The sequence below is a fragment of the Molossus molossus genome, unplaced genomic scaffold (assembly GCF_014108415.1).
Source record: "Molossus molossus isolate mMolMol1 unplaced genomic scaffold, mMolMol1.p scaffold_m16_p_16, whole genome shotgun sequence".
Classification (NCBI taxonomy): domain Eukaryota; kingdom Metazoa; phylum Chordata; class Mammalia; order Chiroptera; family Molossidae; genus Molossus; species Molossus molossus.
Genome location: NW_023425351.1, coordinates 9,592,292 through 9,736,470, shown reverse-complemented (window position 1 = coordinate 9,736,470; position 144,179 = coordinate 9,592,292). Strand labels below are relative to the sequence as shown.

General features: G+C 37.3%; 1 protein-coding gene across 1 annotated transcript; it reads left to right on the top strand.

Annotated features, from left to right (window-relative positions):
- Window positions 1-24,321: 24,321 nt before the first annotated feature.
- ST18 (ST18 C2H2C-type zinc finger transcription factor) lies at window positions 24,322-143,123 on the top strand. Its single transcript, XM_036264100.1, has 24 exons — window positions 24,322-24,368; window positions 33,408-33,561; window positions 34,273-34,376; window positions 40,621-40,675; window positions 43,081-43,114; window positions 74,553-74,752; window positions 81,410-81,791; window positions 81,879-82,201; window positions 86,565-86,699; window positions 88,255-88,345; window positions 89,362-89,466; window positions 91,773-91,966; window positions 94,175-94,386; window positions 102,491-102,736; window positions 115,557-115,672; window positions 120,761-120,823; window positions 121,618-121,686; window positions 124,514-124,576; window positions 124,678-124,758; window positions 125,711-125,932; window positions 131,273-131,361; window positions 138,636-138,739; window positions 140,749-140,892; window positions 142,983-143,123. Exons 4-24 carry the CDS (start codon window positions 40,621-40,623, stop codon window positions 143,121-143,123), a joined length of 3,069 nt encoding a protein of 1,022 aa, XP_036119993.1. The 5' UTR covers window positions 24,322-24,368; window positions 33,408-33,561; window positions 34,273-34,376.
- Window positions 143,124-144,179: the final 1,056 nt, after the last annotated feature.

The window sequence follows — 144,179 nt, the reverse complement described above, 5'->3', positions numbered from 1 at the left end:
TGTTGAATGTTGAAAGGATGTGAGAAGGTTTTAATTTTTTTAACAGCTGTCCTGTTCTAAGGCAATAAGTTCTTATCAATATCTCTCTGTCTCTCTCTTCTGTTATGGACACATAACAGAGTCCAATTTGCTCTTACGAAACGATACTACCATGACATCGATTTAAAGCAATAACAAATAAGTAGACTCAAACTTTTAAAAATGTTAATAAGGGGTTCAACTCTATAAACGAGCAAATGGTTTAATCTTCCCTTTTATTATTGGTTAGCATAAAAATATTACAAAGTGTGTTTGAAAAATCATTTCCAGGAAAAGATGTGGAGACAGGAGTTTTCACTCAGTTTTTCATCCATACTTGTTTTGCAACAGCTCCACTTGTTTGGCAGTTTGGTAACCATTCTTTTCAAGTATAAAAGGGCTTGTTGCAAATTCTTAACAATTGTTTTTCCATTACTTAATTTATAATACTATTAGGAGTGAGAGCATATCGAATATCCACTCGGTGTTAGGGATAAAAGTAGCCACATAATAAATTCCCCAGTGAGAAGTGCGAGCTGGTGTCCAGTCCTGACAGCTAGTGATGGAAACGCAGGCTTGGGCTCTGCACCAGGCCCTTCTGTGTGACTCACAGGGAGTCTAGTGTGGAATAAAGCTTTCCTAAGCTCCACCCATAAGTGTGCTTGCCTTTGTCATTTTAATTGGTCTGTGTTTGTGAAGTGGGGCCTTTATTTACTTATAGCTTGGGGCTTGTGTTTACCAAGCCTGGTGGAGGCCAAGTGACGGCTCCCACAAGCTCCCCGCTGTATCTTGAGGCACTTTTCTTTTCAGTATCTGTGCCTGCCTAATTCGTGAGCTTCTGTGAAGCAAGCACAGGAGGGTACGAGGCCTACAGGGAGGAATTACACCTAATTACTCAAATAATTGCTAGGCTGTTGCCTTCTTAGTCACTGAAAATAATTTCCAGGTCCCTGGCTTTTATAGATAGTCTTCTAGAGGCAGGAGGACACAGCCCCCTTTTTAACTCAACCCATTCACTCACAAAATCAGAACACTCGAGCCTGCAAAATTAATAAGCACCACTTCCATTACATATATTTTAGGTTGTTGTTGCCGTGGCGATAAAGTCAGGGACATTGAATCTCCTCTGTTGGGCCATTGTTATCATCCCTGGCCATCTGCTGCAGAGGAGTGATATTCCATCTCATTTGCATGATGACTGATATATGGGAGGTTTGGAAGGACATATGCCACAGCAATCATGTGATGAAAATTAAAGTGAAAGTTTTGGGCCCAGAGCCGAAAAAAATCTGTGTATGCGCAAGAGGCTGTTGATGTGCAAATGTGAATCATATTGAGAAGGTCTGAATAGGGAGGTGTGACGTAAAGAGGGGACACAAACGCAGGTGCTTATCTCTGAGCAGTCAAAGGCACTGGTTGTCATATCATGGGAACTACCTTTCAAAGAAACAGCTTTAGTGTTTCCGTTCAGCACACAAGGGAGAAGAGAGATATAAGTTTTGGAAACAAACCAAAAAGTAAGTTTAAAACTTTGAAACCACATATGGCTTGCACTGATGTTACAGTCAGTCCGAATTTTAGTAAGTTTTCATGTCTTATGTCATAACATTGAGTTTTGTTTCTGGGAAAATAATGTGTTACTATAGGTTGAAGTTTAGAAGTGTGTCGGATTTTCTGATATGTGTTCTGAACTTGTTTCTGGTTCATGCTGTGGTATACTTGGTCATTATTTTAAATGCTATTTCTGTCTCCTTTTTTTGGTAAAAATGGTTATTGTATCTGCTTTGAGGAGGATTTCAGAATACAATGTCATGGTGCAATTGCATTTATACTGCATCGTAACGCCTTTGTTCATATACATTTTTGAAATGTGCAAATTTGCAGCAGAGAATATATGAGCTGAAACTTCGTACACTTTCTTCTTTGTAACAAACTAGAAATAATTTCTGAAAATGTAAAAATTACCAGGAAGACCCCAAATCTGACATCTCACTAGAATAGAGGAGATATTTTGGGGTGGGGGGGTTGTCAACACAATTATCAGTTATTTGTATAAGCAAATAACTAATATCAAAAAGATGTTTTACATATTATTTTTGAAAAGTAAAGTTCTGGCCCTGGCTTCACATAGGGAAAGAGTTTGTGGCAAGTGGCAAAAAAATTTAAGTTGATAAGTATTGTTATTATAATCTTATCTGTAAATATTGAGAGACTTGAATAAGAACAGTCTCCTTAAAAATTATGCAGTTCATTTTTGATAAATGTACATGTCAGAAGACTCTTCAGCAAGTTAAAGGGTGATATTAGAAAAACTGAAGAATGAGAAGGACTAACCTTGAACAAAATTTTGCAGAAGGTTGAGTTCAATAAAATGTTACTAAAGGACAGAGAAATTTTTTGAACACTTTGATAAACAGTACCTTGCCTCATATTCCTTTCATTCTAACAAGGTATTTATTAAACATGCTTGCTTTGATACATGTGGAAATAATAAAAGTAGTCTCCTAAATGGGGTAGTAAGCTCTTATTAAGAACAAAGCAGCTATTAGGCAAAATATGTAAAATAACTTCTCCAACATTAATTTTTTTAAAAGAAAGTGGCTTACTGTCAGAAAAAGTTCTACAAACTCTCATAACTAGCACTGCAAAATGCAGTAAACTAAAAGGAAAAAAATGATTAAAAACCTCAAATATAATTGTGTACACTACCTTTATGTTAGGAAAAAAGTAAGTTCTGGGGGAGAATCAAATTCATAGTCTAAAATAAAACTGAAATAAGACTTTTCCTAACTTTTTTTTTCTTGCTAATATCATCTACATATTACCCTACTTTTATGTGAGTAATTTAAGATTACCAGTTATCTCTTTTCTCCTTTTTCTAAATATTCAGTTACTCAGTGGTGATTATTATGTGGCCTTCTTGGCTTACTCCAATATTAGATTAATATAGATTTCTTCTACCAAATTAGCGGAAATCACTATTGCACATGAGTGATTCACCCTTTTTTTTTGGTTGTATTTATATTATGGAAGTAGCATCATTTTAACTTAGAAGCTTTTATATTTTACATTTGGATATACTTTATCTTGGAGAGTATCAGGTAGTTGTATTTAAAGCATTTCAAAGTACATTGGAACTTTTATAAGATTCTAATTCAGTTATGTTTAAAGAAGGCCCCCACCATTTTTTTTGAAGAGTGGCATTACTATTCTGCTATAAAATTAACCCATAGGATTTGAAGTTTCCCTCTTCTTCTTAAATTAGACATTTGTAAGTAAAAATTAAGTAGAATAGAAATGTTTAGAGCTGTCCATGGTAGTGAGCTCTTTAAAATGTTAACTGTTATAAAATGCATATCTACATAATCTGTGTAATTGACTTTATTACCGTTTTTAAAGGTCAGGATTAAATTCTTATTAGCTAGATTAACTTTGTATATATAGTAGTTATTTGCAGGTAATGTAACCATCTTACTCTTATAACTAAATCACAAAACTTTAAATTTCCACAATGTTAATGAATGTTCCTGGTTGCAGCTTTAAAGTATTTGTGAGTAAACAAACAAAAATCACAAGCTATTAAATATATGATGTTTTAGGTTGACAATATAAAAGCACAGTGCGATAGTTTCCATGGCAGTAGGCCAATGTGAACAAACATCAAAAAATGTAACTTGTATGACTATTGCTCTTGAAATTAATTCTTGTCCTTATGTGACCTGCCATGTCTGCTATAGAAATCTAAAAGATCATAATTGTTTGATATGAAATGCAAAAAGAATAGTTAAATTGGAAGTTTAACATCATGAAATTCAAAATCCCAAGCGGTATATAAACATTAAAAGAAACTTTGGACTGCTAATCCTAGGAAATGAGTTTTATGGATTGAATTCAACAAGGCTTCAGAAATGGTTCCATCTGCTGCCTAGCAGCTGGTGAAAGGATAAATTTAATTCATTAATTCATTTGGAAAAAAGGATTCAAGTAGTAAAGACTTCATTGCTCATAATGCATATAGGTGAAAACGCAAACTGAAATCTGGTCCAATTGATCATCCTAGATAATGAGCTACATTTTTGTCTTCCCTTTTTTGGTAAAGGTCTTAGTGACTGAGTCAATACAGTGTTGATTTTTATGACAGTAACCAATCATTTCCAATCATTTCAATGATTAAAAATAATCTCAGGGAAATTTAAAGTAACTCATGATTTTTTCAATCTAGGTGTAGGCACTAGAAATCACACCCATTCTCATTTCGCAAGGGTATGTATGTGTGTGTGTGTGTGTGTGTGTGTGTGTGTATCCATATATACATATCAGTGTGTGTGTTTATGCTTATATACACACACACACACATATATTTATTCTGAATCATATATATTCTGACTGAGCTGTTAGGGCTCTCACACTGAATTATATATATTCTGAATCATATCAATGAACTACTTATATTAAATGACATTTTCCCATTTGTAGAGATATTCAAAGTTATTTAGCATTCAAGATTAAAAAAACAAATTTTAGATTCAAAATTCACCTTTACTCAAAAGTTGCAAGATTCTAAGTAACACTTGTTTTGTTTTCTCCTCTTTCTATACTTCACACTAGTTTCATTCACAGTCTGCAGATAGAAACTTGTGTGCAGTCTTTTCCCAACTCCTCTGCTGTGCTAATCACTTTGACATAAGACATGGAAAAAAGATTCAGTTAGCTAGATTGCACAGGATTTTTAGTACTTTTATATAAAAATAATAGAGGCTTGAAGCTCAATTTTTAGATTGTTTGAAGTTAATTAATAGAATAAGGTATTGGAAAAGTTATTGCTGAATTCCCTTTAACTTAGAGTCATATTGGTGGATTTTTTATTTGCTAACATTTTAATGAGAGTGAGGTTTCCCTTAAAAATGCGTAGGTCATCTTTCTGGGCAAGGTCAATGTTTCCTGGTTGCCAGTTAATTGATCCATGGTAAAGATAAGAACATCCCTGAAAGCAAGGCTGCATTCATTGTAGCAATTCTTTTTAGATGATGATTTCATGAATGGTTTTTGACTTTTCTTTCTCCGTGGCCCATAGCTCACTGTGGTGGGTTTGTTGGATTTACTATAGAGGTTCTGTTTGCACCCTGTGGGTTGGGTTAAGAATCAGGGTTTATGCATTTACTTGTACTGTTACATTGTTTATACAGCTTTGGTTTAGTTTTGATCTCTCTTCTCTCTCTCTCTCTCTCTCTCTCTCTCTCTCTCTTTTTTTTTTTTTTGCCTTTGAGGCTCTTCCACAGTGTCAGCTGCTGACTGATAGTAGGAAAACGGCCTCATGGTGTGAATGAAAGGGACCTAGCGGTTGGTAAACAGAGATAAGGAATAAATAGAGCACAGGCAAAAGGAGATAGTTCTGTGGGGGCCCAGATTGCTGCCAGTCTGTTCAAGGGAGATGCAGAGCCTGTCCTTTTCCCAGATTAAATTAGTGTGCGAAATCTCCAGTGACCTGCTCCCCTTCTCCCCATACTCTTTAGCCAAGCTGAACAGCCTCTGCTGTAAAGTATTCATTTTATCCAGGGACAAGCTGGACAATGGAACTCTCCCTGATACTTATGGACAGCTGTCGTCATTCATAGTGCTCTCAGCCTTTCATTTTTCACAGGAGTTAAAAGCGTTTTTACCTTGCATCTGAAAGAGGGCATAAATGCAACTTTGCCAGTCCTGAGGCTGCTTGGGCGAGGGGTAGGACTGGGGTGGGGGTGATTTCGGAGTGAGGAGAGACTGATAAAGAAAGCAATTCTTTTTTGTCTTGCTAATATGATTAAACTAAGACAGAAATTTAATTTCAAATCTGAGTTCCTTGCAAAGAGAAAATATCTTTGATTCTGAAAGTTTCCTAAAATTAAGGTCACCAGTGCAAACTAGATAATTCGTCTGTGCCTACTCTACCCTTGTTTTGGCTAAATATGCATGCATTTTATTACCTGTGAATAACCACCCGTAAATAGTAAGCCTGTAAGATACCTCGGTAGTCCCATTTTTTTTCTTTTTCTTTTCTTTTTTTTTTTTAGTGATTTACTGCAAATATATTCAGCATTTGACTGATTAAATAGACCTTCGGCAACCTTGAGGGTCACTGTGTAGAGTATGTACATAGAAAATGCATCAGCCCATTGTACCCTGGCAGCTAATGAGATTGGTCGTTAAGTAAATGACACAAAGCCTACAAAAAAAGCTTAGCAGCTCACTAGAGTATCACAGAGTGTCCCTGCACACCACACAACGACACAAACACTGGACTAACCTAGCCCACCCCTGCTTTATTCTACATCACTGCTTCCCTGATGTCAGCGTGAGAGGCAGAACAAAGGCTAGGAGGCACCGGTAAGTCAGTCTGGCAATTAAGCCCTAGGGAGAAAGTAGAACAAATCTTAGCCTAACCGTGGGGCTGAAAGTCTGTTTCTCGACAAGTAGGTCAGAATGAAGGGATTTTGCTATCACTCTGGAAATACTGTTTCACTGATCAATGTTCTTATGTTGTTGTTATTGCTGTTATGTTTTACCATTTCATAAAAGTTTTTACATTTCAAAAGTAGAGTGTACTCCAAAATGCAAGTGAACTTGAATTTGAGAGATAGCTATTTATTGAAGAAATGGTGCTTTCACAAATGACTACCATTCAGGTGTGTGTTCAGGTCTGAAAAACTTTCAGATGCATGCGGCAACTTTGATTTTAGTTAGTCCTCCTGCTTTGAAAAGAAAATGGAAACCTGGGGCATGAATGTATGCTATAAAGTTTATTCTTGTCCCATCTGCTAATGTATATTTAATATAATATATTGAATGACCATTTCCTTGATCAATATCTTTTAAAAATCTAACATCAAACACAACAAAATAAAAAAAAAATAAAGACTCCTCTTTTCTTCGTGTATTCTATTTCTCTTGAATCTGCAAATAAAATTGTTGCAAATCTGTAATATTGAATAGGATTAGTGGTTATTTGCTTGCTGTACTTGGGGGAAAAATCAAAGCTATCTGACACTGAGCGGCACTGGCTTACTATGTCCCTTGGAAAATGCATTTGCAGTATTGAAGTACAAGCTAGCAGGATCCTGTCAGAGAAATATGGCAACAGGAAGTTGCCAGAAAGTCTTATTTGCCTTGCTGAAACGCCTGTCTGCCTTAGACTTGTGTACTCAGAGGACATTTAGTTCAAGAGGGGATGATATTGTTACAAGAAATTCAGGTAAATTAAATATTTTATTCTAAAAACACTGTCAGCTCAGTGGATTGTCACTGGTTTAACAAACTCTGACCATCTTATTGAAAATATTTAGAAGTATTGTTAACATAAATGTGATGTTTTAAAATAGATGGATGTATAATATCAGTGTCAGGATTCAATTTTTTAAAAATGTATCTTTATTGTTGAAAGTATTACAGATGTCCCTTCTTTTTTCCCCAAATGACACTCTCAGGATTCAATTTTTAAAGACACTGTCAATTTAATATTAGAATGTCATGTCATAATCATCCGTTCATGAATTAAAACTCTCTATATTATATAGAAATCAGTTGCTAACTTGCATTACTTGCACTGAAACATTTTTATTTATGTAAGAATATAGAAATAGTATGATATAGAATAAATCACTATTATTAGTATTCATGAGAGATTCATAACATGATCTGGGTGATCACAGGTCACATTCATTTTTTGTCTTAAAGCACTTTTCTTCTTCCAAATGTGTTCCCATCATTCATTTTATTTATATAATTTGTTTAAGTCTATATATGTATGGTATATAACATATGTTATGTATTATAAATTCTATTATTTTTATAGTAATCAGAATTTGAAGAAAGTAGATTTTGTAAAGGAAGTGCTATAACAGTGTGTGGTTAATTTCAAGCAAAATATATATAGGGAAGATGTACTTTGATTTAACTAAATTCAGATTTTTCTAACATGTAATCTCATCATCATGCCTTTAATGTGGTAGAAATCATGGGAAAAGCAAGCGATCTGAGAAGGCTACAATTGCTACCTAACAATTTTAGTTTAAGGCAGAGTTATGCAACTAGTCATTCTTTTGGGCATTACAAATATATTAGATTATCTTTCTGTACTAAACATTTTAAGTTTAAATTTTGTGTGTTATAATTTATTTTTTTATAGTTACTAATGTTTATCATGTTAATATAGGAGTGACTTGTTCAGAAAACACACAATCATTTTGGATGGTTAAAATATTTTACCCCTGTTCTCATCAATATAGAAAAGGGAGAACAAACTTGACTAAAACTGTTTAGACTATGGATAACACTGAGTGGAATTACTTTCACAGAAATGGAATTGTCATTCTTGGAAAAAAAAAAAAAAAGACAGAGCACTGTAATTAAGATAAGAGGGAACAGATCATTACTTTTGGTTTATATGAACTTGTTTCCACTAATGTTGATCTTGAGTTTGAGAGATTTTTAAAAATTTAACTATAAAAATACACCAAGGAAATGGTTTTATCCATGTATAACTTTCTTCTTGAAAGACCTTGGAGGAACTTAATTTTTGTTCACAGAAGGAAACTTTGTATTTCTGAACTTTTATTCAGATTCACTTACTGAGAAATATGTATTATTTAAACAAGTTGGTTCAAAGGATTGTACTAGGTGCTGCAGGATCCTATAGGGTCCTCATCCCCACCCCTGAGCATCCGGATCTCAGAAGGACTAGAAAACATTTCCTAGATAATAAGGTAGGAATTACAGTTGCCACATGAGTGATGTTAAGTGACAAGAGAGCCCACGACACCACCTTCTCAAGTTCCTATGTTTAAAACCTGGTTCTTCCATTTACTAAATCTGTGGTCCTGGGTAAGTTATTTCACTATTCAGGCCTCAGTTTCCTGGTCTGTTAGATGGGGGCCAAGATGAATAAGTCTTGCCTTATGACCTACGTGATAATTAAATAAGGTAGTGTGCCCCTGGTATACAGTAGTTGTTCAAAAAGTGTTTTGTTTTGTTTTTTAACTTTCACTTGGAGTTTGAGACAAGTGGCCAATGTCATGTTGATACTCGTTGCACATTTGCTTCCACCAATATAGAACTCTTTCTCGTGTTCTCACTTTCAGAGACCTGAATTTTGTGAGATTTCTCGAAGGACTGTGGAAATTCCATTTTACATGGGTGAGTGCTCATTTCAAGACTAAGGTAACAAGTTAAAAATACTAAATCAAATTGGCCTTTTATGTATAGTTTTATTAACCAGGAATCTAGAGTGTTCATTAGAATTTTATTACATTTCAACATAAACTTTCTATAAGCAGAAATGCTCAATGTCATCTAATTTTAAAATGGTTTATCTATAACTTAAGTATTTAATTGTAGCAAAGGTCTTTATCTACTAAGATAACTTAAGTTTATTCCACATTCTTTTTTTAAAAACTTAATATCTTAATTTTGCTCCTTTTATTTTGAGGTTTGGCTTAGATTATTTTCTTTATTTGATACTTTAGACTTTGTAAGAAAAATGTTCTGCTTCAAGAATTTTATTTTATCACCCATGTAAAAAACCTAGTTTTTCTTTTTTTTTTTTGCTGAACATTTTAAAATTTCATTCCAGTGAACTCTAAGAGATACCCAAATTTCTATACAAGTATTTGAATATTGTTTGTCAAGTGTTGCATTAAATGTATAAGCCTTCAGGCAATAGTTTACTTTCTTGACTTAACTCTTCAGATTTTTATTGTAGGACTATTTGTTCTATGTCATTTGACCTATACATTTAAGTTACAACTTTGCAAGAAATTTGTTGCTAAGAATTTCTGATCTCATAGTTCTTACATCCACAGGTAAATTGGTTTGGCCCACAAAATTGTCAATGCTTTAAGTAGTATTAATTACAACAGTATACTAGCTTTTTATATCAGAACATTTTAATTTATTTGATTAATATAATGTAAATATGAAGACGCTGGAGATACCTGCACAAAATACATGTTCTCCAAATATTCCTAAATGTACATTTGCTGGTTTGTTGAAGTAAAATATATTTTCGTTACTATACTATTATAATGAAAAGTTACATTTGATAATTTCATGAAAAACACATTATGATTTCATAAAAATTATAGATGCCATTTTAGAGTGGTACATTTTCTCCACCTTTTTCAAAATTTAAAAGTGACATAGCTAGTTTAATTTAATTTTCTAAATGCTGAGGTTTCCTTCATGAAAGAAACAGGGCGAAAGGTCAACTCATCCTTTTTATTAAATGTTTCATATATGTACCCAATTTTTGTAGTAAATTCTTGGCATGAGACAAAACTTAGCTATCTTACTTGTCATGGTATCCAGAACCAGATCAAAATGAATTGGTTAATTATTTAAATAGAATAAATAGTATTTTCATTCCTGAGATGTCGATTAAAGAGAATAAGAAAAGAAAAAATGAAAAATTTTGTTTTTGAAAACCTAATTTGTAATAGAATACCATCAACTAGAAAGATGCATCTACTGTTTGCTTGCTTTTTTGTTTCTATAGTATCTTTGGTATGAATTAGAATGAAGACATTTAACTCTTTTAAATTTCCTTCTTTCAAATATCAAACAATGGTAGGAAGTTAGTTTTAACATTTCTATTCTGAAGGGTGAAATGGGATGAGGATGAAATATGCTCAAAACAAAAATAAAACCAAGAAAGATGGAGGCTGACAATATGACTACTGTAGAAAGGGGGCAAAAATTAAAGTATACATCCTATTATGTGCAGAGCCCTGGATCTTTTTGTGTGTGAAAGATACCAGTGTCTACCAAAAGGGTTAAAGAAAATGCATTCTGTTGCATCTGCTTACTAAATCCCTTACTTTAGTAGAAATTCAAATTTTGTAAAGATTATTCGTTTTATTGATGCATATAATTATAATCACAAGCCATCTGCTGATTTGGCAGGCATGGTTAAAATTCTCTAACTCTCATAACCTTTCAAGTACAGTGCCCTTGGGACTCTATTTCACTTTTATATTTTGGAAAACATGTAGGGACAAATAAGGGCGGTCATCTGCAGAATGTCAGAGGAAATGAAAGAATGGAGATCAGGGTGGCTGTTGTGGTTATTTTTAATGGTAGGAGAAATTATTTTTTCTTTTATTTATTCCTTTTTTACTTCTCACTTCATGAAGGATTATCCTAGTTTCTATGATATATTTGGGAATTTTTCCCCTAGGGATTAAAGCTCCATCATTTTACTCCTGAAAGTCAGTTCTAAGTCTAAACAAAACAAACAAATAATAATAATAAAACAAAACCTTCCAAATATTGTTTACACAGATTTCACAGATAAATTGAATATGTTTACCTAGACTTTTTGAACTAATAGTATGTTCCACTAGTTTTATTTTTCTGAAATACATTCAACTGAATAACTTTCCTGTCATAGATTTTAGATTGTAAAAGAGTTTGTATGTTTTGATACAGACTTTTTGGTTTAAAAAGTCAAATTTCCAAATGTTTTTTTCCTTTCTTTCTTTTTTTTTTTTTTTTTTTGTATGAAATTATGTGCTGACCTAATTTCCCATGGCAGGTATCTTCTTGTGGCCTTTCTTTGCCACCACCAAACATTTGAAGTTTGGTGACATTTCATACCTAGTTTACTTACTTCCTTGGAAATGGTTTTTCCATAATCAGCCTTATCAACCAGGGGATTGCAAGGGTCAGGCTTGCAGATTAGAGCTGGTATATAGGCCATATCACAGTATACTGCAAGTAGGCTGAGGGGAATGTGAAGAAGCCACCGGATACTAGGACTTGGCTTTGTCAAATAGTGGAAACATACACAAACCTCTCCACCCCCACCCCTCTCTCTCTCTCTCTCTCTTTCTCTCTCTCTCTCTCTCTCTCTCTTTCTCTTTCTCTCTCTCTCTCTCTCCCCCCCTTCTCTCCCTCTCAAACACACACACACACACACACACACACACACACACACTCACGTCTTAAATCTTTGTCCCAAAAACAATTTCTTAGAGTTTGGCAAATAACAAAAAGAACTTTGGGTACAAACATTGTGCATATGAATTTTTTCCAAACAGTGTTGATATAGATGACAATAATGATAACAATCTTTAACATTTACTAAGCGCTTACACTGTGCCAGGCACTTTGTTGTTTACATGTATTATATAATTTAATGCTCATAATATTTCCATTGAAACCCCTTTTTGTGTGGAGGAAGCAACAGAGAGATATTAGATGTTTTCTCTTAGGTCACCAGTAGGATAGAGGCTTGAACCCAAACCTGACTGTTTCCCAAACCCATGCTTTTAATCTCTCCTTATGCTACATGGTCTCTGGACACAAAATATACGAAAAAGAAAAACCAGTGTCCCAAGTACACCTGGGTTCTAGTCATAGATAATATAATTAAGAAGTTAAATGATCTGCTTTATTTTCCTTATAGATAAATCTGTCTCAAAGGTTACAGTAGGTGAGCTGTGGAGTATTTTCATTCCCCAAATTCTAAAGCTCTATGAACTTTTTATGATTAAAATATCCAATGAATTTAAAAAATAATTCCGTGACAGTATAAGCCTTTATTATACCTCTCAAAGACATACGTGTTTAGCATGCCAGTTAACCCTGATATCAGAAGTAGCCATTCTAAGAACTGTATGACCTTTAGTTTCATCATATTAAAATATAAACATTTGGCCAAACTAGCTCTGTGAGAATAAATGCAGATACTTAGAAACATCTGATAATTGAATTCTTCCTCTGAGTATTTTTGTGTACAGCAGAATTTTTTTTTATAATAATAATAATATAGCATTGACATAGGTCCAACCACTCTTCTAAGAACTTTACATCTGTGAATTGTTTTAACTCACACAACCACAACCAGAGCCCTAGAGGAGAAGACAGCACCATGAAGGGCACCGCAGTCTGTCTGCGACCCCCCGCCCACTGAGCCTCAGCACTGTGGCCTTGGGCAGTTGCCTTGATCACTACACATCTGGCCTCTGTGGGCTGATGATTATTTCACTTTGCTTAAAATAATATTTGGAAACATAGATTACAGGTTACAAAATGCTTAGACTCATTGTACTATTTATTTATTTTTTAATTTTAGATCTTAGGCAGTTACATAGTTTCCTTAAATTATTATAGATTAACCTGGAAGCCTTTTTTTAATGTTTTGCAAATACTATGTCAAAATATAATACTAAGTAAAAAGAGTAAAGTTAACAAGGTCAGACCAAAATCCTTTAAAAGAGAAAATGTATTTAAAATTATTCTAAAGACAAGTATATAATCTCACTTATTTGTGGAATATAATGAACATAACAGTCTGAGGAATGGGGTAGTCCCAGAGACGTGGAAGTGGGGTACAGACTGACAATCCCCAGGAGAGGGGGTGGGGAGAGGAGATAAACCACAGAACTTATATGCATGTGTGTATAACCAATGGACATGGACAACAAAGCTGCGGACAGGGTGGGGAGGGCTGGGGAGGAGGGTGTCGATGGGGGAAAAAGGAAAAACATCTGTAACAAAAATAAATAAATGAATAAATAAATAAATAAAAAACAAAAACAAACAAACAAAAAGATCAACCAAGATGGAAGGATAGATTAGTGATATTAGAGTGGAATATAAAAAGGCTGTATAAAATAGAACTCTGTATTTATGCTTATTAAAAATTAAAAAGGCATTCAACTTCACTAATATTTTAAAAAGTAAAAAATAAAATAATTCTATTCTCTGTATTTATTGAGAAATATACAAATGTGTGTTAAAAGAAGGAATTGATATAGAATGAAAGGGTTCAGTGACAGACAGTAGAACTCTTCCTAGGTTGATGCCACATCAGGTTTACAAGACATGAAGATACTTTATTCCAGCTGGTTATAATTTAAGATATGGTTATATTTTACATGTACTGAGGTGGCCAAGAGAGTGAAGTAAAAAAATGTAAATATCAGCACTAGAAATCAATCATGAAGAGGCTATTTAGTTCCCATACAATGAGTTGACTAAGAAATATTATGTTCCTATAAGGTACCAGAAGTATAGGGAAGGAATATAAGACCTGGTATCTTCCCTCAAGGACTTTATGAGCCAGTGTGGAGGACCAAGGCTCTCCCCACCTTGTTCATGTGCTAGCAGAGGCTTGTGTACCACATGGCCTGTGCAGAAAGAAAAGAGAGTAGTCTGTGGCCACCTGCATTTCCACTTTGCCACTTGGCCTTAATGTATGTGGGGCCAGAGAATCTCACCAGACAGTCAATTCAGATTTTACTCTGAAAGATAAAGTTATGACCTAAAGAATAAAATGACCACCTTTCTTTCTTTCTTTTTTTTTTATCCTCACCTGAGGACATTTCTGCATTTATCTTCAGATAGAGTGGGAAGGAGAGAGGGAGGAAGAGAGAGAGACACATCGAGTGGCTGCCACCCACACAACCCCATGGGGCCAGGGATAAACTGCCACTGAGACACGTGCCCTTAGTGGAAACTGAACCCGGGACTCTCTGGACCGCAGGCCGACGCTCTAACCGCTGAGCCAAACCGGCCAGGGCATGACCACCTTTCTTTAGAGATGGCATCTGGAAAGATTTCAGAGAAGAGGCATTTAAAGATTCGTGAATCCATTCATTTAATAAACATACCGAGAATCTATTACATTTAACAATTGTGTCAAGCAGGGAGGATGCGGACATCAGTACTGTATGGTCTCCCACCGAAGCAGGGGATGCAAACACACGGCCAGCTCCAGGACAGTGGGACGGTGCTATGCAACAGGCAAGGCCAGGACACTGAGCTGAAAACTGGTCAAGAGTCATGAAAGACGGCCATCTGGCTTGGGTCACATGGTGGGTGGGTGACCAAGACAAGAGATCCAGAAGGAAAGTGTTATTTAGAAGAAAAAGGTAATGTACATATTCAATGCAAAACAACCAGGTGATGATAACGATTCAGCTGATCAATGGATTTGAAATTCAAGAGTGAAATCTGGGATGGAAAGATAGACATTGGATGTGTGATTTCTAAGAAGAATGTGTAGAGTAAGGAAAGGACCAAAATAAGGAACACCAGGGAATACCAGTACTTAGTGGAAAGGTAGAGAAAGGAAAACCAAGAAAGAAGGAATTTAGAGAAAGCTGAAGAAAGCCAGGAGTATCAGAGAAAGTAGAGACATAAAATATTTCTCTAGGAAACACTGAGCAATAGTGTTAACTGCTCAGAAAACAGACTAAAAATACACCAGTAGCTACACCAAATAGGAGGTCACTGGTGGTTTTAGCCGGAGAAAATTCAGTGCAATTAGAGGTAGAATCAAAATGGCCATGAGCTGTGTGGGGAAGTTAAGGTGAAAGAAAAATGTCTATGGGAAGTTTAAGAAGTTTGACTCTGAAGAACAGAGACAGCAATATACGGAGGAGAAATGTTTACATGCTGAAGAGAAGGAACCACAAAAGGAGAAATTTGAAAAGTTTGAAGATATGGAAGAAAGACAAACTAAATGAATTAGGAAGCAAGAGTGCAGATGGAAATACATGTGTGAATTAGGACCATTCAAAATTGATAGCCTCAAAATTTTCTGTAAAATTAGGCAGCAGAATGCTATATCAACCCTGTTGAAATGTTTTAGATTGAAAGTGATTTTAACGCGTTAGTTTTTATTAATTATTACATTTACATTATATTATTAAAAACAAAAGGTTCTACCTCACCCCTAAATGTTATTTATAATTCATAATGGCATAGAAACTCAGAGTACTAATTAGAATTGAAGAGCTAGGGCTTTTCTTCTTGGATTTGCACAGATTCGGGAAGGGTAAAGGGGAAGCGGAGAGCATCCTTCCTTCTGGAGCCATGCGGAGGAAGGAGCGCAGAGCGTGGGAGAGGGAGGAACTTGGCTGCTCTCCATGGAGGACACGTGTCAGAGGGTTGGGAGTAATGAGTTTGGACTACAGTGCACAGCAGATTCATGTCTGCTCTTGATATCTCTTCTTTTTGTGTTTTTCCTTATGTTTTGTTGGAGACAGAAGTCCAGCTGTTGTTCTTCTCTTTACTTTTACTACCTCCACCCCAGACAAGGGCCACCTTCTTATACCCAGATGACTTCCACGGCCGAGAAGCTGATTCTCTGCTTTCACTCCTCTGTTCAGAGCTGTCCAAGGGCATCCCATCACATTGAAAATAAAATGGCTTCACCTGGTTTTTTAAAACAGCTATAAGGGAGTATAATTCACAAAATGTACAACTTACCCACTTAAAGTATACATTTAGATAGTCTTTAGTATAGTCATAGTTATGCACTCATCACCACTGTGTTCAAACATTTTATTTCCCACAAAAGAAACTCTTATGTCCCTTACCCATCACCCTCCAATCCCCCTCTGCCCCAGATTCTAGGAACTTCTAATCTACTTTGTTTCTGTAGATATTGTGAAAATTCTATATAAATGGAATTACACAAAATGTGATCATTATGGCTGACTTCTTTTAGCATAATGCTTTTTGTTTGTTTTTTAAACCCTATTCAAGATATTTTTTCATTTATTTTAAGGTAGAATGGGAGGGAGGGAGAGACAGAAAGAGAGAAACATAGATGTGAGAGAGACACATCAATTGCCTGCCTCCCGCATGACCCTGACCAGGGTTGGGAACAGAACTGAAACTGAGGTACGTGCCCTTGACCAGAATAGAACCCTTGACTCTTTGGTCCGCAGGCCAACATTCTAACTACTGAGCCAAACCGGCCAGGGCAAGCATAATGTTTTTAAGCCTTAGTATTTGATTCCTTTTTATTACAGAATAATATTCCACTGATTGGATATACCACTTTTATTTATCCACTCATTAGTTGTTGAACATTTGTTTTGTTTCCACATTTTGGCTATTATGAATAATGCTATGAACATTCATGGACAGGTTTATTGTATGTGGACATATTTTTTCATTTCTCTTGGGTATGTACCTAGGAGTTGAATTGCCGGATTATATAGTAATCCTATGTTTAATCATCTGAGGAACTGCCAGCCTGTTTTCCAATGCAGCTGTACCATTTTATAGTCCCACCAATAGTGTATGAACATCCAATTTCTTCGCCTCCTCACCAACACTTGTTATTGTCTGTCTTTTTTTTTTAATTATAGCCATCCTCATGGATGTAAAGTGGTATCTCACTGTGGTTTTGATTTGCATTTCCCTAGTGACTAATTATGTTGAATATCTTTTCATGTGCTTATTGGCCATTTGTATATCTTCTTTAGAGAAATGTCTATTCAAGTCCTTTGCCCATTATTAATTAGGTAATTTGTCTTTCTATTATTGAGTTGCAATCATTCTTTATATATTTTAGAAACAAGAACTCTGTTTTCACCCTAGGCACATGGTATTGTACACTTTCTTGAGTGAACAAAGATTATTCTTACCTCAAAGTAAAATAGACCCTCATCTTCTAGCCTACATTATTTTTCCATAGTACTTATCACTGTTTTAAATTGCACTGTATATTTATTGTCCCCTTGGCTTTTGGTTTGGCTTCCACACTGAAATATAATTTCTGTGTTGTCCATCTTGCTTTTCTATCACCTGCCTTGTGATGCTGAGAGACTGTTGTGATTAAACACATGGACATTGGAGCTAGAATTCAGTTCACCGAGCTGCTTCTCATTGGCTGTGTGACCCTGGGCAACTACTTGTCTGTGTTTTTATCTCCTCATTTGAAAGACAGAAATAATTAATAACCATTAATTCATATAGTTGTGCAGATTGAAATAATATATACTATACAAAAGTTTTTATAATAGTATCTAGCACAAACAAATAATAGAATTAAAATATCAACTAATATTTTTGAATGAGTACTTAGCAAATTTTCCTAACTAAATGTTCTCTTTTAAAAAAAGTCTATTTAACTTCCAAGGATTTAATAAATCTTATCAACACACCATCACCATGACCATAAAGAGTTATAATTGGATACTACCTACCTGTGGGCTTTGCATATGCACTGATCTCTTTTTGGATCATATAATTTTACAGAATTTGTACTGAGTGCAATGTCTTTTACATGTGACATCTCCTATAATTCTCACAGCTCTAGAGTGAGATTCTTTTATTCTATCTTTTTTACAGATGAAGAACCTGAAGATTAGAGAGATTAAATACAATTCTGAGATCACAGAACTAGTAACTTTGAGAGTTAGGATTCAAACTCGGGTTGGTGTTATCTCAGAAACAAAGCATGTCACTACTCTTAAGTCTGGTGCCTTGGGCCAGGGCCCACAGTCTTCAGTGATTAACAAAGCATTTCCCAGGTCATTTATCACTGTCTGGCCCCTCACACTGGTTTTATGATTTTTATCATATTTTAGTGTCTACCTCATCTTAGCACTTATTACTGATTTTCTAAAAATTTTGTCCAGTTTATATCCAGACTAAATACAGCACAAGAGTTCACGTCTCTTGAGCTCCCACTCCGTTGTTGTGCTTCTTTCTATGCTTTGCTCCAAGAAAGGCATATGGTTGTCAAACTTCACACTGACATTTTAGCCAGTGCTACAGAGCAGGGAACGCACTGGCATTGCACAGGGTTTTGAATTTTAGTTCTTACCAACAGTGTGACCTAAGTTTGATCAACTTAAATTGAGAATAATATCAACCTCCTTAGGTTGTTGTGAGACTTAAACATGATAATACAACCATAAAAATGCCTAGTCCAGTGCCTGAGTAAGCATTCATGCACAATTGTTTTCTCTTAATTTTATTTTTCCTCCATCACCATTTATCCCCCCATATCCTTCTTCAGTTCCACTCCTACCCTTGCACTGACCACGAGTTTTAATCTTTTTTTCTTTTTGCTCAATCTCTCCACCCCCCCAAACCTCCCCTCCAGAGCTGTCAGCCTGCTCTCTATCTGTGAATCTGTATCTATTTTGCTTGTTAGTTCAGTTTGTTCTTTAGATTCCACATATGAGTGAAAGCACATGGTACTTGCCTTTCTCTGACTTATTTCACTGGCTTATTTCACTTAACATAATGTTCTCCAGGTCCATCCATTCCACCACAAAGGAAAATTTTTTTCTTCTTTTTTGTAGCTGAGTACTATTCCATTATGAAAATGTGGCATAGCTCTTTTATCTACTCATCTACTGATGGACACTTGGGCTGCTTCCAAATCTTGGCTATTGTAAATAACACTGCAATGAGCATAGGGGTGTATATATTCTTTCGAATTAGTGTTTTGAGTTTCTTTGAATAAAAGTCCCCAAATAGCAACAGTGATCTTGAGAAAGAGGAACCAAGTTGGAGGAATCACACTACCTGGTCTCAAACTACTCTACAAGGCTATTTTGATCAAAGCAGCTTGGTACTGGCATAAAAACAGACTTACAGGTCAATGGAATAGAATAGAGAGCCGAGATATAAACCCACGTCTTTATAGTCCATTATCATTTGACAAAGGAGGCAAAAACTTACAATGGGCTAAAGATAGTATATTCAATAAAGTGTGTTGGGAAAATTGGACAAATATGTGCAAAAAAAAAAAAAAAAGAAGAAGAAGAAGAAGGGAAGAAGAGAAGCTAGACCACCTTCTTACACCACACATAATAATAAACTCAAAATGGATTGCCCTGACCGGTTTGGCTCAGCAGTTAGTGTGTCAGCCTGCAGTACTGAGAGACCTGGGTTCGGTTCCTGCTAAGGGCATACACCTTGGTTGCAGTTTGTCCCCGACCCTGTTTGGGTCGTGTGGGTGGCAACCACTCGATGTGTCCCTTTCACGTCGATGTTTCTCTCTCTCTCTCTCTTCCTCTCTTTCCCTCCCACTCTATCTGAACAAAAAAAAGAAAAAAAAATGGATTGAAAACTTAAATACTAGACTCAAAGCCATAAAACTCCTAGCAGTCATGTGCATTAATGGCAGCTATTGCTGAAAGCATTGTCTGATTTTGTTTGTTATTACCTTTTGCCTCCTTTAGACATCTAAGGCATTGCTTACAACTTTCTATTCTCCACAACCACTATCTAATTTGAGGTCAATGAGTCTCTTCAAATCTTAACACATGATTAAACTGGCAGTGACAGTTCTTAAATTTTAATACCTCTTCCCATTTGCATTAAAATCAGTAGTTTGATGTGTTAAGAACATAGCAGTATTACATATGCTTTTTGTCCATGTTTTAAATTTGTAAAATGAATCTCAATTTACAAGTAAACTGTTCATAAGGTTGTTATTTTCTACTTTATTAGTTTTCAGGTATGAAATCAATAATATAATAATCTACTTTAAGCATTACATTTATTAGTCTATAAGCTAATTTGAACTATATGTTGTCACCAGCATAACTTTTTGCTACATGCTATAGATTTTTTCATGTTTTATCTGCAAATATTTGATCTATTGTTTTCCTAAAATTTATTATCACAGAGGCAGTGAACTCATCATAGTTCCCTATTTTTTTAAATAGTCAACAGATACTCAAATAGTCAACACTCTCATTGAGTACCTTGTCCAGGAAAGGCAAGCAAAAAGGAAATTGTCCTTGTCTTGTAGGAACTTTTCAAACTAAAGCAGACGATGAACATGTCAACAATTCATTATGATGGGCCAGGTGCTATTATAGGAGTAGGAATATCTCCCTGTGGGAACAAGGAACCAGATGTGGGACAAGAAGACTTAACAAAATAAAAGGAAACCTATCCAGATTACTCTGAGGCAAAATCTTCATTTTGTGAATATTCTTGTTATTCACTTTGAAAACATTGTGTAAATAAAATTTACAAATCTTTTACAAAAATTTCAAAACTTTGAAAGCAAGGATTCTATAGTTCTGAGGCATTTTCTTCTTACATATATTTTTTGGGAGGAAAATTTTAATGTAGCTAAAAAATATGTATTCTGCTACTTCTGACAGCAAACTAAGGTCAGATTCCCTTGGTCATCTGTTTACAGCTACTGAATCATTGTGATATAGAGAGAAACCAACTGACTAATAAAAGCCAATAAAAATAATAGACTTGAATTGGATAAGCATAGGACAAAATGCCTGATATGAACTGTACTGACCTTTGATTAATCACATGAGACTACTGTAAAACCAGATGTTTAAATGACCAAAGGCACTTATTTAGTCTGATTCATTGTAACTTAAAAATCATCCAAGGAGAGAGATCAGTTTAGGATCTCGAAATTCACATGAAGTCTCAGCCCATGAAAACAATGTGCATTTCTCATCTACATTTGCATGGCTATGAGTTATTTACTCCAACTCTGTACCCTGATATTTGTACTTCTGGAGGAGAGTTTTTAACAAACCCATAAGATTATTTCCCTAAGTTACCAAAAAAAAAGAGATTGAGCACCCACATCTCCTCATAGATTTTATTTTATTGTCTCTCTGGTTCCTACAACAGAAATGTTTACACTATTAGAGTGGCACAAATCATACACCCCTCTCCACTTACTGAGGACTCCACTTGTACATGTAAACAATTTCTCCTCTTCTCCAGAAGAATAGGTGCTTAATGAAGATTTGAGCACATAAATTGTAAATTTATTAAATAATACTGTTATATACTAAAAGTGTTGGTTACACAGATACAATCAAATTCCTTATTTGTGACATTATCATCTTCTTATATTTAGATAAGTTTGACAATTTTAAAATAGCTTTGTTAATAAACATCAAATAAGGAGCAGTGAGAATTCAGAAGTGGCCTTTATTCCTTTAAAATCTTTTTTATGTGCTTACTGATATTTCTTACATTAAGCCATATTCTTCCGGCTTTACTGCAGTGCTATTTAATAAGTTAAGGTTTCAGCACAATGAATAGTTTTTCCTAGGTTGAGCAGACCAATGCTAACTTCTAATCAGAGGGTAACTTGCTGTTTGGAAGATCACTCTCCATCTCTTTACTGAAACACACTCAGCAATGTTTCATTCTGTAATTTATCTTATTACCAGCTGGTTGCACTCTCCTCTTCCTAATATATCTATTCCTATGAATTACATAGCAAAATATCCTTGTAAGAGGTTTATCGCTGAGATATTTACATGAGCAGCAATTTAAATATATTTTTAGTATTAGACCAAAAGGCTCTTCTTTCTTCAAGAAGTTTTCAGGATAATGTTCTTCAAAACAACAATGAAAAGAACACTTCACATAGTGTATACCTATAAGACACTCATACCCATTTAGAAAATAAGAATTTATTAGAGCTGGCAAAATAATGAATGCCTCGAGGAAATTTGTATCATTGCTTGACATTGAAATTTGTTTTTGCTATAATTTTCAGTTAATTCATTTTCATATTTTATTTGCTTTTGGAAAATTTAAATATTGACAGTCTTAGATTTGTAATATGTGAGATTACATTTGATAATGGCACCTGTAATGAAGAAGTACATAATTGCTATTTCTTTCTTGACATGAATAGCTTCATCTGAAGGAAAGATCAAGTTCAGTAAACTATAAAGTGGTTCTCAGAATGTACTTCAATGATGGGCCAGAACATTCACTTTTTATCTATTCTTTTCTATCATAAAGTATTAAAAAACAAAGCAAACAAATAGCTCTGGAATGTAATGGAAGTGCTTCTCTTCCATGTGAATATATTTAACCTTTGGGAACTGAGTTTTTTCAATGCATCTAATAGTAAATATCGAAGGCAACGGTTCTCGAAGTTAGGTGCCCAAACCATCAGCACCTGTATCATCTGAAAACTTGATAGAAGTGTGCAGACTCTGAGTCAGGACCCTGGGCTTTAACAAGCCCTGCAGGTAATTCTGATGCCAGCAGAGTTTCAGAACCACAGCTCTGACACCGCTGCAACGTGTGGTCCAGGCAGCAGCAGGAACAACTGGACCGTCATTAGCACTGTCAGACCTGAGGGTGCCGGAATCAGGACCTACAGTGTAATAAGATGCCCAGGTGATCCTGATACACATTAAAATCTGAAAGCCACTGATCTAAGGTTTACAGCAGGAAAGTTACCAGTGGGAGAGGACCCTCTATTCAGAGGCATTTTGGAGGCTGTCAAAGTGGAACTCAGTGGATACTTTACTGATTTTTCTATCCTTCTCAGTTCCCTCTGAAATAAAAAAAAAAAAAATGCGGGGGAAAGAAATGTGTAAATCTCTTGGCTGTAATATTAAAAAATATATAAAGACACACTGTGTAGGTTATGAGATGGAAGCAGAGCCATTATCTGGGTAGCAGAGCTATTATCTGGTTAATAAATCATGTGTATAGGTATATGATATATATATTCCCATATCATGTATAGATCATATATACATATATATCACACAATAATTTAGACATTAGATGAAAGCATAGGTTTTAAGTCTAATTTAAAAAAAAAAACAATTTTCTCATTCATTTTGCATATACTAATAAATCTAAGATGTTTTGTGTCTTTTCACATTAGATTATTTTCAACACCTCTGACTTTAATGTTCTGTGGTGAACCTTTTCAGAAAGTTGTTTAACCACTGAAGTAACCTGCAGATTTTCAAGGCTCTGTCTTGGATAGGGTAATTGTTTTGATGCTAAGGAATCAGTAAGATAGGCTTTCTGTGGGGGCGATGGAGTTTGCTTCATTCTAAGCATTTGGCATTTTACATTTTCTAGTGAATACAGTGGCCTGGGAGGAAAAGAATAGTTAACCAAGTAAAATCTGATTTGTAAAAATATTTTTAGCATGAAAACACATGAGAATTAAAGGATTAAAAAAATCCTTTTGAAATTTTGCACAACAAACACCCCCATATGTAAATAGGACTGTCACTCGGTGTTTGTCCACAGCTAGAACTCCAGATGAACCAGTGTAGTGTGTGGTGACAGGAACAGCTGACTCATTAGCAGAGAGCAGTGAAAGGTAATTAACCCTGGGAAAAGTACAGCTGCCATGCGAGCTGTTCCTTTCTGTAGGATCTGATTAGAAATTAGTGTTAAACCACTGATTCTTTTTTTTTTAAAAAGGCTGTCATTGATAATTTTTACTTTCACCCTCAGGTGTGTCCCAGAAAAGGTTCTCAAATGTACTTAAATACAAAAGGGCTCAAATTTAAAAAGTATTTTCTGATAATAGTAGACACTTGTTTTGCTTGTTGGGGAGAGTTCTTTCAAAGGAATATTTTGTTTGACTATTGAAGATTGGTCGTAACCCAAACCCATAAATGAATAGTCAGTATGTAAATTACTTGAAAGGATTGTTTTATATAGTCAATAAGCTGTACATAATTACCATTTAATTAAGTTTTTCTTTTTTTCTTCTTTTTATTTTTTCTCTGATGATGCTTCTCATCAGTAGCAATGAAAACTGTCCAGTTCAAATCCAATGGATATTATTGAAGGTAAGTGAAGACTATTGAAAATTAAACCTCCCCCCAAAGAGAAGTAATTTCTAACTTTCAATGCCCTTGAAAAACTTCAGACATTAAGGAACTTGTATTTAGGGGACAATCAAAGATCCTTGATTTAATTAATGTTTGTATCATATGGTAATTTGAGTTTTATTTATATATATTTTTGAGGAGTGTTCGTCTTGACCTATGACTCCACATGTCTCATATAAAGAGCATTAATACTTTAACACAGTCAGAATTCACATATGTAGCTAAGGAATGTGGTAGATAGAATAATACCTCCCCCCCAAAATATCTATGTCCTAATTCCTGAAACCCATGAATATGTTACCTTATAAGGCAGAGTGATTAAATTAAGAACATTGAAATGGAGAGATTGTCCAGGTAGGCCCAACTAATCACATTGTTCTTAGAAAAAGGCAGAAGAATGAGTCAGAGATGCAACTTGAGAAGAACTAAACTCAACCCTCTTTGAAGATGGGGTCAGGGAGCTATGAGTCAAGGAATGCAGAGCCTCTAGAACCTAAAAACAGCTCTCAGCCTACAGCTAGCAAGAAAAAAGGGACCTCAGCCCTAGAATCTCAAAAAAACAGAGGCTGCCAACAGCCCAGATGAACAAGGAAATGAATTCTTTCCTGCGGCCCCCAGAAGACATTGTGGCCTGACTTAAGTTTAGCCTGGTGAAACCGTACCAGACTTTCCCTTCCAGAGCTGCACAATAACATATTTGTGTTGTTTTAAGCCTTTAAGTTTGTGAAAATTTGTTACAACAGCAAAAGAAAACTAATACAGAGGATAAATAAGGCAACCAATAGATAAGATATATTTTGCAACTGGAAATGTAAATTCTGTGAAGAATTTCTAGTGTTCGAATGAAGAGGAGCAACATTTTTTGAGAGCCCAAGACTGATGGTCTTTAGGAAATGCCATATTCATTTGTAGATTCTAATGATGATTGTCACCAACTCTGAGCTTTCTCTCTTCTGCTTTATGATACCCCTCCCAAACGAATACCAAAACTAATTTTACACATGATATTTATGCAAACACCGTAATCCAAGATGCAAATGACTACATGCTTTATTGGAACATCTAGCTACTGGTGGGAACAGTGGGTAAGGAAGTGAGCTCACTTTGTCCCCTTCATCACATGTAAAATTGATAACCCCTTCCCCACAGGCAGGCCACTGTGACTAAGGAAAGAGTGCGTGTTGATACTTACAGATGGTTCTTGTTAGAAGTTTAGTAAAGGTGAGCTATATTTAGTCAGAAAATACTGTCGTTTGCTATTTTGATCAAAAGGATAGATTATTTGGTCTTTCCTCATGGTTAGTGCTATTTTATCTCCACTACAAAAGTCATTAGTTTGGAGTACATGGATATGCCTTGCTGAAAATAAAATGCAAGTGCATAATAGTCAGGACATTCTGACACATTATGAGTAAGAAAAGTGACGTATAAAAACTGGGAACTGGCCCATCCAGTGTGGCTCAGTGGACTGAATGTCATCCCATGGACTGAGAGGGCCTGGTTCAATTCCTGGTCAGGGCACGTTCCAGGGTTTGGGGCTTGATCCCCAGTAGGGGGCATGCAGTAGGCAGCCCATTGATGTTTCCATCTCTCTCTCCCTTCCTGTCTCTCTAATAAATCAATAAAAACATTTTTAAAAAAGAAAAAAAAACTGGGACCTGGATATAGTTTGAATGAGTTGGAGATCTTTTTAGATTATTTTCTTGCCAGATTTGGAAAAATAAGGCTATATCTCTATTTACCTTTGGGTTTTATTCCCACCAAAGAACCAAATTACATCATAAACTGTTCTTTTTATATAAATTAAGTAAAAGTAGACATTGGGTAAAATCTGACCATAAAATGGTCATGCTTGCTCTTCTTTGCATTTGGAAGCTGACAATTCCAACATAAGGGAAGATAAAATTGTACGTTCTCTTTAGCTGGCATAGTGGTGACACACTAAATCTACAGAATCCCAGATGCTGTGTATCTGGGATGTTTTGTATTGAAATACAATTAATAAAATAATATCTCAGGCATCTGAAGAAGATTATTTTGTTTATTTGCTTCAATTGAATATAATAATAATGTATCGAGCACCTGCTCTGGTTACATTATATTGCAGTACCAGGTTAACAAGACACAGCCTGTCACTTCTATGAGCTTATACTGACAGAGAGAAGTCAGTGGACATGAGTGAGTATAATATCAGGCTGAGCACAGTAGTTAGACGAAGCTGCCATGGAAACACTTTTGGGATACAGAATTCTGTGAAATACTGTCACAACCACAACGTGAATGATAAATCGCATTTCAGTGGATAGATTTTGTTGTTCTGACACTGAAGGGAAACGTTTCTCTGAAAGTTACAAATGAAATTGACAAATTCTCAACACTTATTTTATACATTTAATTTTGACCATCTACTCTCCTTTGACCCTTTTGTAACTATATGGCTTAATACATTGTTTAATCAAGCCAAGTACAATTTTGACTCTGTATCTTTCCAATTGGTCTTTGGGGATATTTATTTATTTTAAAGTTCTCTGAATCTCTCTAGGGATGAATTCTTCAGTAATCATCATTTCTGGAAGCTTTTCCAGTCTGGTCTAAGCCTGCAGTCCCGTTTCTCCTTCTGCCTCCCTCCGTTGTCATACTTTCCACATCTTACCGGAATCCTGTTTGCTGGTTTGTACTTGTCAGGACAAGCGTTGTGCTTTCGATGTCTCTTCATTTCCACTGGCCAGCATAGAGCAATCTATGCTAGACGAATGTGTATCGAACCAATAACAAGTACATTTTTTAGGACAAAATTACTTGTATTAAAGTAATACATATTAAATTAAACACTACAGTGAGATTAAAATTCTTCAAAAATTCAGTGCCCCATTTTCCTTAAAATGAAAAATGTTGTCACTTTCTTTGAAAATTTCAGCAGGTTCTCCCTTTCCATATTTCATACCCAGATAATGAAGATAAATGACTTTTTTTAAAAACGAAATCTTAATGAAAACCAAACAGCTACGGTTGGGAAAAACAACAGACTGGTTGAAAAAATTCTAAAAAACCTCATAAAATGGATAAGGAAAATAGAAACTATCTAATGAAATCAAACATATTATGTAACAATCTATATAATAAAATAGCTTGAAAAGAGAAAATTCCCTTTACATAATAAAAAGCCTCATTTTTGAAGCAACAAGTGCTCTTTGAACTTTACTTAAAATGTTTTGACATTATATGCATGTTTAGTATAGATTTACTCAAAATAGCACATTTCGTTGCAATACAAGCCTTGAAGTTAAGTGGTTAGTTTAATAAAACAGAGTTTCCATAGCTACCATAAAGAACAGAGGATAACTTTTATTTCTTTGGAAGCCAGGAAGGGGTTTTAGGAAAAGAATTAAACAAACAGACCCCAACAGGTTTATTATGTGCAGCTCCACACCTGGTTGGCTTTTTAGAAGAAGAAACTCTTGATATTATAGGAAATTAAAGTTTTTTCCACTAAAATCTATAGCGGCACATTAAGAAATCTGAGCATTCTTTCCTCTGGGCATTTCAACCTAGATTCTGAAAAGCTATTTTAATAAGATATCTCCGTGAGATGCATTTTTGCTTGTAGTGTTTAGTTAATAAGCCATATCAAAAGCAAGTGGTGGAAAGTGCTACACAAAAGACGCAGTGCCTGGCTCTACGTGACAAAGCATGAGTTTTAGGTCTAACTTTATTACTCTTGGTCAACATTTTGTTGACAGGCCGGATGGAAGGGAAATGGACATTCGTGATGGTGAAGGTGTCTCCTTGAGCCAGCTTTCTTGTTTCTCAGTGTAGTATTGAGATACGTTCTCTCTGAATGTTAATGGAGGTCACTTTCAGCTTTGTTTCTTGCCATGTCTAATCCAAGGAGTTCTTCACAGTTGACTGTTGAGAAACAAAATGAGGTGGTTTCTTGTATCTCACCTTCACTCCTAAGCCTTTAAAGCAGCAGGTGATTAACAGGACTTTTACAAAGTTTCTATGTAGTTACAAGGACAGTTTCAATCTTCTGTCATTTTTTTGCATTAGCTATGATTATGCTTTTACCACAAAAATGCATTTGTTTTAAAGGTAACAATACAGACTAGGAGAATAGCTTATGTTTCATCTATATTTATCAGCACTCACTGTACATTTGTGTCTTCATTACCAGGAAATATTAAGGGACATTGTGCCATCTATTCCTGTTTACAGTTTATTATGCAGAGATAGGAAACACTTAGCATGTAAAATGAATGTAGAAATTATTCCTGGATAGAAACACGGACATTTCCCACTCGTTGGCTCTTTCTCCTCCATCACCGGATCAGAGTGTAATTGTCAGTAATCAGGCCTGCTTGCTGCTGATAAAACCACTCTGAATGCTCGCAGCCTTCTTTGTGTGATGACTCAATTATTCCAGAAGTGCCTCATCAAATCTGCCCCATCAGCTGGGCTAATAAATAAGGAGAAGAAACTGGCCCCCCAAAGCAAATTATAAATCCATTTGCATTAACCATTTCACTGGTCCATGATCTAGGCAGAAATAAGCATGGCAGATTGTGTTAAGCTTATTTGAATATGTTTATAATGTTTACAGCATGCAACTTTTTTTCCCACAAGGTGTTGGAATTATCAGTCATGAATGGCATCTAAATGCAGTTATGTTAATTGCAGCAAGGCTTTAAGTATCTTTGAGGGCTAGTTTGTTACTTAAATCAGGTGAAAGTCAGATCCTCTTGTGATGAGAAACGTGGGTCCTGCACAAGTTATTGGCATTGCTTCTGAGTTTCGGGAGAAGAGGCCTGTGCTCTCCTTTCACAGGTGCTGGAGGACAGACACAACTGCTCTAATGCCTGCTAGGACAAGGACAGGGACAATTACTTCATGTGTAGAACAGTGGAACCAGGAGTTGTTTTGATGCTCGGTGCTCGGTATGACTTCAGCAATTTGCAAAACAAAAATTGCATTTTCTGGGTTGCCATAGCACTTCTTGTACTTCAAATTCCTCGAAAAAATCTATAGGGCAGAGATTTCAAAAAGCTAGGCAAACCAGTACAAATCCGTGAAATCCATCAGCGGAAATGTTGTACATGGACAAATTTTTATTTTGTTCTTTTAAAATGACAGACTATATTGAATAATAAAAAGTTTTATTTATATTGGAACTTCAGTGACCACTCGAGGAAGCAAAAAAATATTCAAAATGGATAATGAAAAGCAATTCAATTGCTAATATCAAAGACTTAGTCTTGCTGAATATATAATGATTTATCTATTTTTTTTTTAATTCTCACCTGAGAACTTTTTTCCATTTTTTGTTCAGATAGAGAGGGAAGGAGAGAGAGGAAGAGAGAAAGAGAGAGAGAGAGAGAGAAACATTGACATGAAAGGGACACATCAAGTGGCTGCCTCCCACAGGGCCCAACCAGGGCCAAGGACAAACGGCAACCAAGGTACATGCCCTTAGTGGGAACCGAACCCGGGTCTCTCTGGACCACAGGCCAATGCTGCAACCGCTGAACCAAACCATCCAGGCCTATCTATTTTTTTTTTTTTTTTTTTTTTTGCATTTACAGTCATCCCTTGCCACTTTGCGCTTCGTGACTTCACTCTATTGTGTTTTTTCCTAATATATTCATTAAAAAGTTGTTCGAGACAGTGAAAATGACACAGCATGCACTCGGTTGTCTGAGTTAATTATACACCCCTGTATTACAATTACAACTAAAATCACTGTACGTATGGACTGTAGGTCTATGTATTCGAGCACCCCAGGAATCCTTCAACACCAGATGCAAATGTTAGAGTCTGTAATAGGTTAATTGTGATAAACGAGGGAAGACTGTATCTTCAGACAGAGCAGGAGGGAGAGAGGTAGGAAGAGAGAGAGAGAAACATCAATGAGAGAGAGAGAGAGAGAGAGAGACATCGAGTGTTTGCCACCCACACAACCCCAACCAGGGCCGGGGACAAACTGCATCCGAGGCATGCGCCCTTAGCAGGAACCGAACCCGGGACTCTGGTCCGCGTGCCAATGCTCTAACTGCTGAGCCAAACCAGCCCGGGCATAATGATGTAAAATTCAAAACATCCTCCCTAAAAGTAAGAGGTACCACGGGTTCACTCTACAATGGGAGTGCCTTTTCCTTCAGAACAGTTCCATTTGGATGAAGCCTTTTTTTCTACTCTCACTATGATCAGGAGCCTGATTATGGGCTGATGGTACAGGAAAGCTTGTGGCCCATAACAGTATTTTTCTTTGCCTAAAACAACTTAAATGAAACTCACCACTTCTCTTCATCTGCTCCAGCCAATGGAGCATATCCCCTAATATCAACCTGGAGAGCTAAGTATAGAAACGTCATCTTTGATGGCATAGGTATAAAGTGGCAGTAGGCTTACATAATTTTTATAAATCAATTTCTTTTTTTTTTTTTTTTTTTTTTTTTAATCCTCACCCGAGGACATTTTTCCATTTTTTGTACAGATAGAGTGGGAGGGAGAGAGAGGAAGAGAGAGAGAGGGAAACATCGATGTGAAAGGGACACATCGAGTGGCTGCCACCCGCACGACCAACCAGGGCCGGGGACAAACTGCAACCGAGGTACGTGCCCTTGGCGGGAACCGAACCCGGGTCTCTCCAGACCGCAGGCGGACGCTCCAACCGCTGAGCCAAACCGGCCAGGGCTATAAATCAATTTCTTAATACCTTTTGCTATAATGGGAAAACCAGTTCTATAGCTCATTGATTAGAAACTCCAAAATAAGGGGCTTAAATTTTCATTAGAAATTTAATACAGCAAAATGGGAAATGGAAAAATCAATGAATTTGATTGTCCAGGCATAGATATCATTAAGGTTTATGCAGAATTTAACTCTAACTTAAAATATTACACTGATTAATATAAAAATAAACCTGAAAGTTAGATCTGTAAAGGACTTACTTTACCATTCACAAAATAAACAAATGAGAAGCCCCCCCCCCCCCCACTTTCATCATTCCAACTAATGAACAGTTGGTGAAGATATTAAGGTGAGCAGAGTGATTAAGAGACTATAACTGTTAGAAGTTGCGGAGACAGGGTCTCAGGGGTAGCAATGCTAAGGTAAATACCTCCGCACTCTTCTGCTTTTATTTTGCTCCTTAAGAAACTAAATCTGAGCGTGGTCTTTGCAGCTTGTATTAACTTTCCAAGTTTGTGAGAGGATCCTGCTATGCATTTGCAACCTGACTGAAACAGAACAGCAAAGTCCAAAAACAAATTGGTGATTGTGGTAAGCTCGTATTATATTACAGGGCTACAAGTGCTACGTACATTTCCTATTAAATTTATTTGCCTTTCCATCAAATTTTTTACTTTGAGTTTAGGTGGAGAAGTTTTTAATGTTGCAGGTCTTGTTTCATTTTTTTTTTGTTGTTGTTGTGTTTTTTTGAAACACAGATAGATCTTTGATTATCTGCTTAAAGGATACAATTGACATACATCATACAACACTTTAGGTTATTCACGCCTCCCAATAAAATATAATATGACGTACTTTTTTGTTAAAGCACAGCAGATTATTACATTGTATCACAGGTTGACAAAGCTGTCTTTTTCAGAAGCAGGTACGCGCCCATGAAGCAGCTGTAAAGAACTGAGTCCCTAATTATTGGCATAAAGTAAAGCGGACAAATGGAGTACTTTGTGATGACTCCATTAAACAAGTAAAGCCATGTCTTAATTAGAGAGCACACTTAAGGATTTTGTAGCCCATTAGCTTACTAAAACCTTGGTTGTCATGTAGTTTTCTCTCTTGAGATTGCTGTTTTATAAAAATACGAGCTTCAATGCACAGATAGAACTAACTCTACTGCCAGGTGCGGGAGCTTGGTCAAGATTCCAAGTCTTAGGTTAACTGTCTTCCAAACTGCGTGTTTTCTATAAATATTTTAGCAAGACCTTACGTGTTATAAAATGGTTTAAGATCAGAAAAAGAGATTCAAGTGTGGCAGTTAATAAAACTGAGGTTTTAAAGGGACTGCCTTGACATAATAGGGCACATGAACGGATGGAGGGAACTGATTTCAGTAGAAGATTCCTTTTGGTAGCAGCCAAGGGTGTGTTTCCCAGAAGAGGGTGGGTAGAGTCAGTGATGATAGACACATGGAATGGGGAGCCTCTGGAGGGCTTGTACTTTCCATATGTACTGAGTGTACTTGGGCTTTAAGAGGCTGTGTGTATCAAACCATGTTTCTAAAGTTGTATTTTGTCCGAGCCCTCTGCACACTTCTCAAGTCGATCTCAGCTGTGCTGCCTTAACTCTCCTCCCCAGGGAGGGGAGAGACAGCAGATGGGTGAGGGCAGAGGGCTGATGCCTCTGACAGCAAATGGCCAGGTTGCTGAGTGGAAGCTGCAAGCATCAGGAAGCTACTTTTCCCCTGAGAACCAACTAACCACTGAAGAAAGTTGAAAATGAGCCCTTTGAGGAACGCTATTAAAAGTAGTAAAAAATTGCATTGTGCAGATGATGTGCTGCTGTGTGCTTATTCGGATGCTAATGACTTTGACATTAGGGAACTCAGAGGGTTTACAGCTACTCCCTTATGTGATTCAGTTCTTTATTGGCAATCTTTGAGAAAATAAATGGAAAATGTATTGCTAATAAATACATAACACGATAGGGTATTAGACAAAAAGGCATTACTTTTAGAATTTAGAAAGAGCTTTGCTCGCCAATGTGACTGTTTTCCAGGATCTTTTGTTTTAGGTTCCAGTCTGGCAAACAAAGGGGAGTAGGCAGGTGGAAGCTTCAGAACTCTTTCTGAGCTGAAGGTGAAGTGGAATAAGCCGAACACATGTGTAGAGAAAGCCTTTTTATTTTATTTATTTTTTTGGTTGCAATCAAACACAAACTAAGAATTCCCAAACTCCCGTCCTACTTTTCAATTCTTACATCATGTGCAGTAATCTGCTCTATCACTTGAGAGAGTTTTGTCCCTATTTTTCCCAGGAACCACAGTTGCGGACTGGAGTTGAAGAAGCATCTGCTTAATGTTTGATCAAAGCTTACAAGTAATAGAGAAATCTATGGTTAATCTGCTGGTCACCTCCATCCACTGCGAAGGGTAAAAAAACACAGGCGAGAGAAATCTTCTGCAAGGAAGGTTGGTGGTTTGTGTTTTAAAATACCAGAACTGCCAGATATAAACATTTTAAATCTGTGTTGATGTACGTGTTATTTTTATAACCAGCCCCTCTAGTATGCTGAGTGTACTACACTGAATTTCAAAGTTTCCTCTCAAGGGCCAAATGGCCTGTAGACAGATTCTGTTCTTATCCCTGAGACCAAATAGAAGAGAAGCCACTCTGCATATGATGTCTGAATGCAAAGCAGACCAAGGGCAAGTTGTTTCCAAGGAAAACAGGTTAAAACATTGGCCAAAAGAATTAGTAGCATTATATGACGGCGTCATTAAAGAGGCCCGAAAATAACAACAGGATGGATTTTGAATCTCTTTTGTGACTTGAGTGTAGCATGATCCAAATCTTGTCTGTGCTTTTTCTTTTGGTGGTTAAAAGTAAAATAACAGTACTAACAGAGAGTCTTTTGTATCCAGCTTCCCTGGTAAATTGAAGACATCATATATATAGTTTGATAATAAAGACAAAAATGAATTTGGCCTACCTTTTAAAAAGTAAAAATATTTTTACACTGATATGTAGTATATGATTTTTTATTTTTTTATAGTATAGTCCAACCAAATTATAAGTAAAAATGTCAACACATCATTAATTGTTCACATCAGTGTTTAGTAGTGATCTTCTATTTAGTTTGTTCTACCTGCTACACTTCCGTTCTTTTTTTATCTTCATAGAATGAATTTTAGAATTTCTCACTGAAGTGGGCAGAGACATTTAGTCATTGAAAAGAAGCAGGTCAAACTGCATTGGTATACAAGTTACCTGGAGAAAAAGAGAGGTAAGGCAACGTTTTTATGAAAAAGTATAATATATTAAAAGAAAATGAATCCAATTAAAGCATTTACATAAAGGCTTTACTATATACCAAACAGTGCTTTATCTCTGTGGATTTGCTATGAAAAAGTAGTTATTGTTAGTGCTGAATTTAGGATTGTGATTTTTGTCAGAAACATGGTCACTTTAATATTTAAAAATATTAAGCAGGTGAAGAAGTCCTCTGAGCCTAAAAACCTTTTACATATTGATTGTGTGTGTTACTTGTTCACAGATTTGCCCTTAAAGAAAGGTTCAGTGTTGAAACAGTATTAAAAATTCAATTTAATTTTTATTAGAAATTAATTACCTAAGGATTAAAAGTAAATAAATGATATCTTTTAAAAGAGTGTTTTAAAAAACACTATGTGAAACGTAATAAATTAGGTAGTCCTTGGGGGAAAATATATTTAAAATAATTTATCCATATATGAAGGAACTTGTTCGCTAAGATTTACATATTTTGCAACATGTGTATCTCAAAATATCAGCATGAAAAAAATGTAAGGGCCTTTTAAGGTGTTACTAACTCTGAGTTATTTTTAAACAGGGCACACTAAAATAATACCAAAAAAAAAAAAATGTCTCCTAAAACATAAAGCCAGCAATTGCCCCCTTATGTTACCAAGCTGTGACTCAGAGGCCATGGCATGACAACTAATAGAAAACCTTGGCACACGTTGGCTACCTAAGGGAATAATAAAACTATTTGCTGGAGTCGTTTGGCAAAAGGACACAAACATATGGCTTTGGTTTATATTCAGCATTGCCAGTTGTGCGAAGTTACAGGATGAAGTCTACGGCAGCAGTGACGACTCAGAAATGAGAGTGAGAATCAAAATAGATCAGCCTCCTTAGAATGCTAAACAACTGGTCTCAGGTCTAAGATTTCTTTGTGCATTTCCAAGTGACTCTAGAAAATCACCTCATGGCAGAAATGTGCATGCACTTGGCCCTCAGGAGGAGCTGTTCCCGGAAAACTGTGCTGAATCTGAGCACAGACTGAATCTGCTTCTTTAAGTATGGTGTCTGTTGGGGGTGCGAGGGATCAGTGGAGACAATGAGAGGCATCATAAATGTAAAAGGTAGACATTACGCAATTTTTTGGCTTTCTACAGAGTCAAAGACAGTACAATAAGAGACAGATAGGAACAGAGACTTGAAATCAGAGTCAATGTGCCCTAACTGAAAGTTTCAAAAAAATATTTATTTTATTTAGGATAAAGGATTCAGGAAAGATTTTTTAAATTATAGATATGTTGTCACAAATGATATAAAAATCCTGTTTTTATTTGTTTAGACTTTTTGAATATTTATTTTCTGAATTACTCTTCCTGAGTGTTTAATAAACGTATGAAAAAAACAACAACAGAAAAGTCAGAAGAGGGTGCAGATAGAGAAAAACATGCTTGAACATTCTATCCTAGTGTTCCTCTCAGTAAGTCAACTATTCTTTTAGAATCACAACTTATTACCCTCACCCTTGCCCTGCGTAACAGGGAAACAAACATCTTTTGCTGCCATTTTGGGCTAATCCAAAGCTGTGTTCAAACAAAATGATGCCAGAATTATCCCAAGAAAGAGCACTCAGTGTAGGGCTCTTTGTTCTTCAACCTAGCCAAATTCTGTTCCAAGGTACTGGCATCATGTAGTTGTTTCATTTGGGGGTTTTTGTCCTTTTTGACTTCCTGAGTTTCTCTGTCATTTAAACAAAATTGATCTTTGCAAAGGAAGCATCCAGGGAGGATTAAGGGCTCCTCATCGAGAGGACCTGGGACATCTTGGCACCCACCGCGCTTCCTCCCACCATTGCAGTGAGATCCCCAGGACTGAAATGACATCGCACAAGACTAATGTGTCACGACATACAGAACTACATGACCAGTTCAAAAATATCAGGAGAGGCACACAGTCAAATTTTATTAAAAGTCAAACGATTGCAAACTGAGTGTATGTGAAGGACTTTTCAAATCTAATACAGTTTCCTGCATACCTAGACAGTATAAAGATTAATTTTATAAGGATTTTGAGAAAGTGTCCTCAAAACCTTATGACCACCATGGTTTTTTATATTAATATTAAGAAACACAAGACTATTTATAAACAAGTGGTGAGGATGTATGTGTCTAGAGTTCTGTTGAAGAAGATATAAAACTTAAACATCACAAAAAGATTTGGTTTATTCATTTCTTAAGAAGTAATTAAGTAAATCAAAGGAAATATACTAAATAATATTGTGATAACTATGTATATTGCTAATTAGGGTACTGGAAATATCAAAGGGAACACTATGTAAAGTATATGATTGTCTAACTCTAAGCAGTACACTTGAAACCAATACAATATAAAATGAAAGAAAATAAATAAATAGATCAGAGAAGCAGAAATTTTAAAAATATTCATACTTACTTAGATTTTTTTCTTTTACCATTAGATTAAAATAGGATTATGAGTGAAAAATAAAGCCAAGTTAAATATACTTACATACCACTAATGTACTTGTGTAAATAAAAGCCAAATTGAGTTTATGAATTATGTGTCCTGCTCCTTGAATCTATCTCACAAAATGGTCACTATAGAACTCCCTAGTCAGTGGAAGGGAAGGCACCAGATCTCTACACCGGCGTGCTGTGGACAGGACATCAGGTGATTGTCCCCTACGTAAGCACTAAGCACTAGTAAGAAAAGTTAGTCAAGTACAAGCAACTAAGAAATTACTGTACCTACCTGTATGTAGGTTTATAAGTATATAAAGATGTTAAATAAGAGCTTTCCAAATTCAACTAAGTGGTTAAGTTATATTTTATGGTCATTTTTTCTTCTTCATTGCCTATCTACTTATTTCCATTGTTTGTTTTTACATGTCCTTCCTCCAAATTTGCTTCTTTGCCTTCTTTATTTTATAATTTTTTCCCTCTTGTCATTCATCCTTGTATTAAGTCCTCTTGCCAGAGAGCTGGGGAATGAAGTGTTCTTAAAGTTCTCTTCATGCCTTTACTATAAACTTGATACCAAGCAATAACCACGTTTTTTCTCCTTTCTATATAAATATAATATATAACATACCCATGATTATAAGTTAAATAAACTTTTAAGAAAGTAGTTTCAAATCAACAAAAATAAGGTAAAGCCTGCCTTTAACATTGTTACTCTGCTGAGTAGACTGCAAGGCCAGGAGGGGCGATGACGGGAATCTCAGACAGGTAAAGGCCCTAAAAAACCCAGAGAAGGGCAGCTTTTTAGGTAATCACATTTCTGTTTTGAAAAAAGAAGTGACTCATTAAATTTTTACAAAATTAATTGCAGACTTGCCAATAACATTTGGTACTTAAGTAGTAAAAATGATCGTCTCCTTTTTCAAATGAAAAATAATAATAATAATAATAATAATAATAATAATAATAATGTTCCCAATGGGAAATGTTGTTTTTAAGATTGCAGCCCGTTACTTAAGTCAGTGTCCTGCTTCATTCCATAACCATGTGCCTGTTCTAGAACCCTAAGAGGAGTTGAAAGATGGTGATCCTCACTCCTCTCCCCACCCCCAGGTCTCAACACATGCACTGAGCTACAAGGCTCTTTCTACCTTTCATCAACCATTACCAAAATGAAGTAAACACTGAATATGAGGTTTGATTTATACAAATATTAAGGTTATTCTTTTGCAATTTATTAAAGTTCTCGAGAATAATTTAAAATAACACTTAGAAATTTTTACTGCCATATTCAAGATTTTAGAGAACAAAGACTTATTTTTGAATTGAGATTTATGAGATGAGCAAGCCATTTCATAAATGTTAAAAACTTCCACCACCCCCAAAAGAAAAGCCCATGTGTTTTAGGTTTCTGATGTTTTCACTCCCTGACAAACTGTAAGATGTGACTGGACACTGATTTTCATACTTTTATTATTTTTTAGGTGTGAGGAGACAAAGAGGTAAAATTGATAGGTTGTATACTATGGCCTTGGTCCACTTTGCTCCTACAACTTGACCCACAGGTTAAATCTGAAAACTTCATTTTATAAATGAGTATCAGTGTTTACAGTATTTATATAGGACGTACATGCTACACCAACAAGAAGACAGTAGCTCCACAAAATACAATTATAAACCATCATTCCTAGCACAGTCAAGCAGAGATCTATGAAAATATTTGTACATCCCTTCCAATGACTTTAATGTGGAGGCAATTGCATGAGTTGATGACAGAATGGTCAGGTCCTTTGATAGCTGAATTGCAAAATAGACCAGTCTTAAAGATATTATAAAGAAGGATACATTTAAATAGGTTCAGAAACTTTTATTTGTGTCTACTGGTACTCTTTGCAGTGTGCACTTCACTTTTGGGGAAGAAACTTATGGAGTTCAACTTTCACCTGCCTTTTGGGGAAATTTTTCAGAGTGGTTGGGAGAGCTAGTAGTAACCGTGTAGCAGGATGGAATTATACCTGACTTGAGTTGATGCTCACCCATGGGAGTAGCTTCTTCAGAAATAGTTGACGGTTTTCATCATTTTAACCCTAATGCTTCTGATCTCTCTTAATCTAGTTATTTGTTTAGTACATGAAGGGGAGTTTGCATGAGTTGAGCCACTTTATATGCAACAGAGATATTCACAGAGGAGGAGGATTTTACAACGCAGTGCTTACCATCCTGAGCAAACCAAGCCGCTTTAATCCTAGTCAGTGTCACATCTGTCATACATTCGTGTGGTTTTAAGAGAAGGAAAATCTACAGAAAAAAAAAAACACCTTTTTTTTTATCGTTGTTTTGTCTTACTATGTAATTTAAAATATTCATAACAATGAACCATTTTATTTAGACTGAAGCAACTGCTGTTCAGCAAAAGCAGTGAACACTTTTTGTTTGCTAATTTAAAAAAACAGTTCAATGATTGGTGTGGTGTTTATTATGAGAGGATGACAAAAGAGAGCTGGTGGTTTTAATAGTTTTAGCTTACGAGAGCTATCGTTAATTTTGTCTGTAGTGTTGCAGGTGAAAAAATGCACAATGGATAAATAGTCTATATTGGTTTAACTGAACATAATATATAGTGTGTTCTGGAGTTGTTTGTCTCAATAGACTATAGTAATCAAAAGTAATGAACCTATTATGTGCAGGACCTTGGAGAGCGTCAAATGGCAGTAAAAGTGTGGCACATAAAAGGTTTATTAAAGGAAATTAAAGTCCATCATTGCCACACCTGCTCCCCTATTATAAGTCTATGGCAGGTCAGTGCCTTCAATCACAACTCAGTCTCGGAGAGCAGAGATGCTTCTCCCATTACCATTGCAGTCACACGGCTTCCACGCAGTGTCAGGATTTAAGGATGGGAGCCACAGAAAGCACCTTCTGCCTGCATCTGATTTTCATCAAGCAAAGCAACTTCTTTCCATTTAAGAAACCCTTCTGACAATGTTTAAAAGTGAATTGAACTAGGAAATTATTAGGCGAATCTACTGAAACGGATGAACGTACTCAGGTCAGAATCTATCTCCATGTGGACAGAAACAATAGGCTTCTAAAGTTTTTGCATCCCTCTGATAATGTATTTGATTATACTTAAACTATTTAGTGGTGGTGTTTTGTGATATTTACTGACAAACACAACACTCAAATTTCACCTTCCTTATAGATTTGGATGATTATAATCAATATTCAGAAATTCTTAAAGTTAATGTATGTCATAGTTGCTAATCAACATTTCCAATGGTATTTTGAAAAAGGGACATTTCAGGGGTTTGCCTTTATGTTGCTTTTTGACATGGGAATTATTTTTTCTGACTTGGCAAGAAGTATGTATCAGAAAAGGTCTAAAAATGTAAAGGAATCAGGTTTTAGTAACTTAATCTAAACCTTTAGATTTGACCATTTGAGGTTTTGTTCTTCACAACCACTGTTAATCAGAGAATCCTTTTTTCTGTCTTTGTAATGCCAGAAGTGTTTGAATCACTAACAAACATGTATGGACCAGGACATCTGCCCCCTGGTCACTGATTCCTCTGGTTCCAGCATCTGCAGAAGTATTTCCAAAACTCGTGGAGAATGAAGGCAGTCACAGTTCTGTCCCTACAGAGTCAGAATGCTATTCCAGTGCATGGAAGTTTACTCTGTTTTTCATAATGACCTTAAGAAGTTCTAATGATATGTTTTCACATTTTGGTCAATGTCAAACGAATGACCGCAGGACCTGTGTTTGTGTTATAGATGGATGCAGAGGCTGAAGACAAAACGCTGCGTACCCGCTCTAAAGGAACAAAGGGTGAGTGAGCAAGCAGGTTCCAGGACACCGTGCCCACCGCACCAGGAAATGTGGGTGTTCTAGTGCCCAGTCCCTGCTGTGCAGACAGAATGACTACAACTTCCTCAGGGCTCTTTTTTTGTAGATCAAGCCAGAACATTGGATCATGGTATGGAAAGGCCAAATATTATGAACCAGGAGGTAAAGGACTCAGAAAAGCCCAAATGATATATGATGCTAATTTTTACAAAATATAATCATGAATAGACTTTAACATCATGCAAAACAACATAAGGGTCAGCAAAGGGAAAATGCTTCACGGAGACATTCAAATTATTGAAGTGACCTTTAATGGCCAAGGGAAAAGACCAAATTGTTAGTTTATTGCCAAAGCAGGTTTTGATTTTTATGTTATCTGGTTTAGTGGTTCCCAATCTAAACCTAGTTCAAGTAAAATGATGTTTATTTTTTGACTGTCCCTGCTGGGAATTTCTGACAGCTCTGCAAAGAAATATTTGAAAGGTTTAACTTAACGATTATCCCTCTCTTTTTGTAACCAACAGATGGTAATGTAATATTGAAATATAAACAGGCCCTTGATGATATAAACATCTGGAAAACAGGACTGACTAGCAATAATACACCTTAAGGAAAATAACTTTTATTATCATTAGCTAGATTTTTGTGACCCTTAATTTTAAATGGAAAACTATAGGTTCACCATGGCCTGTGAAAACACCCTGGGTAGCTGTTCCCACCCAGTCTTTGCACGGGTCGGCCTTGCTGAGAAGGACTGAGTCAGGCAGCAATGATGCAATGTTTTGCAAGCATTTTGAGATTTATAGTTGAAAGTGGCTAATCAAATGGAATGCTTTTGTTAACTATGTTTATATGTGTAGCTAAGGTAAATAATTCCTGTTTGAGTAGAGTTCAGAATCCCAAAACTTTAAATAAATTCCAGGATGATTTTTTTCAGTTAAAATGTAATTATGATTATCCTTAGCCATGATAACCCAAGTGCCCAATAATGCTATATGAGATATGGGGCTCTACCTAAACAGAAATTTTACACTGTATTATTTTCCATTTTTAGTTTAAGTTACTTTTAAAATAATTGCATTATACAGTCTAACATTTAGAGTGCAATATTTCTAAACACTACGTTTTTGTGCAGCAAACTTCTCAATAAAATATAATTTTAAAGAGCATCGGCCTGTGGACCGAAGGGTCTCAGTTCAATTCCCGGGTTCGATTTCTGATCAGGGGCACATACCTGGGTTGCAGGTTTGATCCCCAGCTCTCTGGTCAGGGTTGTGCAGGAGACAACCAATCAATGTGTCTCGTTCACATTGATGTTTCTTTCTCTCTCTCTCTGTCTCTCTCTCTCTCTGTCTCTCTCTCCCCCTTTCTCTCTCTCTCTCTCTCTCTCTCTCTCTCTCTTTCTCTCTCTCCTTTCCTTCCTCTCTCCCTCCTTTCTGCTCTATCTAAAAATTAATGGAAAAATATCCTCAGGTGAGGATTAACAACAAATACATATATATGGAAAAGAATTTGTATTATTATTTAGGATAAGTTTACATCTGCCATCAAAATCAGAGTTCTAGGGACTGTATTTGGATTATTTGAATATTTTGTTTAGACTTCTAAAATCACACTACTCTAGCATACTTGTAAATTGTGGCTGTTTTAATTTGCAAATTTTTTTTTTTTTACTTCAGATTCCTTTGGCACATACATATGCATTCTAAAATAGAGCCAAAATGTTCCTCAAGAAATGAAACAACTGTTTCTCATGTATCATGAGTAATCTTTAAAACCACCTGTTCTCTCTCAGTGTGCTGCTTACCCTTGCGTAGGCAGGTATTTATAAACATGAACTTCAGCCCCATCATTTCAGTAAGAGAAATCAAAGCTTTTTTTTCTAAAAATTGCTTATTTTTAAAGTGATGTTGATATTAACATAGCTGATGCTTATCCTCTTCTTCTTTATGTATGAAATTTATGAAACAAATCTTGGGACATTTTTTAGTAAATCTTTGCCAGTTTTATTTATATACTTGTTTAATGTCAATTAAAACATACATAGGGTTTTTAAAAATGTTTTTCTATAAACAATAAAATGGGTCAAATTGATTTAAAAAGTAATTCAGGTCCTTCATGCTCTCATCATTTTTTAATGTATCCCCAAAGATAAGTGTTTGGAAAGTCCCACCCAGGGTCACCATAGGCACTAAACCTAGAATCACCTGTTCTGGGCCATATTTATTTGTCCTCTTGTCTCCAAAGAACCTGACTCAGAAAAGATCAATCCACCCAAAGGGAAATTAAGCGAGGTCTATACTAACTATCTATTGGTCATTATGTCTAGGTAGGTGAATAATTTCAGTTATACACTTTTCAAAATTATAAACCAATTTTTTTTCCAGCAGTGCCAATGAATTCTCTAATCCAGGAGCTCAGGTAAGATTTGTCCTACATTACTTTTTCTAATATTGATTTGCTTTAGTTATTAGAATGTTTTGTACTTAGAATCCCTGTTTTAGTATGAGGAATAAGTCAATGGGCTTATTTTGCATAGCCTCTGTCTATACACCAAAGAAGTGGAGAAAGGGAGAAACTATTGATAATCCAAAACAATTAAAGCTACTCCTGTGATAACAAAGCCCAGCAGAGTTTTGCTGTGGTGGGAGTAATTTTCCACTTTTCTCCATAGAATGTGTGCTGCCTTTGTGTACACACCTCACACGTGGTTTGTTTTTGCACTAATGGTAAGTGAAAAACTGAGCTGTTATCCATGAACTGGATTAATAGATAACCCAAGTCCTAAATTCTCTTTAAAAAAAAAATGCAGATAATTCTATCAGGTAACCACATGCTTTTAATTTTAATGCAGACATTTGAAGATAATAGGTATTGGGTGGATCCAAGCATTTCCACCTTAGATACTATCAATGTACCTCAGGTAATATTCTGAATGTCCACCTTAATAGGTTTTGCAGAATAAACTCCAATTAGATTTTCTTTTCACAGTATCTTTGTGAGGTATAGTGTTTTATCTCTTTTTTTAAGTATATGTTTGAAAATACACACATACTGACAGTACATCTTCTGTACTGCCAATATTTTTTAGTGAAATTGTGTCAGGAACAAGATAAGTCCCTTGTCTCTTCTCTAGATTTACTGTTGCAATCCCAGAAATTCCCAAACCCACTAACTAATCTGCTTTTGTGAAAACGACAGGGTCTGTATGTGTTCCTGAGGGAAATGTGTGGAAACTGAAGGATGTGTAACTGTCTGATGCACATTGCTATGTTAACGTGTGCATTAACAAGTTATAGGCAACTGTGCCCTGTGCTTTCCTGAAGCAAGAGCTTAGTTACTTCTGTGTCCCACGATTCATCCGTTGGCTTGGGTTCACCTCTGAAGTGGAACAGGTGTGCCTCAGAATTAGGTGCATGTTCTTGTGCTAACACTCTTATCTGTGGAGATATTTTATAGGGAATCCATGGCCCTGCCTACATGATCAATTTTATCATTGAGAATTTTACATTTTAAACTACTTTTATCAGAGCAGAACATAGAGTATACCCCACATTGAGGCAGAGTAAAAGATTGAATTTTCTGACTCACTTAAATTCAGGCTTTTGAAATCTGTTCTCATTTAAAATTTCTATCTTTTTGGAGACTTTATGTCCCCTATAGAATGATCAAAAGAAGGTTAAACGATCAAAGGCTCAAAGTGAGGGAGATGGTTGCCATCACAGGGCGTGTTTCCTAGTGGTCTCTACAGAACTGAGTGCCCGGAGCCCATGGTTTTCTCGCCTGTTGAAGTGATTGTTTTCAGTCAGTCTTTTTAGAGACTCAAACTATTTGGAAAGGAAAAAAGGCCTTTTGAGTGATGGGTCTTGTATAACAACATGGAAAAGAAAAGAGAATATTGAATGAGTGAGTGTGTGCTTTGGCCTAGGGAGAAATACATAATTCACAGAGAAGGAAGGAATCCAGAGAGAAGCAACAGTGTGGGGAAAATATGTTTAATATAACTCTTCTGGAAAAATAGACATTACTACCTAAGTTACCTTGTTAGAATTTCTTATTATTATAATACAACTAATATGTATTGAGGTCTTATTGTATGCCAGACACTCCTGAGCATTATCATTCTGACTCATTCATTCAATCCTCACAATAACATTGTAAGGGAAAAATTATGAGAGTTCCAATATTCAGAGGAAAAAAGTAAAACCAAATAACTTATGTAAAAAGCCCCAGATTTTACCACTAGTGAGTAATCCAGACTTCTGACTCAGATGCCAGCTTCTCAGCCGCCAAACTATGCGTTCTGTCGTACACACTTAATAGTAACTGCCCAGCCCTGGCCGGTTTGGCTCAGCGGTTGGAGGGTCCGCCTGCGGTCCAGAGAGACCCGGGTTTGGTTCCCGCTAAGGGCACGTACCTCGGTTGCAGTTTGTCCCCGGCCCTGGTTAGTCGTGCAGGTGGCAGCCACTCGATGTGTCCCTTCACATCAATGTTTCTCTCTCTCTCTCTTCCTCTCTCTCCCTCCCGCTCTAGCTGAACAAAAACTGGAAAAATGTCCTCGGGTGAGGATAAAAAAAAAAAAAATAGTAACTGCCCAGCCCTGGCCGGTTTGGCTCAGCAGTGAGAGCATCGGCCTGCGGTCCAGAGGGGCCAGGGTTCGGTTCCTGCTAAGGGCATGTACTTCGGTTGCAGTTTGTCTCCAGCCCTGGTTGGATGGTGCAGGTGGCAGCCACTCGATGTGTCCCTTTCACATCGATGTTTCTCTCTCTTCCTCTCTCTCCCTCCCACCCTATCTGAACAAAAAATAGAAAAAAATGTCCTCGGGTGAGGATAAAAGAAAATAGTAACTGCCTAGACTATAAAGATGTTTGAAATAGTTCATGTTCATGTCCTCAGCAGCTGGATTTTAAAATTCTATACTTTAACCTTTATGGTGTGTTTCTCAAAGCTTAGTTTTCTGAAATTCAAACAAAGAATGTATTTTAATTTAAAATAGTATGTTTTTTTCTTCTAATTCCCTAAAAATTATTTTTATCAGATATTTAATATTACCTAATTTGTCATCAGACCAACTCCGAAAGTGGTGATAATTGCTGGTAAAATTTATAAACAAAATTAATTTACCTATTTTTCTTTAATAAGAACCAGTTTATAAAAATTACTGATTACTGTTAATTTTATAATTGCTTGTTTTCAACAGGATGATCATACTTAGGCTGAATAGGTCCCAAGTTGCTTCTTAAATGGTTGAAATTGACCCTGATATAGACCCTAATTATCATTCTATGTAAATCTTGATAAAAGGTTCTAATTTATATGTTAGGTTATATTTTTAGTGTCTTTTTAATTTTGTACAACTTCATTTGCTACAGTTACTCCAATTTTTTCCTCAGATTTGTTGTGAACTAGAATTCAGAATTTGTTTTGTGCTTGAAATTAGAATATTATAGGCAATGTATCATATTTTCCTCAGTGTAAAAGTTAAGGCTATTTTGTAGAGAACATTAGCAACTTTATTTAGTTTTCCTTTATAGAATGCTTTAGGCATGTTAGGGCTTCTGGAGATACCACTTACAGAAATACTAACCCAAAAGAAGCTAATTTAAATATACTGTATAGTGTTCATGACACTAATAAAAATTGATACTGACATTCTCATCTTCTTATTATACTCGATGTCAGCTACTATCGTCACCATTAAAAAAGCAATTTATAACCACAGGCCCACCTTTAATCGTATTTCCTATTCGCATTTTCCAGTCTTCCCTCCAACACAGTTCAGGTTGCAGGTGGTGTTGAGAAGGCTCTCTTGCATTTTTCTAAATCATGACCACTGTATTATCTTTGCTTTTTTTCTTTTCTTTACTTACTATTATCCTTAAGCTGGTCCTCATGTTACTGCACCTACTAATATTGGTTTTGTCTCATGTATTGGAAAAGTCACGTTCAACCTCGTGCTCTAATTAGAAACTATATTCTAGCTTCTGAAATGGCTTTCGGATGTGACTACTGCAGGGGGTACAGATAATCACAGGACCACAGATGACCTAATTCTGCCTCTGGTTCAGTTGCTTAGTCAAAAACCATGTAGAAAGCACTAAACTTCCCTGAACTTGGCTCATTAATTAAATATGGATACTATCATTTGTCCTGACTATCCTATAAGATTGTACAGACCCAGTTAGACACAGTGCATAGTATTTCAACAATTACTCGTAGTCACATACTGCAGGCCCACTCAGTAGCAAACTCAATGCTAAATGCTATAAAAGGCTACATCATAGTATAAATACATGATAGCATTATAGTTAATGGAATTTACTTATTAAAAAACTCTTATTTATTTATATTCGTATCAAACACCTCCGTAATACAATTTGAGACACTTTCTTACCCTAGTAAATGCAGTACAATAAACAAAATAATCTCTCTGGAATGATTAAGTCATTTTATACCTCAAAGTTGCATCATCAACAGCAGTCTCACCCATTACATAAGGTAGGTATGAGGAAGATGGAGGAGAGTGGGACTGGACAGTGACCCCCAGCATCCCCTAAGTGGATACTTTTCTTCTTCTAAATTAAATCCTTATCATCACCTTCTTTGGTTATCAGTCTCACTTCCCCCTCAAAAAAGCTTACAGAAGAATGGATTTTCTTTAAGGTGTCAGTTTCTTGGAAAGTAATTTATAGGTTTGGCCATCATATTTAGAAAAACATATTGCTAACATAAATATAGTAAGTATGTTACTGAAATATCTACAATTTATATGTATTGTCCTCCACAACTGCAGGCACAGCATTATTTTTTCTTCTTTTTTAATTTTTTGATTATGGTTGGCATACAATATTATATTACTTTCAGGTGTACAGCATAGTGTTTAGACATTTGTATAACTTATATAGTGATCTCCCCAGTAAACCTAGTATCAATCTGACACCATACATAGTTATTACACTATTGCTGTCTATATTCCCTGTGCTGTATTTACATCCCCGTGACTGTTTTTATAACTGGCAATTTGTAGTTCTTAATCCCTTCACCTTTTTCACTCTCTCTCCCCACTACCCTTCCCATCTGCAAACATCAAATGATTCTCTGTATCTATGAGTTTATTTCTGTTTTGTTTGTTCATTTATTTTGTTTTTTAGATTCCACATATAAGTAAAATCATATGGGATTTATCTTTTCCTAGATGACTTATTTACTTAGCCTAATTCCTTCTAGGTCCATCTATGTTGTCACAAATGTCAGAATTTCATTCCTTTTTATGGCTGAGTAATATTCCATTAAATATATGTACCATATATTCTTTGTCCACTCATCTATTGATGGGCACTCAGGTAGCTTTCATATATGGGCTATTATAAATAATACTGCAATGGACATAGGGTAATTCTTTTCAAATTAGTATTTAAGTTCTCTTTGGCTATATACTCAGAATTGAAATCACTGGGTCATATTTTTATTTTCAATTTTTTGAAGAAACTCCATACTCTTTTCTATAATGGTTGTACATGTTTACAATCCCACCAACAATGCATGAGGGTTCCCTTTTCACCACATCCTCACCAACACTTGTTGTTTGTTGATTTACTGATGATAATTATTCTGACAGATGTGAGATGGTATCTCATTGAGGTTTAATTTGCATTTTCCTTATGATAAGTGATGTTAAGCATCTTTTTATATGTCTACTGGCCATCTGTATGTCCTCTTTGGAGAGATATCTATTCAGATCCTCTTCCCATTTTTTAATTGGATTGTTTGGTGTGTTTTTTTGTTTTAGTTTTTTTTTTTTTTTTTTTTTTTTTAATGTTAAGTTGTATGAATTCCTTATATATTTTGGATATTAACCCTTTATCAGATGTATAATTGGTGAATATTTTCTCCCAGTTCAGCATGTTTTCTTTTCATTTTGTTGATGATTTTCTTTGCTGTGTAAAACTTCTAAAAATAATGAAGTCCTATTTGTTTGTTTATTCTTTTGTTTCCCTTGCCTGAAGAGACATATCCAAAAACATATTACTAAGAGCAATGTCAGATAATTTACTGCCAATTTTCTTCTAGAAGGTTTATGGTTTCAGGTCTTACCTTTAAGTCCTTAATCCATTTTGAGGTATTTTTTTGTTGTTGTTGTTTTTGTTTTTTTATTATTGATTTGAGAGAGAGAGGGAGAGAGAGAGATACATCCATGAGAGAGAACATCGACTGGCCACCTCCTGCATGCTCCTCACTGGGGCTCGGGCCGACAACCTGGGCATGTGTCCTGACTGGGAATCCAACTGGTAACCTCTGGGTGCATGGGTCGATGCTCAGCCACTGAGTCACACCGGCCGCACTTGAGTTTATTCTTGTGTGTGTGATGTAAGAAAGTGATCCAGTTTCATTCCTTTGCATGTGTCTGTTTAGTTTTTCCAATGCCATTTATTAACTAGGCAGTCTTCACCTCATTGTATGTTATTGCCTTGTTTGTCATACATTCATTGACCATGCAGTTTATTTCTGAGCTTTCTATTCTGTTCCGTTGATCTGTGTGGCTGTTTTTATCCATTACCATGCTGCTTTGACTACTATAGCCTAGTTTGATATCAGGTAGTGTGATACTTCCAACTTTGTTCTTCTTTCTCAAGATTGCTTTAGCTATGCAGTTTATTTTGTGGTTCCATATAACTTTTAGGGTTATTTGTTCTAGTACTGTGAAAATACCATTGGTATTTTGATAAGGGTTCATTGAATTTGTAGATTGCTTTGGATAATGTAGACACTCTAACGATGTTGATTCTTTTTATCAATGAGCATGGAATATATTTCCATTTAGTTGTGTATTCAACAGTTTCTTTTTACAATGTCTTATAGTTTTCTGAATACAAGTCTTTTACCTCCTTGGTTACATTTATTCTTAGATAATTTATCATTTTTGATGCAATTTAAATAGGACTGTTTTCTTAATTTCTCTTCCTCATATTTCATTACTGGCATATAAAAATGCAACCAATTTCTGAATATTAATATTGTGTTCTGCTACTATACCGAATTCAGTTATTAGTTCTAATTGTTTTTGGTGTATTTTGGGGGGTTCTTTATATATATATAGTATCATGTCATATACAAATAATGACAGTTTTACTACTTCCTTTCCAATATGGATGCTTTTTATTTCTTTGCTTGTCAAATTGCTGCAACTAGGACTTCTAAAACTATGTTGAACAAAAGTGGTGAAAGTGGACATCCTTGTCTTGTGTTTGATCTTCAGGAAAAAGCTTTCAGCTTTTCATCATTGAATATGACGTTAGCTGTGGGCTTGTCATATATGACCTTTATTATGTTGAGATAGGTTTCCTCTATTCCCACTTTGTTGAGAGTGTTTATCATGAATGGATGTTGAATTGTGTCAAATACTTTTCTGCATCTATTGATATGATCACATAATTTTTATCCTTCTATTTTTGTGGCTTATCACATTAATTGATTTGCAGATATTGAACCACCCTTACACGCCAGGAATATGTCCCATTAGATTGAGATGTACGATTTTTTAACTGTATTACTAAATTTGGTTTGCTAATATTTTGTCAAGTATTTTTGCCTCTATGTTCATCGGGATATTAGACTTAATTTGTTTTTTTTGTTTTTTTTTCGTTTTATAGTGTATTTTTCTGGTTTTGCTATCAAGGTAATAATGCTGGCCTCATAAAAGGAGTTTGGGAGCCTTTCCTTCTCAATATTTTGGAATAGTTTGAGAAGGATAGGTATTAATCCTTTGACTAATTGGTAAAATTTACCCATAAAGCCATCAAAACCAAGGTTTCTGTTTGTTGGGAGTGTTTTGACTACTACTTTGATTTCTTTAGTAGTTATTGGTCTGTTCATATTTCTGTTTCTTCCTTATTCAGTCTCAGATTGTATGTTTCTAGGAATTTCTCCAATTCTTTGTAGGTTGTCTAACTTGCTGACATATATTTTTTCCTGCTATTTCCTTATTATCCTTTGTATTTCTGTGGTGTTTGTTGTCTCTTTCATTTTTTTATTTTATACATTTGGGCACTCTCTCTTTTTTTCTTAATGAATCTGGCTAAATGTTTATCAATTTTGTTTATTTTTTCAAAAAACAGCTTTTGAATTCATTGATCATTTTTATTTTTTAGACTCGTTTGTTTCTGCTCTGATTTTTTTTTTCCTACTAAATTTGATCTTTGTTTTTTATTTTCTAGTTGTTTGTTTGTTTGTTTGTTTAGGTTTAAGGTTAGATTATTTCTTTGAGATTTTTCCTGTTTCTTGAGGTAGACCTGTATCACTAGAAATTTCCCTTTTAGGACTGCTTTGTCTGTGTCTCATAGAATTTAGGTTGCTGTGTTTTCATTTTCATTTGTCTCAAAGTATCTTTTGATTTCTTCCTTGATATCATTGTTAACCCATTCACTGTTCAATAGCATAACAATAGCATATTTCTCCTCCACTTGTTTGTGTGCCTTTCAGTTTTTTTTTCTGTAATTTCTAGTTTCATATTATTGTGATTGGAGAAGATGCTTGATATTATTTTAATCTTCTTAAATTTATTCAGACTTGCTTTGTGGCCTAATATATGGTCTTTCCTGGAAAATATTCTATGTGAACTTGAAAAGAATGCATATTCTGTTGCTTTTGAGTAAAATATCCTAATATATTAATGAAGTCCATCTTCTTTATAGTGTCCCTTAAGGTTATTCTTTATTTGTTTTTCTTTCTGGATAATCAATCCATTTATGTTAATGAGATATTAGGGTCCCCTATTATGACTGTATTAATATCAGTCTCTCTTTATGTCTGTCAGTATTCATTTTATGTATTTAGGTGTTCTATATTGGGTGTGTAGATGTTTACAAGAGTTATATCCTCTTGTTGGGTGGATCCTCTTATGATTAGGAAGTGCTTCTTTGTCTCTTGTTGTAGCCTTTGTTTTAAAGTCTATTTTTTCTGATATAACTATTGCTGCCCCAGCTTTTTTTGTTTCCATTTGCATAAAATACCCTTTTCTATCCTCTTTCCTTATAGTCTCTGTGTGTCTTTCTATCTAAATTGGGTCTTTCTATCTGAATACATAGGCAGCATATGTACAGGTCTTTTATTTTGCATCCATTTAACCTTCCTATGTCTTTTGATTGGAACATTTAGTACATTTAGAATTAAAGTAATTATTGATAGGTGTGTAGTATTACCATTTTATTCATTGTTTTCTGACACTTTTTGTAGTTCTGTTCCTTTTTTATTATCTTGCTCTTGTTTCTTGCATGTTGATGACTTCTATAGTGTCATTTTTTAATTCCTTTCCCTTTATTTCTTGTATGGCTCTTACAGATTTGTGATTTGTTGTTACTGTGTATTTTATATATACCAAGTTATGTTTATAATAGTCTATTTTAAGTTAATGATTGCTTAAGTTCAAACATATTTAAAAAAATCACTATAATTTTTACTCACCCCCTCTATGTTTATATTTTTTTCATTATTTTTTAAATTCTTGTGTGTGTGTTTTTGTGTGTATCCCTTAATTTATTGTTGTAATTACACATGATCTTCCTACCTTTTCTTTTCATAGTGGTACAGCTTTATAGTTGGTTGACCCACTGCTTTCACTGTGTTTCCCTTTTTCAGTGAGATTTTTTTTCTTTTCTATATTTTTTATTCATATTTTTCTATTCTACTTAAATAAGTCCTTTAACATTTCTTGCAATACTGTGGTGATGAACTCCTTTAACATTTTTGGGTTTTTTTTTGTCTGAGAAATTGTTTATCTCCCTTTCAATTTTAAACGATAGCTTTGCTGGTTTGAGTAATCTTGCTTGTAAGGACTTTGCTTTTCATATATTACATGACATTCTCTTCTGGCCTGCAAAGTTTCTGTTGAGAAATCAGCTAATAGTCTTCTAGAAACTCCCTTGTACATAATTAACTGCTTTTCTTTTGCTACTTTTAAAATTATCTTTGTATTTAATCTTTTAATTTTGATGTGTCTTGGTGTGGACCTCTTTGGTTTTTTTCTTGTTTGGGACTCTGTACTTCCTGGACTTGTATGTCTATTTCCTTCATCAACTTAGGGAAGTTTTCAGTCATGATTTTTTCAGATAGGTTTTCACTTTCTTGTTCTCTCTCTTCTCCTTCTGATACCCCTATGATGCAAAAGCTGGCATACTTGACATTGTCCCAGAGGTCCCTTAAACTGTTCTTACTTTTATTTTATAGATTTTTTCTTTGTACTGTTTCATTTGAGTGTTTTCTGCTACCTGTTTTCCTAATTTCTATTTCAATCCTCTGCTTCATCTAACCTTCATCTAATCTGTTGATTCCTTCTAATACACTCTTCATTTTAGTTATTTGTTTTCACTTATGACTGTTTTTTTTTTTTTTAATGGTTTTTATCTCTTTGTTGAGGTTCTCACTGAGTCGATCCACTCTTCCCCTAAGTTCATTGTTCATTCGTATAACCAGTATTTTGAACTCTGTGTCTGGTAGATTGCTCACCTCCATTGCACTGTGTTGTTGTTGTTTTTCCTGGAGTTTTGTCCTATTCTTTCATTTAAGACCTGTTTCTTTGCCTCTTTATTTTGGTTGTCTTTCTGTATTTGTTTCTATGTCTCTTGTAGATCTGCTATGTTTCCCAGTTTTGTCAGGGTGGACTTCTGTAATGGGTTTCCTATGAAGCCCAGTGGAAGTCTCCCTGTTCACCTGAGCTGGCAGTGTTTCTTGTGTAGTTTATGTGTGCCCTTCTATTGTAGTTGAGCCTTGATTGCTGTTGGCATGTCAGTGGGTAAGATTGACCCTCAAAGCTGAATGACTATGAGGGCTGGCCATGACTACAGCCGACACACTATTATGAGAGTGCTAAGTCATGGAGCAGGAGTCACTTTAGCAGGGCCCTAGTCCCAACCAAGTTTGCACTTTGGGTTTATCATTTGTTGACACAGTGGTTCTCTGGTGTATTCAGAAGTTGGCCACCAGGTATGTTGATTCTGAAGCCTCTTAGGAGGGGCTCTCATACAAACAAAGGTCATCTGCCATTTGTGCCCAACTTGGGGCTGCCTGGTGGGAACTACAATGTGACCTTTTGTTGTTTGCCACTTGTGCTGGGCTTAGAGGCTCTTGGGAGAGGCTATGCTGATAACCAAGGCCAGCGGCTGTTAATGCTATGCTTGGCACCCTTTGGTGGGTACCACAATGTGAGCTGAGGCCAGTCACCACTTATGTGAGGTTTGTGGCCAGTTAGTTGATGCTATATTCCAAGCCAAAACTGAATGCAGCTTATGACAGGCTTGGGGCCACCTGATGAGAGTTACAATTAAAACTGAGAACAGTTGCCACTTCTGCTATGCTTGGGGCTGCATAGCAAGAGGTATAGGGCATACCAAGGCCAGTCACTACTTGTTTGGAATTTGTGGATATTTGAGAGGTTTTCAGAAATTCTGCAGTGCAAGCTGAGGCTGACAACTGGTGTGGAAAAGCCCCTGAAAGAGGCTTAGGCTGGGCAGGTGTGTTGGGCATCTCAAGGTCTGAGGGAATTACAAGGGTAGGGTCAACAGTATTAGCCAGGTTAATGGGGAACTCAGATTTGGCACCTGCCTTCACCTGCTGGCTTGCTGGGAAAGGGCTCAACAAAGGATCAATGGCATCTGCCAGGCCTTCCATCCCTGGTGAAAGCAACTATGATCCTTGCCTCTCCAGCCCTTGCCCTTTCAGTTCCTCCCTGTGTACCCAGCACTTCTTGAGCTGCTGCCCAGAACGAGTGAGTTTGTGAGTAAACGAGTTCATGAGCAAGCCCCTCCAGAGGAACCCCTGAGACTGCAGCAGCCCTCCATCTCACTTACACGCAGTCTCTATTGGTTTTCATAACCAAATGTTAGGGAGATTTCTATTCCTGGTATTTATGTCCTGGGCAGAGGATCCTGATCCGGGGTGGTACCCCTCACTCCTCAGGCAGACCTCTACATCTAGGGCATCCCTTCCAATCTAAATCACCACTCTGATTGTGGGACCTGCCCGTCCCTTGTCTCCACCCCTCATATCAGTCTAGTCGTGACTTCTTGTTTATATCCTTAGTTAGAGGACTTGTGTTCAGTCAGTCTTCAGGTGGTTCTCCCTGATGGTTGTTCTGTAATGCATTGGTAATTTTGATGTGGTCATGAAAAAAGGGAGGCATGGTTAGGTACTCTGCCATCTTAACAAGAAGTCTTCATCTTCTCTTTTTTTAATAGACTTTATTTTTTAGAGAAGTTTTAGGTTCAGAGCAAAACTGAGAAGGTATAGAGAGTTCCCACAAAGACCCTGCCCCCATACATGCACAGTCCATTATTGACATTTCCCACTAGAGTGGTACATTTATATAACTGATGAATCTACATTGACACAACTGCTCTTCATTTTATCATTCACCTTGTGGAGGAAATATTAACTTAAACTTTAGTAATAAATCAATAAATGAAATTGAAATATATCATGGCTAGAAACTCACCCCACCACATCTTCCTAGTTAACTGCACTGCCAGTTATAAAGGAACCACTCTCCTTTTCTTCTAAAATTTTTTCATGGATTATGTGATTTTAAGTCTTTATAACGTTTCTGAAGATAATACAAATATCTGTATATTCTATTTTTTTTCCCCTTCAAAATGCTACCTCCCAGGTGATGAGCTATCATGCGCCTTTTACTTCAGAGACCAATTTCACAGTATGGGAGGTGCGTGCCACTTACCCTCCACCTGAAGCCACTGACACACATTTAAAAATGAGCCAATACTGGGGTCCTGTTCCTTCATGGCATATTGAACTTAGAGACTAAAATGGTTATGTGTTTTCTAGTTTGATATCTATATATAATTATAAACATATAATTAAATATTTTCTATATAATTATGATTACAAGGGACAGGGCACTCCCTGTATATTCTCTATTTTAAATTATGTCTGCATTTCAGAAAAATACCATGAGGCTTATGAGTAAATATTTAGAGTGGCATTTCTCAGAAAAGAATAAGAACAAGAAAATATACTTTATTTACTTTACTGTTTTTTCCTGTGATCAGATATTATCACAAAGATATTAACCACTGAGTGATTGGACTCTAAGGCACTAATACCTTTAGAAATTAAACATTTTCTAAAACTGACAAAATGCCGCCACTGCAGGTTGCACGTGAACATTCACTTCGCTATGGCATTCAGGTTTGCAGAGCACACTCAGAGAGATAATTTTTTCATCCATCTAGCTTTTACTTTTTGTAGCATAAATTTTTTTACCTAACAGAATTTGCCACTCTTGATTGAGGAATAAATATTTCCTTTGATATTTGTTCACTCAACACTTTTTCTACAGTACTATGCATTGCATTGGCACAGAAGTAAAGGTATCCATGTAATAGACCCAGAGAATTATATAATAGCATCATTGTGGATGTTATGAGAAAAGTGCTATGAGCATTGAGAGGGAGAGATTACTCCCAACTTAAGGATCAAATGTAACCCTGGAGCCTGACTGCTCTGGATATCAGCTTGGTTGGCATTTCCTAGGAGCTTATTAGAAATGCAGATTCTCGGGCCACACCAGACCTATTGAACCTACATTTTAATAAGATTTGTAGGCTATTAGCATGTGTATTCGAGTCTGAGAAGCGCTAGTTTTTTTTTAGGACTTACTTGGAAAAGCTAATTTTCAATGGTGTTGATTGGCAGAAAAGTCAATTGTCTGGGTTTCTGTGTTAATGATTGTATGCATTTCTATTTGATGAAGAGTTGCAGGATTCCAAACACACAATTTTGACAGTAGTAGAGCAAAGAACACAAGCCTTGGTCTTTTCCAAGTCTTTGATTTCCTTCTTAGAAGTGCTTGAAATCAACTAAATCTTCCTTAAATGATCATTAGAAAGAGGATCTATCTATGTAAGGACACTTTTCAACACCATGTTATATGCATCCATAGATGACTCTCTAGTCATATAGAGTGTATTCTTAGAATATTTATTGTCTCAAACAAAATCCAAAATCTGTCAACTTCCACCTATCACATGATTGTCTTGTCAGTTTGATAAATTGGTAACCAGTGTACTGAGGTTTCTTCCAACCTGCCAAGCACTTCACAGTGTGTTGTTTTGGTTGGTATCTTCTCATCCTAATGTGCTGTTGAGTATCTCTAACTCAACATGAAATCATTTTACACCATTTCTTATTTCTCCTCAATCCTTCTTGAAGGAATGCATTAACTTTAATTCTCAAGCAGAATACTCATTTCCTGTTATCTTTTAAGTAAGCTATAATCATTAGAAGCCCCATTTCATTTATATTATAGGTATGCAAGCAATGTTTCTGACACCTTGTAATATTTTTCCTGCTTAAAGTGTGAACTGAAATAAATATCTCACAGTGTTGACAAATCAACTCCCGACAATCAAGACATGGTGTGCTTTAGTTTCTAATATTTTCTCACAATGGGTTACTTTCATGACTCTAAATGCAAACCCTCACTTAGAATCTGACTGGTTCATGTGGTGGAGTGAACAATGGGATAATAGCAATCCTAGGTTCTGGGGCTCTATCAGTGACTACCTGTGTGTACTTGGAGAAGTGTTCAAATGTCAAGTCTTGCTACCTTCTTGACTAATGAAACTCTTTTTATAAAGTGCTTTCAGTTTTGGCCTCTAAATTCACATCTCTGTTCCCTGCCTCATCCTCTTCCTCCATCACAAAGCATAGCTAAATTTAACCTCTTGCTTTATTCAAACATATTTTCTGAGCTTATCTTTGCCTTCAAACCTCTCTTTTGCTACCTTTCACTTGAGTGTTTTCTTTGCATAATCTCTCTCCTTGTCTATTTTCTCCTGCTTTAAAGAGAAAGTACTTTTTTCTAGGCAACACCCCACCAAAATGTTGTTCTTCCAATCTCATCACCATACTATTTTCTTCAGCAAACCCCATGCCTAAAGATACTTATTTTTCATTTTATAAAATGCTCTTCCCATCTCAAGTTTTTCACAAGCTATTCTTGGCAAAATTTTTTCCTTCATCTTTTTCCATATGGGATTTGTACTCATATTTTAAGGCTAATGACTAATGTCATCTCCTCCATGCATTCTCCCCATAACTTCTTTTCCTGACTGTCTTAAACCACTTATTACTTTTAATCATAGCTACTTTATTATTCATTCATCCATCTGTCCACTCACTCAAAAGAAAGCAGATCCCTGCCTTTACGTTTACAGTTTAGTTGGAAAAATAATAAAAAAGGTGCAAACTATTTTTTAAAATTTTTTAATTAATCATATATAAGTTTTCCTTTTTGATACAGTCAACTTTTTAAAGACAAGTCTATTTTATTCAATTGTGTCCCTAGTACATGATATTACTTGAGAAATATTTTATTTCATATTGTCTACCAGTGTTTATTTTGAGAATAAATAATGTAGTTAGTAATTCATTGTAAAGGAATTTCTATTTCATATATTGATTTTCTATAATATCTTTAAAGGGACTGTAACTTTTTGCTTCTAAATTCTTAGATTCTTTCACTAGTTCTTTCTCTTTATTGTCAAGACTGCTTATCAACAGAGCTTCTGCTGGCCCCTTAACTACAAACCAGCCTCCTCTTGCTGTAATCATTTCTAATTCACTTTCTACTGCCGATAAGGGTTTTCCTCTACAAATATATTTTCTGAAAGTATCAAATATAAATGTAAGGTACTCTTAATTTTGTTAACTTCTCCCTTGATCTCATTTGATCATTTTCAGACCGAAAGAGAAAACAAACCTGGAACAGAAATGCATAATGCCCTTTCTGCGTTTGCTTGTATGAAGGATCAGCCAAGTAAGCCTACGGCCAGCAGTAGCCTGCTGCCACAGGTCACAAGGCGAAGCCGCTGCTGGAAGGGAATACTTAGAAATCGAAGGCAGGCTGGAGCAGCAAAACACAGAGTGTGTAGATAAGAATAATTTGGGGGGGTTTATTTAAAGATCTTCACAGTGGTTCTCAATCTGAGGCATAGGAACTCACTCTATCTGTGTGGAAGGCACACCTGGGAATTTTTATCCAAGGTGAAGTGGGGCCTGTGTCTCTGTAGGGTCACATTCAATGTTGGGGCCAAGGGAGTGAAACTTGTGTAAAGAAATGATTGCAGTGTGGCCCCGGGGGCTGCTCTTCAGCTTTATCCCCTGTGTGACAGTCAGAGTAGACTTCCAGGTTCCCCCTGTGAGAATAGAGAGATTTTAGACTCCTAGACACCTCAAAGTGTTCATGGAAATTGCTCCAGAGCCTCTAAGGACCCTGTGTCCTTGTAGGTGAAAGCCAGCACAAAGCCTCTGTCTGTCCTGCAGGAGCACAGCTCTGAGTTTTTGAAAGGCACAGTTGGCAGGTTTACTCTTTATGGTCATTATAAAAGAAATGTGACTTCCCAACACAACATGCTCCCTGGTTTCCTTTCACCAACTGTCTTCATTCTTAGTTTTCATTGCTAGTCCCCCTCAACCCCCCAGTCTCTAAACAGCAGACTTCCGGGGTGCATCCTTGATCCCCTTTGCTGATAATCCCTTGGTGATCTCATCCAGACTTTCAATATATTTACACGTAAATAAATACTGTCCTCCCTGAACTTCAAAGTCATATTTCCAGTGTGTCTATCAGAATCTCCAAATGGATCTTTAATGTGCATTTCAACTTTGATACATCCAAAATTAAAATTATAGTATGCTATAAATTGGACAGACCCACAGCCTTCCCCTTGTCAGTAGAGAAGAATGAAAGCCTGGAGCCATCCTTGATCCTCTCTTCGTACCCTGTATATCATCTCTGAACATTCTTATGACTCAAATTTTAAGATAAGCCCACAATTTGACCATTTCTCACTATCTGCATTGCTGTTACTACACTCCCAAATCATCATTGCTCACTGGAATTATCACAGTAACTTCCTCACTGGTTGTCCTGCCTCTGTCCTCTGCCCCTTACAGTTTACTCCACAAGGCAGCCAGAACGATGCCTTTAGCACCCACCTCCAGTGGGTTCTTCTTTTCTCAAAGGAAAGGCAAAGTCCTTCCTCTGACCTGGTCTCTCTCACCTCTCCATTTCCCTCTGCACACCCAGCCCCTCCCTGGATCAGACCTGCCAACGTCTCAGCCCTTTGCCTGGAGTGCTCTTACATGCGTAGCTCACATCTCTCTCTCTCACTTGCCTCAAGTCTTTACTCAGATGAGCAGAGCCTTCCCTGACATTAGCCTGTCAAACACCAAAGACCTCATCTCTCAGTTTTCTCTGTTCTTGGTGAAATAAAAAAAATGATCATTTTTTTAGCATGAAGTTCAACTACGTATTATCATGTTTCTAATCTGTCTCTTTTCATGACAGTGTAACTTTCTGAAAGCAGAAATTGGTACCTTTTAATTCATTGATAACATCCTCAACTTCTAGAATTCTACCTGGTACGTATAAGGTGCTAGAGAACAAATTTGCATAAATGTGTTCTGCGTGTATAGAAAACACTGGACTAAGACAGAAACTCAAAAATGTTAACAGATAGTATCCTGGAAACAGTATGAAAACACAGTATTCCTATAAAATAGATTTATGTAAGGGAGAACAATGGAATGAGCAGGTAATTCTGGCTGGTGGTTCGACCTGCGCTGGAAGGATTGGAATTTATCTGTCCAAGGAACATGAAGGGCAGAAAACAGGCACTCTATGAAAAAAGTGAGTTAAATGAGATTGAATGAAAAACTCTTTCAGCAGCCTGGCTCTTGGCCTGCTGTGGATTTGGATGGCTGGGGGTTGGGATCAAAAAAGGAAGGATAGATAAGATCAGAGAGTGTCCCTTAGAGTGTATGAAGGTTAATTCCCTCTATTACTTCAAACTACTTCCATTTACCTATCCTTACCAAGATTGCCTCGTATTTTTAAAAGCAATGAAAAATCATGTATCAAGAGAAAGCCTATTTTCTAAGATCCAAATGTCGTCAATATTATGATTTTGTGCTTTAAGGAATTAAGCTGTGATGTTCTATTTATTTCTATATCTAAAACAGATTTAGAAACATTTCTTGACAATCTTATAGACCAAGTCTGCATCCGGGCTTTTAACTTTATGATCCCTATGATCCATTAAATACCCTTATAAATAATGACTTAACAGGATAACTCCTAGAAGTCCATCCAACCAACATGTGGATCAAGGGGTAAAATTAGTATCCCGATTCCCTTCATGCCCTGAATCACTGTCTGTAGCGCAAGAACTGTAGAAACACTTTCAGTATCCTGTTTTGTAGGACGTGGACATGTGCCGCTGTGCACAGGGTCTAGATGAGTGAGCTCTGGCTCAGAACTGGGTTTCCAGGTGCTTGGGCATTCTGAGGAAAGCACGGTGGATAATATCCTGAGTGAAAATTCAACTTTTATATAAGGTTACATGATGGAATATTAAACTAGTGTGCACACAGTGGCAAAATAGTCACTCACTCCTACCCTCGAAGGTGACGGGAAATACAGCAGCATCCCACGAGCAGCCCAGGAAGGCTGCCGGCTTGCTGGTGAGGAGACAGTGGAACCATGTTGGGTCCAAGCCTGACTTAGTGGCCTTAGTGGGGCTGGGACAGGTGGGCAGGAGGGGTGCTTTCACAGAAGCTCCGGTGCTGGACGGAAGGAGAGGCACCGGCACTTGCATAGAGGGGTTGGGTTACAGGAAGTAACATGAAACGTAGGCTGCATTTTTACTTGAGTGCTTCTAAATCGAGTGTGGCCTTTAAAAGCAAGCTATTCCTGATTCAGTGGGGCACTTGACTGCTAAAACATTTCATAGATTTGTGTGTGTACATATAATACTTATACCCACATATGTAGAGAGATATTAAACATACATTTGTATACACATAATTACAAGAATATAACAAGTAGGTGACTTCTAAGTCAATATTCACTTCATTATTTTAACACTTGGTCCTCATTTAAATATTACTCCAGTGTGGCAGCAAGTTCTGTGAAATGATTCATAATATGTTTTAGTGAAGTTGAGAAGAATAAATGAAAGCATTGCAAATATCAGAAAATTATTTTTCATAGCAAAGCCCTTGTGTATATATCTGTAGGTTTTTACAGGGAATTAAGAAAATGACCTAGATTTATGGACCAAATATCTGCATCAAGTAAATGTCCAGAAATAAAATCAGCATTTGATTTTTAGTAGTCATAAAACAGCCACATACTCTTAAAAAGCCTTTTGTCATAGAAATTTTAAAAGCAAAAAAATTACCACAGTACTCACATTACTTGATGACTCTCTGCTTTGTGTTTGGATCAGGGCCCGTTGCCTGGTTTCCCTCAGTTGGTGTATCTTCCTTTTATAATGGTGTCTTTCCCCCTTTAAGTTGCTCTCAGTGTCTTTCTCTCTCTCTTTTTTTTTTATCCTCACCTGAGGACATTTTTCCATTTTTTGTTCAGTGGGAGGGAGAAAGAGGAAGAGAGAGAGAGACATCAATATGAAAGGGACACATCGAGTGGCTGCCTCCCGCACAATCCAACCAGGGCCGGGGACAAACTGCAACTGAGGTACATGCCCTGAGCAAGAACCGAACCCAGGGTCTCTCTGGACCGCAGGCCAACACTCTAACCACTTAGCCAAACCGGCCAGGGCGCTCTCAGTGTCTTTATTTCTCTGGTCTCTGACTATGTACTCACGCTCTCCCCACCACTCAATGTCTGCTCTCTCCTTTCTAACCTCCCTGCCTCCCTGCATTCTGACCCCTTCCATCTCAGACACTTCCTCTCTCTCTCCTCTCTCTCTCTTTTTATATTGTCTTTCCTTCTTCTGCCAATGGCCACTCTCAATGTTCAAGAAAGATCTACCTTTCTTCAAACTGCAAAAATCATTCTTTTGAACATTGAGAAATATCTGTAGTAAAAACTACAACAGAAATTGTCAGAAAAAGAAACCAGTAAATAATGAAAAGGTCAACATTAATAAAATATGTTCTAGATGACAAAAATAATGTGACTTTCCTGCTCACTAAAAAATAATACAAATATAAATAACGCCTGATAAAACTATTTATACGTGAATTTCAGCTAGATGTAGTAAATTTAAAAGAGAAAAAAGCAACTATCTTCTCTTCTAATATGCAAGATATGATTAATTATCCATTGCATAAAAAAAGCATTTAAGTCTTACGTGAAAAGTTTAAACTTATGTTAAGCTCCATTTTCTGTCATTCTCAATAACCATCCGGAGCCTGCTCCTTAGAGTTTTTGTATGTACATCTTGGGAAAAAGAAAAAAAAAGATCATAGTAGAAAACAGACGAACACCTATACTTTAGTCATCACAGTATCAATTAGACCTTTGTGTTTCCTGACCTTGATTTCAAGCCCTACTAAATTAGCTCAGTTTTTCCTACGTGGACCTTCTCTGAGTGTTTCTGGGAGTGACTGACCCACAATAACAAAGAAGCTCCAAACCCCATCATTAGTTAATGATTTTTACTTTGTGAATAAATGAGATCATTTTAATTAATAAAGATGTACCTGCATCATAAACATAATAGGAACTTAGTATCTGATAGATTTGGATAAGGTGCATAATACAAATAATTTCCTTATAAGTTGTTCACAATAAACTTTTTCCCCCTTGGAATTGCCTGTCTAATTCACAGGATCTTGAGTTTACTCACATGATCACAAACTAAATATTAATTACTTTTGTTATTTTTGTTCAAAAGTAATTTAGAGTAGATATATATATATATATATTTTTTTTTTATCCTCACCCGAGGACATTTTTCCATTTTTGTTCAGGTAGAGTAGGAGGGGGAGAGAGGAACAGAGAGAGAGAGAAACATCGACGTGAAGGGACACATCGAGTGGCTGCCACCCGCACGACTGACCAGGGCCGGGGACAAACTGCAACCGAGGTACATGCCCTTAGCGGGAACCGAACCCGGGTCTCTCCGGACCGCAGGCCGACGCTCCAACCGCTGAGCCAAACCGGCCAGGGCTAGAGTAGATCTTTTTCTGTGTGTACTTTACGATCACTGTCCTTCCATCCGTATGTCCCCATTCAAAAATGAGAGCTGACACAGAATTTTTGAAATGGAATTTTGCCAGTGCCTGGATAGTGGTTCTATTCTATTCACCAACTTCCATCAAACCTTAAAGTTCTCATTCCAATAGGAAATAGCCACAGTTCACTCTGATCTCTAAGTTTTATGATGAAATTATCTGTTTCTTCTTTCTTTAAAATAACAGTCTGGCTCTAATGAAGCCAAATTTACTAGCTAACAGTAACAACTCCCCTATGCTTTTAACTTCTTTCTGAACTCTTTCAGTATCTTGATTTAAAATATATAATGACCAGTTCTATGCTGTCTTTAATTTTCTAATTTTATCTTAATATATTCAACTTCTATTGTTTGGGCAAATTCCTATGAGCCATTATATTATGTTCCTGAAGAGACCAATAAACTGTATATAGTATATCAAATGACTAAGCTGTGGCTATATATTAATTGAATTGTTTAATCAACATATGATGATTAAAAGGGGTTTGATAGTAACCCACATTACTTAACTGAGATACATTGTTTGTCTTTGGGTATAAACTGGAGAAATTTAAATCTTATGTTAGACTGCATCCTACTGTCAGTGTATTATTTTGTGTTTTAATTAATGATTAAATGTTTTTTAAAACTCTTGGTTCTTGTAAAGATTGAATTATCTTTTAAATTACATGATTGTTCTCCACAGAGAACAGAGTTTGTGACTGATCAGTTAACTTACCTTTTGCCTCTTTTCTGTCTGTATTGCTAAAGCAACCCCTCAGTGATGAGGGGATCCAGGGAGAAAAGCTCATAGGGATCAGTGAACTCTTGTTCCAAGGAGGGTGAGCCAACCCCATCAACTGTACATTCAATGGACAGTTGAATTTTTGAGACATCTCCTGGAGAAAGGTTTATGTTTGCACCAAAGTCATTTTTATGTGCCTACATCTGAGTAGAGTTTAACTTCAGTTAACATTAATTGAGCATATTACTAAGACACACAGGCCTTATGTTAAGCAAAGCGGATATAAAAATGACCAAGTACTCTGTTCTCTTATAGATGTTCCCAGGTGACTGGGAGACAGGATTACAATTCAGAGATTTAAGTTTTATACTTATGGTGAATACCAAACACTCTGGTGGCATAAGTGCATGTGTTTTGGCAATGTTGCTAGAGTGACATCCCAAAGGAGGGCATGTTCACCCAGCACAGAAAGACAGCTGGAGGTTAGCTCCCTTAACCATTATCACAGAATTCAGATCAAGTTTTTATTATCATTATCATTATTATTATTACTATTATTGTGATGTGGCATATAAGAGCTTGATTATCTTATGGAAAAAAAAACTGTCGATAATATTATGTAACTAATTTATCATTCATAAAACTTAATCCCAATTAAATGAGGAAAAGGCATTGAATAGCTCTGGCATTATGGGGGAAAAAAATCTCCCATCTTACAAACATGACGTTATCAAATAACCTTGCCAATGTTCTATGACAGCAAACCAACCATCGATAAATAGCAACAGCTTAGATGCTGAATTTATGGCATGAGTAATAGGAGAAGCTTAAATTATAGGTTTAAGCTAGACATTATAGCTGGACATAGCTCTATAAATATGAGCATAATCACAAGATCCTGAGACAGAGGTGTGAGAGCTGGCTCATGAATTTAATTGACTGTGCTCGAAGAATGAACACTATCTCTATACTCTTCACTGCATAAAAGTGAAGCTGTCCGGTATGATGGCCTCCACCTTACTTAGAAACCATGAAGCTCGTTTCAAATGAACACAGAACTCTAACTTCTCCACAGGGTCCTGCCTCCTAATTTCCTAAAAGTGTAGTGAAGTAGCTGTCACAGATTGTCTGGGAATTTGCAGCACAGAGTCCCAGGTCCAAGGGTCTCAGGATGGAAAGTGACCACTTCCTCAAATTTAAAAAAAAAGGGGGGGCAACAAAATATAGCATCACATCAAATGTGACATCATGGCTGGGGGAAATGACTACGCATTGCCTAAATTCTTGCCAGAAATTATTTAGGCATTTAGGATAATGTTAATTTTGTGAAATGTACAGTGGGAAAATGTTGAAAACTCTACTTCCTGAGGCATATTATTAAGATCACATTTTCTTTTTTAAAACATTAGACTTCAGTAGGTGATATTTGAGATCATTAAAAGGAAGCTTGTGTTAAAACCCAAGGAGAGGGCTGTACATCCTGTCTACCTTATTTCTGACCCACTTTCTCACATATAGATTGTGTCACTCATTGGAAACTTAATTGCATATTCTCTCTTGTCAGTTACTGTTGTCTCATATGTTTACTTTCTCTCCGTGGGTTGATTATGAGTTCTTAGCAAAGAGCCACCATCTCACACTTTTACATTTTTTATTATATAAGCTAATAACAAGCTCCTTGGAAATGTCACTGAAATATATCAATTTTTTCTGCTTTTAAAATATATAGTTATAAAGATTCACCCTGAATGGATATTCCATTGGAGCAATATGAAAATCTTATGTCAAAATAATACACTGTGTTGTCAAATAAACTAACAGGTTTTTCCACCATTGGTCTTTTAAGTCAAAAGAATCAATATTGCTTAGTTTTTGAAATGGACAATAATGAATTATTAACTATAGTATGATATTATACACTTAAAATTTTGTTAAGAGGGTAGATACCATGTTAAGTACCCCCCACACACACACACAGCACTGCACAGCACAGCATAAAAAGCAACAGGAAATGTTTGGAGGTGATGGATATGTTTATTACCCTGGTTGTGGTGATGGTAACATGGGTATATGTATATGTCCAAACTCATCAAATTGTGTGCATTAAATATGTAAAGAGTGCATATTGCCTCCCAGGAAGGTACCCCATCTTGGCAGGGTATCACCTCCAAGCTAATATCTCAGCTATGCTTTCAAGAGGTTATTTTATTACTCTATCAAGTTGGAAATTTCTGGGATGTGTGATAAACAGTGTATCCAATAATTTTGTTCTCAAGGTGATCTTCCTAACTGAGTCCCTTGGTCTAATGAGATACAGGAGAATTTCTTGTTGATAACACAAACTTCTGTAAGCCCTTGGGTAGTGGTACTGTCTGAGGCTCTGAAGGCAAGGAAGACACATTTATATCCAGAATATATATGTAAGTTCCAGTCAAGTTGAATTGCTGCCCCATCCAGAGTGAAAAGGATCCAATGGCTGGTTGGTCTTTTGAAGGGATGGTGTAATATTGAGAGGGTGGCATTTATCTTTTGCTGGCAGATTGAACCTTGAGCTGTGAGAGTAGCTAAATCAGTCCTAGTAGTAGCCCATGCTGTTGGGTCTGTTCAGTACCTCAATCCCTGCCACTAAGGCTACTCCATTAATGACTCCATTGTGCCAGCATTCGAAAGCTGAAGACAGAGGCTGGCTGACTTCTCCTTACTAGGCCATTCTGTCTGAATGGTGATTTAATGCTTCTTCCTTGGTTTATGCTCTCTGATGAGTGTCATCATGCAAGACAAAGACTTTCACATTTCATCCCATTTCTCACATGTTCACTCGCATGCCTTTTCCTCAGATATCCTTGTCCCTAATCTTTGAGCTATACTATTCGTCTTGTTCCTGCCTGACTAGTTAAGCTATTAACTTTGCTTATGCATTCATATATTTTCTAAACTTAGCAACTATTCAATCTACAAAAAGTGTGAGGAAGACCAGTTATACCCCTGCTTTGCCCTGTACCTCTGTCCACCGGAAAAGTTTCTTCTCTGTTTCTTTCAGAGCCACCCTTAAGAGGTGGCCTGACACGTATTTTCAGATTGCACTCCGATGCTGAGCTAACCCACTCATGAAGCTCATCCTTTTCTTCCTTCGTATGTGATATTCAGGAGCCCTGCGTATGGTCCATTAGGGGCCGTTGAGTGTGAGGTACTGCCACCAGAGTGGTGGATATCATGGGGATCTGCTCATGCAGCTTACTTGTTCCCTTTAGACTTACTTCAATCCAATACTAGACCTTTTATCTTATGATGGGTTATTTGTAGGCCTGCTTGACATAGTGACTTGGTAGATCTAACAAAGACCAGTTCTGGATGGTCAGGGATTTTGTCTCTACTAGGGCTGTTATTGAGTAGTGCAGAATTCTTTGCTGCAAATTTACTTGCTCCAGAAAACTTTGGGTCTGTATTGCAATTCTTGCATTAGATCTTGCCATAAACTCCATTAGCATATTTTCCTTTCACTATAGATACCTTCAAAGATAACATGGTCTCTATCAAATTTTATGTCCAACCAGCAAGGCTGTCCATAGTGTAGCCGGGACCTGCTCAGCAGCTGTTTCAAAGCTGGCCACTTTCCTCGTTGCTCCGTTTATGGGTTGCAGTGGTATTCCCCAAGTGTACAGTGTGTTGTCCCCAGAACCCAAAGATGCCAATCTGGCATGTGCTTTCTTCTCAGGGTAAATTCAATAATGTGTCTTTTATTATAATGGAAACACCCAGAATGCTCCAGGCCACTGAACCCCTTGAAACTTCACTGATATGGTATGCCTCTAAATCTTTGTTGGTTTATCTTCCACCCTCTGGAAAATAGATGTCTTGCCAAAGCTTCTAAAATGTCACTTCTTGCTAATCTGTTCTTGTTAACATGAGATCATCAACATAATTTACCAATGTGATGTTTTGTGGTATGTCCTGCTATCCAGGTCCCTGTAGACTGTGTTGTGACAGAGAGCAGCAGACTTGCACAATCCGCAGTAAGACTATAGCTGTACACTCTTTTTCTTATCACTGGAATGTAAACTGCTCCTGGTTCTGCTCTCTGATAGAGATGGGAAATAACATTATTTGCCATGTTAGTGACTACAAAACATATATTTGAGTCCATGTTAATCTGCTAAAGTAAACTGCACATATTTTGGTGTAGCAGAAAGAACTATTATTTGTTTAAAAACGTTTGTGTAGTCCACTGTTAATCGCTAGGATCAATCTTATTGGGGTCCACACTTGTGAATTTAATGGAAAAATTATAGGGACCATCAACTATGCATTTTCTAAAATGTAAGGGTGGCACTAATCTCTGCCATTGCTTCTAGAATATAATGTTTTGATTTACTATTTGGGTGATGGGAAGGGAGAAGTTTCAGAGGCTTCTATTTATGGTTCCTACTTCATTAGCCAAAAGGCCAGAGCAGATTTTTGCATCTCCCTGGAGGTGGAAGAGCCTGAGCAGCTCCTCACTTGTTTGTCAGTTGTCCTGTGATGTGCCCACATCTTCTGCCCACTTTTTACATTGATTGTCATTGTCTTATTTATTTGCGAGACTCTTTAATATATTCTATGTACATGAGTTACAAATAACTTTTCCCACTCTGTAGCTTACTTTTTTACTCTTACTAATCTTTTAAAAACTGTTTTTGAAAGGTATAATAGAAAGATGTACATATCATAAAAGTAGCGCTCAATGAATCTTCACGATGTAAACACACTTGTGTAAGCAAATCAAGAAACAGAATATCGATAGGAATCTCTGCTTACTGTTATCTTTTGGTGAATAAAAGTTTTAATTTTAATGGATTCTGATTTGTCATTTCCTTTAAATTAGTGATTTTCATAAACTGCTTAAGAAATCTTTGCTGAGTTAATGAGGATATTATCTCACATTTTTTCCTATCATATTTATTGTTTTACAGTGCATGTTTTAAATCCATAATTTTTCTGAAATTATTTGTTGTATATACTATAAGGTAGAAGTCAAGACTTTGTCCAGATAGATATCCAGTTGACCTAGGGCTTTCATTAAAGTAACAACCCTTTCCCAAATGACAACTTTCTCATAAATTGATCACATATGTGTGAGTCTGTTTCTGGACCCAATAGAGGAAACCTCTCTCTAGTCTATTTCATTGGTCTATTTGTTGACGCTTGCTCCAATAACACCCTATCTTAAAGTACCACAGATTTATGATAAGCTTTGACATCCAAGACTCTAAGTCTTTCAACTTTGTTCTTCTTTGAGATGATCTTTGCTATTTTTGGATCTTTTCATTTTCATATAAATTTTAGAATTAACTTGTTAACTTCTAAAAAAAATTATTCTTGGAATTTTGGGGGGACTGCATTCAATCTAATAGATAATTTGGGGGGATTAAAATTTTACAATACTAAGTGTTTTATTCTATAGACATTTTCTATTTCTCCATTTATTTGTCTTTTTCTCCATGTTATATGTTTTGTATACATTTTACACATTTTTTAATATTTATTCCTAGGAATTTTTTATTTTTATGTAGTATAAATGATCTTGTTTTTTAATTATTTTTAAAATTATTTTATTGCTAATTTATAGAAATTCAGATAATTTTCTACCGTGACCTTCTAAAGTTACCTCCTTATTTTAATGTTTTGTCTGTAGATTCTTTGGGTTTTCCTCAAACACAATCATATCTCTGAAAAAGTAATAGTTTAAGCTTTTCTTTTTCAATCATCATATACCTTTTTATTTTCTGTTTAATTCTAATTCATACCTTCTGGTCCCTTTCCACATGTCTGTAGTATTCTGCCTAATTAGAAGAAATCAGAAGAAATGCCCACTATGTAATTTCCATGGAAATATTGGAGCACATAAATAGTTTCTTTAGACTCAGGGATTAATAACTTCCAAATGATGTTTCTGTTATATTCTTTCGGGAAAATGTTGTCAGAATATATCTATTGCTGAAGCTACAGTTTTAAATGTGTTACATATCATCTGGTAACTTGCACTGAGAATTTATTACTGTGGAAAATAAACTGAAAAACCGTTCTGGAGCCCTGTGCTTATTGGACAGATGTTAAGGTTTATAGTTCCCTAATTTGTTGTACTCTTTTCTGAAACCTGAAAAGTTAATGAATTTGACTTCTAAAGATACTTCCAGCACGGAGTTTATTATTAATGTTATCTAATTTTTCTTATCCTCAATCATTTGTTAAATAAAATTTCAGTCATGTGTTGTCATCAAAGGGAATACCATTTCAAATTAGAATTTGAGTTTCTAAATGGAAGCATTTCTCAAATATGTAACCAAACATTTTTCTTGGGTAAAAATCCAGATATTTTAAAGATATTTTAATAAAGTCAAAACCACAGATTTGAAATATGGCATTAAAAGGTATTTGGTACATTGATAAAGTTCCCTGGAGGACTCTGGATGTTTAAAGCAACAGTTTGATTGAATAGAACAATAAATGCAGGGGTATTTTTTCTCTTTCTTGCTCATCTACTCGAAAAATATAGATAATAGAGCTCATTTATTTCCTTAACATTTCAGAGCTCTGCAGATGGGAAAACACAACCCAGTGGAAATTATTTCTGGCAACCTTGAGAAGATATGTTAGCATTTTGTGGCATTTCTTTCAGTGACATGTAAAGCATGGCTTTCCCTCATCGCAGTGTCACAGTGAAGTGTCACAATAAAGCCAAAATAGTGTGCCCTCGGGGAAAACTAGGGAAAGGGACCATTTTCCATGCAGACACAAAGGGTAATATTTATTATAAAGCCTTTCATTTTAGTTCTGAATGCTGCCTGGGCCATGGCTGCTTTGCAGTGGAGAAGTGCACAGAGTGTGAGATTTAAAGCAAATGCTATGTATAAATCTAATGTAATTTATGTAAATATAAATAATATGTAAAAAAGGAAAATGCATTTATGGACATATAAGCGTGCATAAATCTGCACAGTGTGTCAGGGAGTGAGTTGTAATGTTGCATGGTGGCGACATCAGCCTGATGTTGATGGAGTCCAAAGAGCACTGATCTGGGAGTCAGAACAGTTCTATCTGGACCTATTTTGTCCTTCCCAGTACAGATGTTATCCTCTTTATCTATAACATGTGATATAAAAATCGTTATTCTTGTTTGATAGATAAGGAATTTGGTGTTCCAAAAAATTTAATTATTTGTTACAGATTACACAGCTAATATTACTTAAGGAACTTCATACACAGTGTATCAAATACAATAAATTTATTTTAAGCTAAATTTGTACTTGTTATGAAACCTTATATTTCCTCTTTGTCCTTGAACATTTATTATTTTGACCCAAATATTAAACTTTATTTTTATTGCTATTAAATAGCACCTTATTAGTTTCATTCTACTGCTCCATGCTATGGACATTTTGGGTGCCTTAATTATATTTTGCAACATGTTTTTCATTGCTGTAAATCATTAGTATCTCCAGAGCTAACGAACATCGAATATATCTGCACCCAAAGCATTAGGCAACGCCCTGTGATAGGCAGCTTCCTTCCAGTTAGAGAGGTGGCTGGTTTACCCAGGCACTATTTTACCCAATTGTCAAGTGCATATGGAAATTACCCAAATTCATTGTTCTGACTTGGCAACATGCAGGAGAGAGCATGAGCCTTGGGACCCACGGACTGGAATTCAAATACCAGCATCACCAATTATTGAATATGTGATTTGGATAATGTAATTTGTCTTTATAAGTAAATGTAGATAATAAGGTTAACAAGACAAAGTTTGTAAGGATCTTACAAGTCATTCATCACCTCAACCATCAAAGAAAAAATTGACACTTTTCTGACTGAACAGTTCTTTTTAACCACCCCACCACCCCACGTCTCTTTCGTCTCCTTAATCAGTGTTTCCAGCACTAGCAAACCTTCATCTCCATGAATGTTCTCAGCCTCTTTCCATTGTTACGCTTAAATTGGTTTTTAGAATCCCCCCCCACCACCATCACCACTTTAATATCTGAATGCCATTTTTTAGGACTCTCTTTCATTTTCTATAAACCTTCTTAGTTGGAGATAATTGTTTAATGGTCTTGTATTTTTTCTGAGCATTGTTTGTTTGTTTGTTTATAAAGCTTATTTATCTCTGCCTGGGCACATTACATGTTACACTTGGCCAATGTATTTAACATTTAGACACTCATCTATACATTGGGAAACTTGATCTATAAGATAACTGAAGACACTCTGATCTAGAATTGTATACTATTGGAGATTTTTATACAAATCGAGAGAACAGTAGTGTGGACTGTTTGCTATGGCAGACAACTGAGTACTCTAGCTCATGACGAGCAGTTCTCTGAGATTCTGAGAGTCTTTGATGGAAATTCACTTGACACTTTAAGTAGTTTAGGGAACTTCTTGAATTCTTTTTTACATACCTAGGAAATTTATTCCCTTTGGTATGTTTCTTCTGTCCCTGTTTCTTCTGTCCCTCTTCCTTCAGGTCAATTTCCTTGACGAAGAATACAAGTGTAAGGGTAGTTCTGTGTCTCTGTGCTTGCTCTCATTATATCATAACCACACGTTATAAACTGTTTTCCTTGACAAATCAGTAGGTTCAGGCCATGTAAGGTTTTTTTTTTGTTTTTTTGTTGTTGTTGTTGTTGTTGTTGTTTTTTGCTGCAGGCTTGTTATAAAGACATGTGTTTGCTTTCATGACCATCTGGTTCTATTATCTTTTGCTCCACCTTCTTTACATGGTCATTTTAAATTTGGGCTCATAAGAAACATTTTACAGAAGCACATTAGCTTTTTTAGGAACTACATTCTTCTCTTCCTCAAAATAATTTTAAATTCTTCTATTTTAATCTATTTTTGAGAGATTTTTAACCCTCTTGAATGATCTTTCCTTCCAGATTTTTTTTTTTTTTTTTGCCTAGAAGAAATAGCACTTTTATTTCCTCTGAAGTTTTTAAATCTACTCTTCTAAATTCAAGGATTCATGTATGACTATAATCAAATAATTATCATGAATGGATTACCATCTTTACACTGATGTTTCTAAGAGAACAATTTCAGGCCTTTATTTATTTAGTAATATTACTGGCACTTAATCTTTTTTTTTTTTTTTTTAGTGATGGAATAAGTAATATATTGCTTTTGAGTCTAGGATTCTCTGTTCTGGATATTTAGATCTAAAGCTATTGCATTTTTGTTTCTAGAGCATTTAATAAATATTTCTCATAGACTCACTGTTAGCTAAACCCTCTGGTCTTCCTGGATCTTGCAAAGAGGATGTTTGTCTTAACGTCAGTGCACAGAGTAGTCCACGTTGAATGTGAGTGAGCTGTATGTAGGAAAGCTATTTTGAAAGGGTCACCCTCAGAAGCATTTTCAAATAAAATGATATGAAAGTCGAAGTAAGAATAAATTGTCCATTTTTGTGGAATCCAATCTTTTTCTTCTCCTTTTATGTGTTTGTTCTGTGTGCCAAATATGTGAGAATAAAAAAATAGAATGCCATGTAGCATCTTTTTCCTTTTTAAGGGGGTGGGGTGGTTCTAGAGATAGGTTGGTTAAATGTTCATAACTGCGCCCCCCTTTATGCTCCTTTCTTTCAAGTCAAAGTTCAGGATGTGGCATCTCAAGTTTGAGGTGCAACTGTGGCAGAGATAAGCAGTTTGGGTTGCAAACAACTATTGAAAAACCTTGCAATTTATCCATACTGGACATGATTTTTGTATCCAGTGGTATATCTTTCACATTAGCTGTTTCTTAGGATTAGCAAACCAGTGCAAATCTTGTTTCATCCTTTCCTGGGTATTTAGTGTAGTGCCACGCAACACAGAGATTAACATGTGTTTACTCAGAATTAAGGATGAATTTTTTTTTAACTCATCTGATGGGCAGTGAAATAGAATCCACAATTGATTTAATGGATGGACTGCTTTTGTTCATGCCAATAACAAACCCTAAACTTTTAGTTCCAAGTTTTCACAGACTTTGGGTTATACGTCATGAAAGTCAAATGGCAAATGGCAATAAACTGTCTTACCATGTTCTTAATTTGCCTCAATCACTATAGTGCTGCATACGATTGCTCCATGACGAAGAAGAGGAGAACTGAAGAGCAGGCCTCGGGTGTCCCTGTCAACAAGAGAAAGTCCCTGTTGATGAAGCCCAGGCACTACAGCCCACACATGAACGGCACGGAAGGGCAGGACGCCAGGCCCCAGGCCAGGGAAGACGATGGCTTCGTGGAGACCAATGCTCAGACTACCACAGGTAGCAAGGAGTGGTCCAAACTTTATCTACTCTCAGGTACCAAAGACTGAGTCTTAGCTTATGCAAAACACATACAGCTTGTGTGTTCCAATCTGGAAGCAAAATTAAACATTTATTTCACTCAGAATCCATTTTTTAGGGCTGATTTTTATCTGTATGGTATGTCTAAAATAAGTACCAGAGAGTTCTTGCCCTGGGTCCAGTTTCAAAGTGCAAGGTTAAACTGTGCCTCTTTTTGAAGAATATAAAAGATATTAACCCTTAAAGTTGAAGAATACCTTGACTCCCAAATACGGTGGCTATCTACTGCCTGAAAGAACCTTTCAAAATAAGAGGACATATTTAAGCTTTAAAATATTTAAGGTATAACATACACGAATTAAACATTTATTTTGTTTTATAAACATATATAATATTATTTAACCCTCAAAATATAATTGATGATAACAACATGGGCCAATACAGGTGGAGTGTGACCTTAATATTTTCAACAGTTTTAAAATAAATATTTATAGCAATGGAGTGCAGACGGGACATAAAGATAGCAGCCTAGTATCTCCTTCAGTAGGGCAATGATATAGAAAATGTATCACTGTACCCATTATTTCCAAAATAAATATTCTAATTTACCTATAAGCACACATTATGATTCATGAATTCAATTCCTCACTCACTCATTAAATGCAGTTTGGATGCTGTTATGTATAGTTACAATTTTAAGATGTTTCTCCCCTGTTCAGTTACTCCCATTGGTCCCTGGGGTCACAGTACCTCCAGGAGTCAGAATATCACCAACCACTTTTTGCAGGAGGCTAAAATTAAGGGACATGCAAAATATCTAAAAAATTTTTGAAAAAAAAAAAAAAACTGAATAGAAACCTAAAGCTTGACTTATTAGAAAATGAAATTAGGTGTACATATGTACTATTAAATACACACATTTTTTCTAAATGTGACTTTATAGGAATCAAAATATACTAACTTAATTGTTATTTGAGAAAAAAAAATTATGTGTCATACCAAAGTCAACAAGTTTTAGATTATAAATATCTATTCTATATAGAATTATAATAATATCAATAGGTGTCAACAGAAAAGATGTAAAAGTATGTGGACTGAGTGAGCACAAATCTCAGATCACAATCAGTAGATCTTCAATAATCTTGCTTTGCAAGTAATTTGAGATTTTGTATTTAAAACAAAGTTGTGTTCTGATTTGACAGTGTTTAAGTACATTTTCCAACTTTTCTATGTTTAACATATGGCTTAAAGCCTTATGGCTCATCTGTAAATTATAACCATCTTTGACTTTTTTGTTTCCTTAAGCTGGTTACATTTTTGTTGATTCATGAAAATTGCAGATTGAATCTAGAAAGTCCTTGAATCATTGTGGTTAGACTTGGACTATATCTGCCCACCGACTCCATTATAGTCGTGTGATCATTATAGATGATCATTGTATTAACCAAGAAAATATACTGTAAAAATATACTCAGTTAAAATTTCAGTCATAAGCACTAATGGACATCTATTTGTAGGTTCACAAATATTACCTATCTTTTATATTTAGTACTAGAACCACTACTAATCACAATAAATATGCTGAAATTCTAGCAGTAGAGGCCATTATTTTTGAATTTTTAACATATTTTGGCACATAAATTATATCACTTAATCTACCCATGTATGATATGGACATACTTGTACAGATATGGTCATTAAGGACCAAGGAGATTTAATGCTTAAGGTAATGCAGCTTGTAAATGTTGAAAAGGACATAATTAGGAAACAATTGAAGAATAAGCAAAATAATTATTTCCCAGCTAACCATGCTTCATAATCTAATTCTCCCCAAGCTCTGACTACCTTCAGAAAGCAGACTGGGCAAAGTTTCTGCAACATTAAATCAACATTTCCAGAAATGACAGGTCACAGATGCTCCTATCTCTGGTCAAAAGAGCAAAACTCTAAGTTGTCTGTCTTGAGTCCTTTGAGCAAGTTATCCCCCACCCTCCAGAAGGAAGGAGAGCTAAGTCGGTGCCCAAGTAAGGACTTTCCATCCCTGTCTCATTTACTGTTGGTACTCCAAGATCTTTATCTGGCCAGGTGTGTGCCCAGTTGTGTCTTCAGTGGACAGTTCCGGTATGGAAGAGGGGGTAGAGTGCTTATTACAGCTCAGATAATGAGCTTGTATCCATTTAATGGCAAAACTACACCCAGTACCCTCAACTGGCTGTCTTTCAAAGGGCTGCAGGTGGGCTCAAGGGCCATGGACACAGCCGTGCAGATGCGCCTTCACTGAGGCAGAGAAGACTCCAGTTGTTTGGAGAAGCACAGGCCTTCCCATGCAGACAAAGAAGAGAAGGGTGACCTTGAAGTGAGATTAACCCCCTGTGGAATCCCCAGGTTATAGCCACATGCTCCTGATTCCAGGAAATGTCACAGTTATAGCAGTGCAAGGGGCTGAGATAAGACTTTTAACACACATTATCTCTCAGTAAGTAGCAAATAAGAGGCAAACCACTGCAATTATAGAACTTTGAAAGACAAATTTATTTTTCTAAGACTTTTGTTCCCAGCAAAATTTACATATTAAGGAGGCCTTGAAAACTAATCTACCCATACAAATAATTTCGATAGTTATAGAAAAAGAACAAAAACGTCATAACAAAATCAAGTTATACTAAAGAAGTCAAACTCAAAATATGTTGTGATTTCAGAGGATTGCTTTGAAATTGTTTTGACACAGAACAGCTTCTGTAGCTGCAAGAGTCCGTGATATAGACCTTGTGGGTTTCCCAGTACCTCAGAGTAGAGAGTTTGTTTTAAAGCAAATAAACAAATGTGACCTTTTACATATCAGGCAAAAACATTTATTAAAGTGTCCCTTCAACCGTAACCACATCACTCATGACTGAGGAAGGGCTGCTGTCCTTGGTAACTGTCCAAATCTCTGGCTGCTCAAGGAATGGACCTGAGGAATTTCCTGACTTATATCGTTTTGATATTGAGAAAGTAGAGGTGAGGCTATTTGCTAGTCTTTGTTTTATTATTGTATTAGCTTTTGGGGGGGTCTTTGTTTATTCATTGCAAGTTAGCTGTCAATGGTATTCTAATATCTTTCTATAAATTCATTCTTGAAAATGTTCAAATCTGGGAAAATAATAGGCTACTAGTATCCTGAACAGTTTCTTCTAAAGTTTGCTGTGTTTTGTAAACATCAAACATGCTACATGACACTCCTAGGCTGTGGGATGGAGGGGTAGCTGTTACAGAGGGACGGGCGAGGGGCTGGGAGCCACGTGGCCCTGGTTCTGGATCTCAGCCCCCCATTGGCTAGCTGTGTGATTGTGAGCAAGCCCTTAGCTCTTTAGAACCCTAGTTTCCTTTCTGGAAAGTGATTTTTGAAATGCCTTTCTTGTAGTTATTGTGAAGATTAAACAAAATAAAGAATTGAACACCATGCCAGGAACATGTCAGTTTATTGTCCTAGGATGTTATTGGATCATGCAATCATTGGATCATTGGATCATCCTCATTTTAAACATAAGGACCCAGGACTCAGAAGACATGGGCCTTCTCAAGGTCACACAGGCAGGTGGAGCAGAGCCAACCACATGACCCTTGTTCCTGGACCTCAAAGCCATGGAGATTTTCCCTCTGCATTGTGCATGGGTTGTCTAGTTTTCCAGGACAGCTGACAAGCTTTGCTACAGTATATGTGATGGTTGGTAACCCAGGCTGAACCTTCTTTGCACTGCAGTTGAGCCCCTTCACAGGGTTCAATTTCACTAGTTAATTCTAAATGAAAAACAAGCCCCACCTCATTTATGTGGAGGGCCTCGTGTATCCTCTGCCTTTGCTATCATCTAAAATAGTACCTAGTGAAGGGGGAAGAGAGCCACCATTATGAATACCTGTTGGGTGTCACCTGCTTTCCATGTGTTCCTGTGGGAGGTCTACAGTGTGCCTCACTGTATGAGTGAGGACGCCAGGATCAAAAAGGTTAAGGGACCTGTCAGAATTTGGACAGAGACCAGTGCCAAACCCACACTCAAACCTAGGTTCCTCTGACTTTAAAGGGAGAGTTTTTGTAGTTATTTCAGTGGCAAAAGCACAAAATAAGTCACCAGGCCACCAGGGAAAATAGAAACACACTACCGTGAAGAAGTAGGCAACCCATTGCAAAGCTAGGAGTGACAAGTGTCTCGTCACAGATCTGTCAGGTGAAAAAGCTCACTCAATTTTTTTCTTGTACTTGCAGCAAAAGCCGGGGAGAGAGACATACACAGAAAGTTGGTTTGCAGGTTTGCAGACCGTCCTGGAAACTGCCGTGTGCAGTGCACGTAGGCATGGCTTTCGGCAGGACTCCTCTTTTTCTGAAGAATAATTAATAAATATTTTCTTTTAGCATATAACAAACAGTTGAACCAAGCAATTATGTAAACTGGAAATGACCCAAAATGCTGGCAGTTGGCAGCAGCACAGTGAAGTGCATTGTCGTGCACACGTGCATTTTTGTCACTCCCGCCTCTCTGGTGATCTGCACTTAATAGGAATATTTTAAACTATGTAGCTAAGCAACAGAGGTAATTGTTGCTTTCTAGAGCTTTTGTTAGCACTCTACCACAGCCCAAATATGCATAATTAGGTATAATGTCTATAAATCATTATTGTACACATGTGGGTAGTTAAGTGGAGTGAGAGAATAGTTCAATGAATTGAGCATATTCACTGAAAATGCTTTTTATTTGTTTTCTGTAGTTCATAATACTTTAAAATTATCATAACCCTTTACACTTTCTCTTAATCACCAACCGTGATATTGAGAAAAACTTCATTTGCATTTTAGACTATGTTTAATATATTATTTAAACCTGGAGTTCCTCTGATATGAATTCAGGAGAGGATAGACCATCCTATCAAATATTATATGCTTGTTTATCCAGCCTCTTTTCTAGGAAGTAAAATGTTAAATTTTTCAGTTTATGTTGAATAGATCCCAACAAAAGACTGCACCCTATAATCAGCATTATTTAAAGGGGCTAGTGTTGTGACTAAATTCTTCCCTTCATCCAAAAATGCTTTTAGTTACTATGGCAATATTTACTTGATCCTGGCAGTCCAGTGTTGATTTAGGGAGATAATTACCAGAAAGGAAGATGATGGAGATGTATTTTTGAGTGTCCTTGTCAGAGACAATGTTTATAAAAAAATTAAATGAGACAAAAAAAAAAGGCTCATTGTCTCCTGCACAGATGCCCTCTCCCACAGCCCTCACGTTGGATGGCTGTGCTTTTCTTCCTCCAAAGGTGCTTATTGACGCAGAATGCACTTCCCTTGGTGTCTTTAGCAGTCTTTAAGGTGGCTTATTATTTGTGAATCCCATCCTCCACCCTTTCTTTTGAGACACAGAAATGGTCCTCCTCCACCTCTTCCTCTTCCTTCTCCTCCTCCTCCTCCTCCACCACCACCACCACCACCACCTCCTCCTCCTTCTTCTTTTTTGTCATAGTATTCACTAAAGGGAGCATTGCTGGGTTGTCTGGTGCATTTCACAGCCTGGGGTGTGCTGGGTGCCAGGCTCCCCAGAGTACACCTTAAGCTGGGCAAGGGTTAGGTTACCAGAGAATCTGGACCCTTAATTGGTTGTTTGCACTGGAACACACACTCAGATACACAAAATCTTGTCACCCCAACTGGGCCATTGCTGAGAATGAAAGGGGGTGATGTTACCAGCTGCACTGGGACAATAGAGATCCAATGAACTGTCCTAGACAGACTAACACTTGGGAACTGTTCTCAGTCAAGGGGCTTCTTGACTGTCAAGACTCCAGTAGGTCCTGTACCGCGAACAACTAGTCAATGTTCAACATCCTCCATCCATCCCCATCTCTTGCCTCATTTCCTTTCTACACAAATGCGCAAAATACCAGACCAAAAAATGTGCTACTGTGTAATATATTATTTGATCATGCTAATTTTCCCATTTGCTTCTATTTCCACGTGAAATTTTTGTATGGCAGGGAAAAGGAAACAAACCAAAGTGGTCAGGACATCTTGAAAGCTTCAGAACTTTTTAAGTTATCATTATGTAGATATATTTTGTATTTTAACTAAAATTCCATAAAATCTGAAAGTGTGTTTGAAAAACTATGAAGGTAAAAAACTTAAACCAACTAAGCTTTGAACATATATTGCCATGCTAGCAGAGAACTCTGATGAATATTTCCTTTATAATGCACAGCATTGTGTATATTTGATTTCCTGCTAGGTGGATAAGATTTGCAAATATAATAGGTAACAATAACTTACATTCAGCACTCTGTAACTGTTATGTATCTACTTCAGTACCCTAGAAGCACTTCTTGGTATACTGAAAATTCCAACAGCTCATTTTTTTTAAAGATAATTCTCAGAATATAAAGGTCTAAGTTTTGTTTTATTTTGTTTGTTTTAAGAAGATATGTTTTTTTCCTAATTTTTTAAAATGAGTAGAGCCTACATATTCACATATTTCACGTATTATATATATTTTCTTAAAATATTTGAAAATAATTTTAAATTATTAAATATAGTTAAATGATTTTAACACTATTTTTCTTAAACTATTTTTGTTCTTGCTTTTCAAATATTGGTGTGTGTTTGTTTCCGTAGAAGAAACCATGATAAAACCTATGGATGAGAGTCTTCATTCAACAGCACAGGAAAACTCCAATGGGAAGGAAGACAGATACGACTGTTACCAAGAGTTTGTGGTCAAATCTTTAATGCACTTGGGGAAATTAGAAAAAAATGCACCTGTTCAGACTATAAATGAAAACTTAAATGACAGTGGCATCCAGTCTCTAAAAGCGGAGAGTGATGAAGTGGATGAGTGCTTTATGATTCATTCCGATGATGGGAAAGACAAAATCAACGACTCCCAGCTAAGATTCTCTTCCTCCGACGACAATGAGAGTAACCCTGAAAGTGCAGAGAATGGTTGGGACAGTGGCTCCAACTTCTCAGAAGAAACCAAACCATATAGAGTCCCAAAGTATATTTTAGTGGATAATAGGAAAGACATATTGGAAGTTACTGAAATAAAAACTGAAGCTGACAAATTTATCTCTTGTGAAAATAGGTGTGATTCTGAAACACAGGGGAGAGACCCACAGAGTGCTCACACAGAACCACTGGATGGCAAAGCCCAGGCCTCGTTCCCTGGGGCTGAGGAAGACGATAACCGGTGCCTGGCAGTGATGACAGAAGAGTCTGTGGACCTGGAGAAGACGAAGGGAAACTTGAGTTTGCTGGAGCAGGCCATTGCTCTGCAGGCCGAGCCCGGCTGTGTGTTCCATAACACCTACAAGGAGCTGGACAGGTTTCTGCTGGAGCACCTAGCAGGGGAAAGGAGACAAACCAAAGTTATTGACATGGGTGGAAGACAAATCTTTAACAATAAACGTAAGACATGTTTTCTCATTTATTTTAGAAATAAAATTGCTTTAGGGTCGGAAAAAAAAATTAGTATAATTTGGTTACTTCTTCCAGATAGCTTTTTTTTTTTAACAACTTAACACAATTTAAAAACTAGTTTATATTTTAAAATAAGCCATTTCTTTTTGTTTTTCTACTCCCTAACTTGTGCTCAGATCAAGCTCCGCCAGTTTTGCCATGTTTCTACACACAATAACACACAATAAAAGGATCATTGCCTCTTTCTTTTAATTAGATTGCTTTTTTAAAGGGTACAGTACTTTTTTAAAAGTACTTTTTGGGGCATTAGAAATACATTAGTACTTATTGGATTTGAAATCATCATATTCATCAATCCATTTTAGAAATATATTTTTTCTTCCCCACCCTCTTTCTGGGATCATCTGGCAGTCTTTAAGCTTCAAAATAATGTCAAACTATTTGTAAGTCAGGCGGGATGATCTATCTGATCCTTCTTAGGATAAAACTGGCTATTAATGCTTTTATAAGCCTATGCCTTTTACAAGCTCTCTAACTAAGGGTCCACAGAAATCTGGGCCAAGCTTGAATGAGAGAGTAAATATGCTTAAAACTGTTCCTCAGACTTTAGGGAAATTGTGTCTGCTCTCCCATAAGAATAATCCCATCCCCTATTTTACCCCCAGCCTTGTACCAGGTGGGCCTGAGGAGGATTTTTACAGTCAAGTGGAGTTTCCCAAATGGTGGTACTTAAGTGCCTAGAAAGCTTGCTTAAGGTGGATTTCTCCAGGGTCTCATCAGACGCACTGCTCCAGAACTTGACCTTTTTTAAGCAAGTTTGTCAAGTGGTTCTGGACACCTAGTCTGATAACTACAGAATCAGGGAAAATCAAGGTGGTGGCCCCAAGGTTGTGCTTATTAGAATATTTAGATGTTCTAGTTGCTTATATTTATGCAGAAATGAATGACATGTTTTGTCATTTTAAGTCCATTTTAGTACTCACCTATAATCTTATTAGATATTGCCTTGCAGCTCAGAGCTGAAAACACAAAAAAGAATAAAATAATATCATGTCGTGAGGAACAAGATCACACTATGCAAACATACAGCCAGAGTTGGGATGTCTAGTGTGTGGTTTCGGGTAGGACACTGTATTTAGCTCTGTGTACTCCACTAATATGCAACTGTTGGACTCACTGTTTGGTTTTCTTGTTTATTTGTTTTACTTTTTAATAAACTTCAAAATTAGAAAAAAAAATGAAATTTACTTCAAATTCCCCCAACCCATAATATCTAATATACTATATTTCATTTATCCTAAGATACATAGTTTCCTAGTTCAATATATCTGAAATCAAAGAATGTGCCATAATTTAATTTCAATAGTTTTTTTGTTCTTACTAGCACACAAAATAATGTTTCATCTTACAGTTGATGGAATCTTCCTGCCAACAAAATCCAGAATTCAGAGAAATTTTAATTATTTTGCTTTAGCTTGAAATACTTGACGATCCTTTGTCAATTTTGTAGAACTTTTGAAACTATTTTTGTTTTCAAAAATTAACAAGGCACCAAAATCTGTGCTTGCAAATGTGGGTCATGTTGAGATTTACTGAATGTCTAATGTGCTGCCTGAGTCAATAGTGTATCTTATTTCATAGAAAATGGCGCTTCCTTAAACATGTATGCAAGGAGAGCCAGACCAGATTAGCATATAACAGAAGGGAAAAAAGACTGAAACTCAGAGAAACGAGGTTCAATCTAGAGAATGCCTACAGAGTCCAAATTAAGTATTCACTTTCCTGATCCTTTTTCCAGATTTGGGAGCCAGCAGCGTAAGAGGTGCTTTGCTCTATGGCATAAATTCTATACTTCTAAGTCAACACTTTTCCCAAATGATAGCCATACTCTTCAAAATATCATCCTAATTTTCTACAGACCATGGGCATGTGACTGCTATTAAGGAGAAAAGAGGAAGATTCTAAAATATCATTTTACCCAAGACTTCAGATGAGTCAGCAATTCTAAAATTTAAAAAGTTTGACCATCCTGTTGCTACTAAGCATCTAGTGAGACTTTAAGTCAAAATATAAGTAGAATCATCATACAATTTATTGTACAGCTTTCTAGAGTGAAGGGAAGTGAGGTGCACAATCGCACAGGTGTATCAGGTGTGAATAGGACAGTCCCAGTCAAACCAGGATATAAGGTCTTCAGGGTGTAAGGTCATTCTGCAGCCTTTCACACAAAAAGTAAAAGGAGCCAGGTCTGAGAGTCACAGGAGCTCTGGCTTCTTATCCGGCGAACAGGTTCTGCCCTATAGAGCATTTCATCAGCATCTTTGTTTCAGCCACAGAGAGGAGCTTTGCAGACAAAGGTGCATGATGGACTGTCAGTGGACCACACCTGGTCAGGTGCCAGCCCTGCCTTATCTCCCACACCCTCTCTGGCTTCCTGTAGACAAATAGTGTGGCAAGGAGGAGAAACACTTGACGCCAAACCTTTCAGTATGGTTTAGAAATGTAGCCTCACCTGGATGAGATCCAAGAGAGGAAAGGCACCGAAATACACACTGCTTCTCCTTTTTTTCTAGTTCACTTTCATATGGTGTAAACCCTCCTAATTCCACTCTAATCAAACTTCAAGGAATTTGACTAGTGGTCTACAGATAGTGCATGCCCAAATCAACTGGAAATTGGGCAACATTTTTGGATTAAATAAAATCTATATCTATAAAAATCACGGAACATGTCAAAGCTCTTAATAAGCCCCTTTATCTCGTACAGAAAAAAGAGTATATTCTTCCCATCATGGCATTTCAATCCTGTCTGTCTAACACAAAAATGCCTGCTACTCAAGGAATCCCCGTATTTCCGCTGTTCATTTCTCACTGACAATTTAGAGCTTTCTTTCCGCTCCGCCCCTCCTGTGCCGACAACTTGAAGGATCTTTGGCTCCTCCCCCTTTGCTGAAACCATGCCCCCAAATAATTGCATTACATACAACCTGCTGTGCCCATCTGCCCAGGAACGTTTATAAACCAACAACTGGGGGGGGTGGGCGTGCTATCACAGAGGCAGCCTGCCCCTTGCAGTCTTCTGCTCTGAAGACGGCTGCCCCATCCCACGACACCGCCCTGCTCCTCCGGACACTCTTGGAGCGGAGCATATGTGTCCCCCGCAACCTCCAGGCAGCACTCTGCCCCTGATTCCTTTCCAGGCAGCTTTCTGGAGGCAGGCTCATGCAGATTATTTATTGTCATTATTTTTCATTCCATGCACTAGTGAGAGGGCAGTTTGGTCTATAAGAACGCATTTCTGTTTTAAGTGCCTCTGCCACCTCAATCACGAATGTGAAAATTCTGAAGACAGCCTCTGTTAGCTCTAACCTCCTTAGCATTCCTGCTAGTTTTGGTTATTTTATGTATTTAGATAACCGGTTATCTAACCCTCAGCAATGTGTGTGCCAGAAGATTAAAATCCAGGGCTTGTCTTCAGCCCTCCCCCTTTAGGCTGCCGTCCCATGGCAGCCTGACAAAGTGAGTTACAAGGTGTCCCTGATCCCTGCCTGGCTGTGCCTGTGATCCCCACCCCCACCTCATGTTCTTGGCAGCGCTCTCCAGACCATTCGCCGCAGCCTCCCCTCTTTGATTTCCATTCTAAGTCTCCCGCAAGAATGTTGCTTTGCCAAACCTTCTTCCTGTTGCCTCCGTTTTCAGTTTCTGCATTCAGAGTAAATATACAGCTCCTTTCCTGCAGTCCCTGCCTTGAGAGCCAAAATTGCAAACCATTGGTGTTTTGGACCCTTGGGCCTCTGCAGCACTGCCCATTGTTTGAGCGTGGCCCACGGTGGCATTCTAACTCTGGTGGGAGCAGGTCCCACACATGCCTGGGAGCCTGGGGCCTGATGCTTTCTGAGTGACAAGGCCAGAGATGTCTTTCTCAGATATGGTGGCTTCTTTGTTTTGACATTTTGAACCTGGCTTTTACCAGACTCCTTCAATAGGAGATCATCTTTGCTTTAAATAAATTCTTTCTCACTTTTTTTTTTTTTCCTTTTCAGGGGCATGTGTATCCTGTGGTGTGGAATTACTTTTTCAAAATGAGGCTCTAACTGCAATCTCTGGCATAACAACTTAAACTCATCTTGTATTTTAACACTCCCTTGCCCTGTGTCAGCCTTTGCTTAGGAAACCAAGAAAATTGAAAACATGTTTTATGTTCCCACAGGTCTTATTCAAGGCAATGTGAGAAGAATGTTTATGATGATGAAACGGAATGAAGTGAGAATGTCACCCTGCAAGGCCACTCTGTTGAAAGGGAAGGGAAAGAAGAATAACCAAACGAATCTCTCCGTTTCATTTCTCTGTAGATTCACCGAAGCCCGAGAAGAGGGAGACCAAATGCCCCATCCCTGGGTGTGATGGCTCAGGACATGTGACAGGCCTCTACCCCCACCACCGCAGCCTTTCAGGGTGCCCCCACAAAGTGCGGGTTCCCCTCGAAAGTGAGTACTTCTTGGCCCTAAAAGAAGTTGGTGCCTTAGTTTATATTCTGCAGCATCACAATGGTATCCTCTTTCTCCTCTAATTTGGAATTAGGAATGGAAATATAAGTTTCTTTAATTTCATCAAGATAATTTTCATCTAACCTGGTGTTTTAAGTACAGTGTATTAATATAAAACGTGGGTACAGTCAGGCCAACAGATCACGAGATGACTGATATTGAGAAGATAATTTGTTCTCATGGTTCCCAAGGGGAGGGGCAGGTCTCACCAGGGAGAGCCACACTGGGAAGTACCAGGCCAGTCAGGGGGCAGAGTGCGGGGGATTGCGAACAGGGGCCTTTACTGCAGTGTCCATGGGAAGCAGCGGAGGAAGCAGGTTTAGGATTGGCTTGTTTGATTTCTTTCCATGCTCGGCCCTGGGAGAGCAGGGCAGGCAGAGGGTCCTGCAGTGCCAGAACCTGATGAAAGAGGCTGGGTGGGGGCTCAGAATGGGTTGGTTTGCATTTGAAGAGCATTTACTGTCTCTAGGAGTTAGGGAGCCCTGGGAGGGGGTCTCCCCAAGGTTAGCAAGGCCCCAGATGTCAAAGCATGAAAATACAGAAAAAAGCATGGTTAATACGCTGTGCCCCTGCACAGTCCTTTCTTACTTGGAGGCATGGCTTCCTTAGGCCCACCAGGAGTGTTAGCCTCAGTGCATCATCCACTGTCCTCTGCACCTGCCTCTGCCCTTAGCGTCAGGTAATGTCTGTGATGTTGCCCCAGGACAATCTACAGCAGCTGAGGGCCCTGAGCAAGAGCAACCCTAAGCTGGTCTCCACACCCACAGGCTCCGGTGAGCTGGCAAACAAGGAAAAGGAAAGGATTGCCTCCTAAGTTTTCAAGTGTCTCTGTGTTATATCCTCTGCTTGACCCTACTTATTGAAACACCTCTTGATTCATACAAACCGCAGTGATGGGAGTGTCTCAACATCACCCTTGTCAAAATCTTTTTTTTTAAATCACTGAATCTAATCAGCTCAACACTATCCCACTGGATTAGCGATTCTTCAAACTGATTGCCTCAACCATACTCTTTCACCAGTAACTGAATAGCAGTGAGGGTGAGGACTGGGCGCAAGGGACAAGGAATCAAAATAATACCTCTTAGTAAATAAAGAAGACTATATTCAAAACTTCATATTGCAGGGTAAAGATAGAAAGAACTACTACCTGATAAATAATGTTTTCCATTCACTCCAGGGAAAAGCATAAATATATAAAAGGAAGATTATGAGCTTTTCAGTTTAAGTTAAATATAAGCAGAATAGTCTCATTTAAGTCTAGTGTTAACCATATATGAAGCTTAGAAAACCTAAAACTTGGACAAACTTGCTGAATTTAATTTTTGAAGCCCTTAAGGGCCTATTTACTTCAACTCCAATAACTATGGGTAGGGAGGATGGTGGGTTATGTAACTAAATTCATTTGAATGCAAAACTGAAAAATCAATTTATCAGTGTGTTATGTATTTATGGTATATCATTTTTTTTCTTTTATGTGATATCTTGTTCTTAGTTCTTGCCATGCATGAAAATGTGCTCAAGTGTCCTACTCCAGGATGCACAGGAAGAGGACATGTGAACAGCAATCGAAATACCCACAGGAGGTAATTACAAAAAGAAGTGAGAGACACTTTCCATCAAGAAAATAAGAAATGAGCAATGCGTTATCCAAATCACTACATCAGTATCAAATACCTGACCACGGTTTGACATAGATAAGAAGTAGTCTCAATTTGCACAGAGTGAAAAAAAAAAAAAAAAGACCTCATTATTTACTTCCTTAGAAATGTTCATTTAACAGTCAATTATGCTAACAAAAATGTTAAATTGAAGACTAGGATTACACATTCATATAGACATACAAGTAGAATGTTCTCTTTTACTCTGAACCCTCGCCACAGCTGTTTTGACATTGAAAAGAATTGCTTAGGAATCTTGAACCCCATTCTATAAGCACTAAAAACGTACCAAAAAGCCTTCAGTATATGGTGGTTTTGACTATAAATCAGGATGAAGCTAAACATTGCTACTTTTCATGGAGATTCATCTCAATGAGATATCAACTAACTTAAAACACTACATTTATATATAAATGTATTGTGTATATGTAACTATTTTTGGTGAAAATGCTTATTGTTTTATGTGTATTTCATATTATGTATAGATTATGTGGTCTGCAGATACTATTTGATTCATGAGCATATTGCCAGAAACCGTCATATTCTATTTAAACTAAGACATCCAACGAAGTCATTAACATTTCCTAACGATCCAAAGATAAATCATGGAGTTATCATGCCAACATCTATGGTTGGATACATTGCCATTGGAGTGAATACATTCCACTTAAAGTATTAGGAAGTTTCAGAATAATTTAGTTTTTTTTCACTTACATAATATTTTTATTTAAAAATGAGTTTATCTACCACCTCAGAGATGTGGTTGAGGGATGGATGTTGACACTATAGTTTCAAACCCCTTTGCTGTGCTAAGTGAACTATTAATATGACTTAATACTTAGTGTGTGCCATGTATGCTGTGAGGTATACCTGCCAAAGTAAATTATCTTATCTTTTTACCTCAAATCCCCCCTACTCCTGCTTTTTTTTTTTTTTAACAGTCTTTCAGGTTGTCCAATTGCTGCAGCTGAAAAATTGGCAATGTCCCAGGACAAAAATCAGCTTGATTCTTCCCAAACTGGACAGTGCTCTGACCAGGTACACAGGTATGACCTCTCATGACATCCCTGGTGCTCTGTTCATGCTACACTCGTACTCAAGGGCTCTGTCACCTCCATGTGCTAGTTCACTAAGGCCTGAGTTTCCTTCTCAGCTACCAATATCCACTGAGAGGCTGGTCCAGCTGATCACACTGTCACTTCAGTGAGCTTTTAGACCCTCCAGAAGTTTTACTTGAAATTAACCTGTATGCAAAGATAACATGGTATGGATGAATTTAAAAGAACTGAAGTATATGATAACATATATTACTCAAAATTTTGCATCACTAAATACAACCCATCCCACTGGTCAGCTATGCTCCACCTTATGATTAACTTAACCTTTCTGCCCAGAGAAAATGCCATCCTATGTCACTCATACCACTTAAACTATGTGACGTTATATATCCACCCTATGTTCCACATATACATTTAGCTTTTTTAAAACACAAATTTATTCAGTGAGTTAATAACTATCAATAAAATATATCTTATTGGTCCTAGGTGCATCACAATCTCTGGCAGCTTAGAAGACCATACTTATCCCTCAATAGTAAAGTATATATGTCAATTAATGTGAGGTTACATTTATTAATATAAAAATCATATGTAAGAAAAGTGATTTCAGGATGGAAACAGATGACCAGATGTTCATTGTTGTTACTAAGACACTGAAATGCAAAATAGGTAGTAGGAATATTTTTTGAGATTTGGCTTCTCTTAATATTTGCTTCTATAGACCGAATTAAAAGAGTCAAAATAGGCATTGAAGTCACTGGAGTGAAGAACACATGTCAAGTGAAGTAAATGCATTATTGAATAAGTAACCTGCAATTTAAAATTTTATAACAAGATTCTTAGTTGTCTTACTGTATTCTCTAGTTTCTCCCTAAATAGGTTATTTAACAAAAGAGACCCAGAGACATGGAAAAAGGAAACAGCCTGACAAACCTCAGAGGGAAGGGGTGGGGAAGGTGGGAAGAGATAAAACCAAGAACTGATGTGCATATATGCACACCCGAGGGACACAGACAATAGGATGAGGAGGCCTGGAGGAAGATGGGGGCGGGAGGAGGTCAATGGGGAAAAAAAGGGGGACATCTGTAATACTTTCAACAATAAAGATGTAAATAAATAAATAGGAAATAACATTAAGTTTTACTTTGCTCACTTCTTAAAAAATAAATATTGTTTTAGACTAGAACACTTATGTAACATTAAGGGTATAAAGCAAGTGATATATACAATACAAGACGAACTAATCACTCAAATATTTTTATGTTTCAGCTAAAATGTTCTCTACCAAATCCAAGAAATATTATCAAAACTTTGATGTTCTGATGAGTCAGGCGTATTTTGGTAGAAAACAAAAGAATATATATATATATATATATATATACACATTCTGAAAGGTATACTTATTTATATTATTTTACCATTAGGCCATAACACCACAATATTTGTGTTCTCATTGGCTGGAATTGGTACCACACAAACATGCTGCCCTTGTTTAATCCAAGTACGATAATTCTAAAAGGAATATTTAATTCACATTTAGCTTGGATTGGGATAGTTCTTTTGGAAAAAAAATGTAATAGCTATGATAATACAGTAATTTAGATTCATATTGACATGATAGCAATTTAATAGCTAAAATATTGAAATACTATTTAAAATATTATGTAAATTAGCAAAAACATTCAGACAGAAGTTGGCAGGAAAGGAGAAAAGCCTGAAAAGAAACTCACAATTCATGTATCAGTTTTCTGCTGCCTGTGCAGCCCCTTCTAGGTGTTAGTTTCCTGCCAGGTCTGCTGAACAGGGCAGAGTGTTCAGCATCGCTTCTTCTGAACAGGTTATAATGTCTTTTCCTCACTAGTTACAATCGTGACTTTTCACTGCTAATTTGATGAACATTTCTAACAAACAAAATGTGCACACCTTGTCAGCGCCCTAATAATAGTTATATGGCACTTTTCTCTAAGGAGCACAAAGTGCTAACATACATCAAACACTTGCTCCTCTTGGCATCTGCATAAGATGAATGAAAGTTTGTACATCTCTCTTTTACCAATGGGAGACTCGGATGCACAAAATGAAGCCCCACCTTAAGCACCCAGGGTTCGAAGTGCCTCTCTACCTCTTGCTCCTGGTGCAGAGCACTCTGCTCTGTTGTGTGGTGCCCACAGCTCTTTCCCACAGTGCAGTGTCTCCAGGGTACCCACAGGCATGACACACCTGATCTGCTCTAAATTCTGAGTGAATATGCTTATTCACCAATAGTTTTACCATATTTCTTTTGCACCCTTCAGGACAAGCTTGGTGAAGCAAATAGAATTCAATTTCCGATCACAAGCCATCCCCTCTCCCAGAGCCACAGCTTCAAAAGAACAAGAGAAATTTGGAAAGGTACCATTTGATTATGCCAGCTTCGATGCACAGGTTTTCGGTAAACGCCCCCTCATACAAACAGGTCAAGGACAAAAAACACCACCATTTCTTGAACGTAAGCTTTGAATTCTAATGCTTATTCCAAAACAATGCATATTGTGTATGTGTGTGTTGGGGGATGAGGGGCATGTACTTAAATATGCTACTTACTGCCGGGAGGAGAGAAAATACACTGTACAGTGAAATAATATACACAATAATAAGTTGATCAGTGTTACTGATTTTACATGAAGTTATACTGAATATGGTGATTAGTTAATGAATTAGTTATTTTACAAATATGCTACTATTGTTGAGTCTAAATACAATAATTCTAAAGAAATATTTAATTCACATTTGCCTGGGATTGAGATTCATATATTAAAAATGGTAACAGCTATTATAAGAAAGTAATTTTGATCGATAATGTAATTGTGAAAATTTAATAGGTAAAATATTGAAGTACTACTTAAAACATGACTTAATTAACAGAAGTCTTCAGACTGAAAGTAGGAGAAAAAGTGAAAAGTCTAAGAAGAAACACAATTTAGGCATCAAGATTTTACAGGAAAAAAACAATGTGTGTAGCTATGGAGATATTTACCCCCAAATTTAAGAATTTATATAGAAACATTTAAAATGTGTTAACACTCTCTAATGTTAACACATCTAAATAGAAGGTGTATTCATAACTCAAAGATGTTATAACAATAAAACTTGGTGTTTTGACTGACATTATTTTTCAAGTTGTTTAGAGTTCTTGAGTACTTTAATGAAAGTGACATCGGCAATAGAGCCAGCAAGGATTTCTGCATTATAGTAAATTAATCATAAGGGAAGAAGCAAATAATTCCCCACTTTGAGGCCTCCATAGACCATAAATTTTGTGCACCATTCTACAATTCTGTGGAATCCCTTTGCTCCCACACCTCTTCCCCAAGACTGAGTGCTCTTAGAACACAGAGTCTGCTTCAGTCTGTGCTACTGATCTCCTCTTTCCAAGAACTGGAATTCTGTACAAAACCCAACAGTGGATACAAACAGACTTGAAAGGAGTCTGTCTGTCCATCAACAAGTAGATTACACTCCAAAAGATACTTTACCTATTCTTACCAAAAATAGCTTCCAGCAACCATGAATAACCACTGAAAACCCATTAGATTAAGAGGAAAAAAATCATAGACACACAGAGTATGTTTTGTATCTATCTATACAATTTTATGTACAGTTTCATACAGTTTTATTAAAAATATATAAAATATATACACATACATATATGTTTAATTCTGGTAAAGCTAGTTAATAAAAACAATCTATATACTCTATATAATATCAATATTGATTTAACAATGTGAAATATTCAGTGACATTTTTATATTTCCATGTAGGGATAACATATTTTTTGTTTTATAAAAAAATAATGATAAAACCTTTAAAATAAAAATATTTACAGCAAAATTAATAGCTAAATACTTTTATATAACCCCACATTAAATCTCGGGTGTTTCCCCCATAATCTTGAGTGATGTTTAAAAACACTCAGAGTGAAGAAAAATATGTATAATTCTATCTCTCAGCAATGCCTTAGTGTCCAAAACAGAAACTTGGCCTTGATATCTAAATTGCCTTTCTGTTCACCTTGAGAACATTTTTTCTGTCCTTTACTCATCGTACTCTACCTGAATATGCAAAATGCCAGCTCATTAAAGACTTCGCCATCTATTTAGTTCCATCTAGTTGGATGAAGAACAGCTTCTACTGGTTTAAGTACAAAGCAAACCTGTGTATCAAATAATAAAAATGCAATTCTATATCTAAATGTAACTTGTTTTGTGAAAACAAATACTGAAAGGATATTTTTTTTTTCTCTACTGGAATTACTGGCCCTCACACATACACAGTTTATAGATGGACAAGCCTTAAGCCCCTGTAGTCCCTGATGTGTATTTGTTAGTGTGGTTTATAATATAGAATTTTTGACACGAATGCTGCCAGTGCACCTGCCCCATAACATTAGCTATGGTGTTTTTGTCATAAGAAGTATAAGTAAAATAAAAAAAAATTAAGAGAATAGGCATTTTTTCCCAGCAATCACATAATTTGATCTGTGAACTTCTGTGAAAACCAATCTGAATAACCTTCATTTAATGTACCAGTGCATAATGGATCATGTTTTAATTTATTCTTCTCATATTTTAATGCAAGAAGTTATGTCTTTAAAACAAATCTATTTAATGACTAAAACCACGTACATGCAATTGCTAATCAAATCTCTTTTCAGCAGCGAAGCATTTTTCAAATCCAGGGAAATTTCCTAATCGACTGCCTAGTGCAGGCGCCCACACACAGAGCCCTTGCAGTGCCAGCTCTTATAGCTACGGTCAATGTAGTGAAGACACCCACATAGCAGCAGCTGCTGCCATCCTGAACCTTTCCACCCGCTGCAGGGAAGCTGCAGACATCCTCTCCAACAAACCACAGAGCCTGTATGCCAAGGTATGCCCGTCCAAGAGCCTGGAGGGTGGGCAGTGACTGAATCGTGAGAATGAATTGCCTTTCATGTTCCTAACCACGTTCACTACCATGCCCACTCCCACCCTACAGCATGCCCCCTCTTGTCTTAGGAAGAGGCTCGGAGGAGCATTGACAGGGCTGAGCTCGGTGGGTTCAAGGACGAGTGAGAGGGGCTGTTCTGGAAGGTGAGGTACCAAAGTCGGGGGAGAAGTGAACTATGGACACTGGTTGGGGGGATTTACAGCTTTCAAACTTATTTTTTGTTGGAGGAGTTTGGCCGACAAAGAGGATTGATTACCATTAAAATCGGTCTGAACAATGGCAGCTTTTTGCTGTCTACAAATTAAAGATAGTAGGAAATATACGATTAAACAGTGACTTGTGAAACCTTTGCACAATTGACTGGTGAAATTTCGTCGTGGCACATTATAGCTAGCTGTAGGCGCCTCACAGGATGCATCATGAAACTGGACACGTTCAATCCACAAGAGCTAGTTCAGGGGAATTGAGAGCTTAGGACATTCAAATCCAAAACCTAACTCTATGAAGTTTATGAAGATGCCACATTTCTGAAGCCTCTGGCGTTAATTATATTTCTCTAATAACCTCGCCTCTCCGACTAACGAGAAGTCCCCATCCATGTTTATGATACCTTGCTGAAAGCAAGAAACAGGTCCTCCATGTCCGCCTTTTGAGGAGGAAGGGTTGGTCAGGCTGCAGAGTGACAGTGATCCTCCCCAGAGGGAGGGTAGGACTGCGCCTGCCCTCAGCCGAGCCAGTGAGTCCTGTTTACCCAAAGGGCTCAGCAAAAATAAATCATTTTCCCACCTAGATGACTGAAAGCAGCTGAAATACAATGCACAGGCTTCCTTGGAGAAGAGATATTACCCCTGCTTCAAGTGAAAGATACCTTGGGTTAAACTCTAACCCCAAGACTCAGGAGATCAAAGGAAATAGCTCTCTTTTTGCCTTCACACTCAGCCCTGTGCCCAGCGTGGTCAGCTGCTCGGCTGCGCCCGCCAGGGCTTCAGGAGAGTGGGAACACGGTGCTATGGAGCATTTGACAGAAGAATCGGAATTAGCTTCTGGACAAATCTGAGCCAAGTAAACCCCAGGAAGAGTTGGTGGCCAAAAATCACTCAAAAATAATTTTTTTTTTAAAAAATGAGAATCTTAAACAAAGAAAAACACATCCTTTAAAAACATATAAAGAAAATACCAAGTAATCCAAATTCAAAGGAATCCAAATCAGAAAGTATTTACTTAAATAAATGATCTAGGGTACTTTAAATGAAACTTTAGTTATTTTTAAACCTGAACATTTTTTTTTCTTTTTAAAGGGATATTCTAATATGTAGCTAGTTGGAGAAATGCTAAATTATCTTTCTTCTTAGTGCTTTATTATTTGTTGGTATAGGCTGTTCTATGAAAACAAAATACCAATATTATAATGATTAGTGCTATTAAATCACTTGGGTAAATTATTCTAGGTTGAATGCTTTCCATTTGCACGTGTAGATATTTGTTTTGTTCCTCAGAATTCTGATTCTACCCTTAATGTGCTCTGTGTTCTATTAATTGATGAAGCCAAACAATGAATCAAAGATGACTAAAATCTGAGAGCATTTTCCCTTATCAATATATGTTCTTCTCTTTTTAAAACACATTTCTGGTCAGAAAGGTGCCTGTTAAATTGGCTTATTTCAAAAATTCAAATGATTGACTCCCTGTGTATGTTCTTATGCTTCTGTTGGGAGCACTCTGTGTGCCAGGGTTGCCCAGGGCACAGCTGTGGCTGCCCCGGGGACAGGAACTCTCCTGCAAGTGTGTGCCTCCCAACTGCCAGCCAAGTCTGAGCTGCGGAAGCCACATCACTGACGTGAGGATGAGGATGGCAGAGACAGCAAGTGCACAGATAGACTTATTTGACATAGTGGTTGTTAAAGCAGATTACACATGGCACCCAGCACGTCACTTTGTGCAGAATTCTTCTTCCAGGTGCACACTGGCACACAGCTCTAACAACTGGTAGAATTCTGTCCTTGTCGGATCCTGTTTTCTCCATATAGAAGAGAGCCTCATAAATTCCCGAAACCACAAAAAATAGTTATTGGGGGGGGGAGCCAAAGTAATTAACCCTAAAAATGGCCTCTAATCAAAGAGTGCCCATGTGGGCCGTTTCTATTGTCAGTGTTGAACTTTGCTCTGTGCCTTTCACTTAACACTGGATTAAGAATAAACAATCTTCCCCTTCACATTGAGCAGGAGCCTGATTCTCTTTCCACTATGATTTGTTTTTTCCTCCATGGTAAATTGTCTGTATGTTTATTTCTGATAGCAAAAATCCATAGATCTCTTGAGTTTCCAATTTAGAACAAAGAATGCAGACATGTACAGTTTTTCCTTTCTCTTGATTTCTGTAGCCAGTATTTTTGATGTACTAGAGGGACATTCTGGCAGATGGACTCTTAGGTATTCCAGCCAAAAGGTGTTTAAGTGCTGGACTGTTCAAGACCAAGTTAGATTTCATCACTGATCCTGCCTTCAAAAAGCTTGCAGACAAAGCAGGGCAAAATGGGTGTTGCAGGTAGAGGGCTGGGTTTCCAGAGGTAATGTTCCTCATGTCCAGGTGTGGCATGGGTGGCTTTGCAAAAATAATCTGATCAGAACTTGGGAAAAGCTCATTTCTTATTTTCCTGTCTCATCCAGCCTTTTCTTTTACATAATCAGCTTCTCCAAGTAGCTTAAAGAGCCCAATAAGAGAACAAAATTGCAGATTATGTTGTCACCCAGGCACAACATTTACAACCTTTGTAAAATCAAGCCTAAGGACACTAACCTTGAAATTGCCCTCATATTCACTTGTTGAGGCTAATACAGATTTTTTTTTTCATGCTATATGCAAGATCTCAACTGACTCCAACTTTAGCGGGTGATCGGAATTCATGATTTGCAAAATTTCTACTCTTAGGGAAGATAATAGAAGCAGAGGCTATTTGCAGAGTGGCCAGAGAGCTCTGAGTTCCTAACACTAAAAACAGTGAAGAATGGATAATGTGGGTATTCTGAAGTGTTCTCTTTCTGAAGTTTCTCAGCCTGAGCGGCTCTCTACCCAACACTAACACACTCCCCTCATCAGCCCCTTCCCCACGGTGCAATGAAGGTATCAGTACTAACATCACTGCCCAAACCCAAGTCCATTATAGCCTGAATGTAATCTTCAAAGGGATTATTCATTAAAATACAATCTGGCATGAATATAACACATCTATCCTGCCAAAAATTACCTGAATACGTTTTAAGTATCTCTTTGAGGAACCAAGTCAGGAGAAAAAAATAATGTCAATACTTAGTGGATATCATAATAGTTAAAGCTAATTTTGTCTGAGGTCTGAGCCCTCTTTTGATCTAGTTCGTACATTTGTTCTAAGATTTATATAATGTCCTTTATTTTATTTTGGAATTTGTATGAATTTGTAAAGCATCCATGGACCACAGCTTCAAACATTCCCCCTTTAGTCTGGTGACTGTTGCTGCTGCTACGAGCAGAGGATTCAGCCCGTGGGCAGCAGGCGTGGAGTGAGCATCCCGGCTCGTTGAGTTTGCCCAGTGCTTTCCTCTTGCCGTGAGAGGGGGCCAGGGCGGGGCAGAGGCACTCCCCATTCTTCCTCCCTCCCACCCTCACCCACAGAGGTAGAATCTCTCCACAGTCTATCTTTATCCCGGTCCCTGCGGCTTGCCAAGCATTCTGTTGTTTGTTTTGGTGCTCCCCCGTTCAGACAAAGTGGCATATGCACAGTGTGCCTTAAAAGAAAACAGAACACTGACACTTGCTTGAAATGTTTAAAGTTCAAAGTCTGTTTTGTGCTTGAACAAGGCCTAGAAACAACATGATATCACACCACCATTCTTGCTGCCTAATATCAGAAATAGCCTAGCAGCTCTCAGGATGGTTAGGATCCAAAAGCGGCCTTTTCAGTCACTTACTGTGTGTAAAATGTTATATGGGACTCGGGTCAAGGATCTCAAAGGACCAATTAATACATGTGTAGGGAAAATAGATACTTAATAAGTGACACTTTACCTATGTGTACAGTAGCATAGAAATATGTCCTTTTTTGGAATTCAAAGACCCAATCGAATTATTAGTAGTAGTAGTTGTCATTTATTGAATAACTATTATGTACCAGGCATTATAAACTAGCATTTTGCCCACATGAATCCATTTTAATCTTTCTAGAAATTCTGTCAAACAGATGTTATCTCTTTTTGCAGATGAAGAAACAGTAATACAGAGATATTAAATAATTTCTCCTAGTGGCACAGCTATAAATATTGAAACAGCAATTTGAATTCACACCTGATTCCCGTCTTATCTTTTTAAAGATCTTGTCATTGTGTGGACTGCTGGCCCACCAACGGTTTTCACTGACTGTGATCCAAGTCTCAGACAAAGATTTTTGGGAATTTTCATTTTAATTTTATACCTTATGGCAGATATTGATTCCTCCTTTGAAATCCATCATTCTATTTATATTGAGTACATTTCACAAGTTTATATTCTGAATTTAGTCATTTTAATACTCAATTATGATTTAGTAAGAATTAGATACTGTCTTTTTCCCCTTATTTTTAATACCCTGCCTGCTTCAGATAACTTTCAATCACAAAAGATGCTCCCAAAACTCCCTGCAGCAAGAATGAGAGAAGCTGAGTCCAGGGATGAAGACGAGGGGCCAATTCCAGTAGAAACCTAGGCTCAGGGACACTTGGCTTTTCGTGTCCTTTTAGCCAAGTCAGAAAGGAAAGGAGGAAGCATGACCAATCCTGTGTTAATAGAAAACTTGTCAAGTAAGGAAAACAATGTTGTCTTATCTAATAGTTTGAATACTACTCATTTTCATAATCAGATCATTTAAGGTAAAAATTACGATGTTGCTTTTTTAACTTCATCACCATCTTTAATGTGTGATAAAATTTTTGTTAAGACAATGCAATATTTTCATTTGCCTGGAAAATATTGGAGGAAATAGCCACAGGCCTGTCCTCTAAATAGAATTTTCTATATTTTCCACTTTTGTCCTTCTAAGGGAAACAAATACCTATCTATTTTTTCCCTACTTCTAAGTATAGTAGAAATGCCAGGTTGTTTCCTGCTTTTGATGATAGGTGATATGTCTTTTCCATGTTGCTACAAAGTCCTCATAATTATTATTTTACTGGTCGCGTAATGTGTCATTAAATAGATGTAGCATAATTACAGTAATCATTTATCTGTTGATGTACAATTGAGACACTTCTTTTATAGTACAGATAACAATTATAATGAATAATTATCTCAATTTTTGGTTTAGTAATTTATAACATTTATTAAATTACCTTTTACTACAAAATTTTTATATACATATAATAAGCTCCTTAGAGGCAGGGACAATATATTTTTTCAGTTTTCTTTTCCCCCCAAATACAGTTGCTTAAAAATATTAAGTGCTTTATCAGGATTTAATGAATACATACATACATACATACATGCATACACACATAAATCGTAGATAACATCTTTAACATGAAAGTGGCTGAAATGGATAGTCTTTGATATGCTCCTAAACTGGAAAGTACATAAATAATATTAGACCTGTGCCTACCCTCAAAATAAGTTCAAATTTAAATCAAATGATTAAAATAAGGATCCCAAATAGCACTGAGAAATTAGAATATTAGAAGTTGGGGCAGGGCTCCGTATCAGCTGAAGGGATATTCGTTCCTCCTCCTACGGCCTCCCCACTCACACTACGCCCCCACCCCTTTTCTATCCTGCCATTTGGAGTTTCAAACACTGGAGAGAAGTGATGTCTATTGATACTGCTCTGAATAAAAATCCATGCAGTAAATGTGTGATCCACCCATCTATGGACAGAAAGGGACCCTTCTCTGGTACTGTGTGTAATTGTTGAATGCATCTGTGTGCTCACTTACAGCCCATCTGTACCCCGTTACCCAAACATGCTCTTTCCCAGTCAAGTCAGGTGCTCGGAGCAGCCGGCTGGAGCTTGGGCTGTAGAAAAGTCTCTCTTTTAAACATTAGGAGTGATTTTTTTTTTTCAAGCAGCACATGATTGCTCAAGATGTATACTCATAACAACTCTAATATTTTTAAAATTTGCTATTTGGAACTTTTTTTCTGTAAAAACTAAAATATATATTAGTGTTGTCCTGGAATAATTGATATTTTTTAGCGAGATCAAATCTGCACTATTTATGGGTTTTGTACTATAAAACTCTGCAGCCCAGTCACATGCTCCCTTTTCCTCAGCCATCTGTCACGGGGCTCTGGAATGTTGTGTGAATGTTAGTTGTGCAGTCTTAACCCAAGTTTTTTGTTTTGTTTTGTTTTTGTGAAAAATGTCAGCAACTACGGTATTTAGCACTTTGCATTGGTTATTAAACTTGATTATTATAGATATGTTTTATTGCTGTAGTTACATATTAGCTATGAAGCCAATTGTTTTGATATGCTCATGACAGAATGCATTGTTATGTCATGGGGAGAGCACATGGCACGGATATGGTTAATATCTTGGATTTTTGTAACTAAGGTTTATTAATGCTGGTATAAAAATGTATTTGATATTGTGCAGATGGCATAAGATGTTGTGGTTACTAAGTTATTATCCCGGATAAGCTGTACTGTCAAATTCAGAGCTTAAAACTATCACAGGAGATTAAACTATTTACTAAAAAGGACAGAAAGATATGGCCAAAGCATCTTAGTACAAACATATTAGAAGTGTATTTACCTCCCACAAATACAATAAACTATATCTATCTCATAGGCTGAGAGACTGAAAGCAGGAACTTTGCAGGTAGAACAGGCAAACAGAAGAAGTTCTTTTATTTTCAATATCAGGGGCAAGCCGTGAGCAACCCGTGAGCCCGCTGCTGTGTGGCCCACTCCTGAGTGGCCGCCGAGGGGCCAGGTGGGGCTGCGGGGAGGTGAAGGCACAGTGGAAGCGGGCAATTAAAATAAATTCCCTGGGAAGCAACTGGCTACCACCCACGTTAGGCATCTTTCTAACATATTCAAGGGAGACCCCTGCTTTGTCGGTGTAAAGGAAAAAGAGTAGAGAAGTTGTTCAGAAGTTAAATGTGAGTTGACGGATGATGGTGAAAACGCCAGAACGATATTCATTTGACCCACTTAGGAAAATGACAAGCGTGTTCTTTCCAAATTCTGGGAGTTACTGCCTGGCAATGCTCACAATTTATGATGCCATAAAAAAACAGCCCAGAGCATGTACCTTGCAGAATATCCAGAACACACGGGCATGTGGACCTCAAAAACAAAACAAAGAAACCTTAGCCAGAGGTGTCCCAAAAGGAAATGTCATGAGGAGATTAGTTTCACGTCTTTTACTAAGTACCTGGAAAGCAATCACCTTTATTCTGAAGTTGTTACTGTCAAACTGAAACCCTGAGCTGTCAGGCGGGCAGCTGCTACCCCATGGCCCCCAGAATAAATTATGGTTTGCATGTCTGCCTGCCCCAACCTGCCCCCCACAGTTTAACAAAGCTTTTCTGGTTCAAGTAACCCAGGGTAAAATGCTGGTTTCATATTAATCTAATATTCCAATAAAAATTCTCTTCCAGCTGGTTATTTCTGCATATTTCTCATGTTAGATTAATATTGTGATTTGGGGAAGTGGAGTACTATTGTGCCTTTTTATAGAGTCAAGCATTAATGCTTTAAATGATGAATTGGGAGTGATAATTCTGCAAACTAGGAAAGAAGATTTAAAGCTAAACTTTTAAAAATGAGTAACAGGTTTAGCCAATACATTTGGTATTTGGAGCTTCTTATTTATATCAGGCTTACTCTGCGTAACCAGCAACATGAAGCTCGCTGATGGGGCCTCTTAAAAGTCTACCTAAGAATTGAACATTAATCAAAGCAAATCAGAAAGCTAGATTTGAAAATCAGATATGCTTACATAAAAGCTTGCATTTAAAATTATCCCTTAAAAGCCCCACATGGCTAGGCTCTAACTGCAAACTGCTTAAATGTTTTTCTGTTTCCTATGTATACCAGGGAGCCGAGATAGAAGTGGATGAAAATGGCACATTGGACTTAAGCATGAAAAAAAATCGAATCCCGGACAAAGCTGCACCCCTAACTTCCTCTAACACTTCTATTCCAACTCCTTCATCTTCCCCATTCAAAACAAGCAGCATTTTGGTCAATGCAGCGTTCTATCAGGCTCTCTGTGACCAAGAGGGTTGGGATGCTCCAATCAACTATAGCAAAACTCATGGGAAGACAGAGGAGGAGAAAGAGGTATCGTTTCAATATGTCAATAAATTTAAGATAGCATGATCAGAGAATATTATTAGCTTTTATTCCCTTAGATTATTTTTCACATTCCTGTTCAAATAACATACATCATTCTGTACCTTGTTTTATATTTTGGTAGAGTGATGATTATAAGTTTTAGAGGAAATTTATAAATGAATACAACTTTCCCTGTCACTTACCTAAATGATACGTTGTTATTGTGAATTTTATCCCCATTATGGCTACAACTGTGGGTACTGCACAAGAGACTACATAATCTATTCCTTCAGGTACAGCCACCTGTAAGGAACAATGTATCACTCAACACTGATACGCCAGCTTACAAATTCTTTCTGAACCAGAAAAAAGAAGATGAAATCAATTCAGGGACAAATAAGAATCATGTCAAATGTAATTCCTTGGTTTTGTGAAGGAGCTATGTTAGCAAACTGTGCAGTCGGCCTCCTGTATCCACAGTTTTCACATCCACAGATTCAACCAACTACAGCTTGAAAATATTCAGGGAAAAGTTATGTTGTTGCTGACATGTGCTATGTAGTTAAACCTATGATGATTGCGGGTATACTGAATATGTACAGACTTTTTTCCTTGTCATTATTCCCTAAACTATACAGTATCACAACTATTTACATTATATTTATATTCTATTAGGTATTATTAGTAATCTAGAGGTGATTTAAAGTATACAAGAGGATATGTGTAGGTTATATGCAAATACCATGCCATTTTATATAAGGGACTTGAGCATCCATGGATTTTGGTACTTGGGGGGGGGGGGTCCTGGAACCAGTACCCTGAAGATCCAGAGGGATGGCTGGGAAGAGTCATTGCTATGGTGCTGGATCACAAATGCTGGATGGCTGAGTTGTCTCAATCCCAAAGTCAAGAAGATGCATTCACGTATTTGGTTTTCTTGGAGGTGGTTTTACTCCTGAAAGCCAGATATTGTGACTGTGCAGGAATTCATGTAGCCTTCGTCCCCATAGTTTGAGCCACCTGGCTTGGCCTAATTAGCATGACTTAGTGTTGTTCATAAGGATTCATGGCCAGATCCCTCTGTGGTTTAGACTTTATATCACTGCAAATGTGACCCTGATTATTACAGTAAGTGATTCTCTTTTGTTTGTTTGGCAGGAAAGTTATTGATACTTGCCAGTTTATATGTTTAAAGAACTAAAATAGCCATTCTCTTTGGAAGTGTGCATCACCTTTCTCAGGTTTTTGATGTTCAGAGACTTTCGGGAAAGACTAACTTGATTTCAGCATATGCTTTAACATCTCAGAGCATAAGTCAACATAAACAGTAGTGATCGCAGATTGGGATGATCTCCCTCTCTCCTCTTCCTCCCCCCCCCCCTTTCCTTCCTGGAGCACACACTCACCAGCAGTAATCTCTGTGTCCGGGCAGTAAGATGGTCCTAAGGACGCAGTACCAAATAGGACATTCTTCCACCATGTGTGTCTCAGTCTAGTAAGAGAACCGACACACGACAAATAGCACTGACACATGGAGTGCAAGCGGGCACACAGGTGGACTGGAAGGAATGGCAAGTCTCTGTGGCATGGTTGGGGACCAAATCTTGGAGGAGCCCCCACAGGACCCAAGGTGCTCTGTGTCAACAGCACACACATCATCCCAGGAATGCAGAGGGAACTTTATACAGCAGCAGCAGCTCCTGGTTAGGTTCTGTCATGCTGGACTTACTCATCTTATTCTGCTTGGCTTTTAAAAAATGCATCTCAAGTATTGAGAGATGGTCTTAATATATCATAATCGTATTTTAGAAGATCGGTTTCTTAAAATAATATATATTTGACTTTAATAAATATAAAACTGACACACGTAGGGAATAAAAAACTGGTTTAGCTCAGCAATGACCACAAACTGGCAAACATGTTCCTTCCACCACAGGCCCTCCTGCCACTTCAGGCTTGTGCACAAGAACAGAAGTCACACCTAGCTTCTATCTATTTTTATAACCCAGAAATCTGTTGATATTTATGTTAACTGATCAAGCACAAGCACAATTGGGGTGGGGGTCAATGGGGGAAAAGGGCACACATCTGTAATATTTTCAACAATCAAGATAAATTTTTTTGAAAGGTTTGTTGATTCAGTCCCACTTCATACAAGTCAGCTTTAGAAAAGAGGGGAGGTACCTCCAGTTCACGAGCCTGCTTGGTCTCCAGACAGTTGATTGCTGATGGGATTGTGGCCTTTCCCACCATTAATAGGAATCCTAATCCAAGTTACAAGATCTGTTGATGGGGGTTCAGTAGAAGTCATATATCATGTGAAGGACAGTGCTTTGCAAAGTAAGCATAACTGCATTCTTATTCTTGGATGAATCCTGCTAGGATGAAACCCACCATGTTTGAAAGCGTCTTAAGGCCATGTGCAGGGTGGGACTTAGGCTTTCTGTCCTCATCCTTGTGACCATGGTGTAAATGGACTATGGTCATTTCCCCAGACATCTTTCCATTCATACAGAGTCAGACAAACAGATCCAGTCTTGAGTCATAATGAAGCAAACTTCAGACAAGTGGGCTCTCATTTGCATTTAGGGTCTTGTGTTTGGCATTGGTTATAATTCTGCGCCCTCAGCAACAATGTCAACTATGTACCTTTTATATGCTGAGAAACTCTATCCATTTGGGGGGGCTAGTGAGTACCCCATGGACCTCCTTGGCTACACTTCTTATCACTAGGTCAGAAAATGAGACCTTATAACAATAGTTTGTCTTTACTTTCCAATCTCTATTTTTTGAAAATTCTAAAAAATATCTGAATTCACCTTGGCAGCCTTATGAATTCAGCAACAGTATGTTCTTATCTAATGCTTATATATCTATGACCATGTTTTATTTTCTGGAAAATTCATGGGGGGAAATGGATTTGTTTAGATTAGATTCCTACTCTTTCTAGAATGGCTTACTTACTTCAGGTCTGATAGTACAGACTTTTATTTCTACAGTTTGCAACCTAAATAATCTAAAATATGGAATTTAGAAAGTATGTGGAAACTCAATGTCATTCGTGATAAAGAACTTGAAGATACTAAGTGAGCTCTTGGAGTCAAGAGCTTGCCCTAGGTTTGAGATGACAAAATATTTTTTAAGCTTAATGCTTATTGCCACAGTATCTTGCATGAGTGACTTGTTGCTTGTGGAAGCCACAGCCAATGGGAACAGGCACAGGAAAGAGTGCTTCTGGATCCCTGTACCCCCGAGTACATTTCCTCACCTTTTGTTCTGTGTTCCTCTAGCCATGACAAGGTAATCAACTAGTAGAGAGTATTTTTCACGTCCTGTTCTGAATCTTGAAGATGAAAAGGTATTATTTTGAAAAGGTAGATTGCAATCAATGTCCTCATTGCAAAGGTAACAGAGGGAAACCATGTTCAGTAAAAATAAAGATAAGGGATCTTTATACTGAGATCTTTATACAGAGAAGCAGGATTGTTATAAAAAATTTAGAAGAGAAAATTGAGGTGCAAAGGAGTAAAGATGTTGATCCTTGGTTGTGCAGTCATTAAGTAGTCATTTAGGGAGCCTGGGCTTCCCTAAAGCAAAGACAAAGGAGAAGAGGGAAAATAGAGAGGAAACAAAAGAGAAAAAAACTCACCAAATGGAGACAACTAGAGAATATTGAAAAAAAAAATTAGCAAGGAAAAAAAAAAATAGAATAATGAAGAAACAGTACATGGCAAGTTTGGTGGAGGCAACAGTGGTCTATGTGCTTCTCAGAACAGCAGGCTCCATCTACAGGATGTGACCACACAAGCAAGGAACTGGTCCTGCTTGTCATTTCCAATGGCCTTTCCTGGGATGGCTGCACATGGCCCAGGTGATACTCTGAGCACTGGCTTGCAGTCTGTTCCTGCTCCCACACCTCCATCCCTCCCATTGCTACCTCCACCATGTCCCCATCCCCCACCCCACATGACACATATACATGTACACACATGCAACCAGAAATTGAGCAGTTATTTCTAATTCATTGTTATCTGGCTCATATGCACAACAGTTGCTTAATTTTGGTGGTAATTTTCAGAAAATATTGTCAGCCTCTCTCAGTGAAATAACCTGTCCAGATGCTCCCTAAAAAAATTCTGAATCTGGAAAAAACTCAAAATATCTCAGAAGGAAAGTGCTGAGAAATAACTACGGCTGTCAGTTTCATTCAGTGATCAGTTCTCCAAAGATTTCAGGGCTTAAAATGTTAAAAGTGCCAGATGGAATTATCTGTTATTCATGTTACCATTATGTTCTGGTCTTTACTGAAATCAATATAAACTTCCATCTGTACATTCAAGGAATTTCACAGTGCCCAAGTACTCTCTAAACACACACATGTATGCCACATACTGTCTTACATAGTCATAGTATAAAAATATTATTTCCAAAATGCTAATTTTGAAAATGATATTTTTATTTAATTTAACTATACCTTATATTTTGAGAGAAAAATTATAAATGAGATTAATTTATTTTTTATTGAGTATTATTTAGGAATTTATCCAATATAAAATGCTTTTATAGCAAAATTAAGAATTTTCTGGTCAAGATGGCAGCATAGGTTAAAGGAGTACTTGCCACCTCCCACAACCACATCAAAATTACAACTAAACTACAGAAAAACCATCATTCAGAACCACCTGAAATATGGCTGAATGGAAGTCCTCCAACTAGGAAATTAAAGAAGAAGCAACATTGAGACTGGTAGGAGGTGCGGAGGCGGACGGGCTGGTCCCACACCCACCTGTGGTGGTTTTTAATCGGGATGTCTATCTTGGATGTGGAGGTGCCTTGTTAAGAGTGATGGGTTCCAACCCCACACCAGATGTTCAGCCCAGGGTTCCAGTGCCAAGAAGAGAAGTCCCCAGATCTGGGGATTGTGGCTGAGTGACACCAAGGCTGCTGGAGTCCAAGGTAGTTCCTCTTAAAGGGCCCATGCATGGACTTACTCAGGCTCACTCTGAGCTCCAGCTCTGAGGCAACAGCTTGAAAGACACCAGGGACATATGGGGAGGAACTAACTTCTCTGGCATCAGGACAAGAGCTGGGGGAAAGGGCAGCCTTCTCCCAGATAAAAGTGTTGGCAGAGTTCATTGTTCCTTTGCTGAACCCTCCCTGCCACAGAGCCCACAGGCAGGCACCATATCTGAGTCTCCATCAACCTGACTCACATTGTTTGCCCAGCCCTGGTGATTCCCCGAGACCCTGTCCCACCCAACTTGCAGGCTCATCCAAGCTGTTCCAAGCAGGTTTTCCATATGAATGGCCTATCTTGGCTCATGCTTCAGACTTTCCTAAAATCTCTCAAACAAGCAGCAGCTGTCCTCAGCATGCCTTATATCTCTCACCAAGTGGCCTCAGGCCTGGCACTAATGGCAGCCTGTCTTGGTTCACAGCTTGGCCTCTCCTGGGCACCAACATAAGTACCAGCCATGCGCAGATCACTCTGTAGCTCATGCCAGGTGGACCCAGGCAGGGCATAGCCAGTGGCTGACTTTGCACTTCCTGGGAGGCCCCCGAGCCAGTGTATACTGCGGTCAGCTTCAGACCACGCTGGGTTACATCCCTACCATCTCCAAGAGCAGTATACTCAAAGGGCAGCCTTGGTGAGCCCCAAAGCCCCACTGAAGCAAGTCCTGCTCCACAGGCTTGGCTCCTACACAGCAGCTCTTTGGCTGTAGTCTCAGCTGGTCCTCATCGCCTGTTGGTCTGAAGGTCAGTCCCTCCCAGTGACAACAACAGCAATCAAGGCTCAACTAAAACAGGACAGTGCACACAGTCCACACAAGGGTGTTCCGGGAGTGTCCAGCTCAGATGACCAAGGAGGCTGAGCCATTGGGCCCTAGAGGATACCTACTACACAAGGCTACTTTACCGAGTCCAGGAGACTTGGCAGCCCTACCTAATACATAGAAACAAACACAGGGAAGCACCCAAAATGCAGAGACAAGGAAGCAGGTTTCCAATGAAAGAACAGGAGACATCTCCAGAAAAAGAACAAAATGAAATGGAGGCAAACAAACTACCAGATACAGAGTTCAAAACAATGGTTATTACCCTGGCCAGTTTTTCTCAGTAGTTAGAGCGTCAGCCTGCAGACCAAAGAATCACAGGTTTTATTCTGGTCAAGAGCATGTACCTTGGCTGTGGTTTGATTCCTGGCCCTAGTCAGGGTCATGCAGGAGGCAACCAATCGATGTGTGTCTCTCATGTTGATGTTTCTCTCTCTCTCCCTTCCTCCCACTCTATCTGAAGATAAATGGAAGAATGTCCCCAGGTGAGGATTTAAAAACAACAACAACAACAATGGTTATAAGAATGCTCAAGAAACTTACTGAGAACTTCAAGGAACTTAGTAAGAACATCAACAACATAATAAAGGACCAGATAGAAATAAAGAATATACTAAATGAGCCCTGGCCGGTTTGGCTCAGCGGTTGGAGCGTCGGCCTGCGGTCCAGAGAGACCCGGGTTCGGTTCCTGTAGGGGCACGGACCTCGGTTGCAGTTTGTCCCCGGCCCTGGTTGGTCGTGCGGATGGCAGCCACTCGGGGTGTCCCTTCACATCGATGTTTCTCTCTCTCTCACTTCCTCTCTCTCCCTCCCGCTCTATCTGAACAAAAAAATGGAAAAATGTCTTCAGGTGAGGATAAAAAAAAAAAAAAAAAGAATATACTAAATGAAATGAAGAATAATTCACAGGGAATCAATAGTAAAATAGAGGACACTGAGAACCAAATCCAATATTTGGAATATGAGGAAGCAAAAATTACCCAAACAGAACAACAAAAAGAAATAAAAATTCAAAAATATGAAGATAGTGTAAGGAGCCTCTGGGACAACTTCAAGCATACCAACATTTGCGTCATGGGAGTGCTGGAAGGAGAAGAGAGAGAGCAAGAAATTGAAAACCTATTTGAAAAAATAATGACAGAAAACTTCCCTAACTTGTTGAAGGAAACAGACATAGATGTCCAAGAAGCACACAGTCCCAAACAAGATGAACCCAAAGAGACTCACACCAACACATATCATCATCAAAATGCAAAAGGCTAAAGACAAAGAAAGAATCTTCAAAGCAGCAAGAGAACAGCAGTTAGTTACCTACAAGGGAGCTCCCATAAGACAGTCAGATGATGTCTCAACAGAATCTTTGCAGGTCAGAAGGGAATAAATGGCACAAAATATTCAGTGATGAAAAGCAAGGACCTGCAACCAAGATTACTCTAGAACCCAGCAAAGGTATCATTTAGAATTAATGGACACATAAACAGCTTCACAGACATTAAAAAGCTAGAGGAGTTCATCACCATCAAACCAGTATTACAGGAAATGTTAAAAGGTCTTCTTAAGAAGAAGAAAAGGAAAAAACAAAAAATATGAACAATGAAATGGAAATATATACATATCTATCAATAATTGAATCTAGCCCTGGCCGGTTTGGCTCAGCGGTTAGAGCGTCGGCCTGCGGTCATGAGAGACCCGGGTTCGGTTCCCGCTAAGGGCGCGTACCTCGGTTGCAGTTTGTCCCCGGCCCTGGTCGGTTGTGCGGGTGGCAGCCACTCGATGTGTTCCTTTCACGTCGATGTTTCTCTCTCTCTCTCTGTTCCTCTCTCCCTCCCACTCTACCTGAACAAAAAATGGAAAAATGTCCTCGGGTGAGGATAAAAAAATAAAAAAATAAAATTAAAAAAAATAATAATAATAATAATTGAATCTAAAAATCAAAATAAATGAACAAGCAAAACAGAAACAGACTCATAGATACAGAGAACATTTTGATAGTAGCCAGATGGGAGGGTGTTGGAGGGAATGGGTGAAAAAGGTGAAGGGATTTAGAAGTACAAATTAGTACTTATAGTGTAGTCATGGGGGTGTAAAGTACAGCATAGGGAATATAGTTAATAATATTCTAATAACTATGTATGCTGTCAGATGGGTATGAGATCTTTTGGGATGATCACTTAGTAAGTTTTATAATGTCTAATCAATGAAGTGTATACCTGAAACTAATATATGTCAATTGTAACTGAAAATATAAAATGATTTTTAAAAAAGAAGAATTTTCTTAGTGATAGTCATCTGTATTTTAATACCTATGCTCTCTGCAAGCTTTTCCGGGGCAATAAGCTGAGTGAAGAAAAGGAAAATACAATTACTTTATAATGCAATTGCTACATAAGAGTCCATAGTTTTTAAAAGAAGTTACAAAATATTTAAATAGTCATAGCCAATAAAATTGTCTTATTAAGCATTGCCACACATTACTATACCAAATGAAATATTATATATTTTGTAAGCATTACTTTGTATGCATTTTAGTCAAATAGCAAATTTCATAACAGATAATTTATTTCAAAGTCCCCATTTCCTTGCTGTTTTGTTTTATCTGTTAACATAATTTTAATGGAATATACTCAGTAGCTCAGAGATTTATTTACTTGGTGATCTTAATTTGGTTGAGAAACTTATATGTTGCTAAATTTAGCTGTTATTGAGGATCTTTTACATTTTTTAGACTGCAACAATTTGTTTTTTATGTATGTTTGTTTTCTACTTTATTTACTCATTTTTGTTACAGATGTTTCGCCTTTTTCCCCACTGATTCTCCCCTCCCCTCCACCCTGCCCTGTCCCCAGCTTTGTTGTCCATGTCCATTGTTCATGCATACATGCATATAAGTTCTGTGGTTTATCTCTCCCCCACTACACCCTTTTCTGGGGATTGTCAGCCTGTACCCCACTTCCATGTCTCTGGGTCTACATAGGGATGCATATATTCTTTCTGATTGGTATTTCAGGCTTCTAAGGGTATATTCCTAGAGGTGGGATCACTGGGTCAAATGGCAGCTCAATTTTTAATTTTTTGAGATAACACCATATTGTTTTCCATAGAGGCTGCACCAGTCTGCACTCCCACCAGCAGTGTACTAGAGTTGCCTTTTCTCCACACCCTCGCCAACACTTGTTTGATGATTTGTTGATGGCGGCCATTCTGACAGGTGTGAGGTGATACCTCATTGTTGTTTTAATTTGCATCTCTCTGATGATTAGTGATGTTGAGCATTTCTTCATATGTCTCTTAGCCATTTGTATGTCCTGTTTGGAGAGGTATCTATTTAGTTCCTCCGCCCATTTTTTAATTGGGTTCTTTGTTGTTTTTTGTTGTTGTTGAGTTGTATGAACACTCTATATACATTGGAAATTAACCCCTTATCTGATATATCATTGGCAATTATGGTCTCCCATACAGTGGGTTGCCTTTCCATTTTGATGGTTGTATCTTTTGCTGTGCAGAATCTTTTGAGTTTCATGTAGTCCCATGTGTTTGTTTTCTCCTTTGTTTCTGTTGCCTTAGGTGATGTATCAGTGAAAATTCTGCTGCGTATGATGTCTGAAATTGTGTTGCCTACATTTTCTTCTAGGATTTTTATGGATTCATGAGACACATTTAAGTCTTTTATCCATTTTAAGTTTATTCTTGTGTATGCTGTAAGTTGATGGTCTAGTTTCTTTTTTTTTTTTTTTTAATGTAGCTGTGCAATTTTCCCAACACGATTTATTAAAGAGACTGTCTTTACTCCACTGTATGCTCTTGCCACCTTTGTCAAATATTAATTGAGCATATTTTCTTGGGTCTATTTCTGGGTTCTCTATTCTGTTCCATTGATCAATATGCCTGTTCTACAGCCAACATCATACTCAGTGGGCAAAAACTAAAAACATTGCCCTGGCCGGTTTTGCTCAGTAGTTAGAGCATCGGCCTATGGTCCAGAGAGACCCGGGTTCGGTTCCCGCTAAGGGCACGGACCTCGGTTGCAGTTTGTCCCCGGCCCTGGTTGGGTCATGCGGGTGGCAGCCACTCGATGTGTCCCTTTCACGTCTATGTTTCTCTCTCTCTCCCCCTCCTACTCTATCTGAACAAAATATGGAAAAATGTCCTTGGGTGAGGATAAAAAAAAAACAAAACTAAACTAAAAGCATTTCCCTTAAGAACAGGAAAAAAAACAGGGATGCCCACTTTCTCCACTCTTATTTAACATAGTACTGAAAGTCATAGCCACAGCAATCAGACAAGAAGAAAATGTAAAAGGAATCCAAATTGGAAAAGAGGAAGTGAAACTGTCATTATTCGCAGATAACGTGATACTATACGTAGAAAACCCCAAGACTCCATCAAAAATTTACTAGGCTTAATAAATGAATTTGGCAAAGTAGCAGATACAAAATTAATGTCATTAAATCGATGGCATTCTTATACACCAATGATGAACTCACAGAAAGAGAAACTAAGAAAACAATCCCATTTATCATTTTGGCAAAAAAAATTAAGATACCTAGGAATAAACTTAACCAAAGAAATAAAGGACCTATTTGCAGAAAACTACAAGTCATTGAAAAAAGAAATAGAGGGAGATATAAAAAAGTGGAAGCACATACCTTGTTCATGGATTGGAAGAATCAACATCATTAAAATGTCCATACTACCCAAAGAAATCTATAGATTCAATGCAATCCCCATCAAAATACCAACAACATATTCACAGAGCTTGAACAAATACTTCAAAAGTTTATATGGTACCCAAAAAAGACCTCAAATAGCCACAACAATCTTGAAAAAAGAAGATCAAAATATGAGGGCTCATATTACCTAATTTCAAGTTATACTATTGTATAAAGCCACTGTAATCAAAACAGCCTGTTCCTTGCTTTCTACAATGCAGAAATTCAGCAGTCAAACAACCTTTACATGTTAGTCTATAAATTTATATGCCTTCTTAGAGATTCTTTGTTCTTAATTCTATCGTAAAAAATAATAAGATGGTTTTTACTTTATGCCATTTTCGTGAAAAAATCAGTATCTAAACAGAAAAACAAAGGCTGTACCACATTGAGACTTAACCCTGGACTTAACATTTTGTATCTACTTTCCAAAAGCCAAGACATTTATAAATTATGGCAGAAAATATTAGCGAGGCTTAATCCAGTTAACACAAAATGGAATGGATTGTGGTATTATTAGGTTTCATATCTTATAATTAGGAATTGCTTCACTGTAGGCATTCACACTGTAAAACTTGAAAAGTATAAGCATCATTCATCTATTTTGCTTTGGATTCCCTGGAAGCAGCCATTCAAATAGGACTTCTCTTTGTATCTTAGTAGGCAAGTACCATCAAGCACCTATTTATCTTTATTTTTAAAAGGTATGTTATTATTTCCAACTATTTTCTAATATTTATCAATAAAATAAAATTAAACACTTAGCGCTATAAGTGATCTGAAGAAAAAAAACTGTACCAAAACAGGTTTCATTTATTTGGTCTGAAGATCATATTACTTGAGATAATTTACCAATGTATTTACATGGTATGGTCTTGCATAAAATAATTGATTGAATTGCTATCCAAGTAATTAATAAAAAAACTTGTATTTGCCTTTATAATTAAGATCAAGGTTTAATATTTTCCTTTAGTTAGAAAAAATTTAGGGATTTTGTTTTTCTATTGTTTTTTTGTTTTGTTTTGTTTTTTTATCCTCACCCAAGGACATTTTTGTATTTAACATCAGATAGAGCAGGAGAGAGAGAGGGAGGAAGAGAGAGAGACACATCGAGTGTCTGCCACCCACACAACCCCAACCGGGGCCAGGGACAAACTGCAACCGAGGTACATGTCCTTAGTGAGAACCGAACCCGGGTCTCTCTGGTCTGTGGGCTGATTCTCTAACCACTGAGTCAAACCGGCCAGGGCTTCCTATTGTTTTATAATGTAGACTCGAGTTATTGAAATTGTATTTTTTCATTACATTTTTATATCCATTTGATTTAAATGAGATTAAACTTAAAAGTTCAAAATAGTTTCATCACCTTATTTATATCTGTCCATTTGAGAATTAGAATACAGTTTTCTATATTAGTTCTTCTGAATTTAATATTAAATCCAGAAATTGTAAACTAATTATGTGATTGAGAAAACCATCATTAGTTTTCTGTAAGATAATATATCAGATGGTAAATAAATTATTTGAAAGGATTGAGTCTTTCTTATGAAATAAAGACCAGTATTAAACTTAAAAGAAGGCCATAAAAATTAGTGATAATTCAACAAGAAAATTCATTCAATAAGAAAAGCATACCAATTTAGGAAAAAAAAAAAAAGGTAACTTAAGAAAAACAGGAAGCAATGCGATAATAAAAGCAATTATCCAGAAAAATAAAATAAAATATCCAAATATTGTGGTCTAGTTATTATATATTTAAACAAATAATTTAAATCTTCATTGTTTGTATATTAGAAAGAACCCTTTGTTAACCTAAATTTATTTATTCCTTTTCCATTTAAAAATTTTTGTGATTTAATTTTGCTATATTTCTTGTTTTACCGATGACTGTTGTGTACATAAAGAACTAGTCCATTGTTTTCTATGAAATGTTTATTATACAATAACCCCTAAACTATATTAAGATAGTAACGTAATTATTTGGTTCATGAAATGCCTCTGCAGTTATATTTGCAAAATGTGAAATTTTTAAAGTTATCCCCATGAATTATATTTCTCATTCTTCACTGAGCATAAATGTCCATACATCAGATAGATCCTTATACTCATTATCTTATTTATTTTGTGTACATATTTTGTGAGGAATTTCAGCTAAGTCTTTAAGCCAAAACTCAAATTTGACCCTGATGACTTCAAATAAAACTGTCTGTCCAGGGTTCCCTAATGCCTTCTATGCTTCTGTTTTTTGTTTGTTTGTTTGTTTTGTTTTGTTTTGTTCTCCAGAAAGACCCAGTGAACTCTCTAGAAAATGTAGAGGAAAAAAAGTTTCCTGGAGAGTCCTCCATGCCAAGCCCTAAACCCAAGCTCCATGCAAGAGATCTCAAAAAAGAACTAATCACGTAAGTGGTCCAAAATGGCATGTTCTGTGGGACTCTGGAAATAAGAAACTCATGGTCATAATTTTGAATAATAATATCTTGGCTTATATAGTTGACTTTAGGAATATTGTTGGGCAATTTCAACCATTCAATAGTTCTATTATACCTAAACCTATGCACAGAACTGAGACGATTATGGAAAAAAAAAAAAAAAAAAGGTGTACATGACATGATCTTATGCTAAGAGAATTAAAAGTCTAATTGATTAAAAAACAACATGAAATAAATAGAAATGTTTAAGTTTTTATTATAAATTCTTAATCTGAGATCCACTGACCCCAGAGGATCCAAGCCAGGGCTCCGGTGTTTACAAACCTTTTCAAACTTGATGCAAATTGCTATTTGGATAAGACAGTTCTTGGTCTTCATCACATTCTCAAAGGGTCGTGTGACTCTGAAGAATTTAAAGACCAGGGCACCCAATGGCAATAAGTACTGGTTAAAACTGCCCCAGAACCCTGGCTGGTGTGGCTCAACTGGTTGGAGGGTCCTCCCATGCACCAGAAGGTCCCTGGTTGATTTCCTATCAGGGCACATACCTGGGTTGCAGTTCCATCCCTGGTCATGGTGGTGGTGGTGGAAAGGCATGCAAAGGCAACTGATAGGTTTTACTCTCCTACATCAGTGTCTCTTTCTCTCTCCCTCCCTCTCTAAAATCAATTTCAAAAAACTGCCAGAGTTCTGAGATGGGAGGTCAGGACACATGGAGCTGGACAAGGCTGTGTGGAGCGAAGGCCCTGAGCTGAGCCCTGAGGGTCGAAAGGACCTGGAGAGACAGAGCAAGGGCAGGCATAGAGTCCAGGAGGGCCAAGGCCCTAAGAAGAGTACTGGATGCACTTGGGGACTGTCTGGAGTCAGGAAGATCATCTAAATTGTTGACTTAGAGATTCAGATGATGTGCAGAGGGAGGAAGTACAGAAAGAAAAGGACAGAGTCTTCAACACAGAACTGGGGTACATATTCTGCTGGGACCTGAGAGGGAAAAAGAATATGGAAATGAATCTACTTAAAAGAGGAGAACTAAGGAAACAATTGTCCTGGGAGCTAAAAGCTGAGAAAATTCCAAAACTGGGTATTTGATATTCTCAGATGCCACCGGAAGTTCAGAGGTTAAATCGAAAAAGGCAGGACAAATCTTTGGAAAAAAGTTTCATAAAATAATGGACGCTTTGCCCTGGCCGGTTTGGATCTGCTGTTAGAGCATCCACCAGATCTGGTCAAGGGCCTGTATCTCGAGGGCTGTCGGTCTGCCCTGGTCAGGGCTCTTTGGGAGGCAACAATGTGTCTCTCTCACATAGATGTGTGTGTCTCTCTCTCTACCTCCCACTCTGAAAATAAATGGAAAGATATCCTCTGCTGAGGATTTAAAATGAATAAAAAATAAATAGTGGAGGCCAGCCAGTAGGTGGAACGTAGAGGCAGGGAAGGGAATTCAGAGGCTGTGTTTGCAGGTACCCTCCAGGTGATGACACCAAATTACTGCAGTGACCATTAAGACTGAGGCCTTAGCCCAGCTCACACAGCCTTATTTTGCTAACCCTGAAGTTTTCTGACTGTGGGTTGCTGGCATTTAGACTGTACTTCATAAACTTCCTCGAGGACGTGATTTCATTTGGGCAATGGCCAGGTCAGGACGCGGTCGTGAGTTCCTTCTCTACCTAGGCTACCAGTTATCATGCAGCGAGGGAGAGACACCAGGGAAGACTCGTGGGGGTGGGGGGAGCGGGAGGGCATTTCAGGCAAAGGTGAGTCGGGATTCGGGGCTGTTCTGTTTGTGTTTATATCCTCAGCAGGTAGTGTCCTGCTGGATGGGTTGTGTTTACCATCAGTGAGTGAGTGAAAGCGAAAGCAAGAAGTATTTTCCATGTGTAAATGATTAAATATTAAAGTATATTCATACCCAAGAATACTGAAAACTGCCAGTTACTGAAGGTTCCTAGCAAAGAGTAACCCTTCTACTTACCCACGCATCTACGCCCTTTTCTGTTCCTTCCGCATAAAAATGAGTTTAAATGTCTCCAATAAAAATGATTTTGAACTCTCTTGTGGCCCAGGTTCCACCCGAGCCCCTGTCTCTCCTTCCTTTTACAGCAAAACTCAAGAAAAGTGTTGCTACTGCGTGACTCGGTTTCTCTTCTGAATCTTTCCCAGACAGGTTTTACCCCCATGTGGATTCCAGTTCTTGGTCCTCTTGATTCTACTTGAGATAACTGATCACGCCCACCTCCTAATCTATTTTCTACACTTGGCTTGTAAGGACACCACACCTGGAGAGTTTTTCCCCCCTCACCTGTCACCCCCTCATAGACTCCTGTACAGTCTCTAAAGATGGGGATTCGCCTCAAAGCTCAGACCTGTACCTCTTCTCTACACTCAGTTCTCAGGCTCTGGGTATTCAAACCATCGCTACAATGAGGACTTCCAGGCTGGCAACACCAGTTGTGACCAAGGACTCATTTCCCATAGCTCACATGAGCAACGAGCTCTCCCCTTGTCCCAGGACCCTCCCTCTCCACCAGCCCTACTCTTTCTGTGCTTCCTCCCTGAGGCCTCAGGGCCTTACAGTCCTGTTCCCTCTGCCCTGAACGCCCTTCCCACAGATCTCCTCTCAGCTCTTCCCTCAACTGTCACTGAGCTGAGCCGTCTTCTTGGCTACTCTGATACCCTCCCCCATCCCACTATGAATTTTCTTTCTGCAAATTACTTTGAATATCTTCAAAACTGGCATTTGTTTTTATAAGGTAGATTTGGGGGAATTGTCAGAGTTATTCACAAGTAAATGTAGTGTAAAAGTTAATAACTAACCTGCTTACCATTTTGGACAGAAAAATGAAGTGTGATTATTTTGTAATGGGTACTTCCTATTGATGCAAAAGCAAACAAGTGAGAAAGGGTTTTTAAAAGATTTTGAACAATTTTTGGAATATATTTATGAATTTCTAGGAAACTATGTCTGGAGACCTCATAGTTCTCACCTCGTTTCACAGTGTACGTGTTGACATACTGGTTTTGTGAAAGTCTCACTCCTCTAGTTTCACCCTGTTGTTCGTATGTTTTATGTTCTAACACATAAACAAATGTACTTTAATTACTTCCCCAGAACTGTTTGGCTAAAATAGGATTTTTGAATGTTGATTAGCATAGATTTGCTTTGAGTTGGAATGCCACTTACCAAGGAAACCAGCTAGTTTCCTTTCTCTAATGTTGATACTTTCACTTGCAAACCTTCCCAGCATATTGGCAAATGTTATTGTGCAAGATTTTTAATTGAAGATTTATAATTAAAGCCAGCTGTCAGAATCTGAAACAGAAGATTTTCCCACGACAACACTGCTCTCAATCTTTTCCTTATTGCTTGACCTCTTTATACCACCGAACATAAAAAATTAACCAGCAGATAATTAAGATCACACTTTATTATTATGTTTACTCAGTAATTTATAGCTGACTGGTTTAAAATTTATTAGTACTTCTTACCTATCCCGGCAGTATTAATAGTAGTAATTTAAAGATAGAAAAAAAGAATTAAAGTAAATACAATGTTGTTTTAAACACTAGGTGGCGATGTATTTCCAAAGTGGAAATTCGCAGATAATTAGGACACTTCTTTCTCCCTCTGTTATTCCATTGGTATAATGTTCAGAAGAGATTGTTCCTCTATTTGGTGAGATAATGGCATTTGCAAGATAACTCAACTCAAATGTTAATCATTGTTCATTTTTTTCTTTATTTGTTTACTTATGTTTATAGCTTGCACACTTTTCTTTCTGATAGCCCATCTAGGAAAGAGCTAAATAACTCTTCTTGGATCGAGCCCTGAAAATCAAACATCTCTCTGAGAGATGTAGATATTCTAACTTTATAATTCCTTTAGATTACCTGAAAATGACTGGAAGGTAGCTCACGGCGGGGAAAAATACCTGGAAGGTAACATTTAGGAAAATCTCGAATATTGTCCATCTCTCTCAATGTCCCTTCAAAGGGGTAAATTGTGTATTCTACACATATGGGTAAGCCTTCATTTTAGGCAGGATGTCAGAAAATAACAGAGCGTGGATGACGTAGATTCCTCCTCTGATCATTAACACTACCACAAATAGCGCTGAGTAGGCTGAGGTCAATCTGCTTACTCCAAATTAGCAACTTTTGAGCAGCATCAGAGGAAAATAAGTGACTGAGAAACTGAGGAACTTATTAACTATAGATGCAAAACTGCTCAGAATAATAATTCTGTTAGATTATTTTTAAAACACACAGAAAAGGCGCAGAATGTGACCAGCTTCTGAGATACAAGCAAGTACATAGGCACAGACTCTGATCTTTGGCAGGTCCCGAGAGCCTGTTGCTTAAGTTTATTGTTAATTAGCAATTGCTTAGTTGGGTTCAAGATTTGAATAACACTGATCACAAACTTTTTAACTAAACTCTTACCTATTTCTGATCTGTCAGCAGCTTTGTCATCTAAAATGTTAGTTTATATTTCAGTCATAGGTAATATTTTCAAAGATTTTCTTCTTTTTCAGATGGTTTCTAAATGTTTATGTCTCCTTAAAACTAACAAAAGTTTCTTTCAGAAAACTATTATGTAATTGGTGATGGTATTTCTAAGAGCCACTGTCATTGTAAAGCATGGGCTTACAATATTGATTGATTGATTTTTATTTTCTTTATTCTTTTTATTTTTTTAAATTTATCCTTATTGTTGAAAGTGTTTCAGATGTCCCTCCTTTATTTTATAACATATATTTTCAAAGAAATAAAACATCGTTGATTTTTGACACATCACTAGGACGTATATTTTAGCATCGCTTTCCTACATTATTTGAATCAGAGAATTGGATGCGATGCTGAGAGCTAGCACAATCATGCCACTTTGTTTTCAGCTAGTTTACTCGTTCTTATGTAACATAAATCCTTAGTTCACTAGCTTCTGCTTGTCCTATATACTGTGTTAACTGACCTCAAAAAGAGAAGCTATCTTATAATGAATTAGACAAATGAATCAATAAAATGCACTGGACTCTAATTATGTATTTTTTGTTGATCCAGCTGTCCAACGCCAGGATGTGACGGAAGTGGCCACGTCACAGGAAACTATGCATCCCATCGCAGGTACCTAGCAACCTGCTGTACATCAGGGTTCTATCATCTTGTTCTCATTTAAATACTTATTCTCGCCCATTCTAGAAAGATATCTGGATCAGGAATTGGAGAGGAAGTTAGCTGGGTTGTTTGTTTTTGTTTGTTTTTCAGAAATAAAGCTAAGTTAACTCTTTAGTCTTTTCACTTATGTGGTATAGATATCATGATTTTGGTTAAAAATGGTTTTCTGATCCTGTAGTCCAGGTTACGGAGTTAGAGTATCTGCCAGGGTTTTGGCTGTGTCTAGCTTTAGGACACAAGTGAAACCAAGGTAAGACTGAGCCACTGGGGTTGACCATTCACCTGTGGATGTGGCATCCTCAGTCCTGGACACATAAAAAGTCAAGGTGTTAAAGAGGTTAAACAGTGACAAAAGGCTGTGCTTAATCTTTCCATTCACTTCTTCACTGATGCGATTTGCTTTCCCTTTGGGCACTGATTTAAGCCACCACCCTTTGATGATGCAATGGGAATGGACTCCTTGTCAGTAACAACTCTTACCACTGAATTCTAGAATTGGGGAATGTCACTGGGTTAAAGCCCTTCATTCGATAAATAACAAAGTCTATTAGAAATAATTGAGTTGTCCACAAGCCCTGACTGGTTCTAATAACAAAGCCAGATTCAAACCTAGTTATTTTTTTTCCCAATCCCCAGTCACCATTGACTTTAACAGATGTTCACAGACTCAGGGTGCCATTTGAGTCCAATTTGGATATGTCAGTGTTCTGTGTTTTGTTTTTGTTTTTCTCATCCTCTTTTAGTGTTTCTGGATGTCCTTTAGCAGATAAGACTCTTAAATCCCTCATGGCTGCTAACTCTCAGGAGCTTAAGTAAGTGTGGGAAGCATGACCTCCTTGCCCTGTGTCCACTGTGTTGAGACTCTCCCCACTCAGGACCAGTATGGTCACCAACAAGTAGCAAATTGTCTCACTAAATTATAATCAACAAACTCTTTCACCAAAAAGTTCAAATGACTAAAATTAAATCACTGCAAGTTAGTTAATTTGCCTGCTTTGGGAGTCTTGGTGTTTACAATAATTTTAAAACAATGATGTAATAGTTTAAAAAATACTTTTTTTTCCTGCTTACTTCAGAATTTATATAATAAATCAGACCTCTGAAGGTATGGCAAACCATTTCATCATCTAATTTTAAGAAAACTGAGTAATATTTTTCTTTATGGGCATTTTGAATCGTATCATTGCCTTTCACCTTTGGGTTCTGGACTCTTCTGGCTCATTTTTACCTACTCTGCAGAATCTCAAAGTCACATGTGTATTAACTTTTACTCATTGATTTTATTTTTACCATTCTTATCTTCTTTTATTCCAAAGTTCTCATTTATTTTCATATCTTATTATATTACATGTAGAATAATTAAAAGTTATAATCTACCTTAAACCCTTTAAAATATAATAGGGCAAAAATTTTAAAAACATACAGGGATAATATTAAAATTAATTAACTTTATTTGAAAATAATAATATTTTAGGAAAAACAAGTGTTACTAAGTCTAGTAATAAAACACTATTTGTGTAAATAGTAGAATCAACATTTTGTATCTAAATCACGTACAATTTTAGGTATTGTGTTTTCTTTATATTTTATTAGTATTTCCATTTTCTAATTTGTTTTAAAAATTTATCTTAAATTTATAGGAAATAAGTTTGTGAAAGATAATGGAGTATTAAATAATTATAAAAATTCAGAATTTTAGTATGAAAAATAGTAAAAGAAACTATAAAATATACCGCTTTTCTCATTTTCAAAATGTAAAATACAATTCTGGAAATTGTTTTATTGACTGCTGCTTTTTCAGACTAAAATATAAGAATGCCAAAAACTAATAACAGATTGAAAAGAGAGAAGTGCCAGGCATACTTACTTTTATTTAATCTCATTTACTCAGTACTCACTCATTCAATCTTGCAGATTTGCCCTAAACTTTTACATTGCTATGACTTCATAATAATGGTCAGTTCTCTGAATTATTTTCTCTGAACATTATTTCTAGGGGGAAAATATTGATAGTAAATTTAAAACATGCAGGTTGATATGTCCTATAACAATCTCCAGTATTTGTGTTTTATACAGTCATTAATAAGTAACAGCTTTGGATCTCTTCCATACAGAGAAGAAAAGAGAGATTCCATTGACCTCTTCTTTAGAGACTCAAGGAGAACTCCAAAACAAGGTTACTTGACACACATTTTTCCATAATAGCAATATGCTAGTAAACCACTATTTTACAAAATATCAATAGAAAAACACTAGCATTTAAGCCTTTCCTACAATATAGAATACATATTATATCTGAAAATGGTTGATTAAACAGTGCATAAATATGATTTCACCCATATGCAAGATATAAAACTGAAAACAACAAATGAACAAACAAGATAAACAAAAACTCATGGACACAGACAACAGTATGGTGGTTACCGGGGGAAGGGGTGTGGGAAGGGTAGAGAGGGTCAAATATGTGGCGATGGAAGGAGATTTGACTTTGGGTGATAAACACACAATGCAGTATACAGAAGATATATTATAGAATTGTACACTTGAAACCCATATAATTTCATTAACCATGGTCACCCCAATAAATTTAATTTAAAAACTTTTTAAATAAGTAAACAATAAAAGACTCAGCCCTCTGGTTAGCTTAAAGAGATGTATGCTGGTTTTGTATTTTATTTCAAAAAAGCATTTACTCCTATTTTCTGCCTCAGGAGTAAATGAATAAAAGCATTTCCATGAAAGTTCAGTGGGTTAGAGTTTAAGAAAAAGGGAGGCATTCACATTTTTCTTTTGGTTATTATTTTTCTCAAACTCTTGTTTGGGTAGAAATCTGAACCATTGTGATATGTGTACAACTGAAATAATAACAAAGATAATTTCTACAATAACCTTCAGAAAAGCAAGCATTTTATAGCAGTCTCTGTGTATTTATTAGCATTTGTGATTTTTTAAAAGGCAATAAAAGGGAGAGAAGCAGTATAAATTGTTGTATTCAAGAGTATTTTGAAACCTATCCCTAATTAGAATTCCAAGCAGAATTGGGTTTTTCCTTCTCTTTCACCCTTCTCCTTCCAAATTTAATGGTTGATTGTCAATAATAGTTATTGGTATATTTTCCAAAAGGCCATTTAAGTTGGACCATGAGGCAGAACAGACCAGGTGCAAATGACTTAGGTTCTTTGGCAACCATATTAATGTGCCAAGTCTCTGGAATTCACATGTAACACTGCTATTCATCTGAATTTAACGGATTATTACGGTAGTGGAGCATATCAAAGAAAATAAATTCTGCTCAAAAACAATTTGGAAAACTTATTTTTCTTAAATGAAAGATAGGAACTTTGCATGATATAGACAGAAAGCCCAGCAGTAAGTTGTGGATAAAATTTCAGGTTCCTTCCAAAACAAGGTTTAAAATAAAAGAAGATAGGATAACTAATACAATGTCTACCAAGCATCGCATAGTAGTTACATCTCTAAACAATGTTTTAAATGGATTCATGGTCAAAAGTGAATTATAGTTGAGCAACATGGGTCCCACCGAAAGCTACTCGTTCCGTTTCGTTCTATTTGAATGTGTCATGATCCCCTCCTTCCACCACGACCATGTGGCCTGTGCTCTGTTCCTGTGTCTTCCAGGTGTCCAACCCCAGGTTGTGATGGTTCAGGGCACGTGACTGGAAACTATGCTTCCCACAGAAGGTAGGATTGGCCCCGTTTCTGAGACACAAAATCAGTGTTGGCAGCAGTCTCCATGGAGATGACATGGTTTGGTGTTGTTCTTTGTTGGGTACATATTTTAGTTTGTCCGGCTGCCCTCGTGCCAGGAAAGGTGGTGTCAGAATGACAGCTACGAAGGAAGAAAAAGAAGACCCTGAACTCAAGTAAGTGTGACAGCTGAGGCAGCAGCATCAGGGCCAGAAGTCGCTTTGGTAGTCAAATGGGTGGGACCTTAGTTGGGATGCGGCTGAGCATTGATTGCATTTCAGGGAAGGTGTACCCTCTCAAACACAGGAGCCTTGAAGTAGCAGTCAGTGTTTGGAAGTTCGAGAAAAGTTTTCCATTCATAGCTATGTTTCTAAGGATTTTTGATACTGTAAAATTAAAAGGAGGGAGATCATCCTTTTTTCCAATGGTTTTAAAGAAAAATAGCACTGTGGACGTGCTACAGAACCGCACATTGGCAGCATTTCCCCCTGAAAATTTAATTTTGCTTAAGGTGACATTTTATCTAAATTAAGTTCCCTCCTCTGAGACATATGTTACCAAACCTAGGAAGATACATGAAAATATAGATGTAGAAATTTAAATTGCTGACTCTGAAGCATTTCTAAGGACACTTAGGCATTTGGAAACCAAAATTCAGTTCTGTGAGCAACAGGCCATGTGATGCAGGACAAGGCGGTAACATTTCGCACCCGTGGTCTTCGCAAGCTGTGGAACACGGGCTTGTCTGCTTGGCCGGGGCTGGAAAGTGTGGGCGTGCACTTGACCCCACTTCCTGTAACGCGGATGACAAGTTACCCAAGCTTTATAAGCCTCATTTTCCCTACCTATAAAATGGGATAATACTCTCTCCCCAGTAGACTTGCCGCGAAGGTTAAAGGAGATAATGCCTGAAAATGGCTTAGCCCAGAGCCTGTGGGCCATTACTGCTAACAGTACAGTGCTGTTCGCTAGCTGTAGGGGCATCTTTTAAAACTCTATAATTTCACCATTTGCCTTCTGGAGAGTGTGGAACCACCACTGTCTTCTTACCCACTCAGTTAGTTACTGCTTGTCGTGTGAGTTCTCCATTCTCTCCCCGCTGGTAATATCTCTGCTGTGTTTCTCTAGATGTCCTGTGATAGGGTGTGACGGCCAAGGTCACATATCAGGTAAATACACATCCCATCGCACAGCTTCTGGCTGTCCCCTGGCTGCCAAGAGACAGAAGGAGAATCCTCTCAATGGGGCCCCCCTCTCCTGGAAGCTGAACAAACAAGAGCTACCACACTGTCCCTTGCCAGGCTGCAATGGGCTGGGCCATGTAAATAATGTTTTTGTCACCCACCGAAGGTAACATTTATTCTCTTTTTGCTGTGTTGTTGTTGTGATTATTTGTTCCCTGGGTTGTTTTGTGGGTGGGTGGAGCTCCCCTCAAGGTCATAAATTATAGCATTTTAGATGTGATAACAATAAATCTTGTCAGATAGTTGACTAGTTTGAAGAATAAAAACTATTGTCTACTTCTGAAAATTTACTACATAATTTACAAGTGTTCTAGAAATGGTGCATTTGTCTTTTGTATTCTAAAATATTGCTTATGCTGCTATTTTTTAAATGGTTCAGTGTTTTAATGGTTCACTTTAGTTCCAAGTGGTAATATCTACTCTATTATGTTGTGTAATCATAAACTTCCATTTTACATATTTTTGCCATTCCTTTCCTCTCATGAACTGGCTCAATTTCAGGCCAAATTATAGTTATTTTTCTGCTGGGAAGATGTGACTCATCCCTAGCAACCAGAAACAAAATGACACAGTGACTACTAAGAGCATGACAGGATGAGAGAGATTTAGAAAACCCTTTATAGTTTCACAATGACTTAATTCCTTTGTCACTGTGTGTCACCCATGTCAACAGAGTCCTTTTGTGAGCACAGTGATCTTAGTCCAGCTTCTTGGTCCACATTGCACCTAAAAGAAGGAGCTAGAAACACTCCACACTTCTCCCGTCAGTGAGCCCCTTCTAGCCTCGCAGCCCATGCACGGGGTGCAGATGTAACGTCAAATGAAGCTTCAGCGAGCCTGGATGCTCTGCTTATGAGCGGAATGCAAATTGAGCAAAGCTGGGGCATTTTGACATTTTGTTCAGTTTTAAAGCTACATATCAATGCAATCAGAAAAATGAAACCTTCCAGGGATTGCTGATGTAAGTGGGTGTGCAGCGACCCCTGTGGTCTGTGTTTTGGTGGTTTTCAAATGCATGGTCACCTCCACAATAGTACAAATTGTTTTACTGTGAGTGTGAGTCATCACTCCCTTTTTAGAAATGACGCTCACAAATCAAGTGCGCCTAATGTCACATCTACTGCACAGCAGCTTTGCTGTCTTATCACGGCCCGAGCAATATCCATGTTAACACTGATAATGAAATGTTACTGCTATACTCTGGTGAGCACATCCCTCAGTTCCCGACAACAGAGTTATCTTTAAAAACCATGAAGAATGTTTAAAAGCTGACACCAAGGTGAGGCGAGGAGCCACGGGGATTGTCATACAGCTGCAGGTAGAGAGCAGTGGGTGAAGCTACTGTAGGAAGCAAGTTGCCTTCAGGAGTGAAGTTGAGAAAGAGCAGAACACACCTGCTGCCCAGCACTGAGTTGTCGGACACGTGCCCGAAAGCTACACGGTGGAGCTTGGAGACACGTCTGAGAACTCTGGGATAGCGTTGCTCTCCTGGCTCCAAACCACACGACCTACTAGCAGCCCAGATCATCAATGCACAGCTTCTTCTTACAGGGACTGCCAGGCAGCGGTGAGAATGGAGGCACAGCATGGGTGGATTTTATTTACTTTTTATTTAAATATGTTTTTATTGATGTTTTACAAAGAAAGGGAGAGAGAGATATAAACATCGATGTGAGAGAGATACATGGATCAGCTACCTCCTGCCTGCCCCCCACTGGGGATCATGCCTGCAACCTGGGCCTGTGCCCTGGCCGGGAATCGAATAGGGGCCTCTCAGTCTCTGGGAGGACGCTCATCCACTGAGACACGCAGACTGGGCACAGGGGTGGATTTTAGAACACAAAGCTGAATGGGGAAGAAATGCTGAAGAATATATCAGTATGCCTCTGATTACAAAGAGTTAAAAACATGTAACAAAACTACATTTTTAAAAAACTAGGTTATTATTAGCCTACAATTCAAGTTAATGGTTTTCTCTGGGGAACAAGAGACAGCAGTTGCTGGGGGGCTCAAGGAGCTTCAAAGATACTAAAAAGGCCCATGCTTGCGTGTAAAAGGACACGGCATTCGTTTTAAGAGTGTTCTTTAAACTGCAAATATATGTTATATGTGTCTGTGTACACATTAGGTATTTCACAATATGAACATCAAAATGACGAGTTCAAAAAAAGATAGACTGCAGGACTAATGACAAGATAGTATTTTTTAGGAGAAGGAAAGCAATTAAGAATTTAGACAAATGAATAACAGATTTCACTGTTCTTCACTAGAGATCTCCTTGCTGCATACAAGATTTAAGAGACTGAATTTAATTTGGGGGATTCTCTTTAATGTGGAGTGCTTTTCTTAACTATAACTATATATATTATTATATACACATATATTATTCTTTAATGAAATAATATAAGGAAAATGGCTAGCTTATTCCTGGCACATCCATAAGTGTTCTATACAGACTATTTCCTTTCTCTTTTATAAAAACTTTATTAATGCATGCACATATACAATAATTTGTTAAAGTAAGAATAACTTAAACTGGAATAGCACGTTCTAATCTACCATAGACTTTTACATGTTATGTATTTTGAGCCTAATGTTCCTGAGGTTGTTCAGGACTCTTTCCAATCACCACCAATAGCTGACTAACGCCAACTTGGGGCTCTCTCTGTTTCAGCAGAGAGCACAGCTCTCAGTAACTTTCCTGGTTCATTCCCTCATACCTTTACAAAGTCCTGCAAGCTACAGAGGTGTTTGTAATGACCTTCCATGGGCAGGAAAGGGCATGAGCGCAGGGACGTTCAGGAATGGCCCCTGCAGACAGCTCTGGGCCGCCGGACCCCTTGCATGAGCTCTGTATCGTCCGTGTCCCTGTGTGTAATGAGTGCTGCCATGTGCCAGGCCGTGTGTGCAGTTTCCTCAACCATCATCTGAGGTAAGTTTTCTAATTTTTCCCATTTTAAGATTCAGGAAAATGGGAATAATTACAAAACTTACCTTGTACAGTGGTTAAGAAATATTTGGCCTGTGCATTACATCAGCATTATATTTACATACCAATTGCTTTAAAATCTTGCTTTAAATCTTTACATTATACACTTCCACTTAAAAATAGCAATCTGAAGACAAATATTAAAATACAAAGACACACGCATATCATTGTGGATGTTTGTAGCTTTTGTAGCTTTAAAAACAAAATTTCTGTGACTAATAGAACTCAGTGCTATGCCATAACTTTGTAATTTTATGAGGTTATTAATGTATTATAAACAGTGATGTCCATTACATAAATTGTATCATTTGCCATTTACTTTAACAAGGTAGATTAAGATAATAGTTTATAGAATTACACTGATATGCCTTAATAAAATTGCAAACTTGGTCAAAACCATATAAGGCACTTCTCTGGCTATGTGCATCATGGAACCCAAATCCCAATGGGAACATCCAGCCAACCTCCCCCTTTTCTCAGCCAGGGAGATGGAGCCTCATAGAGGACATCCTCAAAAGAGAAAGCCTTTTTAAATATTTTTCCATCCCCATTTTTTAAATTTAATATTTTCTTTATATTCTGGAAGATATGACTACATTGGAAGATACAAAATATCAGTCAGCTGTTTTGAAACCAAAGACTCCCTTTTGTAATTTAAATATACTCTTTGGTTCTAAGTCACACAGTTGTGAACACTTCATTGACTTCCCACACCCGGGTGTTACAACTGCACATTCAGTGCTGGGCTGTCTGAACAAAGCAGATCCTTTAGGGGAGACAGTCACAGAAGTCCTCATGAGCTAGTAATGTCCATTACTTTGCAGATGGACTTATGGTAGGTCACATTTAAAACTGAACTTAGTAACAAAATATTAGTCCTGTTCATGACCATTTTCAGAGAACACAACATGTAACATAAAACAAGATGGATTTGTACAAACATTCCAGGAAAAAAAAAAAAAAAAACTTATATAGACCACACTTTACAATGAGAAGCTTCTAAAATAGAAAAATCAGGTGCAAATTCAGTTTGTGCTTTTTCATTATTTTATTTTTCTATGTAAAACGTTACATAATTTATCAAATTTTGGCAAATCATGTAACATTTTTTATGTATATTATATACCTAACTTTTATATTTTGTATAATTTTCACATACGATAATTTATAATTCTTTAAAAACATATTTATTCAGCAAACATTTACTTTGCTTCAGAAATATTTTTTTCACTTGGCCAAGTATCCTAATCTTTGGATTGAAAGTAATTGTTTCATACATGAATTATAATCAAATTTCTGTGGAAAATAATATTTTTAGTGACTCATTGTGATAATTTTTTATTTTATTTAAAAATAGTATCTCCGCCCTGGCTGGTTTTGCTCAGTGGTTAGAGCATTGGCCTGCGGACCAGTGAGTTGCGGGTTCAATTTCAGTCAAGGGCACGAATCTCGGCTGTGGTTCATCGCCGGCCCTGGTAGGGTCATGGGGGAGGCAACCAGTTGATGTGTCTCTCTCACATTGATGTTTTTCTCTCCCCCCTCCCTTCCCACTCTATCTGACACTACATGTAAAAATATCCCTGGGTGAGGATTAAAACAATAATAATAAAAATAGTATCTCCCAAAATACACCAAAATTACAAAAGAATTAATAGGTGCTTAAAATGACAAAATATCTGATTATATACTATGGAAATCAAGTTTTGTTCAATGTTATTATTATCCTGGTGCAATTTAAATACAGCAGCTACATCATCAAAAGCACTGCTGAAGAATGAGCATAAGGAGCAGAGTACAATCACCACTAGGAGATGGGACAGTGTGTTGCCTTGGCAGTGATGGTGTCTGAATATATTTACAGTGGTTCATTTCATTTTTCTTTCAAGATAGAGCTTTTTAAAAAATGAAAAATAATGTTTTAAAAGTTAAAGAATAAATTAGAAACTTTACCATACCCCAAGTGCATAGGGAAGGAGGGTTATTATTTGGGGCTTGTAATAATTTGAATCATTCTGTATAGCTGAGACTATAGTATATATAAAGACAGAAAAAAACTAGATTCTGCTTTATTATTTATGGAATTTTGACTAATTTGGAACAATTCTTATTCATAATATATGTACAATTTTATGTTTAGAGAAAATAACCACTACTAAAAAACAGGTACTTATATTAATGCAGAATACAAATAATTTAATAAAATTAATTAAATGACCTCAGCAGTAGCTATTTGTATTTTGATTTAAAAAAAAAAAAAAAAAAAAAACCACAAAATATTTTACATTATTTCAGGATGTTTTGCTTTGTTTTAATAGATATTGTTATTTTCTACAAAGGAACTGCGTGTTATAATGTAATAGGCAGGCAAACACTTAAATAGTAAGTAGTAAATAAAAAATTTAATTTTATATGAAATAATACATTTTTCACACATTAGTACAATTTCTATTTTCACAGCTTATCTGGCTGTCCTTTAAATGCACAAGCTATCAAAAAGGGCAAGGTCTCAGAAGAACTAATGACCATCAAGCTCAAAGCAACTGGAGGTAAGAGCTCATGGCCAGGGGTCACCATCTCCACAGAGGACCAGACAGTAGCTCCTCCCAGGGTTCTGCATGCCAAATCATACTCTGTGAATTATAACTTTAATATACAATAAGGAAGCTTTCCTCACATTTGAAATAAAACTATAATTATCTCAAATCAATAGCTTCATTTTTTTCCCTTACTTTATAATAAGGATCTCCAACAGGGAAAATCAAGCAAAACTTTTTTCTTTCAATCCTAAAATGCCAGTTTGCATGAGCATGAATGTACATGTAGGTCTACGTGTGAGCGTCTTCCTCATGTAAGCCGTCTCTCAAATGTCAAGAAGCACAATTTCTGACATCTATGTTTGAATCCTTAAATTTTGTTCTATGCTCAAAATGATACTTTTATGGTGAATCTGGATTATTTAAATTTAGCATCTATCTTTATTTCCCTACATGTTTCCCTACTGTCGATCTCTGATCAATGTTAATATACAGTTTCTGGACTCTAGACTTGGACCCCTCAATTTTCCTGATTCTCTAGTGCTTTTCTTAAGATTTTCTCATCAGCAAGTGTTGTTTTCCATCCAAGATCTGTCTACAATATCTGAGAAACAATGGCAAAGTAACTATTTTGCTTTGGAGGGTGTATTTGATGGTATCTCTGGCACGTGACTATATTTGAGCTGGAGATTTTTAACTGTTGCAACTTTATTTCTCTGAAAACATTGTTCAATCTCTTTCATTTGTGAGTGATTTAAAAAAAATAAAGCTCAGCTGGTGTTGCTCAGTGGTTGAGCATTGACCTGTGCACCAAGAGGTCACTGGTTTGATTCCCCATCAGGGCACATGCCTGCATTGCCAGCTTGATGCCCAGTAGGGGGGCATGCAGGAGGCAGCCAGTCGATGTTGATGCTTCTCTCTCTCATCGATGTTTCTATCTCTCTTCCTCTCTCTAAAATAATCAATAAAAATATTAATTACATAATTAAAGAAGAAGATATACAATATGCCAGGAAGCAAAATATTCTTGAGCTTCAACTGGTTTACCTTTTAGGCCTTCATGGGCCATCAGATGTGTTCAAGTGTTTTCCCTCCATGGGTACATGGGGAGGGGAATGACAAGCCCCAGATGTTAGGGACAGGTCCACACTCTACAAACTCTTCAGCATTCAGAGGCGTCAAAGTGCTTTCTCCAGAAGTTTTTATTGTTTCTTGGAAATGCTCCCCACTCCTCAAATGACTCTTAGCACATGTGAGTAAAACTAGTACAATGAATATTTATCAGTATATCACCTTATTTCAAACAATATATACAGGGTTAGGGTGTGTAAAACTATATTTAGAAAAAAGAAAGCTACTTAGAAATTAATTCAAAGGTGAGACAAAAGGAAGTCAAAGATAAGAAAGATAGGACAAGCCCGAAAATGATGCAGTGGATGTGTGAAGTAAGCATTTCCCAGTGGTGAAAAGGGATTTCAGATTTGACTTTTAGCTTTTTAGAAGCCAAAGCAAAAGGATAATATGATCACTGTGAGACTCACACTGTCAGTAAGTAAATGTAGAACAACACTCTTTCTGGAACTGAGTGCATGAGAAATGCTTCCTATGAGTCCTCATTATGCAAACCAGCACCACCACACAGTAAATGTAATAGAAACTGCAGGCTGTTCCTAAAAACGATCAGTACAAAATAGTAAGCCAGTGGCTTTACAGCAAATTACAATGAAGCTTTTATCAGGGCCAGTGTGATATGGGCCAGGTGCACGGCTCTGCTGCTCTGTTGAACCCACTGCCGCAGTAACCTGGGAACTGCTGGACTGAGCCCACACCCTGTGTAAATCCAGCATCTTCAGCTCAGCTTCCAAAGGATGTGAAGCTGCAGTGCGATAGGAGGAACACATTAACAAGTGTCTGAATTGCTGTTATCTAGGTGGGTCAGGAAACCAGAAAATTGCACACTTTATGATCTCAGGAGCTAGGGCTGCTACGCATATGAAGCTTGAGAAGCTCTAAGACTTTTGCACAAAGAAAAACCCACCTGAGTAAAGGCTGGTGGTCAGTTTAGGGTCAAGGAAGAACAAAAGTGATCTGAGGTCTGCTCTAAAGTGGTCCACCCCCATAGCCCTCTTCCTTAAAACTTGGTGACAATAATTACTCTCTGCATGATTTATAAAGCAGGTGTAGCCAAACACTCCCTCAGTCACTTAAGAAAAATAAAATTGCAATAAAATATATAGTGTATACCACTTCAAATTTCTTAGTGTACTGTGTTAAATTAAACTAGGTGCAAATCATTCATACAATTGGTTGAATTAGGTAACATGTTAGGAGAATACATTAATTGTAGAAGAATTGATCTTCTGGTCTCTACCTTTGCCATAATTAAATAGACATACTAATTTTTAAGACCATTAATGGTCCTTGATAACAAAATTAGATCATCTGTACATGAATGGATGGTTGACTTTCTAGTCTTTGTGGGGACAAGTAAAAGTTATAATGATTGACATACATCCTTTCAGTTCTTCCCATGTAGCAAAATAGTATGTTTTAAATACTTGGTACATCATTCTTTTCTGGATATTAAGTCTCTTCACCCCTTTAGTAACAAAAATAGTCAAATTTACATTAATTCATTGTCCCTAGATAAAAACAGAAGTGCAATTTTAGTCTATAAACCAAATATAAAAATAAAAGTTCACTAAAAAATGAGAATTTTTAATAGAATAGTGTTATTTTATTTGTACAATATGAAAAATAATTACTTAAAGCCCCTTGTAAATTGAGTGCACCTGTTATATACAGATATATATATATATATATATATATACACATATATATACACACACACACATATATGGAATATAAAGAAAATCTTATTATAAATTATATAATCCCCAATTATTTAAATTACATTAGTACCAAATAAAATTGGAATTATTGTATGAAAAGAAAGTGTGTTCTCTTGCTTTTAAACAGGTGTACTCTATAAAGAAATAGGGCCATTGAATAGTTCACTAAACTATTGGATGGAAAGTTTATATGGTTTTCTTGATCAGCAATACCTAGCTAGTCTAACACTTTATTGTAAGTATACCTATAAAGGAACATCAGTGTACACATTCTAGCAATACTTTCAAAACATTAATTATCTGTGAATAAACGTAGCATTATAAGGGTAAGAGAATATATTCTGGAACCAAAAGGCTTGTGTTTTGAATTTCAGTTCTACCAGCTTACTAATTAACCTCTTTGTGCCTTGGTTTTTCCATCCATAAAATGAGGTAATAAGTGTAGCTACCTCATGGGACCCATAAGAGAGTCAGATGGGTTATTACTGTCCGAGAGCCTGGGAACTGGCACCAGGCAAACTGCTCAGCCATTACCCCGCTTGCCCAACCTAAACTCCCTCCCTGTTTCAGGAACTGTTTGCCCCAAACTCATAGATCAACTCCTGTCCCATTCTCCTGTCCTAGTCCAGGAACTGTTTGCTTCAGGACAATAGACTCACATTCCAAGGGCCCCCATGCGTAGCCCCTCAGGACCTAACCCTAACAACAAGTTCCCGCTGCCACAGGCGCAGATATAAAAATCACAAACCCCAGCATCGGGCGCGGCTTCTCGGACTCGACCCCCCGAGTCTGTGAACCCACCCGGAGTGTACCCAATAAAGCCTGATTTCTGCTTATTCGGCTGTTTGGCTCTTCGGTTTCTTCCCACCTCCCACCGGCGGCGCCTGGCTACCTTACAATTACATGTAAGCATGGTGTGAAATCCAAAATCAGTGTCATCCTCCCAGCCCCACTCAGTGGTGAAGGTGCTTAAAGAGTGTATGGATGGAAAAAAGTATCTCAGGGGAAGTAGATAAGGTAATGTATTCATGGAAAAAGAAACTACAAAAAGACTGGCTGACTCCTATAGTTAAAGTATCTCCCCAAATTTCAGAAATCATAATGAAAACTTTGTTCAGTCATTTGTTACTTTCATGGGAATTTATGGAGTGTCTATTATGTGTAAGCTTCTATTATAATGTTTCTTGTTTGAGGTCTTTCCCCATAGGCTTCTAGGCTCCTTTTGTTACTAAACATCTTCCAAGTTTCTCCATTTTGATTAAGAGATTTAGGCATCTTTACTAACATTGGACATCAGGAGAACAAAATCCCAACTAGATCTCAATACCAAAAACCCAGATTCTCACTTAAAGAGTCCTCTCACAAGCATCCCTAACTTCGCAAAAATCACGCTCTTCATTTTCCTGCTGTAAGTTAGTGCTCCCTGAGTCTTACTCGTCTGAGAAACATCACTTGCTCCCCAGCTGCTCAAGCAAAAACAGGTAGTCATCCTTGATTCTGCCATTCTCTCATCTCCTTCCTTGAATTCATCACAACTGTTTCTAATTCTATGTACAAGTTTTGTCTTGAGTCCACTTCTATTACCACTACTTCCACTGCCATGGGGCAAGAGGTCATCAGACCCAAAGAAACCCCCAGCCATAATCTGCTAAACAGTCTCTGGCTTCTGTTCTGTCTTTCCCCTCAATCTATTCTCTGCTAAAAAAAAAAAAAAAAAAAAAAAACAAAACAAAAAAAAAAAACCTGAGCTATGCTTTTGAAAAGTCAGCTAGATCACATCACTCCCTGCTTAAAATTTTTCACTGGCTCCTATAGCACTTAGAATAAACCCAAGCCCCATGTGAGGTCCCCCATGACCCACTCCCCTCACTGTGCCTTCATCCATGAGGGCCTTCTCATGAAAGTCCCAGGAGCATCTCCTTCCCCCTCCAGTCCTTTGTGCTTTCTGCTTCCTTCGCCTGGAATGTCCATCTCACCTACTAGCTTTTCCTATGCCTGCCTCTTTCATATCAGTCAAGTCTCAGATTAAATGAGGCTTCTGCAATAAGGGTCCTCATAGCACGCTTCTTGTTTCCTTCATTGCTCGTTATATTTTGTTTCTTTGCTTTTTGTCTGCCTCACCAGATTTATGTGTGAAAATGCCATTCCTTGAAGAGGAAGTTGACTCCAAAGAGACATAAAGGGAAAAAGAATAGCAATATGTCAAAGAATTTAGCAATAGAAGTTTTCATTTGCTCAAATCAGAAAAAAATTTAAGTGCTAATAGCACTCAAAATATTTCTTTAATGAAAATCTATGCTCCATAAAGTTGTTGAAAACAAATAATTTAATCCTTGTTGTCTGGGAAAAGATTCCTCTACCAGCATATCAGCCAATAAAATATGGTGCTGAGAATGCAGTACAGTTCTGCAGGTAAGGACAGTGCAGAATGAGCCCTGTGTCCCAGGTAGTGCCATTGGTGAGGTCATGGGTAATTGTTTAATCTTTTCTTAATAGCTGTGTCATACTATTGACTCATACTTAAGTTCATTTACATACTAAGATACCTAGATCTTAGTTGTGAGTTTGCTTTCCTTCTTTATTGAATCTCAGAGCCCTGTTAAAATCTTATGACATACTCTCTTCATTGGTCCATGCATGGCTCATTTTATTTAGGTAGTAGTTACTACTAATAAAGCAATAATTACTGATAAAATAGCCATCTGCTTTATCATGCTGTATGTAAATTTTAAAGGCTTATTTTTTTCTTATAAGATTATATTAGTAAGAGACATCCATGTTGTTTCTGGTGGGCATGTGGCTTGTTTCCAGGTTGTACTTTTGTAAACAATATGCTACGTACATCTTGTGCATACCTCCTATTGTACATGAGCAACTGTTTGTCTCAGGTGTGTACCTAGGACTGAAATTGCTGGTTCACAGGGTATGTAAAGTTTATCTGTAGTAGATAATGAACTCTGTTCTAAAGCAATAACCACAGGAAAATATTAGAACCTAGACCTCTTTCAAACAAGTTGTCAAGTTTCCTGATCCCGCTCTCATGAAATCAATCTTATTAAATCTAAAGTGAAAGTTTACATTTATCCCTCTGAATTGCCAATGTTTGGTTTAGGTTCACCACAGTGGATTGTTGAGATTACCTTAAATCCTGTTTCTGGCATTCTTAATATTCACTACCTATTCTACTTTTCAAAAACCTCTACAATAGCCCTGGCCGGTTTGGCTCAGCGGTTAGAGCGTCGGCCTGCGGTCCGGAGAGACCCGGGTTCAGTTCCCGCTAAGGGCATGTACTTCGGTTGCAGTTTGTCCCCGGCCCTGGTTGGTCGTGCGGGTGGCAGCCACTCGATGTGTCCCTTCACATCGATGTTTCTCTCTCTCTCTCTCTTCCTCTCTCTCCCTCCCACTCTATCTGTACGAAAAATGGAAAAATATCCTCGGGTGAGGATAAAAAAAAAAAAAAAAAACCTCTACAATATACATGGGTTGGCAAAAGTAGGCTTATTGTTGTGAGTATACAAACCACCGAGTTTATTCTTATATTATTAATTACTTAGTAATCATTGTATTATTGTATAATTATTGTAGTGTATTAACTGTAAACCTACTTTTGCTCACTCTGGTATTCATATTCTTTCTATGAAGTAGTGATGGGGAAATTGCTCCTGTTCATTGAGTGTTCAGCACTATATTTTATTGCATTAATTCTCACAACATAGATTTTATGACTTTTTTACAGACAAGGAAATGGAAGCACAAAGAAGTAAGGTTCTCAAGTTCAAGAACAAGAGTCAAGGCCAAAGCATATGTTTCTATGTTTCTTCTATGTTTTGGCTCCTCCTTATCCAGGTTCATGTAGAGAACCCAAATTATGTGTCCCTGGAGTCTATCCCACCTGAGAGTACCCAGTTCTACTTACATAATGGTTCACTAATGAATCAACAAGCAAAACTTCTGTCTTCACAGTGTTGTGTATGAGAGAGTGCATGAGCTTTTGAATCTATGCTTCACGAAGTCCCATCTCTGCCTCTTACTTTGGACTTGGGCCGCTTCTGTCAGTGATTAGCGTGGCCCCACTTAGCTAGTCTCAGTGTTTTCAGATTTGGACAAGGTACAATGGAACACAACTCATGGTGTGCAGTGAAGTTTAACTGAGGAAACATCATGAGCACGCACATGTCTAACAGCACACCTGGACATCAGGGGGCAACATTAAATGGTGGAACTTTTATACTTCTTTTCTTTCAAAGGATTTAAATCCTGCAATTTCTTTTACCCACTATTTTAGAATCTTGAGTATGGATTTGGATACAAATTCAACCTTTCAAACTAAAGTCTAATTTTCACTTCACAAACCACAAGCTAAATGTAAAGTGATTGAGACTTGTCATGGTCTCTTAATTTCAGTTTGAACTAAGATAGTCTGATTCTTTGTAGGTATAGAGAGTGATGAAGAAATTAGGCATTTGGATGAAGAAATAAAGGAACTTAATGAATCCAACCTTAAAATTGAAGCAGATATGATGAAACTTCAGACGCAGGTAAAAAACAGAAAGATATCTTCATGGGAATCATAATCTTTAGTGGAGGCAAAACACTGAAATGTTAAACCTTGTGATAAAAAAATACATTGATATCTTCCAATGAATATACTAAGCATATCTAGATTATATAATTATTGTAAATACGAGAATAGGTGGATCACCTAGGCCATCATTGATTTGGTAGCTGAAGGCAAAGGTACTCCTGTTTCTGCTTTGAGTGCATCAAAGGCTTTATAAGCAGAAACAACAGGTCATCCTGTACTTACAGACGCCTTTACAGTAGACGGTGCTTCAGAAAAGTTGTCATGAGAAGATGTAAGAGTACTTAGTTTTATTCAAAATTCAAGTAAAACAGAGCAATTTTACATTCAATTTTTCTAGAATACCTCTGAATGTGTCCATTTTTGTTAAAAACAGATCTTTCTGGAGTGTTTTCTGAATAGCTTCTTTACCAAAAATGCAAGCAATTTCTTAATTCTGTATTCTTCTTTGTAATGTCTGCCCCATCCCCGACTAAATTTAGACCAGGTTTTTCTTGGGGTTTTTTTACACACTAATGATAACTATTGCAAAAAAAAAAAAAAAAGTGCAGTATCTCTTTCTTTTCTCTCCTTTCCTGAGATATAGGATTTTTAGACCACTGTGGTTACTGACTCTGTGAAGTCATTCACAACGGCTTAAGATAGAAGGTTTTAGTCCGTCTGAAAGAGGTTTGGTTTTCTTACCTAACATGATGTAACTAATGTCATGATCTTCCATTAACAATGATCAGGTCTTGCCTGGCTGGTGTGGCTCAGTAGATTGAGTGTCGTCCCAATGGACTGAGAACTCCCAGTTGGATTTCCAGTCAGGGCACATGCCCAACTCGATCCCCAGTAGGGGGCATGCAGGAGGCAGCCAATCGATGTTTCTCTCTCTCTCTCTCTCCCTTCCTCTCTAAGAAATTAATAGAAACATATTTAAAAAGATAATAATCAGGTCTATAAGAAGCTCGGTTTACAACTCCTCTTATAACCATTAGCAAAGACTGCAAAAGCCTCGGCCCTCATGGAGCTTAAAGTCTAGAAAATTATTTGTATGAGAGAAGGAGGAGGGAAGAGGCAGACAGATTTCAATACAGAACAGCATAGCCAGGCTAGGCCTCAGGAAGAATGAATCATTTTGGCAAAGACTGCAGGAATTGAGGGAGTTTGCCAAACAAGTATGGGGGAAGGTGTTTTAAAGAGTAAAAGCACCAGGTACAAAAACCCTACATCTTGAGAAAGCCCCGGTTTTGAGAACTAGCAGAGGAAGTGCGGCTGCAGGTGAGTGATCTGGAGGATCAAAGGAGAGGAGCCCCCGGGGCTAACCCATGAGTGCCCTGGGCCATATTAAGGATCTTGGTTTTTATTCTGATGAATGCAGAACATTCTGGGGTTTTGAGCCAAAGGTTAATGTGATCATATTTTACCTACATCTGACCTGCATTTTAAGAGACTTGTATTGGTAGCTGTGTTGAAGATGGACTGAAAGAACAGATTTCAGGAGGCAGTTAGTCACTCTGGTGGCCAGGACCAGGGACAGCAGTGAAGGTGGGGACCATCATTTCACCCTGGGTATTTTGAAGGAGGAGCCCAATGGATTTGAAGTGTGACAGGAAAAGAGCCACCAGGGATAACCTGAAGGCCTGAGCAATGTTCTAGTTGCTCTAACTGGGACGGAGGAGAGAACTGTAGTGTACGGTGTAGGTTTAGGGAAACACACTGAGCTTCAGATATCCTCCATAAAGCCACGTGGAGATGTGGTGGAATGTGCAACTCATGGGAGACGTCTGGGCTAACGATGTACTTTGGGAATGCAATTTCAAGCTTTAGAGCCATGTGATGGGGTTGCTGTTCTGTGGAGAGAAGTTACAGGGTATGCATTCCATGACCTGCAGGTTTGGCTGATGCATTTCCTTGAGAGAGAAACATGTTGTACTCCTTCCAAACTTTACTTCTTATATTCTCAAGCTATTTTCATTTCAGATCACATCTATGGAGAGTAATTTAAAGACAATAGAAGCAGAGAACAAACTTATTGAACAGAATAATGAAAGCCTGCTAAAGGAGCTGGCAGGTCTAAGCCAAGCTCTCATTTCAAGCCTTGCCGACATCCAGCTCCCACAGATGGTAAGTCCAAGGCCAGAAGGGGGCCGCTTCCTTCCACACGTTTGCCATATCAGGGTCAGTCACCAACAAGGCTGCCAGATAGGAGTGTCAAGTTTTGAGGGGTCCTGGCAAGAGTAACCCAAGTATCATGCTTCATCATGTATGACTTCTAATAACTCCCCTCAGTGGGAGGCACATTCACTGAAATCACACTGAGACCAAGGGTCTCTAAAACTAGAAGTTATTTGAAGATGAAGGTTATATGAAACTTGTTTTATAATGTGATATAAAAAAGTTTGAGGCCAAAACTCCCTGGCTAAAATTGTTTTTCCAAATAGAAAGCTTATGCGGCTTACAAAGTCCGCGACCCAGCCCTTTGTGTCATCCACCCAAATGAAGAGTTGTAGAAAAGTTTAACTTGATGCTTTCTTTGTACTAAGTATGAAGAACATACTTAAGGTCTCTTCATCTAGAATTAAAAGCACAAAAGTAAGGCATCTGTAATTCCACACTCTAAACACATATTTGAAGTATGGCAATGATTTAAAATTGGTAGAAAATTAATTTTCTTTACATGTTCATAAATATAAAGAACACTTGAAAAGGGGGCTGCATTGTTGAATGCCTTTAATTTTCGCACTGTGTACATTTTTGGAAAAAGTTTTTCAGAGCTACAAATTTTATATATAGACTGTTTTAAAGCAGCAGCAATTTTTAAAAAAATATGATTGGTTTTCTGAAAACAGTAAGTTCATAAATTTACCCAACTTCCCAGCACAAAGCTCTTATCTCAACCAATTCCAAATCTGACTCTGACAATAAGAAAACCAATAATGTGATAATATAAAACACACACACAAATAAATGATTACTTTGTGGCTAATGTTGAGGTAATTATAAACATTATTTAAAATTATTTATTAATGTTTGTCTAAATCACACTTCAAATTTATATTTCTTAATATTTTGTCCTTACCATTGCCAGTAAATAATTATTACCATACAAGGTAACTTGTACTTAGTATATAAGGTACCCTCGTGGTGACTTTCAGGGCTGATCCCACTAATTTTTCACAAAAGTACCAAAGACATTCTCATTCTGCAGTTGAGGAAATAGAGGCTCAGAGAACTGACATCATTTGATCAGGGCCCCAGAGCGTGAGCCAGGCGGACCTGGCTTCCAGTGTGGGTTCTGTTCACTCTGCCGCCAGGGCCCTACTCTGGTTATGTGACTCTCCCAGAAACGTGACATCACAAAGGCAGAAGCTAAATGGGAACAGAAAACCACAGCTAGACAACACTAATCATTTAGATCAGTACTTTGCTGAACAAAACAAAATAATCTTCAAATTTAGAAAGCTTGTCTTCTAAATGGCAACAACATTAATCATACCCTTTATAGCAACAACAACAACATCTTCTAACCACCTTGTGATGTCAAGGCGTATGTCATGTTTTATAAAAGATGGGAGATGGAGGCACTGAAGAGTGGCTGGGTAGGATCACTGTGTCATTTTTTTCCATTCACACAGTGTGCCATTTCTACATATCAAGTGCCTATTCCCTCTGAAGTGCCACATTAGCCCAAGGAGATACCAAAACCCACAAAAATAAGAGATGAGCAGACTATGACTTTGTGGATCTCACTCACATTGTACCTGGAAAGACAGGTAGAGAAATCAAGTGTATCCCAATGATGCTACAAGGGGTAAAAGCACATAGGTGCCTGGGACTGTCTCACTAACATCACCTTCTGCACACAGGAAGCCTGTTTTATGCTGAGCACTTGCAATTAAAGCTGAGACTGCATCTGAAGAGAAGTAAGGCAGCTTTGAGGGATCCAATTCAGCAGCCAGACAGCTAACTTCTGTGGCTCCACACTGACCACAAAACACTGTACAATCACATTAATCCATAAATTGAGCAAAGAATGAGCAGATGACTCCCAGCACACTTAGTCTCTCTCCCTCTCCCCAAACTCCTGCAGCCACTTGCACCCTTACCTCCTTCCCAGACTCCAGAGTCACTGCTATGCTTCCATGTCCTTTGATCCTCCTTTTGCCTCTGCCTGAATCCCTGTGATTGGTTCAATGTGTTTTGTCTTCATTTAGGGGCCTATCAGTGAGCAGAATTTTGAAGCATATGTAAATACACTCACAGATATGTACAGCAACCTGGAACGGGACTATTCCCCAGAATGCAAAGCTCTGCTAGAAAGTATCAAACAGGCAGTGAAAGGCATCCACGTGTAGGACCACAGCGCTGCCGGGCAACTGAAATCACCAACAGCAGTCATGCCAGTGAATCTCCTCGGGGCCCCTGTGCTGCTACGGCATGTAGATTGCCCTACTGCATTTACATTTGCAACATTGCACTAATTTTCCCCCCAGCTGACATAAAAAGGAAAGAAAAACTATAATAGACTCTTTGGATTAAAAGCAATGCTGTCAAATATTAGATTTTATTTATTTTCATATGTTTTTCTTTTATTTCTTCATTGCACTCTTTTGAATTTTTTCTTTGTAAAGTATATGTAAATTAATGTGACATTTTAATATTTTATTTATTTCTAATCAAAGAGTTTTTTATCTTTTAACTGCATTTTGAAGTCTGCCATATTTTTACAAGTGTGTTTATTAATTTTCCAATAGAATTTAAATAGAAATGCTATTCTCAAATCACATATCTTGCTGGGTTTAAATGAGTAAAAATGGTATGAAGGAAATCTTTGTCCAAGGACTGCACTATGATCCAGTTTGATTTTTATTGCACACCCCCCGCCCCTCACTGGCTTTTGTGTTTATAAGTGGGCTGTGGTAAGGGGAGACACAGGGAAGGAAGAAGGTAAGCGGCACCCACTAACAGGCAGTGTGCTCTCACAGAAGCCCAGGTACTGAAAAAGCCTGTTCAGAATTTGTTAGCAATAATTAAATATAGAAATCAGCAAAGTACTCGACTTGGCTGTATGGTTTTGGTAAACATGAATTATTTATTTGAAATGTTTTAAAGGAACATAAGCTTTTTTAGTGATGCAGATTTGTCTGTTTGTTTTTCAAGTCATATAAGATAGTTGGCAACTCTTATCCCAAGATGAGAAATAAGACTTGATGTGACCAGCCAGGCTTTCCTGCCATATGTTGGTAGAATATACAAGTGACAATATTGATGTAGATTTGTACTTAGAAAATACAAACATATCCAAATGGAAAATTTTGTAGATACCATATCCCCTGAAATAGCATTTATCTTACTTGATTGACTGGAAAGGAATGGAAAACATAGTAACACATAAAAAAATTTTACTCCAA

Coding starts and splice junctions, on each gene's coding strand:
- ST18 (XM_036264100.1), top strand. CDS start 40,621: ATGGATGCAGAGGCTGAAGACAAAACGCTGCGTACCCGCTCTAAAGGA. Junction 43,115..74,552: donor TCTCTAATCCAGGAGCTCAG/GTAAGATTTGTC, acceptor CAATCACTATAG/TGCTGCATACGATTGCTCCA. Junction 74,753..81,409: donor CAATGCTCAGACTACCACAG/GTAGCAAGGAGT, acceptor TTGTTTCCGTAG/AAGAAACCATGATAAAACCT.